Raw genomic sequence first — 144179 nt, 5'->3', positions numbered from 1 at the left:
ATGTTGACTGTTCCTGATCACCTTCCTCTCCTCCAAGTCCATGAACCTGATGCCTGCTGTCATCAAGGGAAGTTGTGCTACAGATCTAGGGCAGTGTGTGTCACTCGACATACAGTTGTGATTCTCACGGAGCTCTGTTATGACAGTGTTTGGCACCCACTTGACACAGGTCTTGAGCAGTGGAGGCTCTTCTCGAGGATCACAGACTGACCCCAGCAGAATACAGGTTTACATGACACATTTGTTCAAAACTCAGGAGTCAAGATAAAATAAATCAGGAGGGTTTTTTTTTTAAATAAGAAATTTGGTGGTCTTTTTGTCTATCTTCTGGTCTGTCTTCTGGTCTCCTGAGCGTTTAGGGTCCCCCGCTTCATGCTTTCCAGTTTTTCTCCACAACCACAAGGGCTAGAAATTTCCTTCTTTAAAAAAAAAATGAAAACAGATTTGCACAAAAGCACTTGATTCCAGGAGCTGGGGTTTTAAGACAGACAGCAAATTCTGAGAGCCTTGCAATGAAACTGAGATTTGACAACATGGCATCTACTGTGGCTGCCAGGCTATGGAGAAATCAGGCCCAAAGTTTTGAAACTAGCCATAGGCCCACACCAAGACTGCAGATTGGATTGTACTAAGATCCACAAAATCAATACTGGTGGGAGCCTTCATATCCCAAAAAGATTAAATGTGCATGTTAACCACTCTGGTTTTAAAAGCAGTAAAATATGTCCTAAATATTTTCCAAACCATTACGTGCCTGTCAGAATTCAAACTGTCAAATCAATACATATTATACATCTGTGCTTGCAGTGTAGAGATGAAGTTTCCTTCTTGCATAGTTGGTTGAAACTAGTTTTTCATGATTAGCAAAACAAGGACTTGTTAAACTACAAAATGTAGTGATCAGGGCTCTGATAACCAGCCTGCTGAAGGCAGCACGCAGAGCTAAAAATACAGAGGAAAAAAACCACAATAATCTCAGCCAGGCAACTGCCAATAGGTGAACAAATGAAGCAGACATAATGTTAATATCAATTTTGCAATCCCATTCGAGGTCCAGCAGCAATGGGAATAGCTATAAGAATTAACAGCAGTACAAGTTTGACACCAGTTCAGTTCTATCAGATCCGTGATGAGCAAAAACAAGTTAGAAAGGGCAACCTGGCTCTTTGTTCAGGCTGCCCCTCACTATTTGGACAAACTGGTTTTTGAATTGCAAATATTAAAATTAAGCTATTGCACTACTTTAGCTCTTCTAGTTATTATAAAGTTCTTTTCATGAGTAACCACATGCCCAGACTCCATTTGGAATATATCATATACAGGAAATGAATGGTGTGGTACAAAGGTTTTATGAGCATAAGTTTTTCATGGCTGTGTGCATCCCCAGTGGATCTGAAGTCAGTGGAAAGACTCCCATTGACTTCAATGGGTTTTGGATCAGGCCTGGGGTGAGTTATGCAAGTCATCCTCGGTTAATGCCAATAAAACTTTTATACCACATCACGCCACCTTTGTGCATGCTACAACCACAATTATTTTCCTAATAATTTAGAGTTTAAAAAATAATGTATCAATTATTTCTTGCATCCTTCCTCATGGAAAGCCAGGATCCTTAGTTACCACGAATGTAACTAGAGGGCTGAGAGGTAGGAAAAAAACAAATAATACACTTTAAACACATCTAAAAATCACACAACATAAATTTTTCTGTAAATATGTCATGACTTTAAAGCCTGATATCTCAGGACTTTGCAGAACTAAAAGTTGGTGCTGATGGTCCAATTTAAGAAGCTGGGAATCTCTTTCCCAATCGGAAAAAAATCCCCTTTCTAGCCTTGCAAGATCCCAAGATAATTGGATTCATCCTGGTCCAGGATGAATATTGCCCATGCTGCACTTCAGCTCTGTTTAACTACCGGCAGTGTGGGTGGGGAAGGAATTTTCCTTTGGGGGAAGAAAGGAAGTAGTTTTGTGGCAGGTTGATTTCTCTTCAAGAAATGGCGGCTCCTGGCAGCGGGCAAGAGGTTTTGCAACGTTAGAAGTAGATTGAGGAGATGGATTAACGCACTGAGTGCGTCAGTAGTAGTCAAAGGTGCCTGATCAGTTTATCGGGATCATCACCATATATTGCACGTGTGTGTATATTTATGTATCTGTGTACTGTACATTGTTGATTAAAAGGATCATTGCCATATAGCCAAATAGTTCATAATTTTTATGATCTGCTTATCCTTGGATCAATTTATACATTTAAATGTACCAGTAAATGCAGAGTAATAGATTGCAGACCTCTGTGAAAAACCACTATCAATGTTTCAGCAATGTACTGTACATGCTACAGAGAACTGCACTGTCAGCAGGATATAAGCTGGGCATGTATCCATGTTTTCCTTACTTTTAAAAGAGTCATTGACCTTACACAGGCCTGTATCGAAATAGGATGAACAAAAACTAGTCTAGACACTGCAGTATTTGGTTAGACTTCTTTCATCATGTAGAAAAAGTTACTGTATATCCATTTGCAGTCATCAGAATGCTGATTATCTACTTCTTGTACATTCAGCATTATTTAAAATACACAAGGAATAATCAGCTGTCACCCAGTTTAAGAGCAGCAACTCACGCAAGAAGGAACTGAAAAAGGATCTGTAAGCTGGGGGAAAAAACCCAATACCTTCATATTGTTTTTCTATTTTACTTCCTCATCTCACTGCTCGAGATAATTTTGTAATGGTATGGGCAGATCATGTGTATCTCTGTTTGGGGTGTGTATGAAAGACTTTGTTTATATGAGATTAAAAATGGGCAGTGGGAATTAAGAGTCACAGATAGAAGCAAAGCAATAAGGAGGATGGGAAAATTTAAAATGAATTTAAGAGGGGGACTTTAGAAAGCTGGATTGGGAGCTACTTCAGATCCTCCAGAATTTGGTTGGTCAATATAATTTCAAAAGAATATTATTGTTATAAAGAGACAGCCTATGAGCTATGAAATGTTCATTTTGGGTCTGATCCAAAGCCCACTGAAATCAATGGGAGTCTTTTTAGTGACTTCAGTAGACTCTGAATCAGGCTATCTATGCACTGGGGAATGTCCAAATGTATTAAGGATGCAACCAAAACTGTTTTTCTAGCTTTATGACTATAGCAGCTTGTTCTGGCTACCTATCGTGAGTGAGAAGTACCAGACCTTAAATCTCATCCTTCTGATTCCCACACATTTCAACTGCAAACTGTTTGTGTCTGCTTTCTCCAACAGCAGCACCCAGGATCTCACCCCTGGACCTGCTCTTAAGGTGGGTGTATTCTTGTCCTAGAGAAGAGACTTGACCCATCCAACCCACCTTTGATGCTATGCCTGTCAAAATCACTAGGTTCCTACACAACTTTGAAAAGAGATACAACCACATGACCTCCCACACACACACCCCCCTACCACTAAGAACAAACTCCTTCAGAGGTCTTCCAGCCCCTGGAACGGCCTCCTGCCTCCCACCCTCCCAATTAGCTCTCATGTCCTGGGTGATGTACATACAGTTCTCCAACACATTAAGACAACATTTTAAAAAGCACCCTCTCTAATTTGGGGTTCCTCCAGTTTTGGATGCCCAATTTGAGCTGCCTTGGGCCTGATTTTCAAGGGTGCTGAGCCACTGTGGCTCCCACTGAATACAGCTTTCCAGCACTAACGGCTAGATATTGCTGGTTAAAGTACCACAAAGGTCAACCCTCTCTTGACCCCTCCTATTATTCCTCGTTTCAAAATTTAGTTTAGCTAGAGCCCAATCCTGCTCCCATTAGAACCACTGGTAGTTTTGCCAATGATTGGGGTCAAGACACTGATGGGGAGAACACTAAAATCAGCAAGTATGCTGGGCTAAAATATATATAAAAAAGGAACATGTATTAGAGTGAGAGGCCTTTTAATCAGTCACCTTCCTTCTGAGAAAACCGGGACTATTAATTGCTGCTATCTGTGCCTAGTTAATTACATAAAAATGAAGGGTTGATATATGACCAAATACTATCTCATTGGTATTCAGCCATACGGGAACAAGAAGAGAAAAAAATAAACCAGAGAAGAGCAGTGAGAAGTTAAAATGGTTTCCTAGAACAGATAAATATTTTCTGTCTAGTGAATTATCCTCTTCAGCTCCTCTCTTACGAGGGTGGTAAAGTCAGCTGGCAAGCTGCATGTTCCACAGATGGATTGGCAGTGGAACATGTACCATATAGCTGATGTACACAATTTATATTACCTTGATATGTAGGTTTTGGGTGGCTGTATAGAGGAGTATCCGGAGCAAGGGCTCAGGAGTGAGTTGGCAAAGTCTGAAGATGATTCAAAATGATTTAGGTTAGTCAAAACGAGATAGTATTGTTTTCAGACTGTCTTTTGAAGACAGGCTGTAATTTTGTACTTTTGCAGTGCCTAGGATAATGAGGCCCTGGGGTAGCTGAAAGCTCTTTCCACTGTTGCAATATAAATGATAAACAACAACTTCTGAAGAATCTACCAAAGTTAGGCAACAGGCTAAGGGGTTGGCAGATGAAATTAGATGTAGACAAGTATAATCCTTGAGCCTGGTGCCTATGGTATCAGCAAGACTTGGGGCTGTAATGGACATCACTGTCCCGGAGTGCCTGTGGTGGCATTTTCCAACTGACTCCTGCGTTCAGAACCTGGCTCTCCAGCCAGATCCCGCTGAAGTTCCACCCCTTCCAGGGAATAATGTTCTTAGTGTCCTAAATAATGTCCTTCACCGGTTTTAAACCACAGGTAGCAAACTAAAACATCTTCTGCCCCACCTGCAGTCTTACTTGATTTTCAGTCTCTTCACTGAGAAACAAACAAAATGTGACACTTCTGTCCTATTGTCAGGACACTAAACAGCAGAGCCATTTCTATTGGGTCCTGCTCCCCCTGTTATGAGCCCAGTGCAGACACTTCCCCCCACCCTATGACTGCGTCTCCTTTAGCCTTTCCACCCAGGAGAGGTTTCCCCACTGCCTCTCCCCTGGGCCTTCTCCTTAGAAGAGGACTGAAAACCACCTTCTCATCCCTGGGTCTCCTCTCAGTATTGCGCTGAACTCCTTCCTTTATGGAAACTACCAGTGCTTAATTTGTAATGAAAGAGGTGCCAGGGCTCAAGCAATTTTTTTACTTTCATAACTGAAGCAGCAAGCCCTTAGGTGCCGGGGCTATGAACTGCCAAGCCTACAGGTGCCGGGGCTCAGCCCTGGCATGCCCTGGCACAAATTAAGCACTGGAAACTACCCAGCTCTTCCCCAGTTGGGTCTAATACTGAATTGAGCCTGAATTGAGCAACCAGGTGGGTTAGCTGGTCTTTCAGGCTCTTATTAACTCTTTGTTGGCCTGTATGGGATTTATATAGCCCATCACTGGGCCTACATCAGTACAAGGTAATCCTTGTTGGAAAGAGCAATTTGGACTAATGTAATTAACTGTAACTACCCAGGAAATAATCTAGCTGCTGTTGTGCCTATTATATTACTTAGTGGCTTTACCTTGAATACTGGATTCAGCTTTTGTTGTCATGTCAAGGATATAGCAAAAAGGAAGGCAACAAAAGGGATTGGAGGTATAGAAAGACTTTCATAAGTGGAGAGGAAGAGTAAGGCTACAGTGTGTATGCTAACACCCATTGTTTCATGTTCTCTGTGTATATAAATCTCCCCACTGTATTTTCCACTGAATGCATCCGATGAAGTGAGCTGTAGCTCATGAAAGTTTATGCTCAAATAAATTGGTTAGTCTCTAAGGTGCCACAAGTCCTCCTTTTCTTTTTGCGGATACAGACTAACACAGCTGCTACTCTGAAACCACAGAAAGAAGGTGAATATCAGTGACATGATAGATAATGAATGGAATTGGAGAAAGCCATTCTCCCAGTACAAGAACAAAGGGAAATTCAATTAAATTAAAAAGTGACAAATTTAAAACTGATAAAAAGGAGATACTTTTTTGCATGATCAACATGTGAAACTTATTGCTACAAGATAATATTGCGGCAACAAGCTTAGCAGAATTCAAAAAGTGATTATCTAAGTATATTAATAAGAATATCATCTGCAGTTACACTAGCTAGCAAAAACATTTATAGAGGCTATACAAATTCTCAGATTCAGGACATAAACCAGCTGTTCCTAGTCTCTGGTTAAGAAGGATCTTCCACCAGGAACATACTATAACAGAATTATACATTATGCAGATTTTACAGCATCCTTTAAGGGAACTGGTGTTGGTCATTCCCAGGGGCAGGATACCAGACTAGTTGGTCTGACTTTATTTTAGCAATGTCTATGTTTCTGTGTAAAGCAAACACAGATCCTCAAAAAGTAATTGACTTCAGTGGGAGTTAGGTGCTTACATACTTTTGAGGATCTTGGGACCTATCCATTCTATAGTACCCAATATAGTACTACAATAGAAAAAAGCAATTTTGGTATAAAAACCATGCATAAAACAAAATCCAAAACCAACCAACCAAAACAAAACATTTGCGGTGAAATCCTGGCACTATTGAAATCAAGGGGAGTTTTGCTATTGGCTTCAATGGGGCCAGGATTTCACCCTTTTAGGCAAAACTGACTGGAAGTTTATCAGTTTTAACTACATTTTCTTTGGATTTTGCTTTCAATCGAACCTAAAAGCAAGACTTAAGAACCACAGAAATCAAAGAGATATGAGTCTGTGCAAACCAAATCAGCTGAGCTTCAAGCTACTCTGTTAACAGCATCTCCGATAAGGGAAAGTGACAAGAATTAGAGAGATGCTAGGGATCCTTCAATCTTACATGGATTATTTTTCCCCTATTGACAGGGAGAATGTTTCTTGCTCCGTTTTAGTCAAATACACTCCTTTGTATGCTGGCCCTACTTCAATGAAGGTTTGCCCTCCTCCCTCGCACTCCCCTAGCCCCTGCCAAACCAGACGAACTGGATACCTTCTCAAGATACACCCCAATTTTTAAAGAACAGAATTGTTGACATCAGATAATTCAGGGCTTGATTCTGCTCCCATTGACTCCTGTGAGTGGGACTATTACGAGCTTCTTGTTTAAATTACGCCCTAATGTGAAGGGGATAATATGTGAAACAGACAGTACCTGGAGGCACTAGGCAGAGATTTCTACTATGAGAAAGGTAGTAGCAGTACCCATTGCAGACTGCCTGAAATAACAGACCAACATATCTCTTCTGCACCACTCCTGTACAATGGGCTAGCACCAGCATACTTAGAGGACAATTTGTTCCCTCTTATATCTTCATGGAGACAGTTGTCAGCATTATGGGAAAAATTCCCAGGAGAATTCCGTGAAGAAGCCAGGGCTCTGGGATCTACTGAGGCAAAAGGTGACACGAGGCGGGTGTGATGTTACACTCCATATACTTCATGAAAATATGCTTATGAATGTGAATATGATGTAACTGAAATCTGCTTTATGCAAAAGGTCTCTTGTAAGGTATCATTACAAAGCTTATAATCTACTGAGTGTATTCATCCTATTTGTTTGCATGTATTATTTCTATGTCTGAAGTTAGGAGAATAAGATATAAACGTGTATTACTGATGTAAACATTTAAGTGGAAGCCATTAAGGGTGCTTCAGAATCAATTAACTGTAAATGGCTCTCTTTACTTGCAAACCTTCCTGTGTATGTGTGGGCCAGTCCAGGAAGAATGGAGGCTGGGGTCTCACAGGACATGTGACCATGTCACAGGATACTGGAATCCATCTTAAATCTGGTACTTTTCCATTTAGAAGGAGGGGTGGGGACCCAGAGAGATAAATGATTCCCGCCTTGTGCCAAAGCTATAAAAGGGGGTGGAAGAGAACAGAGGGCGGTGGCCAGTCATGAGAAAGCCCCTGTTTTCCACCTAAGATGTCTGCTGGAACTAAGAAGGACTGTGCATATCACTCTATCAGTGTTATAGAGGGTCGACAATTTATGAGTTTACTCTATATAAGCTTTATACAGAGTATAACAGATTTATTTGGGGTGTGGATCTCATTGGGAGCTGGGTGTCTGGGTGCTGGAGAGGTAACCTGCAGACCTGTTTTCACTTAAAGCTTGCAACTTTGGGGGCAGGGCCCGGACCCTGGGTCTGTGTTGCATCAGGCTAGTGTGTCTGGCTCAACCAGGCAGGGTTCTGGAAGTCCCAAGCTGGTATGGAAAACGGGCTCAGAGGTAACTTCAGCACATCAGGTGACAGTTCCAAGGGGGTCTCTGTGACCGAACCCGTCATAGAGGGGTCTCTGGGTTGAGGAGCAGGAGGGTTCTTTTGCATTAAGGGAGTTAGTGAGTCAGCAGGAAAGGTTGGTGGACCACTGGGTGGGAATGTAAAAAGTTTTTTTGGGGTTGAAAAAGCAAGTGGGGGCAGGGTGTCTTTATAGGGTTGGAGGACATGGTAGTGTTCGGGGAGTAGGTTGGATTCACTAGATTTGGGGGGTCCACTAGTCCCAGTCCATGTGGGAGCCCCTGTTTCCTGCCCAGGTAGGGGTCTGTTGGAGATCAGAAAAGAGCCAATCTGTAGTAGCAGCTCATTTCCTGCCAGGAAAACAATTTACAGCTCAGGCAGGAGAGGCACCCATACCTGCCTACAGCCCTAGGACATAGGGACCAGCCAAACCAGGAGTAGTGTCCGGTGTGTGTCTAACATAGATAGCGAGGGTGGGGGGGGAACAGTACTGCCTTGGAAGTAAGCTGGCTCCTCTATCTAGTTGTTATTATTTTTAATTGACAGTGTTTAAATGTATATATAATTTGCATATAATTGACTGAATCCTTCTTCCCTGATCCTTCATATGCTACTTGTCTTCTAGATTGAGGCATGGACCCCATGTGTTCTTATGCCAGGTGACGTAAAAAGGTGCCAATCAAGATTAGGGCTTCTAGGCACTACTTTAATGAAAATACAAAATGGTAATATTTGACTCAGCCAGTTTGGTTTGAAAGTCACTCAGTTCACAAGTGAACAGATGCTGGGCTGTATTTTGAGAACAATAGGAGTTGCTGAGTAACTCATGTTCTTTTAAAGGGTGAGTCAGCATTTTTTAAAAAAAGATTTTTTTTTTTCAGCTAAAGTGAACATTGTGTTATTTATTAGAGTTAGGAGAACCCTCCCCAAAAGCCACGCTGGCACAAGTGGGAGTCTTATGTACGGTTTATTTCAAAGGCTTGGAAAATCCACACCTCCATAGCTAGAAGATTAGCTAAAACCACAGACATTATAAATTGCAATTTGGCCTATAAAACTGAATGAAGAAGAAATGCTTTGATCTGGAGATGCGCAATGGTGATACTGACCTAACCCCTGGTGTAGACAGCACTATGTTGATGGGAGGGCTTCTCCTGTAGACATAGGTGGAGTATCTACTCTGACGGGAAATGCTTTCCCATCAGCATAGGTAGTGTCTTCACTAAGCATGACAGCAGCATAGCTGCAGCACTGTAGGTAAAGACAAGCCCTAAGACAGTTGAGAAGAGCTGCTTAAACAAAGCTAACTCAGAGCTGCAGCATAGGGAGATAAATTCTCCATCCCAATAGATGGATTTTCTGGGAGTACCACAGCAAGTCCTATTCACTGAAGCTGCTCCAGTGAGTATTCAACAGATGGTGTATCCAAGTACCTACCTACATAGGGTGTGTGTATAATAGCACGGGTTCATGAGGTGACAAATAGAGCAGTGGGCAGGCTCAACAATACAGATACAGAGAAAGGAGCGAAGAACGGGGACAGGAGAAAAATTTCATGGGAAAATAGATAGTGGGTTTGACTCTCCTCTCACTTATACTGAGCTAAATCAGGAGTTACATGGATGAAAAACTGGTATGAGAAGAGAATCAGGCCCAGAACATGTGTATATTCAAAATGAATGGAGCTATGCTGATTTACTCCAGCAGAGAACCTCGTCGCTATGTATGTATTTTACTTACACAGGGTCTGATTCATCACAGTGGTATTCCAATTTAACCCCAGTGTAAATGCAGTGATTTCAGTGGTGTTATACAAGTGCAAAACTGGAGATGCACAATGGTGATTCAGGGCCACAGCATTTGTTTTTCCATTAGTATCTTCCCCTCTCCCTGTCTGCTCCCTATTTTACCCCACCATCTCTCCAACACAGAACCAATAAGATAAAAGTTTGAATTGAACTTTTGAACCCAGGCTATTCAACTGGGTTTGAAATTAGGCAAAAGTATGTTTTCTCTCCTTCACTTCATGAAAAATAAAAGGCTTTTTATAGTGTTAAGCTGCCATTTGACAGTTAACTTGCAGAAAGAAGCAAAATGGAGTTTTAGCTGAGCTCTAACAAGAACCTCAGTTGTTTCAGCTCTGTTAAAACAAGTTGTTTAAAAGGTTATTTTTTATAATAATAACAAAGCCCCACAAAACTTCTACCTTTGGGAAGGATCAGTAACAGGATGCCCAAGTTAAAATTCTTAGTTTAGCAGGGCATGCTTAAATGAGTTATTTTCTGTTAGAGTCTGTTGATTTAAAGTGAGATGACACAGAGACAGATTAGCGAAAACCACAGACATTATAAATTGCAATTTGGCCTATAAAGCTGAATGAAGAAGAAATGCTTTGATCTGTGACTCACTTAGGATTGAACTGAAAAGCATTTGTGGGGGGGAAAAGGGAATTGGACATAAACAACATTTTCTCCAATTACAGCAGATGACCCAAATAACAGCATTCAGCATTAAAGGAGTTATTTTTATCAGTTTCATCACATCTGTAATGGTTACCAGGAAAGGTTGGTGAATAGTGGTATGGTGAGATGGGGTTTCTATGATAGAGCATTGCAGCTCTTAATCCAGTTCATTAATTAATAGCAAGTCTACAAAGCATCATTTAAAAGACAGAGCCAGATTTGGTCCCACACTATGGCCCCTTTGTGGGAGGTGTGCTGGGAAAAGTGGAAGGGGAATCTTTCCTGAGCCCTGGAATCAGCTTATACATTGAAGCCTCTGGTTTAATTTACTTTCTTGGTGGTAGCTCAAATATAACCATGGGTCATAAAAACCACAATTCTGCAGCCTTTGAAGTCAGCGGGATTTAAGAACATGCCAAAAGTTAAGCACATGCTTAAGTGGCTTGCTGAATTAATGGCAACATTATCCTGCTCTTTTTAAAAGAAAATCCAGTCACACCTCTCTCCGTCCTTTAGGGAACCCATTTCAAGCAAGCCATTCACTCTTCGTATGGTGGATTGTGATCAAAGATGTGGTTCAGTTCCTCAGTAATATTGGCCTTTCTTGCTAAGATCCATCTTACTGTCCTTTAAGCAGTGTACCAATCTCTTGTTGCTTATATAGCATATAACTGTTTAGCTAAAATGAGAATAAAATGTTATACACAGTCCCCCTTGCCATTCTCAATTTACTTGATAACTGGATTATAATCTGTACTTTAGTTTGTGTAAAGGGGTGTACAAAGGGTCAAGCACTTGGGGAAAGACTGGTTGACCAGTAGGTCTGTTAGTTCATCAGAGTCAGGGTTGAAACCTGGGGACAGGCTTTCCAGCTGCTGAACTGTGCTTCAGTCCGGTCTTCAGAACCCACGTGAGTAACAGACCAGGTTAGGAGGAAAGGACTATAGCAGAAGAAAGCCCATGTCTTTCATACTTGAAGTGTGTCATCTGACTGAGAAGCTTTCACACATCCTGAGTTTGGGCTATGCCTGAAGGGAGCCTATTTGGAGCAGGACAGAGAAAACCCCTGCTTTGATGGTTGGAGTCAGAAAGCCTAAGGAGACAGGACCTTTCTGGTTCCCTATCTGTAAACAAACCAACTCTCTGGAATTATTCTCTAGTTATGCTCATTTCTGTCAAGGAAGTGCTATCATAGCTGTGTTAATGCTCCTCTAGAAGCACTGATCCTCCTGATTTCTTCATCTTGGTTGTAGGGTCAGGCCAGCTTTGGTTTGGACCAGTTTCAAAAAGCCCTTGCCAGCTTATTTGGTGTCTGTATAGTTCTGCAGCCCTGGCCATCATACCAGCTAGTGTCCTTTCAGATCAAAAGGTAACTGTTAATGCCATTAGAATTGCCAAGATTACTTTGGGCCAAAGTCAATATTTATTTTGCTGAGCTATCCATCGATCCCAAATTCTAGTCTCCTGTCAGTCCTGACACTGACTCTCTGCATACCTTGGGCAAGTCATTTGACCACTGTGCCTCAGATTCTCTTATGGAAAAGGCAAGCAATGGTACCTACCTACCTACAATATCTCCCAGGCCTGTTATGAAACTTAATTAGATAATAGTCCTTGTCCTCCTCACCTGAATAGTCCCACCAAAGAAAACAGGACTGCTCTTGAGAATGAGGCAAGCAAGACGTAGCCCAATATTTTCACAACGCTTTAAATATGAAAGGCTACTGTTACATACTATGGTATATGCACAAGAGAGCAAAAATGACCTTAGCTTTTAGAATGCCCTGAATTTTGAGAGCTTAAAAGCTCAAAATTAGGTCCTGATCCCGCATAGTGCTTGACTACATGCTTAGCTTTAAGCATGTGAATACTCCCTTTGCTACCACTCATGTGCTTAAATGCTTTGTAGATCAGACCTTTAGTGCTCCAGTGATGCTATTTTTTTAACTAAATTAGTTTTCATTGTTTCACATTGAATGTGTAGTAGCTAATTATGATGAGGCTGAACATAGAAAAATAAAAGGACCCTGGATCTGGGACTGGGATCTACATATGAAATATGATGAAAATTGTGATTTATGGATTTATAATTCCATTGAGGCATTCTGGTAACTACACAAAACACTTGCCCTCCAAACTGGTATTTTAGGGTATCACCAGAACCTCTGGATGGAATCATAGCCCTATAATTCAGATGTCTGGTGCTGAGATTACATCACAGTCTCTAGGATGAGATCAAGCCCAGTGGCAAAGGAGTTACTTCAATTTGGTGCTAATTGCAGAACTTTTTCAGTGACCTTAGAAAAACATCTTACATTTGAAAGTACTGACTGCTTTGGTTGCAGCATGCAAAGTTCTGGCATTATAACAAAACAGCAGACTACATAATGGGTGTGTTGAAAGAATGAGCAGATGGGAGACTGTTAGAACAAGGATTTAGCAATGCATTTAGACAACAGATTATTTTGGAAGATGAAAAATTGTGAAATATGACCCTCTCCCCCCATACACACAGGGTGCTAGTTTGGCAGCACACCATGTTAGTGACTCAATTGTGATACACAGTAAGAGATTTACAAGAATTAGCAAGGAGGTGATGGTGGTGGGAGAAAAACCCTCTCCTTTTGATTTGCAGTAATACCAACTTGGAGTTTTAACTTAATTTAACCTCACAGCCTGGCCCTGCCCCCTCATCACCGGCAGAGACTGCAATTATGGTGCTTGTCCTGTAACGAGGCCTCTTCACAGCCAGCAGGGACTCAACAGCCTGGCTGGGCACATACCTCACACCTTCTGCTTGGTGGGTTGACTGTGGAATTATTTTCTCCCATGCTTTATGTGTATAAAAAGATCTACACTTTCCACAGTATGCATCCGATGAAGTGAGCTGTAGCTCACGAAAGCTTATGCTCAAATAAATTGGTTAGTCTCTAAGGAGCCACAAGTACTCCTTTTCTTTTTATTAAAATGAGAATCCCTTGGAGCAGTACCTATGGGCACAGCCTCCGTGGCAGGGAGACTGGCCACAGGTGATGGTGGGATTAGAAATGGGGGCAGCCTGCAGCATGAGAGGCCAAGAAGTTTTGTAAAAAAAAAAAGTAAGTGCTGGATGAAGTAAAAGTAAGAGGGTGGATGAGTGTCTATAGCTAGAAGAGGCCCCTCCAGTTAGGAGGCAAGGGAGTCCTGAATTCTTCCCTCTGGTAATTCCATGGCAGTGGGTCTGGCGGCTGAGGGTGGCAGAGACCAAGAGCGTGAGTGATTATGATGGTGTTCCTTTCCATTGGGCCAAGGGGCCAGTGTGGTTAAGGGCAAGAAAAAGAAATTATGTCTGTAAAAATGAGGGGGTGTGTGTGTTTTCCCCCTTTTTGAGAGAGATGGCACTGTAGGCTCCCAGAGGTCCTTTCCTGTGAGACAATGAGTGGGTGGTGGGTTAGGAAACAGGGGAGGGTGTGTGTGTGTTTTGATTCAAGAAGTCTTTTGCAGCCAGCCCTGGGGTGGAGGTGGGGAAATCACTATTTGGGCACCCAGCTGTGTCCCTTTACTGGCCACTGTCAAGTGGTCAAGAGGGTGGGACAATGATGCCATATGCTTGCAAAATGGAGGCCCATGGGGCTATGGTTGCATGAGCCTGGAGTCCTCGGTTACTGTGGTAGGTGGCATGGAGAGACAATGAAGTAAACTTCTTATTCCTGGCTTATACCATCTCCTTAGATGTCTAATTTCTGCACTTGTGGTCTCATCCCCTTAGGAAGTTGAGCTGTCAGGAGGCAAGGATCCTAACTTTTGGTTCACAGTTGGCGCAAAAACAAAAACACTGTGAGTTAATAAAAGAGGAGACCCTCTACTTTGTATATATTATCAAAACCTGATTAGATGCTGTTGCTGGGCCAGTTTTGGCTCTAATAAATTTGTTGGTCGAAGGTGCCACAAGTCCTCCTGTTCTTTGTGCAGCTACAGACTAACATGGCTGCGACTCTGAAACCAACCACTGATAGTACTGCTAACTGTCCTGATTTTATTATGAGTCTCACGTGGTTTTTCTGAAGTCCCAAATGCTGGAATCAGGAGAACTGGCTTCTCTGTAAGAAAAGAGGAAGTTGCTAGCACTCAATGGCTCAGAACCTGAAAGAATGAATATAAAAATTAACTTCCACTTTTTAAAATCTCATTATTTTGACCATTTGGGGTTGGTAACACAGCAGTGGTATTTCAGAGGGAAACTGCTGCCCTCCCTCTAGGACTAGCTGCCATGCTCAGCAAAGCTAGAGCAGCCACAAGGAGGCTTTAGCTTACACTGTGTTTTACTGGCAGTCAATTTAATTCAATTCATTTTTTAAGTAAGACTTGAAAGGATTTTAGAGTGGGGATAAGAAGCATACTAGAAGTGGTGTGAGGAACAAGCTGTTGCTTTTTGGCTGAAGCCTGTTAAATATGAAAGATGGAAGAAAAAGATCAATTTGAAGCAATAGATAGATCAGAGGTAGGCAAACTACGGCCCCCGGGACCGTCCTGCCTGGCCCCTGAGCGCCTGGCTGGGGATGCGAGCCCCCAGCTCCTCCCCTGCTGTTCCCCCTCCCCCACCACCATGCCACCGCACGGGCAGCACTCTGGGCGGCGGGGCTGCGCACTCCTGCAGCGCAGAGGGGCAAGGCAGTGCGGCTGCGAGACATGCTGCTTTGAGCAGCATGGTAAGGGGATGGAGGGTTGGGTAAGGGGCAGGGGGTTCCAGGGGGCAGTCAGGGGACAGGGAGCTGTTGGATGGGGCAGAGATTCGGGGGGGGGGAGAGAGGGGTAATGACAGGGGGTTAGATGAGGGGGTGGTCAGGGGGCAGAAAGTGGGAGGGGGCAGAAAGGGGGCAGGGGCCAGGCTGTTTGGGGAGGCACAGCCTTCCCTACCCGGCCCTCCATACAGTTCGTACCCCGATGTGGCCCTTGGGCCAAAAAGTTTGCCCACCCTTGGGATAGATCAATCCTTTATCTTTCCCTGCATGAATTATTCCTGCTCCCAGCCCTTGCATGCATTTAATATTCAGTCAAACTAAGAAGCATCTAGGCCCCCAATCCTTCCACTTGTTCTAAGTATGCAGACACCTGCATGCACACAGATCCCCTATTAGCTTCAGTGGGGCTCTATAAGGGTTCAGAGATCTGTCAGTGGAAACCACTTGCTGGATCAGGGCCTAAGAGGTTCAGAATCAGGTCAATACTGGTGACACCTCCTGGATCATAATGAGGTTGTAACTGAGGGAATGGTTTAGCTCAGAAAGTCCACATAACTGCCGGAGGATCTACCATCATCCAGACATATATTGGCTTGGGCTCTGGAAATCCAAGTGCATGGGCTTGCCTACACACAACTACTGGTGGGATTGAGGCCTAGGATGTCCACTAGATTCTCAGACTGACAGATTCACACCCACTTTATGAGTAATTTACACCTCTGCCCTTATATTACCAGCGCATTGGCCCTCTAAGGGCTGATCTACACTTAAAAACTCTACAGCAGCATAACATAAGAGCAGCCATACTGGGTCAGACCAAAGGTCCATCTAGCCCAGTATCCCATCTTCCAGCAGTGGCCAATACCATGTGCGACAGAGGGAATGAACAGAACACGTAATCATCAAGTGATCCATCCCCTGTTGCCCATTCCCAGCTTCCGGCAAACAGAGGCTAGGGACACCATCCCGGCCTAATAGCCATTGATGGACTTATCCTCCATGAATTTATCTAATTCTTTTTTGAACCCTATTATAATCTTGGCCTTCACAACATCCTCTGGCAAGGAGTTCCACAGGTTGACTGTGTGTTGTGTAAAGAAATACTTCCTTTTGTTTTAAGCCTGTTTCCTATCAATTTCAGTGGGTGACCCCTAGTTCGTGTGTTATACACTGCTGTAGCACTTCAGGGTAGACACCACCCTGCACTGCCAGGAGAGAGTCTTCCATTGGTGTAAGTAATCTACTTCCCCAAGAGGCAATAGCTAGGTCGAGGGAAGACTTCAGTCAGTTTAACTATGCTGCTCCCGGGTGTGGATGTTTTACACCCCAGAGTGACAAGTTACGCTGACCTAATTTTCTAGCGAAGGCCAGGCCTACGTTAGACAAGGTGGGTGAGGTAATATCTTTTATTAGACCAACTTCTGTTGGTGAAAGACAAGCTTCAAGCCCTTCTTCAGAGTGTCACAGCTAAACACAAGGCGGAACAGATTGTTTAGCATAATTAACACATTTCAAGGGACGGGTCAAGGTGAAGTGGCCCATTAACACCTCTCCAGTCACTGGGGGAAGAGGAAGCTGGGTGTGTGTGGGGGGGGTTGTATAATCCACTAATATCCCCATTTTCCTCCTCATCCCATGAACACCTGAAGAAGAGCTTTGTGTAGCTTGAAAACTTGTCTTTCACCAACAGAAGTTGTTCCAATAAAAAAATATTACCTCACCCACCTTGTGTTGCTCATATCCTGGGACCAACACAGCTACAACACCGCTGCACCCAGAGTCTGGGTTAATAGACAGGGATCAATCTAAAGTACTTATTCTACCCCTACCCCCATCATATCTGAGAAACTTACGATTTGCCAGGTATTTATCCTCACAACAGCCCTGTAAGATAGGGCAGTGCTGTTATTCCCATTTTAAATATGGGGGACTGAAGCAGAGAGGGACTAAGTTCTTGTCTACTCACAAAAATTGTTCTACTTCAACTGTACTAGTATAATTGCATCCCAACTAGGGGCTGTACAGAAATAACTTTTGATAAAAAAATCATACCCCTGACAATACAAGACCTGTTTGAGACCAGGCCTGAGTGAGAATTGCCACATTGGCTTGGACCTGGACCCAGGGTCTCCAACAGTGGACAGCACTGAATTCTCCAGAGAAAGGTATAAGAACTGCACAATAGGATGCAGGATATTCTGCCCCCACGTATCAGATCTCATCTTGGTCTCTAATAGTGACCGATTGGCTTAAATCCTGAAGCATAAGGTTTAGTAACAATTTCTGGAACAAGGGATATTTATTAGGATACACTTGCCCAAGCTCACACAGGGCAGAGCAGGCTAACCTAGATCTCCAGACTCCCACCCTAAAGCACCGGACCATCATTCCTCTAATTTAGGTCAAACTCCTCAGAACAGGCCATGGGATTTTACAGACAGAGATTAAGACACAATGTAAATGTAGTGCTCTACATATGACTAAATGGGCATAGGGAGATCTTATCCAGTGATTTGGGCCCAGCCTGGCACTGTTGGGAGCTGGGTCCACTGGAGAATTTTTAAATTCAGATTGCCCATCTCTGGGTTGCAGGGTAACAGGCTTTTTTTTATTTTTGGCATAGGCAGACAATATTTTTATGCCCAGTCATGGCTGGGTGATCAAAACAGCCATTAGACTGCATCAGCAGACGGGCCTGCTTTCAGTCATTATCCATCCCAACAGCATACAACTGTACCCTGTTTTGGAGGACAAAATATTCAGAAATTAAAGTACAACTTAGACCCTTCAAGTGCTTAATTAACTATTTTAAAATCTGAGTGGGGATGGGATTGTCTTTTATCCTTCCTCACTTATATCAGCCCAGGTGCCTGTGGTGGTTCATTAAGGGTGCTTTTGTGTACGTATATATTAGGGAAGTAGCACATTGAGACCCCGAACAGTTTCACTGAGAGTGCATGTAATGGGGGCCCTCATCCCAGAAGCACCCCCTGGCAGACAGTGCAGTGCCATAATTACATCTCTGCCTCCGTTTCCCCAGGGTGCTTTCAATAAGATTTATGAATATTGAACAGTGCTCCTTCAGGGGTCTAGTCTGTTTAGCCCAAAGGCAGATCAGACAAACAGGCCTCTACCTCAGCATGTCTAGCTGGAGGGGGGGGAAGGGCCAAGTTAACCTTCGTCCATCAACTCTACTTACATCCATCTCCTTCACAAGTGAGGTCCTCTTAATACCGAGCACTCTTCTAGAGACACAGGCTTTTGTCATCACTTGTGGAAGGGTCTCTCCTCTTGGGCTGAGGTCTCCAGAGGTCAAACCCAGACAACCCTTCCTCAGGACAACATTAATTTCTCCGACCTGGCACTCCTGCTGCTACCTGGTGAAGTCTTTCCATTGGGACCAGTTTTGCTGAGACTTGGCATTGATAGCTCTTCCCTCTCCCCCTAGGAGCACTCTTCTTCCTTAGTTTCCTTTCCTAGGGCACTCCCTCAACAGCTACCCGCAAGAAGCCTTCCTCTAGAAACTTCCCTCTCCCTGAGAGCTCTGTTCTTGATAGAGATTCCACTAGTAGCTTTATAGCCAGCTTCCCCAAAGGAATTTTCCCCAGGTGCTTCTTCCCTGTGCCCTATCCAGTCTGAGCCCACATAACCCTGTATAATTAGTTAAGGCCCAGCTGTAACTTAGTTAAGTACTACCCAGCTACTTAGGCAAATCACTCATCCCCAGATGGATCTGGGCTAGCTCATTCTCTTCAGCAGAGCCTGTGAATGCCTGGCTCCCCCTCAAGGACCAGCTCTGCTGGGACTGAGCCCCAGTGAGATCGCTCAGATTGTTTTGCGCATAAAACAATAAAAGTAATGGTCACATTTTCTTCTCACTTACCAGTGAGAATCTGGATTTATTTCCCACATTTACAAAGCTGTAAATAAGAGCAGACTTTGACCTAGTGCCTGTGTTAAGCCCACTTGCTGTCACAGACGTCATCACGTAAGGGTCTTATTTTCTAAGGACTTGATCCTGCTAATGGCTTTGCTTAATACTGGCAAAGCTCCGAGTGTCCCTAGTGTCTACTGGCTTCCTTGGCAGTCAAGGACACGTAGAACCACATAAAACTGGGCCCAAAGGGAAGTCTAGCCATGTTCACCTTTTATTTCTTACCATATGCTGCGTGAGGACTCTGGGGAATTATCTCCTCTAAATATACTAGAGGTTCCGGTGCCATTGCTGGACATTCAAGGTCTGCATGATGTAATCACACCACTCTATGCTTACCTCCTACACAGGGTGGCCAGGTGCCCAATTTTTGACTGGAAAATCCGGTCAGATCTACTGACCGGACACCCAAAGTTTGGTTACTGTGGGTGGGGAGGCATTGGGTCATCATCCATGCCATCCTCTACTCAGCTGATGCTGCCTCCTACCTGTGTCGGGTGGCTGCGGCTCCCAGCCCTGGCTCTGTAGGCGAGTCCCTCCTGACCTGGGGCGGGGGGGGGGGGGGAGCAGCGAGCGATGGGGGAAAAGGGAGGGGAGAAGAGGCAGGGTGGAGCACAGCCTTGGTCGGGGAAGGGGCAGGGTGGGGGAGGTTCCAGCACTCTTGCTGGAGTGTCTAGTTTTTAATTACCACCAAGTTGACAACCCCAGTCCTACACTATAACTACAGGTCAGCATAGGGAAATCCCACAGCTATTATAATCCACCTCAGATGGCTCTGGCCTGTCTGCATGATCTCCCCACCGAGAAAAGCCACCCCCTTCTTAGGGCAACAAGCCTCTGCTGAAATGCCCTCCATCACATCTCATGTCCTGTCTTATTGGATTTACTTAAAATGAGAGTTGCATTAATGCCCTTGTAATGATGAGGCCTCTGGCGGGACACAACTGAGAGTATCAATGCAGGACAAATTGCTTAGAGCAGGGCAGTCGCAGCCCAAGGCTGGGTGTCCTTTATTATTAAGGCACACCAAACCAGCCAAACAGAGAGGACTTCAGTTTTACCCCACTGGCTAACCAAAAGTCATACAAGCAATTCCCTCAGATACTCCAGTTCCCTTGCATCACCACCAGCGCCACTCCTTATGGGGGATGAATGGTTATGAAAACCAATACCGCAGTAAAAGAAAAAAAGGTTCTCCTGATCCCAAAGGACCAAGCCCCTGACCCAGGTAAATAGACAAGTCAGATCTTACCCACAAATCATGCTGTTGCTAATCCTTTAGAATCTAAAAATCTAAAGGTTTATTCATAAAAAGAAATATAGATGAGAGCTAAAATTGGTTAAATGGAATCAATTACATACAGTAATGGCAAAGTTCTTGGTTCAGGTTTGTAGCAGTGATGGAATAAACTACAGGTTCAAATCAAGTCTCTGAAGTACATCCACAGCTTGGATGGGTCATTCAGTCCTTTATTCAGAGCTTCAGTGTAGCAAAATTCCTCCAGAGGTTAAAAGCAGGATTGAAGACAAAATGAAGGAGTTTCCAGGGCCTTTTATATTCTCTGCCATGTGGAAGGACACCCCTTTGTTCTTACTGTAGAAAATCACAGCAGCAAGGTGGAGTTTGGAGTCACATGGGCAAGTCACATGTCCATGCATGACTCAGTTCTTTACAGGTAGAGCAGCCATTGCTCACATGCTACCTTGAACTTTCCCAGGAAGGCTCTTAGATGTGGACTGGAGTCTCACAAGGTCCATTGTCAGTTAAGTGTTTCTTGATTGGGCACTTAATCTGAAGAGTCCCTTCTCAATAACTTCAAATACAAAAATGATACACACATACAGACAGCATAATTACAACCAGCAAATTACAACCTTTTAATAGACACCTTACTTGACCTCCTTTGTACAAGATTTGGTGCCACTATATGACCTTGGTTGCAACAATGATCTATACAGTAACAGTTCATATTAACATCACAGGCCTTTTACTGGGGAAAAAGTCATCCTGACCTGGAGCCATGCTTTGCTACCAGCTGGAATGGAGGCTACAGGGTTGCTTTAAGTTACTGGGTTGGCGGACTAAGAACACTTCCACACGGGCCCAGGAAGGACCAACAAGTTTTATCCACAATACATTGCAAAACAATTCATAGCGTGGCACAGCTTGCTAATAGGCTTGGGATATTCCTCCAGAAAACCTAGTGCTTAACCTGGTTTAGTGCAGTGCCAGTGTCGATGCAGCTACATGGCTAGGACTTGAATGTCACTTACAGTAGATGCTCAGACCTGGATTCCCATACCCAAACGCCCAGACCTAGGGTAACTCAGGAGTGAAATTTTTGTTCATGGGGACTGCATGTGCACAGGGAAAGGCAAATATGCCCAGTCTGAGGAAAAATATTTGTTCTCTGATCACTTCTGGCATATGCCAGTTTACATATAGGCAAAAGAATATGGCTAAAATTTTCACTGAGTGGACTAAAGCAGGTTACCGTTCTGTCCTAAACTGCAAATCTTGATGCAGTGCATTGTGAAGTTTATAGTAAAATGAGGTCACATGTAAAAAATGAATTTGCCTTCATTAGACAGTTTAATCTTTATTTTAGCATTTTATTCAGCTTAGAAGTAACCCGAGTTTAATTTTCTGGTTCTCACACCTAGGAAAGCAGTGTCTGCATTGCACGTGCTACAGAGGAAGTGTAGAGTTCAGGAATTGAGTCGTATACTTTCAAATACCTTTGAACCCTTTTGTGGTCCTCACTCTATTTTCCAGAAGCTACCAGAAACCTTGCCAGAGCAGTAGCATATAGATGTAGCTGGGCCCTACATGTTCAGTAAATATGTATTTTTGGCCCCAACTGTGCTTGTGTTTTCTTCAAAGTATGCATGTTGCAAGAGATACAACTGAAGTGTTTAAATCCTGACTTTCTTCACTGAAACAAAACCACATAATGAAAACACTTTACAGTATTGGGTTTTGCAAAGTTCTTACAGAAAACCTACATTTTGGCCCCAGATACCTGATGTAAGCTTTAAACAACTACTTTACAGTATCACCAGGATTTCTAGTACAATATTGCTAACATCCATCTCTGGTAGGCAACTGATTTTTCCACTGGCCCCCTCAGGCAGTCACGTATGGTAGATCTCACAATATAACCAAAGCAAGAGCATGGAGCCACCATTCATTAAAATAATCAGTTAAGTCTAAGAGTTAGCAGAGGGCACTGGACTGGAATCAGAACATCTTGGTTCTTTTCCCAGTTGTGCCACTTGTCAGGAACTCAGCTATTGGGCTAGGTGGCCTGACAACCCAATAAGCTCTGTGGGCCCAATAAACCCACACCAAGTGACTGCGCTCCCTGATTGGTAGGTAGGGCCCTACCAAATTCAGTCCATTTTGGTCAATTTCAGAGCCTGAGGGTTTTAAAATTCATCAATTTCACATTTTCAGATGTTTACAACTGAAATTTCATGGTGTTATAACCATGGGGGTCTCCAACCAAAACGAGATCCTGGGGAGGATCACAGAGTTGTTGTAGGGGGGTTGCGGGATTGCCACCCTCACTTCTGTGCTGTCTTCAGAGCTAGTCTCTGAAGGTAGAGCAACTGCAGACCTTCCTGTGGCCAGGGGAGGTACCCTGAGATTGGTCTGCTTTCCCCCGGAGAGCAGCCATACAGGGCAAGTCCTGTCCCTCCCCAGCGTGGTGTACTAGCAGCTGGAGCCTGGTGAATAGTAAGAGCCCCCACCCCTGACCCTCTCTCCCCCTTTCAATAGCTAGATTTCACAGGGAAGGTCTGATTTCATGGTCCGTGATGTATTTTTTCACAGCTGTGAATTTGGTAGGGCCCTATTTCTTGGACAGAAGGACCAAGAGATCACCTACAGCTGTGCCAGACCTGCTTCCTGCCCAGCCCTTGCTCCACCCTTGCCGGTTCTGCTGCAGCCCTAGACCCTTCGTGCCTCTGAACTCCTGATTCCAAACTTTGACTTACCTCTTAGCCATGCCTCCAGTTCTGCTCTGTGGGTCTGCTCTGACCAGTATTGCTCCACCTACACCAGACTCATAAACACCCCTGAACTGCTCTGTGACCTTGGCCAATTCTATGAAAGTCACTTCATCTTTCTGTATCTATTTCCTCTCCTGCCTTTTACCTTGTCTATTTAAGCAGTTGATATCATTGGCTGTCTACAACAGAGCTGCTGTTTTGGTTGTGTTGCCAGCTCTCGTGAGTCTTATGATATTTGTTGCTTTTCTTAAAGCCCCACTTCCTGGAATCCTGTGGTTATAAGAATCTCAACTTTCATTTTAAAATAATAATTTTTCGCCCTCACAGTCTTGGAGAAAACTTGAAAATGTGAGCACAAGAGACTCAGAAGCCAGACATCAAATAAGAACCCCAAATGTATTTTTTTCCCCCAAGAAGAGCAGGCTCATTTCTAAATCCTAGGGTTGGCAGTGCTCAGACAGAATAAATACAACTGATATACAAATAAATACCAGTGGACAGTAAGAGTGCTCATGTTGCAGAGGCACTAAGAGAGCAAACATCTAATCATCACGTTTTAAGAGCATGGAAATACAGTTAACTTGCCAGGAGTTGCATAATATCACAGCATATTTTGTTTACAGACACCACTATTCAAAGGAAATATTTTTAGCCCTGTTTATCACATTGCCCGGGTGCTCTGCAAACCTCAGCTTGCTAAGAAGCCTGAATCAGCACTTATCACCCCCATGCCTATTTGTCTTGATGCAAATGATGTCAAATGTATGGTCATTCTTTTGTACATTTTCAGTGTCTGGAGACATCCTGTCTACGCTGCAAGTGCAAGGGAAGTGCAAAGAGCCCTTGCACTCCACAGGAGAGCTCGCTTTGCTAGGAAACAGTGCTATGATTTTGCTCAGACAGATTCATTCTTACCTCTGATTGGTCACTTTCTTTTACCACTGACATCATCTTGTTGCTGGGTGGAAAACTCCGAAGCACAGCAGTTGATACTGCTTTCAGCAAGTTGGGAAGATGACTTGCTCTATAGCCTATGTTTTCCAGTGAAACCAGATTACTTCACACATACAACTTTAGAAATTTGTTGGCAAATTGTGACTTCTAAAACTTTAATGATTCAATTGTTGCTTTTAGACTGGTCGCTCCCCTTCCACAAAAATACAATTAAATACATTCAGATGATACCTTTGTAAATCAGCCATTTCTCTTTGAGACGTTACATAAGAAGCAGCTGTGCTCGCACTGTGTTTCTCAGCAGTGAGCTGAGAAAAGGACTGGGAATCAGGAGACCTGGAATCTATTGTTGATTCTGCCATTGAATTGCTTTGTGATCTTTGACAAGTCACTTTATGCATAACCTACCCTGTCTGTAAAATGAGACTAATGCATAACAATTATTAGTTATATTACAGTAGTAACTGGGGGTCTTAACCTAAATCAGGGTCCCATTGTGCTAGGTGCTGTATAAACATAGTACGAAACAGTCCCTGCCCTGAAGAGGTCATAGTCTAAAGACACAAAAACGTTCTACAGGTTGGGAACTGAGGATGGAGAGACAAAGTGACTTGTCTACAGTCACACTGGAAGCCTGAGGCAAAGTCAGGAACTGAGCCCAGACTTCCCGAATATCAGACTCATGCCATAACCACAAGACCACCCTGGTAAAATTCCCCAAGGTGCACTATATAGTGCAGGGTAGTCTATTTTTTGTCAAGGTCCAGATTTCTTGGTCAAGGTATAGTCAAGGTCCAGACTCCAGAGAAAACAATGATAAGTACATAAAGATTTTGGGGTCCATTCAAAAGCATCTGGCAGTCTGGATTTGGTCTTCAATCCACCTATTGACTTCCTCTGCTATAATGCTTTTCATGCCTACAAAGGCGAAGTATTGTTACATTAGAAATAATTGGCTACATTCAATCTTGGTGTAAACAGGTGCAACTCCATTCACTTCAAGAGTGTTACACCAACTCAGATCAGAGCAGAATTTGGCCCAATATTTTATGAGTTTGCCTATTTACTTTAAAACAATGAGGAGTCCGGTGGCACCTTAAAGACTAACAGATTTAATTGGGCATAAGCTCCTGAAGAAGCGTTTTTTTACCCACGAAAGCTTATGCCCAAATAAATCTGTTAGTCTTTAAGGTGCCACTGGACTCCTTGTTGTTTTTGTGGATACAGATCAACATGGCTACCCCCTGATACTTGACACCTATTTACTTTAGGGTTTGCCTTACTAATGGAGGTACAGAGATGCATATTGCAGTTCCTGGCCATTGATAGCCAGCCACCTTATTCCTTGCCTTCACTGCAATTTCTGCCCTGGCATCTTTCCATGGCATCCTCTTTTTGAAATGGCCCCTGGTTCATGGATGCCTGAAGTATCCTGGCTTCTCCAACTAATTGCTCCATTCCACATTGCTGCCATAACTGCTTATTTTATCTTCTCAACCTGTGACATTCTCAGAGGCAGTTTCAATATCACTGTTCCTCATTGCCTGTCTTGATGCTTTATTAAAGAAAAAACTCAAAACTATTGCACCAGACTGTCCTTCATGATCATTGGCTCAGCTCACTTCAAATAATCTTTAGAATGTGGAGTATGGTCTAACACTACAGGGGCCTTCTTCATATGCCATATGGGGCCCAGGTAGCAGAACTAAACTTGTTTTTCATTTTTGCAATTGTGCTGCAAGTAGCTGCTATGATTTCAATTTGTGTAGTGCATCTTAAAGTTTCTGGAGGCTGCATTTTGTGATCCCATTCAGATGCTGTGAACTACAGCAGAAAACACCGTGCTCTCCATCCATTGGATTCTCTTACTCTAAAATTAAAAAAAAGTCATTTAGACTGAGTATATGGCTGTTCTTTGGGTACAGAGAATCATTACACAAAGGGAACTGGAAAGGGTTAAAACAGTTCATAAGTCATTTGGTGGAGTGTTTGCACAGGGACACATTTGTGCGTCTGTGCAGTAGGCGTTGTTATAGTGATGCTGGTTGGGGTATTCCACTTGACATGTAACCCCTTTGTTTTTCATTACAAATGTTACTAACTGTAGCCAGCAGCTTTTAATAGCTCCTCAGCGTATTCCTCACCTTTGCTGGTGCCTCCATTTGTGTAAAGCAGATTGTAGCACCTTCTATCATCCCCTTTAAATATAAATATAAATATAAGGAGTGAAGTATGATCATTTCCATATGAAGGCAGAACAGATTGTTCATCTCTACCATCTTCCTTGTATTTTATCAGACCAATCGGATACATCTTTGATATTAAGGGTTAGTTTTCAGTTATGATGGCTATAAGCCAGGACTGAAACCCTAAATCAGTCTACCTCTGATGCTAAGGTTTGGATCCAGATCTGAACTCTGCGGCTCAGTAAAGAGACCGAAATATAGGCAGACAATTCAAGTCCCTTTAAACTTGAGAAACTTCACATTAGAAATTGGCCTGAGCTATTATGTTCTGGTTACCATAGGAATTTTGCAGCAGTTGGACCACACATGCAGGATAAATCAGTCTCTAGAAGAGTGGTCCAGAACCTTGGGTAATTGGTTTAAAAATCATCTACATTGCTGGATGTTCTTGCTTGCATCTCCTTTTATCACGGTCTTAGATTAGAGATCTGACACTGTTACCCAACGCAGCATATATTCTTCTGTTCTGACAGCAGGACAGCTACTATCATCCTTAATCATTCTAGGATGGCCTGCAGGGGAACTCTTCTAGTGCAAGAAGTGAGATCATTATCTATTTGTCACACTCCCTCAGACACTTTTCCTTGGAAGAGGAATAAATACTCACTTCCACCAGTCATCTAGGTAGCACTTGCATAGAATATTTTAAACGACTCAAAAAAGCATGATACAAATAACTTCTCTTACCAATGCTATGGTTGAGAGCTCAGTAGTCATGTCTGCTTCATGTTCAATATGAAGATCTTATTTACTTTCCCCATAACTTTTCAGATCTAGAATGTTGCCCATGACATGCCTCGAGAAGTAAGCTGCTCTTTTGTGGCTTATTTTTACACTGTTAACACCTTTCAACAGAATTTCAAAAGCACTTTGCAAAAAAGTCTCAAATCCTGCAGGAGGATAATGGGAGGGAGATAGAGTCTGATTCTCCAGTGCCATGTGCCTTGTGTAATCCTTTACATGTATGCAAAGTGCAAAAAGAGCAAAGAGCAAAATGTTACCATTCATGTGAATGGAGAATTCTGATTTGTTAGTATCTTACACTTTCTTTGCATGGTTTTAATGACTAAACAAGATGCGAGCAGAAGAGAAATCAGTCCTGTAGATGTTAAGCAACTTTCACAAGGTCACCCAAGAAGTTTGTGGCAGAACCCAGAACTCAGATGTCCCACTCAGTCCCCTGCTCTAGGTCTGATCCAAAGCCTACTAGAGTCAATGGAAAGACTAACTGGCTTCAGTGGACTTTGGAAAAAGATTAAATGTTTAGAACGGATGAGATTAGTTGCTGGCATTATATTCATCAATAATGGATTCCTTGGTAACTGCACCAGCATCCCCTCCAGCAATCCAGGTGTTTCATTTCTACCTTCATTGTCTTAGTGGGCAAAGCATAAACATGGTTTAGAATCAGCATTTCTTGTTTATTAGAAGCCTGTTATTTGATCGAGTCGTTTTCAGTCCAAGTGCATGCTATACCAAATCAGTGAAGATTAAAGTTGTGGCTTCTCTTAACATGTGGCTTGTTCACTTGTGCTCCCTGTAACTCTGAGTGTTTAACGTATTGTAAGTGATTATGCTACATGAGCGCACATGCAAACTCAAAACAGACAAAATTAGGTGGCACTTTCGCACGTTGTTAGTGAGAATGACAAACAGTAGCAATATATAGTACCAATTACGTTTTTCTCCCTCCCGTGGCTTTGAAACAGAACTAGTTTAATTATGTTGCAGGCACAGCTTGTAAATATAGGGTTTATATTTCAACAAGGTTTGGACTCAATGCCTATGTCCCATTTCTCTGATGAAGTAAGTGAATACATACCATATTTTATCATGAGGGGAAGTCACTGAAGAGGTTAGAAGGATCCTCAGTTTCTAGAGAAAATGCTTTGCCCATTAGCTAACCGAGCAGTGTCACTAGCTCAAAGCAACAGAACCTCCACTGCTCTTACAAAATGATGCCATTGTCCCGTGGCAGACTTAGTAGCCCTCTGTCTCCAGTGTTTTGGGCTGATATATTGCTTGTATGGTATCATAACTGCCTGCTTTTATTTGAAGGTAATAATATCCCACACTGGAGCAATTCAGTTTTCATAAACCGATTAAGAAAAACAAGTTATTTGCCCAACAAGAACATGCACATGAATTGCCTTTGTGTTAACACAGATTACATAGAGCAAAGTGACTCCAAGCTTGTTTACCATGAACTCTCCATGAAATTCAACATTTATATACAGACAGTGAGTTGCAGCACCTTTTAGAAGAAATAAGTTTAATTTCTCTTCCTTATTTCAGCCAGATTTTTTTCCTGACAAAACATTGAAATAAAAAAAAATTAAGCCATGTGAACTAACTAATCTTTCATCACCACAAGTAATAGTTTTATCTACATTCAGTACTGTTTTTTCCTAATTTGCTCAAAATGGCATTTAAATAGAGGGCGAGGTTCTGCTCACTGTTTCACACAGCATTTATACCAGTGTCTCCACTGATTAGTGGAGTTACCCTGGATTTACACTGAGAGGATTGAGATCAGAATTCTGGCCCAGTGTTTGTAAAAGAATATTGGGAGTGGACTATTGCCAGGAAAGAATTTGGCCCATTGTGTTTAAGTGATGGAGCCAAATAATACAAAGATGTAAGTTGATCTTTAGTCTGTTTATAAGAAAATCCACTATTTCCAGTGATTCATAAACCACACTTAAAGAAAGTTAAAGTTCAGGAGTTATTCAGCATGGCTAAAAATGCCATATTATTTCTCCCTGTAGCAGGACACTATACTAGAAACAAGGATAAATAAAATTCTTGAGACATGACCTTACTGTTGAAATACAGTGCTTTTATGTAACATCTCAGTTCATTGCATACTTATACCAGGGAGCTGGTATGGTTTTAAGACATCCACATTAGTGCCTCTGCTACCCAATATCCTCACAACTATCAATTCAAATGTGAATGAGTAACAATTTAACTGTGTCCATTTTGGATCCTACCTCTAGATTTCAATGAGGCAACTGATAGAACATACAACTGAACAGGACTAAGGGTGTCAAAATCAGGCTCTTAGCCAAAATAATACATTAATTGCTTCCAGAACTATCCTAGAACTCACTACAAAATACCGTGGGCCAAATTCTTCTTTCAGTTATATCAGTGCAATTCTACTGACTTCTGTCTTAGGTACTTCTGTGGCCCCTATTATTATAGTATCTGAGCATCTTTCAGTCTTTAGTGTATTTATCTTCACAACACCCCTATGAGATAGAGTTTCAGGGCTATACTATTACTCCATTTTAAAGATGGGGAACTAAGGCACAAAGAGACTAAATGACTTGTCGAGGTAGGCTTTGATACAGTAGGAAATTTAACCTACGTCTCAAGTCCCAGACAACTGGACCATACCATCCTACCTCTTTTTGGGGCTGCTCTGGTGGAACTGAGGAGAATTTGTACCCACCATTCTCTTTGCAGTCTGAATTCCTCCCCCCTTGCCTATAAAGAGTCCTATCCCTCTGTAGAAGCTGCATTACTCTATGAAGTGAAATTGTTCAAAGAGCTTTCAGAGGGGATTTGTGAAGGTCCTATAGCTAAATGAATACACAAAATAAAAGGACATGGGGAGGGGGGAAATGGATTTTGCTGACGTTAGCTGTGGGAAGGAAATGTTGCTGCTCCTTTTCTCCTATATAATCGTGCCAATGGCTCTGCCCCAATCTGTACTTTTGTGTATCATAATAGGTACTGGCTGACTTCACAAGGGGGCGGGAGGGAACAGAAATGTAAGACTAGTCAGCTAGACACATTCCATTTCTCGTTAGATCAGTCATTTTTTTCTGCTGCCTTGGAAGCTGTTTTTTTAGTCTTTTGAGTTTTAGATTTTGGGCCCTCTCACATTCAAGAACGTTCCTGGTACCCCAATAGTGTTCAATGCAAAGACAAAGACTCCCTGCAAATAAGTTCTAGCCCTCAAACCCAAGCCTACCCAGCTCTGGTACATCTGCATTCAGTCCCCTCAATTACTCTCCTGATCTTATCTCTTTAAATGGTGGCACCTTTTGAGAAAAATTGACACTTCTGTGTTTCCGTGATATAAAGATCAAGGAAATAATGAAACAGAAACATCTGTAAGCCAAAATACAGGCAAGGGCACGACAGATGCAAACCTTTCTGCATTCCAATTTTTCTTCACTAGAAACAAAGACTAAAACTGCCCCATAATTCAGCATGATCTTCCAGTGTAGTTTTGTTAATATATTGGAATAAAATGTCATTGCCTTCAATGGGAACCAGACCTTAATTATGGGCCAAATCTGGAAAGTTGCTGAGTGTTCTATTGGTTGTGAAAATAATAGACGTCATAAGTTCTGCAGTGAACGCAGCAGGCTTACTACACTGATCAGATCCATCCTGAATGTGGTGGTATGCTACAGAATGTGTTTCATTTGCAAGAAGGGAACAGACAGGTTCCCTTTTGCCTGATTAGCTATAGTAATAGAGCATGATGAATTTCATGGAGAGTTCATGGTAAACAAGCTTGGAGTCACTTTGCTCTGTGTAATCTGTGTTTACACAAAGGCAATTCATGTGCATGTTCCTGTTTGTTTTGAAGAAGCTGTTCCGAGTCACTGCATTTACCTACTAGTCACAGCTCCTGAAGAGACATCTCTTGCAAGTGTCAAACCCAGTCAGACCTGCTGAGTAATCACAGTTGGTAAAGATGGGTGCTACAGCCCAGGGACCTGTCTGAATAGGAGAATCATGGGACTCCGGGACAGGAGTAGGCAGAAGCCCGATATCTGGGGAGGTTAGCTCTGGGGAAAGGAAGATGCAGCTTACTCCAGCTGTACCCATGACACATGCATTAATTTGGGAATGTTGGTGGTGTGAATCTGTGTTGTATTTGTGCAATCTCCCTCTCCACCCATTGACTGGGTGGTTTTGGCTTTTTACATGACCATAAAACAAAATCAAATTATAGGTTTGCGAATATCCTTACATTGGGCCACATCCTGCAAGGAGCTAAGCACCTTGCACTTCAGCACAGAATTCAGCCCTCAGTGTGAATGGTTTTGAATGAATATGTCAGCTCATAGGCCCAGCTCCTCAAAGGTATTTAGGCACCTAACTCCCATTGGGAGTGCTATGAAGGCAAATGATTTAGAGTACATGCACCACTGGGGAAAGAGGGGTGCTGGGGCTGTTCAAAATCTTTGTGAATTGGGCATCTTAAAGCCATCTGTGATAAGATATGAGAACCTACCTAGAAGCTTATGGCTACTGTTGTGTGGTACTTCCCCCTCTCCATCTCCCAACTGTTACTTTCATCCTGGTCTTTCAAGAGGACGATCTTGTCTTTCACTGGTCTTTCACTGGTCCAGTTTCCCTCTATGTCCTCCTTCAGTAGCTGCTGTTACTCCAGCCCCTGAACATTCTGTTTCCAGCCCTGTCTCACTCTTCTTGTAACCCCCTCTTTCAGAGCATTGGGCCAAATTCTGCTCTCATTTCACAATGCAAATCTAGAGTCTCCATATTTACCCATGTAAACAGAATTTTGGCCCCTAGTCTCCAGCCCAAACTGCCACTCCTACTCCCTGACTTCACTCCCAGCTGATTGCATAGACCCTGTCTCTAACCAGGAGAGAGAGTGGCCTCAACAGTGAGGCAAATACATTACAAATAATTATTTGCCATTCGTGTAGGAGTAAGGGGCAGCCAAATGCCAGCAGTTCTTACCTTTTAAACCAATATATTGGCCTTTTCCTCCCCACACTGTCACTCCTTAAACTTCTTAGACTAAAAGATTTCCAAAGATAACTTAGCATGACCCTATTTGCTCTCCAAACGTCCCTATTTATTGTTTTACAGGGTTGGTTGATATGGTATTAAAGCTGTAGAGCAAGGTAAATAACGTTAGAATACTTAGCAAGTTATAATGCAAAACACAGAAAATATAGAGAGGGGTAGAGGAAAATTTCACAGCTAGGAAGTGCTTGAATGTTTTATAGAATTACACAGCAGTGAGAAATTAGAGATGGAAGAGACTTATTAGGTCATCTAGTCCATCTCATGGGCCAGTGCATAATTGTTTCCTATGACATACATACTTTTTAGTGCTTTATCTAGTCCTGATTTAAATGCCTCAGATAAAGAAGCTTGCACCATTTCCCTGGAGGGACTATTCCACAATCTATTAGCTCTCACAGTCTCATGTAATTATCTCTACCGTCATTTTGCAAATTAGGATATGTAATTATAAAGTCAGAAAGTTTCATTTTGTAATTTAAAACATTTATGTAATATTATTCAGAGCACAAATATTAACTGCCATCTTTTCTCCCATGATGAATTTAAAATAAAGCCTGCATAAACATTAAAGCAATATACTAACAAATGTACAAATCAAAAAGGCAGCACTATAGGTCCTTCAGCATGTAACAGGGGAACTTACCACAAGTACCTCTAGCAGCTAGGTGTGGTAGTGAGTGCAGTCCTTTTCTCACGCAAGCACCCTCTGCAGGCCAGCCTTCTGTGGCCATCAGTCCTGGCTCAGGCCCCTTTAAATACAGTTCTCTGTTTGGGTTCCCAATTCAGTCCTGTCCCTTCCATGGGTTTTACAGTGCTTTACTTGTAGCCAGTATGGGAAAGAGGCTCATCCACTACTCCAGGTTCCAACCCAGAGACATTAAACACAACAGCCACATACCACTTAACTCAATTCTTTGTTGCATTTTCCCTAAACCTCTTCCAATGAGGCCCTTTTATCTCCCTCCCTACCTCAGGTTCTTCTCTCTCTATAATTCCCACTAGGTAAATTCAGTCAGCAATAACACCTAACTAATTATCAAGCTCCTTTGGCCAGAAAAAAAGCACCCTTCCTTACTCCCCCACTCCTAGCCTTCAGCTAAGCTGCTAGCCCCTACAGCTCCTTTAATAAGAACCTGCTGGGCTCTGATTGGCTCTTCTGTGAGGCCCCTCTAGGCAGGCTTGGAGGAGTCAACTTTGCTGGTCCTTTCCTGGCGTGGGATGTAGTAGGACTGTGGGACCTCCTGCAGGGAGCCGTAAAGGCCAGGTAGACACTGTCACACAGCACCTATGGTCACAAGGTGCCATGCTGGATTTCTTGGTATGCTCTGGAGAAACCATGTATATTTCTCCTCTTAACTGTATTTGCTTGCTTTTGCTATCTGTTCCAAACTTAACCACGTTTAATGCAGTGTTAATGTATGATTCATAGACTTTTGACGCCAGAAGGGAACATTAGATCATCTAGTCTGACCTCCTATAGCAGGCAATATAATTTCATCCAGCTACTCCTGTAGCGAGCCCAATAATTTATATTTGATGAAAGTGTATCTTCCAGCAAGGCATCCAGTATTGATCCAAAGACTTCAAGAGATGGAGAATCTACCACTTCTGTTGGTAGTTTGTTCTAGTGGTTAATCACTTCCACTGTTAAAATTTTGTGCAAAAATTGTGACCACTGATTATAAAATCTATGTAAACCAGATTAGGAGAGACCAAAAATGCAGCCCTTTTATTGCTGTTCAATACTCTGTGAAATCAATTTGAGGGTCTCATTCCAATTTCTGTTTGACAAGTATCTACGTCAGAAAAACACCCCAGTGCATATGGTACTAACTGGCTTCCTTTGTAGGCAGTCTCAGCAGAAGGACGAAGAACTGAAGGAATTTGCAAACTGAACTACACTCTCACCCCTACATCAAGATTAAAGTTATGTGGGTAAATTTGAACTCCCTCTGCCAATGCACAATGCCATAAGCTAAAATACAGGATAAGTAAAGGACTTTAGTAACTTTCACTAGTTTGATGATTAGACAAAAGTCAAATGAAGATCACAGCAGTGGGTGAAAAGGAGGGGGCAGTTGGACTGTGAAAGCTGCCAGTCAAAGGTGGAGGCTGCACTGAAAAAAACCCATTTCAACTATATCCATGTATATTCGTGTACATAAAAGAAGTATCCTAGAGATTTTTGAAACATTTAGCAGAAAGGCCCCAATTCTGCAAATGCTTCACTTGAGATCAGTGGAACTGATCACACACTTAAAATTAAGCATGTGTGCAAGACTTTGAAGTTACATGGTTTCAAGCTAAGCACATGCATACATTTTTGCGGGATTGGGGCTACAATGAAAGATATAATCCATTTCATTCCATGGTATTTGATCAAATATTTCAGTTTTTTAAAAAGTTTTTCTGTTCTTACTCTATAAACCAGTAGCCCCACTGGTGGCACAGGATGAGAAATCCATTCATGTCCCATCAAGGGCTTTCCTGAGGGGCATGTGCAAAAATTTAACTTTGACCCCTTTTGGGTGGGCACATTCTGTGCCCCCACCCCCATGCAAGAACTTGCTTTTCCCTCCCTTCCGCCCCCACCTCGGCTCCAGCAGGAGCTCACTCTCCTCCCTCCCAGAGAAGCTCGCTCTCCCTACCACCTCAGCCCCGGGGCTCGAGGAGTTCTGTGCCCCTGATGATTATTGGGGGGGGGCATGCCACAGCTTGTCCCCCCTTGTGCATGCCCCTGCTGATTTCCATTACCATGGTTCATAAAATTGTCCAAGAAAAAGAATATGTAGGAATTTCTGTTTGTGAGCAGAAGCAGTCAGCTTCAGAAGAGATACCCAAGAGAACGTTTCTCATGATTCAGTAGAAAATTTTCATTATAATCTAACAATCCATTCACTGTTTGTTGTATCATTTCAGAAATCACTGTGATGCTTCTGTAGTTTTACACAATTCCACAGCATATGTAATAAGATAGTGTTTTCTGCATTACATAGCCCACAATTGTTTATCTCTGGCATAGGTTTTTGGGTCAAGGTTTGTTTGGTTGGCATTTTTGGCTATTTGGAGTCCAATAAAGATAATTAATCATAAAATAATACTTTACTATAACATTTTCATTTAATGTTAGATTTTGTGTTAGTGCAAAAAAGAATTCTTCCAGTGATGTGGAAGACCCTAGGTATGCTTTTATATGTCTCAAGTTGTATCTATTATGTCAATAATTGCATAATAAGCATGAATAACAGATTTAGGCCCTGATTATGCAAATTGATCCATGGAGGTGAACCCATGCACTTGCACTGAATCCCATTGAAGCCAAAGGGGCTCTGACTGTCTGTCAGGGTCTGCCCATGTGAAATGGTTATAGGATTGGGGCCTTATTTACATCAGTATGTTTAGCATAAAGTATTCTGTGCTTTTTCAGGAGGAAGGACAAGGGCAATAATGGGAGTGGTTGATGCTGTGAATGATGTTCTGGTTATGGTAGAAATGTTTTTTCAAATCGTGAAGATTTTCAGTATTTTTTAAAGATAGTCCCTTATGCAAGTGTCCCTTAAATGTCCCTTTAAAGTGTCCCTTTATGCAAATCACTTAGCTAAATGTTATGTTGCTTAACTTTGCAAAAACAAATAACACTATCAAAGATAAAAATATAGGAACCAGATTGTAATTCGTTTACAGCCAATTTACAATTAGTTTGACAAGATAAAACTTTAAAACAATGTACATAACAAAACAGTAAAACCTATCTTAGGGATTTCAGAGGGCTATAATACTAGAGTGCTAAGTTTCTGTAACAGATAGATCAAATGACTTTATAGTAATATTTTTCAGAATAGAGATCATATACTATCCTATCATTAATTTTCAGAATTTTATTGAAGTCAATAGGATTACTCACATGCTTAATGCACTTGCATAAATGCTTAGAACCTAAAATCTAAAGTTATGATAGCCCATAAATGGGGGAAATTATAGTGATACATGGTATAAAACATGTGCACCACTATTATCAGAAAAATGGGGACTACATCCCACCCACCTGCCCTGTAAACGAGATTTGTCTTTGTCCCAATTATATCCCCGTCTCTCTGTGCATTAGCATGGAGGCTAGAAAACCTGACTCATCATTTTTTAATAATCCTCCCAACCTGAGACAACACACATACTCTCCAAACATTCCCAAGTCCCAATTTCCCCTAAAGCAAATATCTAATCTCATCCTGCCTGGCAGCACAGCAGTCTTGTTTCTACGTGTGCAAGCAACTGCCTTAAAGCAGGATGTTTTTCCAGAAAGCAATTTTTTCTCCCGATACTCTGATCTGTACACTTTTAGGATGAAGGCGGTAATAATCCTGTATCTCTCTCTTGATAAATAATTGATTAATGCACATTAGGGAGAAATGGACAATAATCCAAATAAAATGAAGTTGATGCTAATGAACTGGGGAAGAATCTGATGTTTGTAGTCTCCTCAAAGAAGGGGTTTGTGTCTACTCTGCCCAAGAGATTTACAGTGTGCGTGTGGGGGCTTTTGTACCATTGTTTGCTCCTGCAAACCAGGAAATTTGGAGGCCAAAAGCAATTTGTCTGGTTGCAGTCATGACCAGACTTCTGGGATTTGAAGCTTGCTATGGTAGTCCATGACTTTTTAAAATTCTAGATTGGTTTACTGCAACGTGCTCTGTACCGGACAGCCACTCTGGAGCTCCAGCCAGGGACAGAACTACTTTGTGTCTGCTTGGTGGCAGAGCATATCACACTGCTTCTGCTGCACAAATTGTGTTTGCTTCCTATTACGTTTGGGGTACAGTTCAAAGTGATGAGTCTCATCTGTTGACCTGTACTGTATAAGATTTGGGTCGCGGCTAAGAGGAGCAACTCCTCTCTCCCTTCCCAATGACAGCAGTTGAGATCAGTTGACCTGCTTGACCTAAAAGACCCCTGATTGGAGTAAACAGCCGTGCCTGACTCTAGAATTGACTTCCTCCATGGGTCTGACAGCCTCAGAATTTGCTAGCTTTTCAGGCATGGTGCAAGGCTCAGATTTCCCCCTCCCCTTTTCTGCATGAGGAAATGGTGGTTTGGTATCTGGGGTGTTTATGAGCACTATATTTTCCTTTTTTTTCCTCTTGGCCTTTCTCCTCCTCTCCTCTCCTCTCCCTTTCCCCTCCTCCATTCAGCTCCCCCTCTCTCCGATCCTTCTTCCCTCTCTTTCGTATTCCAAGCTCTTCCTTGAGTCAGCCCACATCCCTGCAGCAGCAGCAGCAGCAGCCAAAGTTTAAAGGGGTGTGTGTGACTGACACCTGGTAAGCATGGGCTCCTGTGCCTCATCTGCATATCCTCGCCCGCCGCCCTCTATTGGCTGGAAGAAGCCACGCCCTCGTGCTGGGGCCCTGGCCGAAAGGCCGCCCGGAGACAGGAGCTTTCCCCGCCCTCTTGTGCTGCGGCCCCGCCCTTTCGCCCGCCCCTGGCTGGAGGCTGCCCGGAGACGGGAGCCGGCGAGCGTTCTGGCAATTGGTCAGCGTCGTGCGAGCTCGTCGATTGGTGGCTAGTAGCGAGAGTGGGCGTATCCGGAGCGCGGTGATTGGCGGAGGGCTGTGCGCGGGGGGAGGGGCTGCCCGCGAGCGGTGGACGGGGAAGCTGCGGGAGGATGGGGACGGCCGGAGGAGCGGGTCAGTGAGCTGAGCGCAGCCAGCCCCGCCAGCTCCTCCGACCCGGGCGCACCCGCTCCCCGTCCCAGGCGGCGCGGCGCGGCAGCATGAACCGGGGCAGCGCCGGCTCCATCGGCAGCGCCGCCTCCGCCAGCGAGTACCGGGTCTGCAGCAACTGCCGGAAAGTGCTGAGACAGGTACCCGGGGGGCCGGGGCGCTGCTGGCGTGAGGGGGGCGGCAGTGGAGCCGGGATGTGGCGGAGCCGTGGGGATGTGAGCCACCGTTGGGGACGCCGGGATGTGGTGGGGGGGCGGCCGGGCCGGGCCGCTGGGGTGCGCCCCGGGGGGGAGCGCTGGGGGTTCGAGGCCGGCTGTCTGAGGGGAGGGGGCGGGATCCGAAGAGCTGGGGGTGCGAGGCGGGATACTGGGACTCGGGGGGGGGTGCGAGGGGGACGGGACCCAGGCGGCGGCGCGAGCGGAGGCTGGTGTGTTCGGGGGCGGCCGGGCGGGTAGCACAGGAGCTGCGGGCCCCGCTGCGCACGGGAGGCGGAGAGAGGGAAACCGTAGATCTGACGGGAAGGAGCGGGGTAGCCAGGCACTTTAGCAAGGCGAGGGGCCACGGGAGGATCTGGGGGTGGCAGGTGGGTGAGTATGAGGAGAACGGGGCATTGTCCCGGGATGGGAGGGGGGTACCAGCCCCAGCATGGTAGAGAAGAGGGGATGGGCAGATCGTCCTTCCCACCCGACACTGGCCCTTTGGCGAAGGTCCCTCTTTTCCGCTTTCACTGATCTCTGCATCTGCTTCTGCCCGGTGTGAGGGATGTTCCCCGGCCCACTGATGTCCCTGTTAGCCCGTGAACGCAACCTTCAGCCACAGCTCCTATTAGCGGGGTTCTTAGTTTCTCGTGGTTCGCACTCTCCCACCCCCTGTGGTGCTTTTCCCTTGTTAGCGATTCCGCCTGAGACATAAAATATATGTGGGGATTTGTATTGGGTGTGTGTATGTATGTTTTTCAGCAAAAGTGTTTACTTGGATGGATCATCAGAAACACTGGCTCTGGTTGATTCTCATAGAGAGCGGCTTAGAAAGTTTATTCACATATCACTTAGTAAAAATAAATACATCACTACGATTTTTATAAAACCTTATTTTCAGACTGCCTCTCTGAAATGTAAAGCTTTTGGGGAAAAAAATCAGCTGGTTATTAATGGGTCCCCTGACCAGAATGTCCTTTGCGAATATTCTAATCCTTTACTAACTCCTCTCAACATCTGATTAATTGGGAACATTAGATGAGGTGCTTTTTGTTTGTCCAGTGCAAATGAATTAAAATTGCTGAGCTGTGCAAATGCATCAGGACTGGAAGACTGAGAAAAATGCAATATTTTTTTCCCTCATCTGTCTCTCTAAATACATTTTGCACCAGGGTTGTTCTTGTAAATATTAAGAAAGCATGTAAGTCGGGGAGCTCAAATATTTGCGCTCTTTGTCCAAAAACTGTTTTTCTTCCTCTGTGGGTCAGGCCAAGTGCCAATCAAAGTTGTTTTTCAAGCCTCTTTTTGCTGCAGTGGGCTGCTGTGTGTGTGTGTGTTTTTTTTTTTTTTTTTTTGTAAAGGGGTTGGTTTTTGGAAAAGAGGTGTGTAGAGGGAGGGGGGAGCATATTTAAAATGCATGAGAGAGAGGGGTGTGTCTTAATCATGTTTATGGAATATTTTAAGGGAAACGAACTCTTATTAAATGTGTGCAATTGGTATGTGCAGTTATTTTTTCCATAAACTCTTAGATCATATTACAGTTGATATTTGGTACTCAGCTCATTGTAGCGCAGCTTGTGAGAAATTTAATGGGTCAGAGAAGTGCATATCATTGCAGTCTGATGTTAACTATTTCACTGCAGGGCCAAACTTTAACTTGCTAATTAATTTTTTTGAGGAAAACAGACACTTATAGAAAAACTTCTGAGACGTTAAAAGCCTGAAGCTCTCTCTGAGATTTGACATGTTTAAAGGATTGGCTTAACAGGTTAATCGGTGTCAAATTGGTCTATGTCAGGGGTTCTCAAACTGGGGGTCAGGACCCCTCAAGGGGGTTACAAGGTTATTACACCGGGGGGCCACGAGCTATCAGCCTCTACCCCCAAACCTCACTTTGCATCCAGCATTTATAATGGTGCTCAATATATAAAAGAGTGTTTTTAATTTATAAGGGGGGGTCGCACTCAGAGGCTTGCTATTTGAAAGGGGTCACCAGTACAAAAGTTTGAGAATCACTCGTCCATGTAAAGAGTGGGGAGGGGAACTTGCGTTGTTCTTGTCAAATAAACACAGTTTTTGTTGACTAATAAACTGGTGTTTGGCAATCCTAGTATTTCTAAAATTAAATTGATCTGAAATTTCTTAAAGCCATAGTCTCAAACTAGTGAGTAGGTCTCTTGTTTTATACCTTTTTAATACTAGAAACTGTGGATGTAATATACCTTCTGCTAGCCTGTAATATGCATTCCTTTCCTAGTAATGATTGTGAATGATATTTATTTACCAACATATCCTCTGATGAAATGTTGCTATTCAAGTAAATTATGGAGAATAATGGTGGCATGCTTAGGTATCGGGGTGCTGGGCACTGCAAAGGAACCTAGTTGGTTAAGTGGATGTGAGTAGCTCTCTTTGCTGGCCTACCTTATGAATTCCCTGCTGGTGGACTGTGCTACTCTTGCTGGAGGATTCATAATTCCAGTGGCAGTTATTGAAATTAGATTAAGAGCAAGTGACTTGAGAGAGATATTTTGTGATTGAATTGATTGTGACGTTATGGCCTCCAGCCTTCAGGCTAACCAACAAACATAGCAATACAAAAACAACAAGGAGTTTGGTGACAGTTTTTTACCCACGAAAGCTTATGCCCAAATAGATCTGTTAGTCTTTAAGGTGCCACCGGGCTCCTTGTTTTTGTGGATACAGACTAACACAGCTACCCCTTTGATACTTGATAGCAATATAAACCTTGTCTCATTTGCTCTGTAAGCATTTAATATGTTTGTTGTATTAAAGTCAGTGTAAACTTTAACCTTTTGCATGACATTAGCTAATTTACAAATAGAAAATATATAATTCTTCTCAGGTGTAAATGAGATGCAAACTTTGATCTGGATGTCAACGTATATGCTAAAATGCCCTCAAGATCGTTGTTGCTTCACCTTGTTTTATGACAATATTCTTTTAAAGCTAACATGACAATGCGTTGGAAAAATAACTGCTCATAAAACATTCTTAATCAGTTCCTACTCTCATCTATTTGAGTCTGTATTTTAAACTGCTAAAGTATAGTCTTAGCAACAATTATTGGTGGATGGGGTGATATGGCAGCGAGGGAAAACAAGCCTTTCAGCTTACAATGAAATTCAGAACAGACAAACTAAATGAAAACTCGTTTGGGTGAATTGGGGTATCTTATACTGAAAGATGTAAGTGGAGAAAAACTAGATTTAGAGTGCATAGTCTATTTTGGATTAATCAAAGTTATGGCTTTTTAAAGATGTTTTCAATCTCTGGAAAAAACAATGCTTTTTTCAATATGGGAGAGCCCATTGTACAAAGGTTAGCATGAATAAATAAATAAAAATGCAGTCTTGCTATAAGAAAAGGAGTACTTGTGGCACCTTAGACTAACAAATTTATTAGAGCATAAGCTTTCGTGAGCTACAGCTCACTTCATCGGATGCAGGGATCTGGCAAGCTAGTTCTGTCGCTGCTGGCTAAAGGCGAGGTAATACCACTTCAGTAGCAGAGGTGGGTGGAAATGCTGATATTTGCTTTGTAGAATTCAAGAGGATTTTCAGGAATGTCATCCAGCGGAAGTTAAGGAAATGCCACAGTAGTACAGCCAGTTGGATTTGACTGTCTTTCAGAGAAGGCTGAACCAGGCTGGGAAGTGGGAAGCACCTGCCAGACCACACACTGCCTTGTGTGCTGTCAAGGGATTGTGCAGTGTGATTTTTTTTTTTTTAAAGGAACCTAATTGTCAAAGTACTAGTGACGTGAATCGATCTCTTCATTTTACAATGTTACACTTAATTTTTAAAGACTTCAGATGAACTTGTATACTTCCTATATGTGCACCACTCTTCCTAGTGGTCATGATGTGTCACTTCTCTGTTTAGAGCTATATCACAGCTCTTTAATTTTATGTTCTCTTAAAATTAGTCACCTGCTGAAATCTCTGCTATTTTTTTTAAGGAGCTCTCAGAATGAATTAGCACACTTTACATGAAAATATAAGTTTTGTGATATTTAGTGTTTGTCTTAGAACCCAGCCCCTGAAGTCTTTTTTAGTATGTGAGAATTTTAGCTTTCATTTAAAAAAAAATTCAAGCACATATGGTTGCAAACAAAGGATTGGAAATGTGAACCCTAAAGGCTCAAAAACTAGAAGGCAAATTTAATAGAATGCCAAACTTATAACTTCTTTAAAAAAATCTCACGATTTTTGAGGGTCCGAGGCATAATGTTTGAACACCTGGAGTTGGCAATATTTCCACCTGCCATACTTTCTTATCCTGTACTATACACCTGGTTTGCTGGCACAGTATTTCTAGTTTTAGGCAAAAAGCATTTTATTACTTCAAATTATTAGTGTTTTTTAGGAAACATTTACAAAATTGTACACAGCAAGCGGCAACTCCTTTCCTCTAATAACTGCAGTGAAAAGACAAGAATGGTCTTTTATACTGTTCTGACTGTTTGCACTGCTCTGCATCTTTCCATACTGCAATCCATTTGGATAATTGTACTCTTTTTCCTTGTTTAATTGTTGGCTTTGCGGTATCAGAGTGCTATTGTTCTCAGCTCATGTACACTGATATTGAGCATTCCTGTGTTCTCCACTTATTCCAAAAAAGTGGAATAAAAACATGGGTGGTGGGTGAACTGGCCATTGAGGGAGGCTAGCCCCTGGTCCCTCCTCTTCTGCCCGAAAACCCACCTCTCCTTCCATCCCTTCCCACTGGAGCCCAAAGCATCCCCACCGTGGCTGCCTGAGCGCAGCCATCCCCAGAGCACCAGGCGGTGCGTGGGTGGGGCCATGCCAGACTGTTTGGGGAGGTTCAGCCTCTCCCAGCCTATGGTACCCATGAGTAAACATATTTTTTATGTTTTTCTAATCTCAATTGTTGGAAGTCAGAAAATGGACAGTTAAATTCTCATTGGTGGTCTGAGAAGAAATTATCCTCTACTGAAATGTCATAGTCTTGCAATAAAAAGAACATGTTGTCTTCTGGGGCAAAATTCAGCTACAACAGACAATACAGAGGGAGTGAGAGAGCTACTAATGTAAGGAGAGTTTGGCTGCAGGGAGAGTTCAGTGGCCTGGGGGAGGCCAAGTAGTATAATCTAACTACAGGAAGAAATGTAACAAACATACTCTAAATTTAGGTCAATAACACCCTCTCCCCACAAAAACAAACAAACCAACTCAACACCCCCCCCCCAAAAAAAAAAAAAACTTGCGAGAGTAAAAATAATGCAGGCAGAAGTCCAGCAGCAAAGTGAGGGTATCCAGTTTATTGCACTGAATGCAGCATGAACAATGACTTGCCTTGCGGGCAGTTATTGTATGTGTGCATTTGATACAAGCAGCTCATAGCCCTCCGATTCAGTACAGGCTAGAGTGGCTGAGTTGGTGGAGGTAAGGGGGACAAAAATCTACATCAAGGAGACTTTCAGGGTTGCAGTAGTACACCCCAGTCAGACAGTTTGTGCTGTTGAGAGGGTGAAAGTCTCAGGGATAGAGAAAATCAACAGTTCCATAGTTGTGAACCTCCTTCCAGGTGATGTCATGGTATCCTCAGTCTACGGATACCCCTCCTAGGGAGGGAGGGAGCCGCAGTTACTACCAGGAGCAAGTAACTCAAGGGATTTGATTATTAGAAATATCAGTAATTGGGTTTGTGATGGCCGATGGAACCACATAGTTAATTGCCTGCTGGGTGTGAAGGTTACAGATCTCATGAGATGTCTAGATAGACTTATATGCAGTGCTGGGGAGCAGCCGGTGGCTATGGTACATGTAGATACCAATAATACAAGGAAAGGTAGGGGAAAGGACCGGAAGGCCAAATTTAGGCTGCTAGGTAAGAGTAGAGAGTAAAGTCCAGGACCTCCATGCAAGCAGTCTCTGAAATGCTTTCAGTTCCATGCACCAGGCCAAAAAGACAGGACGAACTAAAGGGTTTTAATACACAGATGAGACAATGGTGTAGAGAAGAGGGTTTTTGGTTTATTAGGAACTGGGGAAGATTTTGGGAAGGGAGGAGCCTAAACAGGAAGGATGGGTTCCACCGAAAACCAAAATGGAACTAGACTGCCAGCATGTAAAATTAAAAGGTTATAAGAGAATTTTTTAAACTAAGGGCAGGGGGATAGCTGTCAGGTGTGGAGGGGCACACAGCTGATGTGGAGACATCCCTTAGGGATGGATTTATTAAACTGATAGGAAAGAAGTTGGCAAAGTATAGATAGGAGCTAGTGAGGAATAGTCAAACATAAGAATCCCATTCAAATCTAACACACGAAGACAAAGTGTATAAGTGCTAATAGACAACTGCTGAAGTCTAAATAAGTAAGATGGGTGAATTAGAGTACCTGGCATTAAATGAGGATATTGATATGATAGGCATCACTGAAACTTGGTGGAATGCGAATAATCAGTGGGACATGGTAATAATGCCACATCCCCACCAGCATGAACCATTTGTGAAAGAGCATAGTCAAAGTAAAAACCTGAAATGACTCAAACTATACTATAGACTCTCTGGGTAGAAATTACGTGCTTGAATAATAAGAGTATAGCAGTAGGAATATGCTGCCACAATCCTGATCAGGTGGTTGGCAGTGATTGTGAAATGCTTAGGGATATTAGAGAGGCTACAAAAACAGAAAACCCAATAATAATGGAGGATTTCAACTATGTGCATCTTGAGTGGGTATATGTCACCTCAGGAAGGGATGCAGAGATAAAATTTATAGACACCACAAATGACTACTGCTTGGAGTAGCTAGTCCTGGAACCCACAAGGGGAGAGGCAATTCTTGACTTAGTCTTAAATGGACCATAGGATCTGGTCCAAGAGGTGAATATAGCTGAACTTCTTGGTAATAATGACCATAATGTGTGTGGGGGGGAAATGTCAAAGAAACCCACCTAAGTAGCATTTAACTTCAAAAACGGGAGCTACCCAGAAATGAGGAAGCTAGTTAAACGGAAATTAAAAGTTTCAGTCACAAGGGTGAAATACCTGCGAACTTCATAAAGGCTATTTTAAAAACACCATGATAGAGGTTCAAATTAAATGTATATCCTAAAAACAACAGTAAGAGGACCAAAACAATGCTATCATGTCTAAAAAGCAGAATAAAAGAGGTGGTTAGAGGCACCTTTAGAACTTGGAAGTCAAATCCTAGTGAGGGGAAATAGAAACAATAGAGCATAAACTCTGGCAAGTCACATGAAAAGTAAAATAAGGCAAGCCAAGAGAGAACTTGAAGAACAACTAGCACACAAACTAACAGCAAAAAATGTGAGTACATTAGAAGCATGCCCAACAGTCAGTGGGGCCACTCGATGATTGAGGTGCTAAACGATCACTCAAGGAAGACAAGGCTGTTGTAGAGAACCTAAATTAATTTAGCTTCTATACCAGGTGATTGAAAGGTAGTTATTATAATATCAGTTTTTAAAAGGCTCCAGAGATGATTCTGGCAATTATAGGCCAATAAGCCTAATGTCTCTACTATTTCAAACAATTTGCCTGGTAAAGAACAGAATTCTAAGACACATAGGTGAACATGATGTGTTGGGAAAAGTCAACATGGCTTTTATAAAGGGAAATCATGCCTCACCAGTCTATATTAGAATTGTTTGAGAGTGTCAATAAACATCTTGATAAGAGTGATCCAGTGGATACAGTGTACTTGGACTTTCAGAATGCCTTTCACAAGGTCCCTCACGAAGGCTGTTAAGCAACATAAGGAGTCATGGGAGAAGAGGAAAGGTCCTCTTATGGATCAGTAACTGGTCAGTATCAGGGAAAGCTAGAAAACAAAGGGTAGGAACAAATGGTAGGCTCTCATAATGGAGAGAGGTAAATAATGTGAACCCCGATTAGGGGTCTGGAACACATGACTTATGAGGAGAGGCTGAGGGAACTGGGATTGTTTAGTCTGCAGAAGAGAAGAATGAGGGGGGATTTGATAGCTGCTTTCAGCTACCTGAGAGGTGGTTCCAGAGAGGATGGTTCTAGACTATTCTCAGTGGTAGAAGAGGACAGGACAAGGAGTAATGGTCTCAAGTTGCAGTGGGGAAGGTTTAGGTTGGATATTAGGAAAAACTTTTTCACTAGGAGGGTGGTGAAACACTGGAATGCGTTGCCTAGGGAGGTGGTAGAATCTCCTTCCTTAGGAGTTTTTAAGGTCAGGCTTGACAAAGCCCTGGCTGGGATGATTTAATTGGGGATTGGTCCTGCTTTTGAGCAGGGGGTTGGACTAGATGACCTCCTGAGGTCCCTTCCAACCCTGATATTCTATGATTCTATGAATGTTGTCCTCCAAGGATCTGCACGGGGACCTATGATGATCAGTGTATTCATAAATGATCTGGAACGGTGAGGTGGCAAAATTTGCAGGCAGTACAAAATTAGTCAAGATAAGCCCTAAGCTGACTGTGAAGATTTACGATGGGATCTTACAAAACTGGGTGACTGGGCAACAGAATGGTACATGGAATTCAGTGTAGATAAATGCAAAGTAATGCACTTTGGAAAACCTAATCCTGAAATTACATACAAAATGATGGGGTCTAAATTGGCTATTACCACTCAAGAAAGAGATTTCAGAATCATTGTGGATAGTTCTCTGAAAACACAGTTCTGGTTACCCCATCTCAAAAAAGATCTTAGAATTGGAAAAAGTATAGAGAAGGGCAATGAAAATGATTAGGCGTATTGAAGAGCTTCCATATGAGGATAGATTAAAAAAAACGGGTCTGCTCATTTTAGAAAAAAGGCAGCTAAGGGGGGATATGATAGAGGTATCTAAAATCATGAATGGTGTAGAGAAGGGAAGTGGTGTTTACCCATTCACATAACAAAATAGCCAGGACTCACCCGATTAAATTAGTAGGCCTCAAGTTCAAAATAAACAGAAGGAAGTACTTCTTCACACAACACAGTTAACCTGTGGAACTTGTGGCCAGGGATGTTGTGAAGGCCAGAAGTATAAATGAGTTCCAAAAAGCATTAGCTAAGCTTAGGCTATTAGCCAAGACGGTCATGAATGCAAAACAGGGCTCCATATGTCCCTACACCTCCAACTGCCAGAAGCTGGGACTAGACAACACTGCGTGGATCACTTGTAATTGCCCTGTGTGCATCAGTCATTCATTGCCTGATTTATAGGGAAGCAAGGAAATATTGGTGGCAATGAGGGGTTTAATTTTTTTTCACAGAAGGTCCCCACTGTTGTTCACTGGGCTATATTAACTGTTTAAATTATTTTACCTACTGTTTTAACTATTACTGCTAACAGGAATAAGTGATATGTTCCTTAGGAGGTGATATGATATGATAGGAGAACATACCAATAACCTATTAACTCACCAGACTGAGTTAGGAGACCTGGGTTTTGTTCTCTGCAGTGTTAGTTTTACTATGACTTCAGGGAATTTGAGAGAGAAATTCAGGGATTTCTTTATCCGTAGAACAGGGCTAATGCTCGTTTACTGTGAGAATGTACTTTGAGATCTGCAGAAGGAAAGTCCATTGGAAATTAAGTATTAACTTTCTCCTTTCTATTTTAGAGAGAGGTCAAAAACTGCTCTTTATTTGGATATTCATTTCGAGTGGCTTGGGAAGTTGGAGGAAGAGAATAGTCGTTGAATTCTCCATTCTACCCTGATCTTGCTAACTGAGGTGGTTTGGGTTGTGCATTTATTGTCTGCATCCCATTTCCACTATGGATAATAGGGCTATTAGAGATCGTAACACGCCATGTTTCACTCTGTGGGGCTGAGTATCTGGTTTTCTGTGGGTGGGTAAGTCTGTCCTTGCTATAGTCCTGCCCATCAGAAAAGAAGCTCAAATTATAGGAGGAAGGAAGTTTAGTTTTATGACTTCTTCTTAACCATCACTGTAGGGACCTAAATGGTAATTTATATTTGATTCTCCTAGTCTGCATCTGTAATCCCATCCATCTCAAAATCTCTTTACTAGGGTTTCCTCCTCATAGAGCCTGGTGGCATATGCCACCTTAGGTAGAGTTTGCAGAAAAGCTAGGCAGATAACTGCAATATTGCGTGGAACTATGTTACAAGAACAGAGGCATTATCCACAAATGGATTTTTTTTTGTCAGATAGTTAACTTTGAGCCAATATTTTAAACATGCTAGAGAAAAAACTCATGATGTTCTTTCCTAACCAAAATTAGCTTTCCCTATTAAAATTCATCACAAGATAAAGGACTTTTTGGCACTTTACCCTGTACATTTGCACTAGTATTGGTGGTAACATGGGCTGCCATGTTTAAAAATGTTTTTAAAGATTCACTTTTAAATTAAATCTGTACAGAGTGGGCATGTGTTTTGATTTGAAGACCATATTCCATATGAATGCAGGATTTCCTCCCCCGCCCCAGCCCCCCAGTGCTTCAAGGTCATTACATGTGAACTTCTAAATAGACCGGAATAAGATAGGGGTTGCGTCTTGGCTTACTTGCTGCTGCACCCCATCTTAAGTAGAGCGTTTAACAGAAATTACATAAGAGTGAAACCCATTTCCATTATGGAGCATCTTTCTCTAGGTAGATAGCGACCAAGGTTATGTCCAAAAATCAGTAGTGGGATTCTGTCTGCTTATTGTTCAGCTGCTTGATAGATGGCTAAAGAAAGTCTTTCATTCAGAAAGTAAACTGTTGTACGAAAGTCCCATGCTTGTATCAGTACTGACATATCCTCAAGAGATTTGGTAACTGGAGGAATACTTTAATTTAAAGAAACTGTTAAAGGAATATTTACTTTAAATGTCTGTTTTAACCCACCAATCTGCTTAGTCGTTTTGAGATTGGCTTCTTAATGCAAATGAAGAGTTGTAAACTTGGGTTAGATCCCATGCAATATTTCACCTCTCCAGGATCATGCTGTCCAAATATTCAAGGTTTAGTAGAAGCAACTATTGATACGGAGTTGCAATATTTCAATATGCTCAATTAAATTAATTTCAAGTGATACTGTACATAGTAGTGTTTATGCAGAACTTTTTGTCCCACCAATCAAGTTTCACTGATCAGTGCAGACTGAAGGATTTTTAAGAAGAAAGCCTATGCTGTAGGCCTTGTTTATATCCGTAATTTGCCCTACTTCTAGCAGTCTGTGTCAAGCCACCAATGTAACTGCCCTGATGCAGACCCCAACTGCAGATGAGGAAGCTGTGATCTGTGCAGAAATTCTGCTAGTAGTCTGACTAGCATCAATGGAACTTCCATGCTGATTCTATCTTGTGAACAAGTGTAGCTGTGTTGGTGACTGGCTATTCAGTTGCTGGATTTGGGGCAGATTATGAATGTAAGCTAGGTCTTTAGCCTGTAATGCTGCATAGTTAAGCTACTGCAGAACTCTCGGGTTAACAGTTTCCTTTATCTTAGCTCAAACTGCTTCAAACTCATTCATATTTTCTCTAATTCATAGTTTACTGAGATTGGAGGACCCATTTTGGGGAGATTTGTGTGATTGACACACTGATGCCTTTTACCAGTTAACTCATTTTCTAGTAGGATAAAGATATCACATGCTTCTTTACTTGATGCACATGCAAAGCAAATAATACACTTTTGTCAAATAAGAATTTGCCACTCTCTGGCCTGAAAGAGGACTCCATGTCTTTAAAATCTTACTTATAATTTTTTTTGCCACTTAGTTTATTTTGTGAAATATTCCAGCTCCATAATTGTTTGAGTTCTTCAGATACTTAGTTTCTCAATATATAAAACAGGCCTGGTCTGCATGCAAATTTTGTACTGGTATAACTCAGTTAAGAGTGTAACTTCTTTTTACTTTTTTTTTTTTTTTTTTTTAACTGATAGTTGTATTTGTACAACCTCTAGTCTGGATGCAATTAGCTTATTCCCCTTCTCACACAGGAATAAGCTATACTGGTTTAAATACTTCTATACCAGTATAATTGTATCATTTTACTGTACCTGTGTAGTTACAGTGGTACAACTTTTGCATGAGGACACAAGTTATTACTGTCTGAACAGTTGGAAGTATAAAATGTAGCTTGTGTATTTTGTTCGCACTGTACTCGCAAAAAAGAAACATTTTCACAGGGCCACTCCATGAGATCTGTCTCAAGGAAAAGCATATTTTTAAAAAAATCTGGGGAGGTGTAAAGAGAACTGGATCTGAATACTGTAATCAAAGAATAATTTAAACATACCTTCAAAATGAAAAAATAATAAAATTACAAAGTATCTTTAAAACACCGTCTAAAACAGGGTTTCAGACTTTTTCATAATGTGGACCTCATCCTAAGAGTGTCTTCTGAAACATCTTCCATTTGTACTACTACTCCTGTTTTTAATCACATAATGTCCCTGTGGGCTTATGACAATCAGGGCCCAGACACTCAAGAGAATCGCTAAAGAATACAATCAGTGGAACCAACTGATTGTGTACAATATTATTGTACTATAAAATGTATTGTATAAGATATCATATAAAAACTGGTGACACACTGGTCATAAATATAACTGTGTGATGTATGTATGGGTGGCCTGTAAGGAGTTATTATGTGTGCTGGAAATATGTTCCTAAAGTATGTTTTGGGGGGCAGTCTTAATGAACAAGTTTGTCTTACACAAAGGAATGTAAATTTGCCTATCTGAGTCAAGCTTTGTAAGCCATCGATCATGAAGGTACACTTACATATAAGATAAACAAAGCAGTCTAGTCAAGTGGCAGAGGCAACAGCTTGGTGAGCACAGCGAGATAGACACTGGAGTCTGAATCCCCACTGGATCTTCCGGGATCTTGAGACAAAGATAATGGACTTTGGGAAATATAAGGGGAGTAAAGAGACGTTCTAGTTAGTCATCACTTAAAGGACAGAGGGGACAGCACCCTCTGATTCTGTGACATTGGATCCTCCTACTGGAAGGGCTGGAGATGCTTCTACCTTGATGTGAGGAAAGCTATTTAGATACAGATTGTAGCTTGCTAAAGTTAAGTATTAGACACTAGGAAGTGTGTTTTTGTTTTTGTTTTTGTAACCTTTTACTGTTTATTACCTCTGCTTAGTATCACTTAAATCTCTGTTCTTTATTAAAAAAACTTATTCTTAATTTTACTATAAACCATCTCTGTGCTGTGTTTAGGATAGTGTCTACGGTGGGCCAACAGGCTGGTGTGTGTGCTGTATCTTTGGAGGTAGTGAACCTAACTTCTGAGAGTGTCCTATGAGAGGAACTAGCTGCTGCAGAGACATTTCTGAGCAACTCTAGAACTGGAGTTCACTGAATGTTACTGACAAGGCAAGATTTAGCCTGGTACAGTCTCAAAGAGTTTGTTGATAAGGTAGACAGACAGGTGTGGCAGGGACCTGACATACAGTCTAAACTCTAGCGAACCTCTCCCTTGCTGAGGCAGAGAGGTATCACAGTAGCTTAGGTTCTGGGTGCCCTTAGCAGAGTGTCCAAGACTGCTACAGCAAATGATTACATGGAAAGGTAACATTTGGGAAGTGCTTAATATATTTCTAACTTCTCTTACTGTGTTTTAGCTGGAAACTAGCAGGAAAACCTGCGGCCTGGTCTACGCTACAAAATTAGTTCAATATAACTGTTGCACAAGAGTGTCAATAATTCACACCCCTGAGCAATGTAGTTATACTGACCTAAGTGCCAGTGTAGACAGCACTATGTCAGTGGGTGAGCTTCTTCCTCCAGTGTAGCTGCTGCCTCTTGTGGATATAGAATTATTAAGCTGATGGAGTGCTCTCTCACATCAGCTTGGAGCATCTTCACCAGAAGCGCAACAGCGGCACAGTTATACCATTGTAAATTTGTAGTGTAGACCTGCCCTGTGCGTTATTGTCCTTCAAGCTCCTTGTATACCATAACACAGGGCTCTGCAGGCTACCATTTGTCCATGGATCACTGTTAGGTTTAGACCAACAATTCTTGTAAATGTAAAAAGAAAAAAAAACCTATGCTGTCTTTAAGTACAAAGGCAAGGAGAAATCCAGACTTGTGGCTAAAAGTTATGAGGGATAGAATAGTTCTTTAGATTATCTTTTGAGATGCAGAAAATTTCCATAGGGAACTGACTTATAATTCTTTTTAAAATTCAGGATTTTCCTAACTAAATACTAAACTGGGAGGAGTGGTTGATACGCTGGAGGGCAGGGATAGGATACAGAGGGACCTAGACAAATTGGAGGATTGGGCCAAAAGAAATCTGATGAGGTTCAATAAGGATAAGTGCAGGGTCCTGCACTTAGGACGGAAGAATCCAATGCACAGCTACAGACTAGGGACCGAATGGCTAGGCAGCAGTTCTGCGGAAAAGGACCTAGGGGTGACAGTGGACGAGAAGCTGGATATGAGTCAGCAGTGTGCCCTTGTTGCCAAGAAGGCCAATGGCATTTTGGGATGTATAAGTAGGGGCATAGCGAGCAGATCAAGGGATGTGATCGTTCCCTTCTATTCGACATTGGTGAGGCCTCATCTGGAGTACTGTGTCCAGTTTTGGGCCCCACACTACAAGAAGGATGTGGATAAATTGGAGAGTCCAGCGAAGGGCAACAAAAGTGATTAGGGGTCTGGAACACATGACTTATGAGGAGAGGCTGAGGGAACTGGGATTGTTTAGTCTGCAGAAGAGAAGAATAAGAGGGGATTTGATAGCTGCTTTCAACTGCCTGAGAGGTGGTTCCAGAGAGGATGGTTCTAGACTATTCTCAGTGGTAGAAGAGGACAGGACAAGGAGTAATGGTCTCAAGTTGCAGTAGGGAAGGTTTAGGTTGGATATTAGGAAAAACTTCTTCACTAGGAGGGTGGTGAAACACTGGAATGCACCTAGGGAGGTGGTAGAATCTCCTTCCTTAGGAGTTTTTAAGGTCAGGCTTGACAAAGCCCTGGCTGGGATGATTTAATTGGGGATTGGCCCTGCTTTGAGCAGGGGGTTGGACTAGATGACCTCCTGAGGTCCCTTCCAACCCTGATATTCTATGATTCTATAACTGATTGAGTTAAATATTCATAAACACAATATATATTTTGATTAGTGCACTTCAAATCAAAATGATGAAATATAACTGACTTTCTTAGAATGTTTAAAAAGAACTTGGTTCATCTTTATATTTCACACCATAGAAGTCCAATTAGTATAAACTCTGAAGTTTAACACTCACCAGGGAGGAGTGGACATGAAGATTACTCAACTAAACTTAATTTCCCCAATACTAATTTCTCCCTCCTGTTACTCACACCTTCTTGTCAACTGTCTGTAATGGGACACTCTCTTACCACTTCAAAAGCTATTATTCCTCCCTTGGTATCCTGCTGTTAATTGATTTATCTCCTTAGACTGACCTCACACTTGGTAAAGCAACCCCCATCCTGTATTTATACCTGCTCCTGTATTTTCACTCCAAGCATCTGATGAAGTGGGTCCTAACCCACGAAAGCTTATGCCCAAACAAATTTTAGTCTCCAAGGTGTCACAAGGACTCGTTGTTTCAACTATCTAATGTTTTCTCACACAGATACTTAGTCACGTTATAGGTTTTTAATTCCTAAATTATTTAATCTGTAGAGTTGCCCACCAGCCAAAAAATAGCGTTAGTGATTGGGAAAGAAAATATGAGTTGTCTTGATCTAAAACTTTTTTTTTAAAGGACTGCCAACTTTGTACTCAGAATCAATTTATGTATAGTGTCTGTGCTGTGACTACATTGGAGTCACTTTAACTGAATATCAACAAATAGAACTGAAAGTCATATGTATTCTTTCTTGTTCGTATCAATTTGGCATTTGGAAATGATTAAATATGAAAGCACCCATACAGAATACTGAACCAGACCCAATTTAACAGTGTATACTTGTAAATATGTTTAACGTTTCATACTTCAACTATATTCCCTTTGCTACTCATTAATATATTTGAAGAGTTTCTTAAACATATGGTTCTAAATCTGTTTTAATATAGTTATGCTTTTAAATGAAAAAGCCTTTAATAAAATCATTCCCTCAGATTTGTTTGAAATATTTTTCAGTTTGTAAATCCCCTCCTTTGTTGATCAAATAGTGGAAATAGTAATTTGGTCTTGAATTTAGAAATGTTATGTAGATCTCTAATGAAACCAGGATCCTACACAGTCAAAATAGTTGGCTCTCATCCAGGTTGAAAGAATGCTTGACATGATGCTGTACTACAATACATTCATGTCTTGTAATCCAACTGTGCATCAAACATGCAAATACCTGCTAGCTGGCCGGAGTAAATCCTGATCTCTGAAAGATTGCATCTGGGCTTTCTTACTCTACTGAACATTTGCTAGACTATTCTGATACCTAATTTAGAGGCTGAAAACTGGGGCAAACCTGTTTTTAATATAAACCAATAGTGTTTAACTCTAAGTCAAGTTAACTTTTTAAAATTGTTACATACACAACAGATATGTAAAATTAAACCTGATTGGAAAGATTTTCACAGGCCACTTTTCTTTGCTTAGATACAATTTTAATTTTTAAATACAGAGTACTCTGGTCATGGTTACAGGACTACTGCACCTCTGTCCCCTTTCTGATCTCTGAGTGCACCGCCTCCAGTGTTAGGCCTTGTGCCTTTACGTATCCTGGGATGAAATTTACCAGTTTTCCAACTCTTTGACTGGGACCTGGGCTATCTGTGTATCCACCATTCTTAACTTGCAGGTCTGACCTGCATTGGGGCACCTAAGAGTCGTCTTGTCAGGAATCTGTGACCAGTGGTGCATAGTGACCAAAAAGGTCTGAAAACCAAAGTATTGTTTGTTTTAGCAGTGGGAGCAAAGCTTTTTTTTTTTTTTTTTTTTTGGGGGGGGGGGGAGAATTTTAAAACAGGATTCATGGCGCATGTAGACTAACTTCTTTGAACGCCCCTTCCTTCCCTCTCTCCCTCTCAATGGGTCCCTGTCTGATTCACCAGAACAGATGGCTCTCAGATGTCCTTTAAATCCTGCCAGAGTGTTTTTGTTCTCCTGTTTTTGGAAGATCATTGGTCATTCCTAGTGAGAACCATTTTTGTAGGTTGGGTGGAGACAGAGTGAGAATTATCAAAGCTAACAGTTCTGGCGTTGTCTCTCAAAGACTCTCAAGTCTCTCTGTTGATGGGTGGCTATCTGGAGCCAACTCTTTGTTTCTGACTGTATTCCGGAGCAACCTCCCAGTGAGTTAAACCAATATAGTCATCCAGAAAATCTCTCAATATATCAGGCCAACATATTGTCAATAAATTATCACAGGGAACCTCCAAATCCTCACAACTTCCAATTCTGGCTGTAGACAAGGTAACAGATTTGCTTTTCAGACTTAGCTGTGGTTCTAACTTCTACTAGTAACATTTATCTGCAGTACTGACTACATTAATCGGTGAGGGGAGCCAAGTTATTGAACTTAATTTACTCTCCCATTCTATTTTTTTTCCTCCTTAACTCACTTTCTAGTAGTAGTACAAGAAATAAGACACCTTGTGGTGGCTGGACAGATATCCAGCTACTAGTTTTAAGTCAATTTAATGTAGATGAATCTGCAACCATATGCCTTTTTTATTGGGTCTTTTAAGTGATGTGACTCCTGAGTGGAAATTTTAAGTCTTTGTGGAAAGAGATGCATTGAAACAGCATGTTGGGTGTACTTCTCCTTTAAAATAAGTTAGATTTAAATTAATAGTCTCACTCCATAATAGTGAAGACAGAATCTGTCAAAATATCTTAAACTAGGTTATAGCTTTGTCTCCAGCTTTATTTTTTCCTCAAAACTTTTTTAAACATGCTGTTTTGTCTGCCCTCTTGGATTCTTATGTAATTCTACTACTCACTTTGTAATCAACATTTGCTAATAAAATAAACTTTAAAATAAAGTTAATTGGTGGGAAGGACTGAAAAAATAGAAGAGATGAGGAATAACTTGCATTAAACCTGTTTAAAACTGGTTTTCCATCTTTAACACCTATTTAACTTTAATACCTGAGAGGCAATTGGGAGAAAATAGGCCTTTCTTAAAAATTCAACACCTTAATTCTTCAGTCAAAGGCCGAGGGACCCCCCCCCCCAGTCCACATATGAGGCCTCCAAGGAGTTATCCAGCAAGACTAGGGAAGAAAGCATTTGACATACTTGTATAGTTGGCACTTAATACAAATTAACCCATTATCTGCCAATGTTCAAGATTAATTTTGAACCAAATCATGATCACTTCTGTGGCTAGTACAAAAGAAGATAAAAGTACACTGCACATGGAGTAACATCCGGTCAGTTGGCAATTAATAAAATATCTGACATGCTTGGAACACCAAGCTCGGTAATTCAGAGATGTTTTCCAAAAGGTGAAGGGTGTTTATAAGCAGAAAGCTGGCTGTGGGAGGTACTGTAAAATTGAACTCATATATAACTCACTCATCCCATTTTTAATGACCGAGATTAGAGGTTCCTGTCTTCCCTCGTATTTTGATGAGTTCATCTTCATTTATTTTTAAGAGGGTTCCCACACAGTCTTAAATCGACATAATTGTCATATAAAAAGCTTTCTAAAAGACTGTTAGAAAACCCACCCGCTCTTGTCATGTTTTCCTGTCTCCAAATAGAATTTGGTTTTATACAGCACCCAGCAAATGAAAGGTACTTTTGAAGCATTTTCCAGTGACAGCAACAAGTTAGATCAGGGACTGGCAAACTTCATCGGGTTTTGGAAATTGTATGGAGGGCCGGTTAGGGGAGGGGGTTGTGGCCTGGCCCCCACCTCCTTTCCGCGCCCGGACCCCTGCCCCTAACTGCCCCCCCCGCCACCACATCCAACCGCCCCTTCTCCCTGTCCCCTGACTGCCTCCTGCTGCCCTATCCAACCCCCCTCTCCTTCCTGACTGCCCCCATTCAACTCCTGTTCCGGCCCCAACCCCTGTCCACACCCCCGCCCTCTGACAACCGTCCCGAACTCCCCTGCCCTCTATCCAACCCCCTGCTCCGGGCCCTCTTATCGCACTGCCTGAGGCACCGGTGGCTGGCGGCGCTATAGCTGTGCTGCCCAGCTGGAGCTGGGCCACGCTGCTGCCGCCGCCACCACACAGCACAGCACCGGGTCAGGCTGGGCTCTGCAGCTGCACTGCCCCAGGAGCTCACAGCCCCGTTGCCCAGAGCATTGTGCCGGTGGCAAGGTGAGGCTGCGGGGGAGGGGGGACAGCAGGGGAGGGGCCAGTGGCTAGTCTCCTGGGGCAGGAGCTCAGAGGCCGGGCAGGAGGGTCCTGCGGGCCAGATGTGGCCCGCAGGCCGTAGTTTGCCCACCTCTGAGTTAGATGATGGGGTTGTGATTTATAATGTGACGGTATGTATTCACTCAGCAATAGTGTTTGCACAGCTATGGACTTATGACTTATTGAGACACTATGTTGGCCAGGACACACGTTATCAGTTTCATTTATTCAAATAGTGCCATGCTTTCTCAGTCTTCCACCCGAACATCTGTGGAGAAGTAGCCAAAAAAGCATCTCTCAAATATGCTACTCAAACAGCAGTTTGAATGGTTTACAGTAGTTGGCTGAACATTGGGTAAAGACAAGCAAGCAATGCTAGATGACCACGCAAGCATCAATAAAAACTGCAGTTATATAGCAGTCTTCATAGGAGAACTGCTGGGGGTTTACAGTAAAACACTAGTACAGTGATCAGGTTTAAAAGCAAAATAAAGCAAGAGTAGACAGATTTCTTCAATTTAGTTTTAAATGCCAAGAGATGCTTGGTGCTGTGAGAACTATGGTAGGAAACAAGAGCCATAACAGTGCTGTGTCTACACTATCTAACTTCATAGCTGAAAAGATCATAGGTACAATTAACCAATTACTTCACTGTGTGGTCTTGGAATATACAGTCTAACCTTCCATTCTTTTACAGCTGCCTTTCAATCAGCAGGATCCCCTCTCTCTCCCCTCCCCAGTATCTGAAAGATGTGTACTTACGTCCTCTTGTGACTTCCAAATAAAATATGCGCATTTTACGAATAAGGGGTCTAACGTCCAGCCCTTCAAACTTAAGCCCTTGGCAGTCAAGCTATGTTCTTTCCTTCAGATCATTAATTAGTAAAACACCTTGTGGGTCAGATGAGGCCCTCTAGGACATCTGTACAACCTTCAGTGGGTTGCATGGACATAATTGGAACTTGGCAGGAGTGCTGGAACTGTGGGTGCTGGGGGTGTGGTAGCGTTCCCTGGCTTGAAGTGGTATCTATCATGTATAGGGTTTATATTTTTGTTCAGTGGCTTTTAGCATTCCCACTATAAAAATTGTTCCAACGCCACGGAAACTTGGTAAACAATTCTGACTATTCAGGAAAAGGGACTAGAATTCAGATCCCTCCTCTTGGCTGTTTTGGGCTTCGAGGTGCTAAGTAGAGTAAAATATAGTAAAACTGTCAGTAAATAAAGGGATATGATTTTTGAATCCTTGTGAACAGATCTCTTCAGAAAATTGGCACTTTTCTAACTTTAATCGTTTTTCAGATTAGAACTGCAGTTTGTCATTGAAATGTTACTGCCAAAAAAGTTGAACACATGTGAATGTACATAAAAGCAGAAAAATAATCTGGACAGAATCATAAATATTTGCTTGCTTGCTTCTTGAGCAAACAAACTACACTTTAACTGAGCTTTGTAGATGTGCATTGAACACAATATCATAGACTTAGTCAGAGGCATAATTTAGAGTGGTGTTTAGTATGTGCCTTTGGTGCTGTTTGCTACTTGATGTGTGAAATTCATTTCTGCTTTGTTAAAGTACCTTGAAACAAATGATTAGATGCAAGTACAGACATTAAAAAACCTGAACTTTTTGATTCTGATCCTTCCTGCTCTGTCAAATGTCACTTAAGGCATGACCAAGGCTCTGTCATCCCAGTCTATCTTGGACCATGCTTTAGATGTCCTCTCTGCTAAATCCGTGAGTTTTCATCCTCTGGTACTGTTCAGAGGGATTCTTTCAGTTGTCCTCTTTTACATGTTCCTCTAGCTGCCAATGGCAGGTGCTCTGGCTTCATTCTTAATACATGTCCCAGATATTTCCATCTTCTTTTCTGGATAATTTTAGAGATAAGAGAAACATGAACTCTGACCAATCCAAGCATGTGTTCTATATTTAATAGAATATCTTCCCAAGGCATTTTCTTTTGAAGGCATTTAGACATCTGTCTAAATTTTCTCTAGATTTTCATCTTTTACATCACTGTGTTCTCCTATTGAGTGATAAGTGTACATGTACATTTCACTGTAGGTGTATGTAGGCATATGAGTCGGAGACTTTTGCCAGCTGTACCAGCAGGTGGCGCATGCGAGTACGTCCACCGCCTCCCTCTCAGTTCCTTCTTATTGATCCCTGTGAGTGATGGGAACAAAAGGTAACTGATTTGTTTGGGCAAGGGATATATGGAGAATAAGTGTCCCATTTGTACCTCTCTTCTGACAATTCCCTTTGCTTTTTCATTCTTAACGTACATTAATTTAAAAACTCTTCAGAAAGTGACCTTGTTCATGAAAGCATGGAGACCTCTTCCATGAGGAGTGCCTCTCTGGCTGCTCCAGCCCCAAAACAGAAACTGGGGGAGAAGAGTGTTCATCTTGCTCTCCACAGTTTCCTTTGCTGCTGCCTTCGTTGTCTGAGAATCTCAGACATCAGTCTCATTTTTTGTCTGAGAAGGACAGATCCTCTAAAAAGTCCTCCAGGGCCAAAGTCACAAACACAGATGCTTGCCAGCACTGACTCTCTGGCAGGGCTGTTAAAATTAGTGCTTTTACTTCCTCTACCACAGAGATCTTCAACCCTGATGCCATTATGTATGGTACCACTGACATTATCGGAAGAACACGTGCCTCTGATATTTATACTGTTGACACAATGGACTTTCTTTGTGGCAAAAGACCTTTTGTCTCACTCTCCTTGACTCGCTTTCTTCATTTACTGGAGTTACCAGTTACAGCAGCTTCAACCATGTCAACACTACTTATTTCCATGACACCATCAGTTCTGCCTGCATTGTTGGTGCTGCCAGCAGCATTGGTGACATTGACTCAGCCGTCTGCCTTCCATCTGCCTCAGTTGCTTCCACTGAGTCCAATGGATACATCTTTGTCATTGGTACCACCTGTGCCCAAGACTTCCACCAACACCTATAGGAACTGTGCCTCCATTCTTTGAAGAAAGCTATATTTTTTTCTTCAGACTCTGAGCATGATAGACCTCTCTCCCTCAAGGTCTTTCAGGTCTCCTTACAGGTCACACTCTAGAGACACTCACACCTGTTCTACAGAGCAAGAACATTATTTGGAAAGATGCTTGTGTGCTATGCATCATCATGGACAGTACAAAGACTGGACTACCCACATTGTCCAGATTGGGCCTCTTGGACTGCTACCAGAGCATCCACATCTCCATTGGCCACACGATCCAGGAGAAAGTCACCTTTTCCAACACCTGTGTCTGTTAGAGAAGATCTGCCTCCAGTTTGACAGCATCCTCCAGTTTTGGAACCCACAGAGAAAGAGGCATCTTGGGAAGAATCTACAAATATCTTTCCTCAAATGAGGCCATAACTCTAGAGTCATATGTCACGTTCTTCTGAAGACTTTACAGTCTTTCAAGATCTCGTGAAGAGGGTGACCACGTTGCTAGGAATGAAAGCAGAAGGCATGTAGGGCAATCCACACACATTTGTGGATATTCTGAAAAGTCCAACTGCAGGACGGGTTTCCCTTCCCATTAATAAGGCCCTGTTAGACCTTGCTGAGACCTTTTAGCCAATCCTGGCCTCTATTCCACATGCTAAACATGTGAAGAGACAGTATCAAGTTACCCTGCAGAAATTTGATTTTCTTCACCCATGGTGTCCCAGACTCTGGTGGTGAATAAGCTCTTAAGCTAGCCTTGGGGTAAGACTACCTCGAAGGACAGGAGTACATGAGACTTCTTTTATATGGTAAAAGGGCCTATACTACCCCCACGTGCAAATGAGGGTGTCATTGGACAGAGATTACAAAGTTTGTAGACAGCCTTCCTGAGGAAGTTCTTGGCTTCGGTCTCTGAAGGACACCGCTGCCCAGATGTGTGTCTTAGACACTACTTTATGCTCTGTGACTACAGCCATCTTGGTGAGACACTCTTTGTGATTGCACGCCTCAGGCATGCCTAAAGAGTCACAAACCACAACAGAATACCTTCTCTTTGAAGGCTCCAAGCTTTTTATTAAAAGACTGAAGATGCCATGAGCATATTAGGATTCCTGTGTGCCTCTGCTTTCGTTGGGTATCTTACTCTCCAGTAATAGAGAAAACAGTTTGAGCCTCAATTGCAGTATAGGCAATTATATTACTAGCTGAGACCTCAGGATGCCTGTAGAAGGAGACATTGCCCAGCAGCATCTTCTCTATAGCATGTCCTTCTCACCAGACTTTGGCAACTTAGAAGCAGTCATTTTGACATTGTGATTGAGCACAGCACACCGACCATGTCTCTCTCTTTCTGGATTTAGAACCTCCCTTTGTGAAAGAAGCAATTTTTCAGGGCATAGACAGACTGCATCAGACAAATGGGTGTGCAGCACAGTAAAGGAGGGATGTGTCATCCCTTTCCTGTCCCTTTTCAGGGATCTGTCTCACACAGCTGTCCGTCTTCAGGAAGTGCTCTTTTGGAATTGGGAGCAATAGAAGAAATGCCTTCTCAACACAAAGGGAAAAGCTTCTATTCTCACTTCTTCCTGATTTCTCAAAAGAGATGGTCTATGACCCGTTCTGGATTTAAGAAAACTGAACAGATTAATCAAGAAAATCAAGTTCAGAATCATCGCCCTTGCATCTGTTTATCTCTTTTGGGAGATAGACATGCTGCCCTTGAGTTGCAGAATGCTTATTTACATATGGCAATATGTCCCGGCTGTAGTATCTTGAATGTGTGGTTGGCAATGTGCACTGCCAGTACACTGTACTATCCTCCAGCTTGTCCTCAGCCCCAAAGGCATTCAAGTGTATGACAGTAATAGTGATACATCTGCTTCGTTCCAGAGTTCAGATAGGGAAATATCTAGATGGTTGGTTAGTTTGAGGAACATTGAAGCTTCACATCCAGAACAACAACATTGTCATCAGAGATCTGTTCTCTCCACTGGGGCTAATAACAATGGATAAATTTTATAAGAGTGGATCTCAGTGGTTCACAATGGCTTACCTCCCTATGGACACATTCAGTTCATAGCCACCTGTAGAAAAGCCTCATATCTGACCCAAGGACAACAGTGCATTCTTGCATCCAGCTTTTGGGATATATGGCCTTGTAAATGTATGTGACTCGGCATGCCAGAGTTCACATCGGATGTCTGTAAGCCTGGCTTTACTCAGTATGTTGTCCAAACACACAAATCAGCAAGTCCAGATAATATCTGTCTGTACGAGCTCTTCAGTCCCTGCATTAGTGGATAGATTCCTAGAATATCTGCAGAATGGTTACTTTCTTTCCACCAGAGCCAACAGTAATTATTATAACAGGTATTTTCTCCATGGGTTGGGGTGCCCACCTGGGGCCACTTAATACTTAGGCACTTTGGACACCACAGAAGGCTTTCCTCCATATAAATGATTAGAGCATCAATCCATTTGTTGGGTCAGCAAGACTTTGATTACCATAATCAGAAATGGGGTGATTCAGGTTCTGATTGACAGCACCACTGCTGTGTATCATCTAAACAAGAAGGCTGGTACGAGGTTGACTCAGCTGTACCAAGAGGTGATCCAATTGTGGGGCTTCTGCCTAAAGAGAGATTTCACTTCCCGGGTGTGAGAAACGCTGTTGTGAGCTCCCTCAGCAGGCCATCAGGAGTGGTCTGTAAAGGAGCCAATCCTGCAAGGGATTTTCTGTTATTGGGGATACCCGATTATAGACCTCTTGGCAATGAACCTGAACAACAAATTCAGGAAATTCTTCTCTAGGGCAGGTTACAGCCCGGGTTCTATGATAGATGTCTGTCTGTTTGTTTTTTCCCTGGTTGTCATTCGCTGTATGTGTTCCTTTCAATTCCTTGAATTCCAAGTGTAATCAGGAAACTAAAAAGAGACAAGGCAATACAGGTACCCAGATCTACATCAACGCTCAATTTGGCTGCCCATCTCTCTACCTCTGGTTGTGGATCTCTTGGCTCAGAACTAGGGAAAGTCACTGAGCAGTCATAAAATCATAGAAATGTAGGGTTGGAAGGGACCTTGAAGTCCTCAAGTCCATCCCTCTGCTGTGGCAGGACCAAGTAAACCTAGACCATTCCTGACAGGTATTTATTCAACGTGTTCTTAAAAATCTCCAATGATGGGTTTTCCACACCTCCCTTGGAAGCCTATTCCAGAGCTGAATTACCTTTATAGTTAAAAAGTTTTTCCTAATATCTAACCTAAATCTCCCTTGCTGAAGATTAAGGACATTACTACTTGTCCTACCTTCAGAAGACATGGAGAACAATTGATCACCATCCTCTTTATAACAGCCCTTAACATATTTGAAGACTATCAGGTTCCCCCCTCAGTAGTCTTTTCTCAAGACTAAACATGCCCAGCTTTTTTAACCTTTGCTCATAGATCAGGGTTTCTAAACTTTTTATCACTTTTGTTGCTTTCTTGAACTTTCTCCACATCTTTCCTAAAATGTGACATCCAGAATTGGACACAGTACTCCAGCTGAGGTCTCGCCAGTACAGAGTAGAGTGGGGCAGTTACATCCTGTGTCTTATGTACAACACTCGTATTAATATACCCCAGAATGATATTGGTATTTTTCACAGCTATATCATATTAACTTGTATGCAATTTGTGATTACTATAACCCCCAGATCCTTTTCTGCAGTAGTACCACTTAGCCAGTTATTCCCCATTTTGCAGTTGGGCATTTGATTTGATTTTTTTTCCTTCCTAAGTGAAATATTTTGCTCTTTTCTTTATTGAATTTCATCTTGATTTTCAGACCAATTCTCCAATTTTTTTAAATAGTTTTGAATTCTAATCCTGTCCTCCAAAGTACTTGTAACCCTTCCCATCTTAGTGTCATCTACACATTTTATAAACATACTCTTCACTCCATTATCCAAGTCGTTAATGAAAATATTGAATAGTACCAGACCCCGGACTGCCCCCCCCCCCCAACCAGGACTCACTAAATACTCCCTCCCAGTATGACAGCAAACCATTGATAACTGCTCTTTGAGTATGGTCTTTCAACCGGTTGTGCACCCACCTTATAGTAATTTCATCTAGACCCTAGTTTGCTTTTGAAACGGTCATGTGGGACTATGTCAAAAGCCTTACTGTATTCAAGATATATCACGTCTACTGCTTCCTCCCGCCTGCTAGGCCTTATCAAAGAAGGAAATAGGGTTGGTTTGACATATGTTCTTGACAAATCCATGCTGGCTATTCCCTATAGTCTTATTATCTAGGTGTTTGCAAATTATTTGGGTGGGGAGATGGCGGTGTTCTCAATAACTAATTAACCCCATCTGTTTTGCAATTCTGGACAGTCTTTTGTTCTCCACTTGCATGTTAGTTCAGCTTCAAATGTATTGTTAAGCCATGTACTGTCTGTTGTATCCATGTACACTTTTTTTTCCACATAAGGAAGTCAATGGTTGATGCCAGACAGGAGAGGTGCAAAGATAAACCCTTATTTGATACCATTGTCTGTTTAACCATTCACTCAATTCTGCATTTACTTTTACTGCAAATTACACCTTGAAATAAAGCCCTGATGTTACTTTTTTGTTGGCATACCGTAACACCTAAAGATGATCCAGAGTGAATTCCGGTGAAGGCTGTCAAGTGCTTTCTTAAAATCTGTGAGGTTTATGATGTCTTGCCATTCAATGCTTTTTAATGATTATTGTTAGATATTTGAAATTTTGATTAGAGTATTTGAAATATTTTAAAAAGCTTGTCATTAGGAAGTCGTCTTATTGTAGGAAGATGCCATTTTGTTTGCAGGATGGGTGAATGCCACTTCGCTTTCCAGCGCTCATAGGGTACTCATAACATTGCTTGTATTATTGTGAGCAATCTTGCTAAATTGAGAGATGGATTAGATGATCTCCCCCCCCCCCAAGTTTTTGTATCTAACAGCTATACATCTGAGGCTAGCAGTTTGCCTGATAGTTCTTTAGCTTTTTTAATTTATATCCATATTTAAAAATGGACTCACTTTATTGTACTGGGACTGCTGTCAGACTTTTGTTCAGATGTTAATTCAGGCTTGTTAAAGCGCAAATAAAGTGGAACCTAGATTATATCAAATGTTTGTTCTCCCTGTTTCCAACAATTTGCAACATGGATTTGATGAAGTTATGTCAGATGAATCCAGCTCATTAAGTTCCGTGCTTAGATACTGTGGTTCTGGGAACTGTAGAAAATCATAAGATGAATTTAGTTGACTACACTTAAAGTTGAAGTAGAATTTGTAGGCAGAACAGGCGATGGCAGTGATGGACCCCCAGGATACAACCTGGAACTGTGGGACTGTTGTACCCCCTGAACTCTCAAGCCTGGCCTGTCTGTCACAGTGCTGTGTTGGTGGCAAGCAGCAAACTCCTCTGGGTGCTGTGCACTCTCGGCCAACAATATGCAGGGACACACCCAGCTAAGCTGCATGAATGCTCTCTAAGACAGTGGTTCTCAACCTTTCCAGACTACTGTACCCCTTTCAGGAGTCTGATTTGTCTTGCGTACCCTCAAGTTTCACCTCACTTAAACTACTTGCTTACAAAATCAGACTTAAAAGTACAGAAGTGTCACAGCACTCTATTACTGAAAAATTGCTGCTTTTCTCATTTTTACCATATAATTATAAAATCAATCAACCGGAATATGAATATTGTACTTACATTTCAGTGTATAGTATATAGAGCAGTATAAACAAGTCATTGTCTATGTGAAATTTTAGTTTGTACTGACTTCGCTAGTACTTTTTATGTAGCCTGTTGTAAAACTAGGCAAATAGCTAGATGGGTTGATGTACTTCCTGGAAGACCTCTGCATACACCCAGGGGTATGCATACCGCTGGTTGTGAACCACTGCTCTAAGACACTTATGAACTGTACATAGACACTGGCAAGCCCCCTGAACCCTCATGCCCTGCACCCAAGAAATATACCATCTTACACTGCTCAAAACCTTCTATTGAACAAAGCAAGTGCATGAATTAGTTCACCCCTTGGTCAAAGGATAGTGGACATGCACCAGCCTTTGTAATCTGAGCAGATTCTTCAAGCACTTTAGACAAACTCACTAGTAAGGATAAAACATTAAAATAAGTTTATTAACTACAGAAAAATTAATCGATTATAAGTGTTAGACAGAGAGGTCAAAGTTGGTTACTTAAGAAATAAAATTGCACTCTAAAGTCTGAACTTTCAGACTAAGCAAGATTTGAATCAAGCAGTTTTGCTCACCCTACTAGCATTGTAAGCAGTTCACAGTTCTTAATACCCAGGCTGAATTTTTTGCTCAGCCTGGGACCAGTCTCCCCAGTTCAAAATATTTTCTTCCAAACGTTTTTGTTGCCATTAGAGTAGGTTGGGGGTGGGGGGGAGAGAGAGAGGCTCTGGGCTGATGTCAAACACTCCAGTTTGTATCCCCCAATCCATGGGCATGGAAAGATACAGTCACAAACATATTCTATATCCCCAGCTGAGTCAGTGAGTTAAGCAGTCTCCATTGTCTATGTACTTCGGGAGGGGCGCACTGAGAGAGTAGATTCTCCTTAATGGACCATCAGCACGTGGCCAGTTAGTCCTAATGTAAATCTGTCTTTGGGGTGTTAGTTGCTCCATTGTTGCTCTGAAAAAGCCAGCTGTGGATGTCTCCCAGACACACAACAGATTTTGGTAACACATATGCACACATAGCATAACTTCACATACAGTGGTAACACACATAATTAAACAGGATAGTAATGTCCAACAGATCGTGACTTCCCAAATGATACCTCACAAGACATGCTCTGTACAAAACATCCTAATCGTATCACAGTGGTGAATATGGGCATTCCAGGGTGCAATTTTGAGGTAAGGTGTGTCACAATGGCCTCAATTTGTGAAATCGAATATTCCATGTTGAAATAGTGATGGATAAAAGGGATTTGCAGGGGCAGGGAGAGATAAGTACGTTACTACTTGAGGCTTTTTAATGTAAAATGCTTTTTTTTTTTTTTGATACACACTTATTTTTTTTTGAACAGTTTTGCTATGGTGGCTCAGGAAGTCATACGGAAATACTGTCAAGAAAGTATCTGTTTCAAGGCCCTGCAAATGTAGACTCTGGACAACTCTGACCAAGAGCAACAGCATCACGTTAAGACGATAACTTATTCCTTATTCCATTGTAGCTGAAAGGAGTGTATTTTGATGGAAGCTACACATAAGAGAACCAAGAATAAAATAGAAAGGGGAGTCAATTGAAAATTCTTTGCAATTTCCACAGATAATTGCTTTCATGAACCTATATTTAGCATAATTACACCATTAATTTCTCTCCCCCAAAAACCACACATATAGGCAAAGAGCTTGTGTAAGATGGAGACCCAAACCAAGACATTTAGTCATTATTCCATTGATTTTTGTCTATTTTTCTTGGGGAGTCAGAGTATCAAACAAGGGTCATGGTCTCCGATACATATCGAATCCAAGGTTGGTGAATAATAAAACATCAGTCATTCATGAATGCACACACGCAGGTGCCTCTTTCTTTATCACTGAGACCTAGATGATGCTTCTGTGGTATGCATTTTGGCATGGTTGTCTCCCATGGAGTACTCGGTGTAGCATGGACTGAAGGAGGATTATTGAGGAGAATATGGGACATAGATTTTTAAGGTCGGAAAGGACCATCATGATCATCAAGTCTGACCTCATGCATATTGAAGGCCACACTCGCCCACTCCTGTAATAAACCCCTTACCTCTGGCTGAGTTACTGAAGTCCTCAAATAATGGGTAAAGACTTCAAGTTACATAGAATTCACCATTTACACTAGTTGAAACCTGCAAGTGACCAGTGCCCCATGCTGCAGAGGAAGACTAAAAGGGTGAAAGGGCCAACAAATTTCATTGCCAAAGTGCCTAAAGTTCCATCGGTAAATGATAAAATCTTCAGGGTTACAATATATAAACTAAAGAATCTGGACATCATTTGCTTTAATAGTCTGCTCTGAACACTCATACTTGCTGACTTTGTTGCTTCTGTTGCTAAAATCTAATAACTATATGTAGGGCCCTACCAAATTCAGGGTCCATTTTGGTCAATTTCACGGTCCTAGGATTTTAAAAATTGTACATTTCATGATTTTAGTTATTTAAATCTGAAATTCCATGGTGTTGTAATTGTAGGGGTCCTGACCCATAAAGGAGCTGGGGGGCAGGGGTTACAAGGTTGTTGTAGAGAGGGTTGCTGTACTGCTATTCTTACTTCTGCGCTGCTGCTGTCGGCAGTGCTGTCTTCAGAGCTGGGCAGCTGGAGAGCGGCAGCTGCTGGCCAGGAGCCTAGCTCTGAAGGCAGAGCCGCCGCCAGCAGCAGCTCAGAAGTAAGGGTGGCATGGTATGGTATTGCCACCCTTACTTCTGTGTTGCTGCTGGTAGCGGGGTGCTGGGCACCTGGCCAACACCCACCATTCTCTAGCCATGCAGCTCTGAATGCAGCGCAGAAGTAAGGATGGCAATACTGCAATACCCTAAAGTGGCCTTGCAACCCCCCTGCAACTCCCTTTTGGGTCAGGACCCCCAATTTGAGAAATGCTGGTCTCCCCCGTGAAATCTGTATAGTATAGGTTAAAAGCACACAAAAGACTATATTTCACAAGGGTAGACTAGATTTCACAGTCCGTGATGGGTTTTCATGGCTGTGAATTTGATAGGGTATTAATTATAAGAATTTACTATAGGAATTAGACAGCTTTAAAAAGGTACTCATGCAAAATTGAAAGGTTTGAAAAAATTCTTCTGCATTCAGAAAGCATTCCGCTTCACATCATATTTACTAATTTCTTTTTCTTCTATTAAGGACACTTTCTGTGAAAATAGAACTTCTTAAAGAGTTTGTGCTTTTGGTGTTCGTTCTGCACTTTTTACTTTTATGAGTGGAATGTCACAATATGTTGCTGTGTGAATTTATTGCAAATGGATTATAATTGGGGGGGGGGGGGAGGTGTGCGTGTGTGTAGGAAGAGAAATTCTTGAGCAACTAAAGTCCTGGAGTTTTTTAATATATAAATGTTCTTAATGTTGGAGAAATACAAAATGATGCACAAGTAGAAAAGTAATCATAAGCAAACTAGGGAAATGTGGTCTGTATGGAACATTACTATAAATTGGATGCATAATTGGTTGAAAGACTATACTCAGAGTAGTTATCAGTAGGTTGCTGTCAAACTGGGAGGACATGTTTAGTGGGTCCTGTGAGGGTCTGCCCTGGGTCTGGTACTACAGTGAATGCTGCTTAATAGCACAACCCTGATATTAACTTCTAATTCAGAGCAATATTTTGCCAGGAACCAATCCCATGAACTTTATTATTAAGGGGATTCAGATATTGGCAATGGCATGCTGCTTATGGAACTTGTATTTAAGAAAGTCCCCGGCCATCGGGTTACCACCTGGCCAGTATTTTTATGGAGTTGCCAGAAAAATAATTTAATCTGCTGGATTTTTCTACCTGGGTCTAAGGATTTGCATTATTATCAGAATACACTGGGATATCTAATGTTAAGTTTCTGTGTCCAGCCAAAGATGCTGCAGTGTTCCCACTTCACAGTTTAAGCGATAACAGATCAAAACTGTTGAAAATACAGCAGCTGTCTGCCCACCAGCACGCAAGCACAGTGTGTGTGTGTGTGTGTGTGTGTGTGCGTGTGCACGAGAGGATTTGAGTCATGCAAGAGTGAGGAGGCATGTGATGTTATCTCTCTAGATACTATTAATGGCTGTTGGCGGGGGTGGTGTTTGCAAAGTTGCCTTGTGATTTGGGAGTTGGGTTTGCAACGGGCTTGCCTTGTGAAGAGGAGATTGCGAGGGTTTTTGCATTTCAGAAGTGGTAAACCTACCCAGCCACAAGTAGGTTTGTGGGGCTGCAGCTAGGGAATGAACTGGGACATGTCTTTCCTGGCTGAAGCCTCACACACTGGCCTTTTGCTTATTGGCAACTACTAGGTAACGGAAACTTTTTGCTGGCAATGCAGAGGTTGCTAGTAAGTGGACTCTGTTGTATTCAGTATTTTCATTATTGACCTGAATAATGGAGTGAAAAGTATGTTTATAAAATTTGCAGATGATGCCACACAGGGAGGAGTTGCAAGCACTTTGTGGGACACGATTAGAATTTAAAATGACCGTAACAGATTAGAGAAATGGTCTGAAATCAACAAGATGAAATTCAGTCAAGACCAGTGCAAAGTACTACACTTAAGAAGAAAAAATCAAATGCACAATTACAAAATGGGGAATAACTGGCTAGGCAGTAGTGCTGCTGAAAAGTACTGGAAGTTATAGTGAATCACAAATTGAATGAGTCAACAATACGGTGCATTTGCCAAAAAGGCTAATATTCTGGGGTGTATTAGCAAGAGTGTCATATGTAAGATACGGGAGGTAACTGTCCTGCTCTGCTCGGCACAGGTGAGGCCTCAGCTGGAATAATGTCAAGTTCTAGGCCCCTCGCTTTAGGAAAAATATGGACAAATTGGAGAGAGTCCAGAGGAGAGCAACAACAATTATAAAGGTTTAGAAAACCTGACGTATGAGGAAAGGCTTAAAAAAATGTGTGTCGGGGTAGGGGGACTGATAATACTTCTCAAATATGTTAAGGGCTATTATAAAGGGAACAGTGTTCAGTTGTTCTCCATGTCACTGAAAGTAGGACAAGGATTCATCTGAAGTAAGGGAGATTTATGTTAGATGTTAGGAAAACCCTTTCTGACTATAGGGGTAGTTCAGCTCTGGAATAGGCTTCCAGTGGAGGTTGTGGAATCCCCCATCTTTTGGAGGTTTTGAGGAACAGGTTAGACAAACATCTGTTAGGAATAGTCTAGATCAGAGATACTCGGATTGAGGTTGGGGAGCGGCAAGTGGCTTTTTAATGTCTGGGTTTTACCTGGACAGTTTGGTTTTTGGCTTCTGTGTCTGGGTGCCATTTAGGGTTGCTGGGTGTCCAGTTTTCAAGGTCCTTGGAAACCCTAAATGGCATCCGAACCAAAAGTCCAGTTACTGCGGGGAGAGAGAGGTGCTGGTCCTTAACCTGTGCCAGCCCCCGTTCAGCGGGGGCCACCTCCTACCTGCAGGCAGGCTCCTTGAGATGATTGGGTGAGCAATGTGGGGGAGAAGGGGAGAGAAGCACGTGACCTTGGCTGGGCCTGGGAGGGGGGAAGAGGTGGGGCGGGGGCAGGGTCTGGGGTGGTGGGGAGAGGAGGGGTGGAGGCCTTGTGGGGTTGGTTACCAGCAATTAGATAGAAGGGTGGCAATCCTGCCTGCAGTTTTTTGCAGCACATGATAGTAAAACACTTATTTAATTATTAACTAATTAGGATGCTTAACTGTTAACCAGTTGTAGGTAAAATTAATAATACTTGGTCAGAATAACTGTGTGTATGTATGTATGCATGTATATATAAAAATAGTAAATGAAATGCTGAATTTACACTACTGTGGCTCTCCATCACTATTTTGGCTCCTGAAGCCTTGAGGCCTGAGTGTCACTGATACAGATATACTTGGTCCTGCCTCAGTGCAGGGGTCTGGAATACATGACCTCTCAAGGTCCCTTCCAGCCCTACATTTCTATGAGTCTGCATTTTTAAATTAGGAAACTTCAGAACTTCATAACATTATCTGCTTTTTTTGTTTTAAGCATATTATTTTGGGTACTCTGATGTTTCTGCCTTTTTTCCCATGGCGCTTCTCTCCTCTCTTCTTTTTCTTGTCTTGATTCATAGTTTTCCTGCCAGATATTAAACAAGTGTTACTTGTTATAAAAATGAAACGCTTAGATGAGAGACTAAATTTTAATATTTTTCTTGCAACCAAAAGAAGAGTCTCACTATAAAAGCAAAAGTATCAAACTGTCATGCAAAAGGAAGAAAGGTTTTCCTTTTAATGAACAAGGACTATTTCATAGCTTCAGATAACATAGTAATTACTAAACTTTCTGAAAGTGTCAAGCAGTTATGACTTAATAAATTGGATGCTTCCAGAACTGCTGCCACAGTCCGAAAGTGCTGATCACTTCAGAAATTTAATCCACCCATGAAGTTATGGTTTGAGTTACAGTTGGGTTTTCCGGTTCTGCAGTTAAATGAATAAGTGACCCTTCCACTGTGTTTCCACACCCTCCCCACAAATAGAATACTGTCACATACACCCAGGAAAACCTCTGCCAGATTCAGAATTATGCTCTCAAATCAAGCTTTAATATACTCTTGCACATGTTCTGTACATTCAGCTTTTGGGCACTTTTTGGGGGGGGAGGTATTTCCCCATAGATATAGTCTGTTTGTTAATCACAAACTGTTCTAAATGACTACTCATATAACTTTTCTTTCCCTATTTACCATCTTGTTTAAAAGCAATTATACTAGCCTCCTTGGGGGCAAAGTAAGGCATGGTTCTGGCCTTTTCATGGAGAGGTAGGAGCATGGATTGTGGAAAAAACTTGTAAAACCGAAGGATACCAAATTGCTATGATTTTAAGACCACTTTGATATCAAGTCTAGTCTATTCTTAATGAAAACCAGAAGGTATATCACAGTCAGGATAAGCAGGTATCGGTGCTGTCAGGATCCAAGAGCAAAGAATTGGGAAACATTTGGAGTGGTCAGCATTTTAAAATTTTTAGATTAACGTAGCTGCACCATTCAGCTACACCCCGAGTGTCCTAGTTAGGCCAACCCAATCCCTGGCATAGATGTGGCTAGGTCAATGGAAGAATTCTTGTCAATCTAACTACCGCCACTCAGGGATGAAGATTACCTACATCAAAAGACAAATTCATTCATTGTTGTAGGAAGAGTCTATACTTTAGTACTACAGTGGCATGGCTGCAGCTTTGACATTGTAGCGCTTGTAGTCTAGACATAGCCCTAGCATCTGATAGCAAGGATAATAGAAGTGTAGAAGTTAATTCATGCTATTGGGGTTTTAACTGGGGCCAATAATACTAGCTATTCTGTTAGCACTAAAGTATAATTTTTCTCCCCCAAAATGGCAGAGCTGTAGTGTTTGACCTGTTGAGAGTCCAACTGGGCTAAACTTGAGTTAAAATAAACCCATATTGTGACAACATCATGGTGGTGGTAACTTTTTTTAGCCTTCAAATGCTACAGTGTTGAGTACATTATAAAATGACTTTAGCTGGCTATAAACTATAAGAAAGGTTAAAATGTCAATGAAGTAAGGGGTTGTGTTGATAAATAGAAACAGCATGAAAAGATCTGCCCATCAAAAGAAGGATGAAGTGTATCTAGTCACAAACCTCCAGTAATAAATACTAATTGTAGGTGCATACTGCGAATCTCTCAGACAAAAATCTGAGTATGGGAAGCTGTTAAATCTGATGATAGGATAATGAGGGGTTTTAACTACTGCAGTATGAGCTTGGCTGAATTTCATCACTGGGCAGGGCTTGGAGGAGCATTTTATTGATACCATATAAGATTAGTTTTTATAGCTGCTTGTCTTAGTACTTAGAAGGGATGTATTAAAAGGGGCATGGTCAATTTGATATTAAAAATAAAACTTTTTTTCATAAAGCACCTTTTTAAATAATGTGTGCAAAAATTAATTTAAAAATAAGTGCTTCAATACTCCCTGTTGGCGTTTAAGGGTCTCTTCAGCCAGAAAAAAAACTGTATAAGGGAACACCGTGAAAATGACTGTAGAGTATCAAATGCACAAAGTAAATGAACAGCAAAACTTTATTCTTCCACTCTTCAGTGATGATAATCTTGTCAGTTGTAACTATAATAATTAACGAAATTTTTCAGACACGGTTGACTTTTTTCCTTAGTTGAGTGTCCCATTAAGTAGCAAGAAGGGGTTAATGTAGAGCATGGATGTAGGAGCTCCAGGGGGTACAGTGATAGCAGTACAGATGGACTTGATGCAATAACTGAACATGACATGGTGAGGAAGTCCCTCTGACAAATTTTTAAAAAGGCACATCCTTAAAACTCTAAAAGTCTCATCGCATACTCAAGGGCAAAGTTTAAAAATACATATGAACTGTAGAATCGGCTTCTTACAGGCTATTTAAGAACACTACACTAGAAGTACATATAGTTTGGATGCTGTTGGGAAAACCAATAAAATGTGCATGGTTAAGTAAAGAAATGCATGGATTTAAGGTTAAAATCCTCCTTAAACTGGAAAACCTCAAACATACCAAGACAACACAGGCAGTGTCAGTTTCGGGGGAAAATTGGAAATAGAAAAAAGTATATGCAAAGAATAGAGGCAGAAACATCAGAGTACACAAAATAATATGCTTGAAATAAGCTAGCAATGCAAGGGGGAAACTAAAGGGTGGTGAACTAGTAGAGAATTATCTGAATTGTCCATTAGATTAGAGGATTATGGGGAATTTCCTGTTTCAGAGGCACTTCTTATGTTAGATCAGAGTATGGCCTTGGCAGAAACTGAACTTTGTGAGGAAGTTACAAAGAAACAGAAACTCAAGTGCGGTAAAGTGGTGGCAGGATGGTATTTATCTGGTGTTTTCTGAAAGATATAAAGTGTGAAATAGTGGAGATCAGCAAATTTTGTATATTCGTAAATAGCAGCTATATCTCCTGAAGCTTGGAAAGCTATTAATGAGGTTGCTGATGCACAATAGGGCACCTGCTTTACAAACTAATTGGGAACTGAGGAGTTCATAAAATCACAATTCATAAAATCTAACATCTCAAAATGACAGTAGATGCAGTGCATAAGTTGCATTATGATGCACCACATCGTTTTGTTGTCTTTAAAACTACTGCAAAGTGATTTCCAGTGCACTGAAGACCTTAAAAATGTTCTTAATTGATATCACTCACCCCCATCCCCCCGCCAATGGAGGAAAAATACTTCATATAACTGGTGGTTCGTAAAATTGAGGTTCTATTATATTGTCTTAAAGTGCCAAGGGAGATCCTAGAATTAGATGGGTAAGCATTATTTAAGTCATAGGTAAATGTAAGCATCTTAGAAAGAGGAGTATAACTTGATACGGTCAGACCAATGCAGCTTTTGTGGGGAAGGGAGGACTTTACTAGGTCACCTGTTTGATTTTTTTCTTTGAAAAACTTACTAAAATTGTAAGTAGACACATATGAGGAACTTTATGAAATATTCATGAACAAGCAAAAGTGATAGTGGAAAGTGGGGACAGATTAATTGTGGGGTGCTTTGTGGGGAAGAGGGGTCTGTGTTCAGACCAGTGCTGTTTAATATATGGATGATTACATTTTGTGGTTGATAGTATGTAGGAAGGGCAGAGGAGTTTGTGGTGGTGATGAGTTGGTGAGCCAGATTCTCTCTTCTGTTTTGGCCTCTTTGCACCAGTCCATGGGGCCCCAGAGCTGGAAGAACTGGCCACTATGGAATACTTTTGACATAAGGGGTAGGTCCTTTGAGCAGTACAAAGCCTCAGAATGATGCTGTGCCTCCTGCGACCCCGTCCCCCTTTACTTTGTCAGTCTGGTTGATACAATTGTTGGAAACAGTTGCCATATTCCACTGTCTACTCAACACTTGGCATCTGACAGCAGACACCCTGTTGTAGTTACTAAAAATAAATTTTGAAACTACATGCCAGACAGTCTTTGGATCTATTTTGTTTTGGCAGTGTGCATGCTAGATTTATTAGCAAGCACGAAGGAACCTCTGATCATGTGGTGTAACCTGCAGAATGAAACTATTTTATACCTTAATACATAATGATTAAGTGCTCTAAAACTCTTAAGTACTCTTCCTAAAAAATCCTGCTAGCGATTACCCCTGTTTTATAGAAAGGAAATAACACAAGTACTTTCTGAAGCCCCCCCACAGCTAATGTCAGAACTAGGATTAGAACCCCGGAATTCCTCTTTACCAGTTCAATCTGCTTTTAAGAACTCAACAGCTATGTAGTTTTAAAAGTCATATATTAATGTTACTGATGCAGCAGTCTGTTACTTAAAATCTTGCATCATGGAAGCTGTTCTTTGAGTACAGTCTGTAGCATGAATCCTCCCTCCCTGGTCAAAACAATGTGGGGAGAGGGAGATAAGTTACACAGGCTCCCCTTTTAAGGCTGCAGTGAGCCTCTTGAACATACTCAGAATGCTCACCATTGCATGCCTCTCTGAAGGAGGCGGAGCTAATCTTTGATTCCATAGAGCCTGGTTCCAAAGAAAGATGCAGTAGCAAATATTAGTATCATCCAGTGTGTAATTTCACTGTTATGCCAAAGTTATGTACAGTATCAGGTCAGCATATATTGGAAGGCGTTGATCATAGTTTTCTATAAGCAGCTATGTTGTTTTGAGGATAAAAAGCCTAGGAAAAGGAAGCTGACCTTGCCAGTCCTAAGCTATTGATATTTTAATGAGCGCTAACTTTGGACGAGCTGGATTTTTGATTGCTGTACCATTTACTCAAAAGTCCAATGTGGGAAGATAAATGTCAGCTGTGCCTCACCTCTGTCTCCATGACATCTATCTTTCTGTCGTTCTCTCTTTTTACTGCTGATAAGCGAGAACAAGCTGGATGCTTTTGCCTGTAAAAGAAGTGTGTGAATAGTGCCTGGTTCATAGGTAAGCTAGGAACCCCAAAGGGCTAAGCAACCTAAAGAAACACTTTCAAGAGACATCTCCCCTGGGGTGGAGTGAGAGATAACGCAGGTCTCCATATAACGAGACCCTGACATGGTTGTGGAGTTCAAAATCCAAACCAAAAAGTCATCTATTTCTAACCATATGATGATACTTGGTTTTGTTTTTACCTACTATGCAGCATGGTGCTTATATACCCAATTGCCAGTGACTGAACAGTTTTCTATGGTTATTTGTGTTCAGGATGTTAATGAGTACCTGAGCCACCTTGTTTCTCAAATATCCTGGAACTGACACAGCTATAACTACACTGCATACAAAGAACCAAACCGCTTATCTTTCCTTTGTTTATATGAGACACAATTATTCTTCAGTGGGTCTCTTGAAAAGATGTTCACCAAAGATTTTTGTCTTCATGAAGATGAGCTAGGCTGTAAAGTATTTTCTAGGATGCAAATTGATGAGATTAAGAATTTTGAAATCTCTGCTACTGATGTATGGTGCATGACTGCCTGAAATTATATTGGGAAGGCTACAAGATCTTTCCATCCATCATAATACTGGTATAAGTGATAACCTTGGTTTCTAATTAAAGGGATTACAGATGAGCTGGTTAGCAGAAAGTTGTCTCTGCTATTAATAAGATAGTGAAAACTCTTTATGCTTCAAAATCCTCTGTTATTCCATCAATTTGAGATTGAAATAGAGTTCATTGTTTGTAATTAGAGATGGTCAGGAACTGGAATTTTACTTCTAAATTTTTTTCATTCCAATTCAGAATGAAATGCTGAAATTTCCTGTAAAACACAAATTCCCAGATTTTTTTTTTTGGTTTGGGACTATTCAAATATTTCATTTGTCTTTGATGCTTAATGTTATATTAAATGTATGCATAAACATATTTAATGTGTAGAGTGGAATCAAAATACCATCAAAACAATGTTTTGACTTCTTTTCACAGAAAATTTTTGTCAAAATCCACGTATTCCCTCAAGTTTAGATTGAGAAAACTGTATGTATATTAAACAGACAACAGCTCAGGCTAAAATTATTTGACTCGTTCTCCTTGCAATCTGTCTGCAAATTCTTTTGCACAGGCTAATACATATTGCCACATTCCTGATGTTGGCAAACAGAATTCAGATTTTTCTGTAGCTTTTGCCATGTTAGACTCCAAAGAAACACTGGAAATATCCAGTTTAATGTGAAGCCATTTTGATGACTTAAAACTACTAAAATTCTAGTTTGTATTTCTCAATTTTGCCTGTAGTTGAAAATCTATTGAAGCAGGATGAATGTTAGTTAAGTAACTAAGCACTTAATAGCAACTAAAATACAGCTGTTAATCCTGTGTTGCAAAAGCTTTTTGGAGGGGAGGAGAGAGCTTTTTAGATGCTTTTTTCTATTTGAAACTCATTCTTTATAGAGTTGCTCGCTTCCATGTAGTTTCTGGGTCCCTCTGCTGGGACTTGGTAACTCACTTTAGGTTGGTAAATTGATCAGCTTGCCAGAATTCAAAATTAAATCATTCTGCTCCAATAGCTTTATTTCTATTGGGTAAACTGCTTTCACTAGGTGTGTTTCAATGGAAGATGCAACATTCATGAACATGTTTATATGTACAGTTAGTCCAAGGTTTGTTGTGTACACACGTATGTGTACCTGTGCTGTGTCTGGAGTCACATGATTTAGCACTTAGTTTTAATGTGCTTTATACAACTTAACCAGTGTGTCATTTTGTCTCAGTTTTTTAAGGGGAGCATGTAGATCCTGCCATCCAAAAAATGATGGATCCTCAAAGCTAGTTTATAGTAAAGATTCTGTCCTTCCTTTCATGGGGTATTACACCAGCCAGTTGGTCCTCAGGAGTGTATTGCAATTTCTGTTTGTCTCTCCAGGTCTCCATAAAAGTATTGACCCTGTCCCAGACTCTAAAAACTTATCTCTCATCTTGAGAGAGTTTAAATTGGAATTTTCCTTCTTCTGTCATGGCAAAAGGGCCACTGAGCAGCCTGGTTTTAAGGTACCAGGCACACAGCTTTCACATCCCCACTCCCTGTTTGGAACACCTCTGCCATGAGAAAGCAAGTGGCAGGAGTGTGGTTGTCACCTAGGTGGTACTACTCTGACCATTTGGAGCACTTTTTGTAGGAACTATGCTCATCTTCTAACCCATAGCAACCCTTTAGGAGGCATTAGCCTAGTTATCAATAGAAGCTTGAATTATCACTAATCCTCTAACCCCGGAGAGCTACCCTGTCCCAATTATCCCTTCTGAAATGAAGATTATCCCAAAATTAGGATTTTAAAATAACTTCAAAACAGAACAAATCAAATACAATTCTAACAGTGGACGTAGTAGTTACTTTGGGAAACGTGTTTGTTTTCATTATCAAAAATGTCAATACTTTCTATCTTTCTACTCAGTGGTATTTCAGTGCTCCGTTCTCCAAGTTAAATTTGTAAGAAAATACAATAAAACAACTTGCATGTGCTCATATCCCATTAAACAAATAAAGTATTTACCTCTTCTGTTTTCCACAGGATTAACAAATTTGATTGATAAATATTGTAAATTATCCTGGAACTTTACTGCAATTTACTGGGTGTAAATTGTTGAACTGTCTCCCTACAACTGGCTTTCTCTTGAACAGCTCAGATTATTTCAGAAGGGGTGACAGCATTTCCTCAGCGGTAGACACTTCTCTGCCAAAGTAATGAACATAACTGCTAAATCATCAAACTCTTGTTTTAACCTCTTTCCTGAATAATTTGCACTGACATCATTTCTGATCATCTGAAAAATCAACGTAGGTGGGATTTTTTTCCAGAAATGTAACAATAATATGAACCTCTAGTGTTTTTACTTCCCTATGCTGCAATCTGTTGCAAAGATTAGTGTTTAAAGTAATCTCAGAATGGTGCACATATTCATTTACAAAATTAGTATATTTCTCAAACTCCTCTCTGATGGCATTGTTGAGGGCATCTAAGACTTGATTGTCAGGTGAACAAAATATTTTGAGTGCAAATCTAATACTGGTAATGATGGGTAATTGCATACCTTTTGAAATCAATCATGTACCTGTGAGAATAAGAACTAATGCTTTTGGAAAGAAAGTAGTTGAATGGATATGAGCCATTTGATAAACTAAGTTTTAAGGGGTGCACAAGTATTAGGGGAAGGTATTTATGCTGCTGTTGGAAAGCCTCTTCTCTCATTTTACTTAAGGTAGAAGCAATAATGCAGATCTGTAGACCAAAGACTGATTTATTTATTTTTCTCCAAGCATTCAGACTTGGTTGGCATCTGGCAATGAAACTGCTCTACACATTTTGATGTAGAGCATCTGTTTATTTCCAAACTTCATGGTTGTTTGCAAGACATACAATAGTTCATAGGTATGCAGTTGCATGCAAATCTTCATCTTGCATATATGAACTGATGTAACAGACTAAAACCGTTCTCCCAAGGTTAGTGATTTACGGGGGCTATTAGTTGACTATTATTGAACCAGTAAATTAAAACTTATTCATTCTTATGAAAATTAAGCTGCTAGTGAATTTCAGTCAGTGGGATGTACTATTGTAACATGTTTGTTTGAGCATAAGCTTTCGTGAGCTATAGCTCACTTCATCGGATGCATTCAGTGGCAATGAATGCATCCGATGAAGTGAGCTGTAGCTCACGAAAGCTTATGCTCAAATAAATTTGTTAGTCTCTATGGTGCCACAAGTTCTCCTTTTCTTTTTGTGAATACAGACTAACATGGCTGCTACTCTGAAACCTATTATAACATGCTGACACAAAATCCCAGGCACTTTATTGACACTGATAGTAATAGGAGTGCAGATAGTTACAGGAGTGGACGATGACCATGTAGTTCACTCATCTCTTACTGTGTTAGCATTTGGTCGTACCCATCTTGGACTTGATCCAGCTCCTATTAAAATCAGTGGAAAGACTACCATGTAAATTAGTGGAAGCTGGATTGAGACCCATATGTTTTCTTTAAATCTTAGTTCAATTCTCTTCTTGGGGCGGGGGAAATACACTGCCTGTTATGTAGTAAATAAATTCTGTACAAAGAAACTTGACATTAATTCTTTGGGGGCCTGGCTCTTCCTTAGCTTTAGTTTGTGCCTTATAGGCCTTGTAACCTCTAGTCTCTTCTGAATTGGATACAGCTCAATTAGGTCATCTCTTCCTCAAAGAGTGGAGGCATAGTTTCTCTAGTACAAGTTCTTAAATCACTCTGGTTGTGTATGTGTGGGTAATAGCTGTTTTCGTAAGAATCTTGCCACTTCCAGAGCATTTCTAATCTTCAAAACCCTTCGCAAACGTTATATAATCAAATTCAATGTTGAGGGAAATGGAGTTGAGGACTATCTCTCATGTGCAGCCTTGTCAATCTTATGTCTAGTATCATGCTAGAATTTCCTTTGAGTTCAGTATTTCTCTCTATTCTGATAGTTTGTTTGCTCTGAAGTATTGTGTCAAAAGTTTGAGCACTATTGCCGCATGTTCTTGTATAGCTCTGTAAAGTAGTCAAGGTTAGATTTCTGAGTGATTTTTTTAATTTTATTTTTTTATGTCCTGTCACTGGCCAACTTTTGTGCAGTCTGAGAGCAATGTAAAGGACTGCTAACTCAATCCAACTGATATGGCATGTTAGCCTCATCTGTTAACAAGTTGTAAAACAGGCAGACAGTCTTTTAAAGATAACTAAGTCACGGCCTTCAGCATCTAATCTTGTAAGATAAAGTAAGTTAATATGTTATCCTTGCTAATTCTAATAAAATCATGTGACGTTCCTTTGCAGGAAAAAAGAATCCGAGTCTCTCAGCCATTAACGAGAGGACCAAGTGCCTTTATACCAGAAAAAGAAGTAAGTTTACAAACTAAAACTATTCTGCATATAGTAGTAACTGCATAACAAAAATATTCAGGGCCAGATTCAGGCATTCTACATCCATTGGGCAGTACCTTAGTCCCTGGGGAGTCCCATTGAGAGTCCAGTGCAGTTATTTGTGGACTAAAGGGCCATTTAGTGTGAGCATCAGAATCTGGCCTTCAGTGAGTAAAAGTCAAAGTTTGCTCCTTATCTTCAGGTAGCACCCATTGACTTGTAGACTAACTTTTCTGTCTTCAGATGCAGACGTGCAACTCCCATTAAATCTGTGGGACCTGCAAACACCTGTAAGCTTTTTAGGAGAAGGACTCATTTATCATTTACACAATACCTATCACAGTGGGGCCATACCTTGCTGTAGTCGTTAGGCGGTACTGCAGTATAAATGTTTAGTAATATGAGGAGGATCTGACTTTCAATTTTCACAAAAGTAAAAGTGTGATTAATTTTGTAGTACACAACTATGTCCATAATAAAATTTATAGTTGCAAAGGTGCAAACTCAGATTGGTTCCTGTGATTTAAATGTTTGTCTTGATTGCAGATTGCTGCAGTATACATAAACCTCGGTACAGTATATGTAAAACTTGCATGCATAGTTCTCTCTAGGAGTCAGATCTTTACAGGAACACTATTTTCTGAGGGATTGTTTGTGAAAGCAAATTGTAAAGGCAAGTCCTGCTTCTTGTTTTCTTAAAAGAGCTAGTAGCTGTTAAAGCCAGGCAATTAGAATAATAAAAAAGGATGTAAAAGTTAAAACAAAATAAAGGAAAGGCAGGGGTGTAACAATGCAGCCTCTGGCAGGACACAACTGAGAGTATCAAGTCAGGACAAATTGCTTAGAGCAGGGCAGTTACAGCCCAAGGCTGGGTTTCCTTTACCATTAAGGCACACCAAACCAGCCAAACTGAGAGGACTTTGGTCTCATCCCACTGGCTAAGCATAAGTCATACAAGCAATTCCTTAGATGCTCCAGTTTCCCAGTATCACCACCAGTGCCATTCGTTATGGGGACGAATGGTTATGAAAACCAATACCCCTGTAAAAGAGAGAAGGTTGTCTTGATCCCAAAGGACCAAGCCGCAGACCCAGTTAATATACCAGTCAGGTCTTACCCACAAATCACGCTGTTACCAATCCTTTAGAATCTAAAGGTTTATTTATAAAAGAAAGACGTACAGATGAGAGCTAAAGCTGGTTACGTTGTATCAATTGTATACAGTAATAGCAAAGTTCTTAGTTCAGGCTTGTAGCAGTGATGGAATAAACTACAGGTTCAAATCAAGCCTTTGGGGTACATCCACAGCCACAGGCGCTGACTCTGTGGGTCCTCCAGGGCTGGAGAATCCACTGAAAAAAATTAGTGGATGCTCTGCACCCACCGGGGAGATCAGCTGATTTAGCATGCGCAGCAGCCCTCATCAGCTCTTTGGCTGGCTGCGGCCAATCAGCTGTTTCCCCTGCTGCCGCTGAAGTTCCTAGCGGGCTCCCACCGCAGGCACGTGTGAGTCCTTTTAATTTTCAGGGCAGAGGGAGCTGGGTTAGGTGGGACAAGCAGCCAGGGCACAGCAGCTCCTGGGCTAGCTGCGGAGGGGTGGGGAAGATGGGGTGGGCAGTCTCTCAGCAGGGGACTGGGGGAAGAGACTGGTGGGCAGCTTCTCGGCTGGCCCCATGGGGCTACTTGGGGGAGTATGGGCCGGGGGGTTTCTCAAGGACCAAGCCAGCTATTCTCAGCTCACCCTGGTGTCTCCCCCAGGACCTGTGCTCTCCTTCCTGCCAGGAGAAACCAGCTGTGGACCCCCTTAGTGCTGGGCACGGGGACAAACCAAAAGACATGGCTCCTTTAATAAAAGTTTGCCCTTGTGTCTGATGAGTGAACTTGGTCTGGGGCCAGCAGCTTGCCCCCTCCCCATGCTCCAGCCAGCCAGCCGGGTGCGTCCAGCCATGGCCAAAAGGTGAGAGGGGCTTCACTTCAGCCACAGCCCCAGGTGCAAATGAGTGGCCTCCCCCAACCCGGACCCTGCTTGTGCCTGGACCTCTCCCATGCAGGCTCTGGGAGCTACCAACCACTACAGTTCTGACCCAGGTCCCGGGGCTCCGCATCCCTTCCCCTGTGCGTGGGGGGACAGGAGTGGGCAACGCACCACCGTTACTTCTAGTCCAGGGGTGGGCAAACTTTTTGGCCCAAGGGTCACATTAGAGTTGCAAAACTGTATGGAGGGCTGGGTAGGGAAGACTGTGCCTTCCCAAACATCCTGGCCGCCACCCCCATCCACCCCCTCCCACTTCCCATCCCCTGACTGCCTCCCTCAAAACCCTCGACCCGTCCAACCCCCCTTGCTCCTTTTCCCCTATCCAACTCCTCTTGCTCCCTGTCCCTGGACTGCCTCGATCCCATCCACACCCCTGTCCCCTAAGTGTCCTGTCCCCCCCCCACCCCCCAACCTCCATCCCATGCAACTGTCCCCTGACTGCCCCTCCTGCCCCTTATGCAGCCCCACCCCACTCCCCACACCCTTACCATGCCGCTCAGAGTGGCAGGACTGGCTATTGAAAAGCCTGGGAGGTGGGCGGGCACAAGCTGTGCTGCCCGCGCAGTGGCATAGCTGCAGGGGAAGGGGGCTAGCCTCCCCGGCCCGGAGTTCACGGGCCAGCAGGACAGTCCCACGGTCTGGATGTGGCCCACGGGCCTTAGTTTGCCCACCTCTGTTCTAGCTGCATCCTCCCCGTGGGCTCTTCTCCAGGGCCGGCTCTCATGCCTGGGAAAGTAATGCTTGCCCAGCTCAATGCTGTCTCCTCCTCCCCCACACCCAGGTCAATCCTGCCTGAGGGGCTTTTCCTACCAGAGAGGAAGTTTATCCCCTCCCTGCGTCAGGAAGGATTGATTTCCTTCCCCTGGATCCATCATCCATTCGCACCCCTCACCTCCATCCCCCCGCAGCTCCCAGGGAATTCCTTTCATTGCATTCACCCCCCTGTATCAGCTTCAAGTCAGGAGACACTCCCTTGCTTCACCTTGGGACACCTGAGCTCATCTTGCTTCAGGGTGCTGGGCTGCTGAAGTCCGGTAGAGGAAGCAACCCCCACCCACCTTTGGCCATGGTCCCACCAGGGGTTCCCCTCCCACAAAAGTTGCAGAGTATATGAGGGAGCTGCAGTCTGGGAGACTGGGAGGAGCTGGAGTGGCACAGCATCCACACAGCAGGATGAATGAATGGGCTATTTCTGTGCTGGGCTGTTGAATTCAATTTCTCTCTCTGTCTCAGGGTGGGCAGTTTCTGGGCTGGCTGCAGGGGGTGGGGCTGGGGGGAGACAGAGCTGCTTTGAGTGTGTGGCTGGGAGCGAGCACTAAACAGGTGGGAGGCATTTAGGGGAGGGGGTCGGCAAGAAGGAGGCATTCAGGGGGGTCTAGGGGAAGGAAGAGGTGGAGTGGGGGCAGGGCCATGGAAAAGGGGCGGAGCCAGGATGGGTCACCCGCTGGCAAAATCAAAAGTCAGCACCTATGTCCACAGCTGGGATGGGTCATTCAGTTCTTTGTTCAGAGCTTCAGTTTGTAGCAAGATTCCTCCAGAAGTAAGAAGCAGGACTGAAGACAAAATGGAGGAGCTGCAGCAGCCTTTTATAGTCTCTTGCCATGTGGCTTCTGCTTTCTTTGTTCCAAAGACAAACTAATCTAGCACATGGCATGGAAAAATCGTAGAGTTCTGTCCATAGGCATGTCCCTGCATGCCTTGCTGAGTCACAAGGTGTGTCTGCCTTCTCTCAATAGGTCAGTTGTATAGCTGATGGTCCTTAATGGGCTATCAAGCAGGCTAGGTGGTGCTGACACCAAATTGTCTGGGGTGTCACCCAGAAGCATAGCACAAGTTTGAAATACAAACAGTATAGAGCCAATACTTATAACTATAAATACAAAAATGATACATGCATACAGATAACATAATCATAACCAGCAAATTATAACCTTGTCCTGCACACCTCACATGACAATCTTTGTACAATATTTGCTGCAAATATATAACAGTGGTTACAACAGTGATCTATATGGTCACAGTCTCCATCAATAGCGTCACACTGGGCTGTAGTGTTTCTTGGAATAGCTCTCCACTTCTAGGCAGAAGGAAAAGAAATTGCAGGATCCCCACCCATTACTCAGGATGATACAAGTATTGATTATTCACAGAATCCTGTCTGTGGGGATTAGAGAAGAATATTGGAATGAGTCCCTGGCTTGATTTTTATTAGGGAAAGATATGTGTGTGTATTAACTATGCTTTGTCTTTTGAAGACTTTTTAATGGTATTGTGTACACTTTAAATCTAGAAAACCCTAAATGGTTGATGATATGGTTCCTGAGATGATGCTGTTCCCAAGCAGTACACAGTTAAGATCAGCAGAGGCACTTTAAAAGGGAGAGTGCTTCTGACTCATGAGGGGTCTTGGGCTCTGGAATTTGCTCCCCATCCTGTAGTCTGCCAGAACTCAGATTTGTTCATTTCTAGGCACCCTGCAACATCCGTCTTTTTTGTGGGCATTTTGGCTTATAGGAGCCTGTGCTGCATGCCCAGCAAGTTAGGATCTTTGATGGCCCACAGTGGGATATGTTTGGTTAGTTTTGCTGTTGTGGGACAGTCCAATAATCAAATGAACGATACTGCAGTTTTTAAATTTTGTGCTGAATGTTCCCAATGACATGAGTCACCTGGCTTGAGATGGGGAATGGATAATAAGTCACAGAATTATTTTCATTGCATATTAATGTGGCTTGCTGGATTAAGTAAGTGGGAATCTGCCCCCTGTTTTAGGGGTAATTTCTAGTAGCTATGTTTAGGGATCATGTCTAATAGTGTATGCCAAAATATGAATTTCCAAGGCTATAATATATTAGACCCATGAGCAATAAGTAGCATTATAAAGACTAAATCTCATGAAATCCTGCTCAAGTATTTGAATCTCAAAAAAGAAATCTTAAAACATGCACTGGAAATGGAGAGGTGGGGAAGAAGTAAACAAGGATTCAGGTTAAAGTGAGGCTTGCAGAGAAAAGATCAAGGCAGCAAAAACCAGACTGAGTCACTGCTAGTCAAAGTTGCAAAGGGGAGTGAGAGTGAAAAGGCTTCCACTAATATCACACAGGGATGTGATGTAACTGCACCTGAAATCAGTTTTCTGTTCCGAGTACGTCCTTACAAGAAAGATGCTGACAAGCTGTAGGAGGTGTAGAGAAAACTGGCAAAGATTCTCAGAACTGGAGGAAGAAACATGCAAGGAAAGATTGAGACACATGTGGATAGTTTTCCTAAGAGACTACTAACGGGGACGTACGTCTATAAATAATTGAAGGGTGTAATCACCAAGGAGAAAGGAATTATTAGAGTTGGTATAGGGGTATAACAAGGACTACTGGGATAAAATTAAGAACAGATTTAGGCCTAGTCTCTGACTAAAACTTAGGTCCACCTACTGATATTGCTCAGGAGTGTGAAAAATTCACATGCATCGTTAAGCTGATCTGAATCTCAAGGTAGACAGCACTAAGTTGACAGAAGCATTCTTCTGTCCACCTATATGCTGCCTCTTGGAGAAGTGGAATTTACTACAGCTTTTGAAGAATGCTTTCTATCGCTTGTAACAAGTGTCTACCCTACAGCATTGCAGGTTTGCCACTGTAGCTTTTCTGTGCAGACAGTTAGTCTGAAAAAACAGAAAGTTTCTGATGGTCAGAACAGCCTCCCAGGAAGAATGATGGAAGGCCCATTGCTTGGTACGAAGCACAAAAAGAGGCATTGCAGGGAACAATTATACATGGAAAGGTGATGGGACTAGTTAACTAGATGACTGAAAATATTCTCTTCTACCTCTGCCTTCTGATTCTACAAGCCAAAACAAGGAAACCTTGAGGTAGAAAGAGAAGGTGCAGTAACTTGTTCATGTGTGTATATTTTATTCCTTAAGAATAAAACTTGATTTGTTGAGAAATATTTTTCTCTTTGCCAGGTCAAGATTCTTGTTTTAGTTGGTGATGTAGTCACGGAATCAAATTCAACAACAACAGAGCTATGTTCGATAGTTGCAGGGATTTTATCTTTTAATTCCTGGTAAACCAGTTGGAGTAGAAAAGAAGGTCATGGTATTTGTAATGATAAACTAGCTACCCTAACGTTCTGTTATAGGGAGTTAAAGAATAACTCTTGGTATTCTAGTCCCTTTCTTGCAACTTTTTTTCCACAGATGAACATGTTTAGAATGGCCGTTCTTTGGTGATAAAACACTGCTCTAATAGCTGCTAATGCTTTTTGTTAAGGCTTGCATTTCAAGAGCTACCGTTCTACCACATGATTTCATCTTGTAGCCCAAGGTCAGGGTTGGCTGGAATGGTTAGTAAAGAACAGTTTAAAGAAAGCATTAAATTCCTGTATTTAAATAATGCGAGCTTTTAAAAGAAACTAGCTTTTGATCTCTTTAATTATACAAACATAAAATTGGGAAGTGGCAGGCAGACAGACCTATTCTCTGGTTTAGTTACCTAACTCGGCTCCTCCCCATATTAACTTTGAAGTAACATTTTGGGGCTGAATTCTCAGTTGGTATATCAGCATAGTTACATTGACTTCAGTGAAGCTATGCTGACTTTCACCAACTGAGAATATGACCTGTAGAAGGATTTATAGAAAACTTCACTCCATTTTTATGGAAACCTGTCAAAGTAACAAACTGAGTGTACAGCTTCTTTGCAGATTTCTTATTCTTTAATTTTGTTAAGCATTTTCTGTACATATATATGCACAAACATCCCAAAGTCCACAGAAGTTGGGATTTGCATGCACAATTGAATTATGTAGGTATCTGGGGTTACTTGAGTGAGGGGAAGTCTATCTTAGTTTATCTGTTTTACATTGCCTACTTCGCTCTTAAGGTGATGCAAGCAAATGGTTTGAATGAACGTACTAACCTTCTTGTGGAAGAATACTCAACATCTGGTCGCTTGGACAACATCACACAGGTCATGAGTTTACATACTCAGTACTTGGAGTCTTTCCTCCGCAGCCAGTTCTATATGTTGCGTATGGATGGGCCCCTTCCTTTGCCTTATAGGCACTACATTGCTATAATGGTATGTACCAAGAATCCTTACATTAACACACATTTTCCTGCCTATCTCCTTAATGCCCCTCCAAAAAAAGAAACCCCAAACCTTGTTTATAAATAACCTTGCCTTAACAACTTGGCTTCCTTTCTTTCTATGGTGCAAGCTCTGCAAGCCTGAGTCAGTTCACTTAGGCCAGGTCTGCACTACAAACGTACATTCGTATAACTACGTTGCTCAGGGGTTTGAAAAATCCACACCTCTGAGCAATGTAGTTATACCGACCTAGTCCCCAGTGTAGACAGCACTATGTAGAAGTTCTCCTGTCAACATAACTACTGCCTCTTGCACAGGTGGATTAACTATACTGACAAGAGAAGCTCTCCTGTTGGCATAGTAGTGTCTTCACTAAAGTGCTACAGTGGCATAGCTGCAGAACTGTACCTGTAGACAGGCCTCCAGACTCTGAGACTTGCTGCTGGGGTGTTTTTGCAGTGTAGATGTAACCCACACACCTCCTGGGTGTGGTGTTCTGTCCCATCTAGTGGCACCAAGACCACTTAGATTAATGAGTCTGCTCTACAGCCTTAGCAAAGGGTCAAGTGGCTTTTAGCTCGTGCAGTAGAGCAGGGGTGGGCAAACTATGGCCCAGGGGCCACATCCAGCCCTCTAGTTGTTTTAGTCTGGCTCTTGAGCCCCTGCCAGGGAGTAGGGTCAGGGGCTTGCCCCACTCCATGCGGCTCCCAGAAGCAGCATCATGTTCCCCCCCACACACACACACCCCTCCTATGCGTAGGGGCAACCAGGGGGCTGAGCACGCTGCCCCCACACCCCAATTTCCTGCCGTAATTGGAACTGTGGTCAGTGGGAGCTGCGGGGGCAGTACCCATGGATGGGGCAGTGCACAGAGCCACCTGGTCGAGTCTCCATGTAGGAGCTGGAGGAGGGAACATGCTGCTGTTTCCGGGAGCTGCTTGAGGTAAGCGCTGCCCAAACCTTGCACCCCTGACTTCCCTCCCTGCACGTCCCAATCCCCTGCCCCAGTCCAGAGTCCCCTCTCGCACCCTGAACTCCTCATTTTGGCCCCAGTGCCCCCACCCCCAGCCAGAGCCCTCACCCTTTCCCACACCTCAACCCCCAATTTCATGAGCATTCATGGCCCGCCATACAATTTCCATACCCAGATGTGGCCCTCAGGCCAAAAAGTTTGCCCACCCCTGCAGTAGAGGCTCATGCATTTAGCTCCAGAGGGCCGAGGTTCGATCCTGCCCACCGCCGACTGGGGTTTGTTGGTGTTACATAGACATATCTAAATCTGCTGCCCTTGTAATACCTCTTCCTGACTGTTTTAACTACTTTAGGCTGCTGCCAGACATCAGTGTTCCTACATAGTAAATATGCATGTTGATGAGTTTCTGAAGACTGGAGGGATTGCAGAATGGTTGAATGGTTTGGAATATATCCCACAAAGACTGAAAAATTTGAATGAAATAAACAAACTTCTTGCACACCAACCCTGGCTGATCACAAAAGAACATATTCAGGTACCCATCAAAATATATCTAGATTAGCAGTGTAATGTTATTAATGAAAAGTGCTAAATAATATGCAAATCTACTTCGGCTTAATATTTTTGTTTTATAATTTCATTATTAAATGAGAAATCTACATATTTAGTAGACATTCTGAAGATATTGGGATATTAAATAATTGTATCCCTCCCCAAAGATGGGAATTAACACGAATAATTGTAAGTAGAAAATAGGACAGAATATGCGCTGTTATTTGGTTGGGGGTGGTTTGGGATGAAAGAAAAATCATTTTTGGAGGCTGGGAGTCAGAGCTATCCCATCCATATACATTCTCATACACTTTCTATCTTGGTCTCTAGAGCTCATATATTTACTCACTCTCTATTTTGTTCTCATTTCAGAAACTTGTCAAGACTGGAGAAAATAATTGGTCTCTTCCTGAATTGGTACATGCTGTGGTCCTATTGGCACACTATCATGCCTTGGCAAGTTTTGTATTTGGTAGTGGCATTAATCCAGAGAGAGATCCAGATACCTCTAATGGGTTCAGACTTATAGCAGTCAACAAATTCTGTGTCTGTGATCTTGCCAACGACAACAACATAGAGAATGCATCCCTCACAAGTAGCAACTTTGGGGTTAGTGTTGCAAGAGTATTCTTTTGCTTGCTTCTGTTTTGTATTAGGTTTTTTCCACTCTTTCCTATTTAAGCCTAAATTTTGTTTGTTTTGTATATACTGTTGGAATGCTAGGGTTCTGGTGGCATATAAGATTTTAGCCCTGACAGTTTGCAATATATCAGATTCAAAATCACATAATTCTGATTACAAGCTTCAGTTGCAAAGTGATTTTTAATAGCTGATCTCCTGAATTACTGGGGTAGATTAAGGCTTCTTTTTCTTAGAAAGCCAGAAGCCCTAACTTTTAAATAGTATAAATCACTGTTTGAGCTCCGGAGGCTCATGAAATAGAGGGTGCTGCAATCAAAATGGAAAAAATTGCAACATGGTAATCAGAATTGTGATCTATTTAAAGTCAATGATCTCAAAACAGGCTAATGTTTGAAACACTTTTTGTTAGGGGGCTTATTCCTTCACCCACTTCCTTCCCTGGTCCTTCTCGCATGAACAGAGAGCAACAATACCTGAAGTCCAAAGGTGCAAACAATTCAATGTTTTATTGGGGTGAACTTCCAGCAAGCATAATTCCAGTTTCCTTTCTTAGTGTACCTCCTTCCCAGCTCTGACACCAGAGCCTTACACCTGTGTCCTTGTTCCCATTCCCCCCCCTTAGCAAACATGATTCCAATTTCCCCACCCTCATTCCCTGTTCCCATTTCCCCCCCCTTATTTCCTGATTAACTGCAGACTATATAGTAAAACTTGAGTTCTGCTTAGCTATACCTTAACCAATCATTTTCCTGAAATTTAACTGACCAATCCTAACATATTGTAACATGACAGGTTTCAGAGTAACAGCCGTGTTAGTCTGTATTCGCAAAAAGAAAAGGAGTACTTGTGGCACCTTAGAGACTAACCAATTTATTTGAGCATAAGCTTTCGTGAGCTACAGCTCACTTCCTCGGATGCATACCGTGGAAAGTGTAGAAGATCTTATTATATACACACAAAGCATGAAAAAATACTTCCTCCCACCCCACTCTCGATATGGATACAGACTCTTGCTGTCTGTATCCATATCGAGAGTGGGGTGGGAGGAAGTATTTTTTCATGCTTTGTGTGTATATAATAAGATCTTCTACGCTTTCCACGGTATGCATCCGAGGTGAGCTGTAGCTCATGAAAGCTTATGCTCAAATAAATTGGTTAGTCTCTAAGGTGCCACAAGTACTCCTTTTCATATTGTAACATGATTATTTAACCAATTATATCCCACCACCTTAATAAGTTTACACCCGGCAAAATTAATTATACAGCAGACAGAAACAATCACAGAACCAGACAGATTATACAGACAAACAATAGGGAAATGGGGACTACAATGATAGAACAACACAGAAATGAGGATTTCACAACTACATCTATAAAGACATAAGGGTTTCCCAGCTTATTGATAAGTGAGTTCTTGCCAGACAGGATGCTATCAAACTAAGTTTCCTTTTACATCTTCTAGGCACTTTCCTTTCTCTGGAGGTGATAGGCATTATCAGGACAGGATTGTATTCCTAACAGCCCAGTAGCACCTTATTTCAATGTGACTAGGTTGGAATGTGAGGATGTGACCGTTCACTTCCCAGCTTATGGCTGCCTAAGAACAAGGCCTCAGACTGTCACAGTAAGAGAAGGCCCTTATGCCGGCAGACAGTGATTTTGATTCTTTCTTTTATACCTCTATAACTAGCTAAGTGATAAGAATACACCTAAATTCTTAGAGTGTAGGCCTTTAGAGACAGGCCTGAATATCTATATCCTAACACCAAGTACTTACTTCCAGGATCAATAAACTTTTTTCAAACAACCTTTTTTTTCCTCCCTGAACCAACCAGCAGAAAGAATTTTGATCTCTAGTTAGTTATATTGTGTAAACCTGGTGTTTATTACAAATCTAATTTTGCAATGCTTTGAAAAGGAAGCCTTAAATTGTACTACAGGTTGATGTGCTAGACTATTTTTTGGGGGTGGGGAGACCCTTCGTGCAATTTAATTAGTAGTTCTTAAGTTCACTGCTAACAAAATAAAATAACTTTTCACAAGTAAGAGATTGAAAGGAGAGAGAATAACAGATTTAGGTTATGCATATCTGAATCCTTTTTTGTCACTACAAGATGTAGTTCTAATATGCGGTTCTTCCTTGTAATATTTTTATCTTTATATGTATAAGCAACTAGTTTGGGTTAATAAAACATTAAAATAGAATAGAATATTGATTTACTCTCCTAGGTTGGGCTCCTGTATTGCTGGTATCATAGACAATATGACTCGTTAGTAAGACAGCTGTCAGCAGCAGTAAAACCAGAAAAGTCAATTTTAATATTTAAAACTGTCTTCTGGAGTACATGTCAATGTTTATTCAGGGATAAGTGAATTTTTCTGAACCTTCAGAATGTTGCAACATACATTTATGGATACAGTTTCCTCTTTCGAACAATGTCTGCATTTCTCAATTACCCCTGCTGCAATAAAGTAGTCTGATAGCCTTGAATAGGGCTACCGGGTCCGTCCCTTTTCACTGCTTTTCCTTATAACGTTTTAGGTATGTCTACACTGCAGTGTAAGTGCAGGCTCAAGTCTAACCCCACACCTTCATCTACACACATCGCACAAACCCAGGGCTAAGACCTAGGGCTTCAGGGAACAAGCCTAAATCACATCGGGACTCAGGGTCCGAGCCCTATTGCTTTGTGGCCTCACTTAACTCTTGTTCTGGGTGTCTGCCAGAAGTATTCCACAATCCCATGGGCTAATTTCCTTAATCCTCTCTCTGCCAACAATCTTTAGTTGACTCAGTTGAAAATGGAAGCCAGCCTCCCCAGCATACAGCAGCAACTCAGTGAGTCTGCATTTACTCTTCCATTGTCTTCTAATCATGGAGCTGCAAACACACCATCAGAGAGCCTTCTGTGGTTGCAATGGAGGCCCAACAGAACAAGCCTTTTGCAAAACATGCAGCAAACCTGGAGGAGACGGAAGCCACACCTGAGCCCATCATAGATCCATTCAGGGTGAAACGGCTCACTTCTGGCTTCACAAAGATTGTGAACGGCATAGCAAGCCGCAGTAATGCGGACAGCACTGATGACACTGGCATCCAAACAGATCTGTAAAGATCTCCAATGGGATTTAACCTGCTAAAAGCAGGTTCTACCCACATTCTACAACCATTCTGCACCTGCTGAGTGTAACGAAACCTCCTTTTGCCAGGGCCTCTGAAATCAGGGTATGGTTTCATAAACCAAGGCAAAAGGGGTGTGTGTGTTGGGGGGGGGGGGTGAGACGCAGAGTGCCCCAGAATAACGGTGTGGACAATAACTGTTTAATACAGTGTCATTTAGGGAATAGTGTGCCATCCTGTCCATGAATATAGACTCTCAAGCTATGAAAAACTTTTCTTCATTAACTTTTCCAGTGCAGCCCCTTATGACATTCATGAAATCAGCCTCCATGGTCCATGAGGGCCTGCATAACAATGTAGTAGTACCCTTTGCAGTACTACCTTTGCAGTGTAGGTGCTCGTGCTCCTTGAGGAGGGCAAACTATGGGCACATGAGTCCATCAATGGCCCCAGCACAGTTTGGAAACCTCATTCTCTCAAAGCTAACAATTACCTCCGGAATACCTTTAATGCCTGCCACTTTGTGGCAAACCACGTGCCTGATTGCCTCAGAAAACTCACTTTACCCACAGTTAACTTTCTAACACCAAACTGGTTGACAACAAACCTGTAGCGGTCTGGGGTAGCCAGCTTCCAGACAGTTATGGCAACCTGCTTCTGGATAGGCAAGGGTGCCCTCGTGTGTCTCTTTACGCTGGTGAGTCAGAGCAAGCTGCTCACAAAGCTCCAAAATGTTGCTTTCTTCATGAAAAACTTCTGGACCCACTGCTTGACATCCCAGGTCTGCATGACTACATGATCCCACCAATCTCTGCTTGTGGGCATGCGCCGGATTATGTAGGGGGCATCAGTGACTCTGCTGATTGTACTGAGCAGCGTCTGCCGTGCCTGGATACTTCTCTGCCACCACCTCCTACTTGCTCCATCATGAAACCTGTTAGGTCCTTTTGGTAGATCAGAAAAAGCTGCTAAAACGTCCACCAGTGCCTCAGACAAGCTCCGCCTGTTTCTTGACACAGGAGTGAAAACGCAAGCAAGAAGTTTTTCAGAAGGCACATCCACCCTGCCCCTGGTAGCTGGGGGCCTACATCTCAAAATGTCTCTCTGGCTGGCTATGTTGGCAGGCTATTCAAACTTACTTTTAATGTGCAGCATGGGCAATAAAATTTTCTGACAGTGCATCACAGTCAAAGGGCTAGAGCAGCCATGTTTTGGGAGGGTACTAGGGATTCTGGGCGAATGATTTGGAATCTAGTTGGTTTGACTTGGATCAGCATGCTGCAGTGTGGACATCAGAACCACAGTTTTGAGCCTGGGTTACAAAATTCTTAACATACAATTAGAATTAGTGTAGATGCTCAAGCCCAGGGTTCTCTAACAAGGGTCAGCTGACTCGAGTCCCACTAACCCTGGGCTTACATTGCAGCATAGACATACCCTTTGTGAAAGACTTTCAAAGATGCATCACCTATAATGTACTCAAAGTATATGTACCATATGCTGTGTTTTCAAGGATAGAGATCACTTTTGAGAATATTTAATTTGAGCTTTTACTCCTAGACAGCTATGATGCCATTTACTTTTTAATTTGCCAAAATATCATGGTTGGTTTTTGGGTTTCTTTTTGGTTTTTTCCAGATTGCAGATTCTTTGAGTGAGCTGGAGGCCTTAATGGAAAGAATGAAGAGGCTGCAAGAAGAAAAGGAGGAAGAGGAGGCCTCACAGGAAGAAATGGCAACTCGCTTTGAAAAGGAGAAGAAAGAGAGTCTTCTAGTAGTTACTGGAGGTACTTCACCCTCTCTGCTCCCCTTCTTTCTCTGCTCCATTATAACTAAAATTCTACAGTGCAATCCAATTAGTGGACTTTAGCAGTTATACTGATCTGGATTTTCACAGGGTAGTAAGGCTGGCTCATGTGTCACTGCCTGTCTGATTCAGATTTCTTGTTCTCAAATATATTAATCCTCATTGTTACTAGAAATTAGTCTTCTTTTGTCAGTAAGAAACTTGCACACAACTTCAGGAGAAACTGCTTTTTCATAGTGATGCCTATCTTTAAATCCCGGTTCATTCCTTAATAGGATTTTTGAATAGCAGACTTCTGTCACATTTTCAAATAGTGTTTCTGGAAAGTCCCTTGCTAATAGTCTTAGAAGGAAAAAAATTCTGTTCAAGAAATAAGTATAAGACAGAGTGTGGCAGCACAGACTTCCCTACATTACTCCATCATTGAGCTTCAACCTTCTCCTGAAGGGACAATCTCAGGGAGAGGGGGAAAGGGGATGGATTGAAATTATCTATTTTTGAGGTGTTGTTTTGTTATCCTATAGCCCTTTCCTGTATTGTGATGAAGGTTTCATAAAACATTTTTAATTTATTTCTAAATTATCCTTCAAAATTCAGAATTGGGGAGTCTGCTTTGCTATGTTTCTCTTTTAAACTCCTGAGAATAATAGTTTCATCCATAGACAAGGAATAGCTGAAGTCTGTTTCACATTACTCATGGGAGAATTCTGCGCCTAAAAATTCTGCACCAAAAAATTCTGCACACAATTTTAAAATTCCACATATTTTATTTGTCAAAATAACACAATATAATCACATCAGTTTCAATTTTTTTGGTAATTTTATTTCAAAATACCTGTCAGTAAGTATGGCTGTAACAATATGGACAACAAAAAGGATTCAGGAAACGTTTTTTGACAAATAGATTCCTTACTAGGCATATTTAATACAGAGCTCTTTAAGTAATAATTCATTTAAACTACAGAACAGAACCATATTTTTTGGACCTCTCAGAAGCAATGCAGAGGCTTGGGGGAGTCAGGAGTAACGGAGGAGCTGAAGGAGAAGGAAGTAATTGCTGGGAAGGAGACTGGGTATGAACTTGAAGGGTTGTGTATGGGTGGGAAAAATATGGAACAGGTTTTTTGCAGGGGGCAGGGAAGGATTGTTAGGGAGTGTACCTGTGCAGACCCTAGCTGACCCCTAGTCTCTCCCATTCAATCAGGCACATCTGCTTCTGTGTCTCTGTGCCCCATGTGTCCTTGCACCCCTTGTTCACATGTGTCCCTCCACCCCCACTCAGACACCTGTCAAGGTTCCTTCCCCACTCTGAACTCTAGGGTACAGATGTGGGGACCTGCATGAAAACCTCCTAAGCTTATTTTTACCAGCTTAGGTTAAAATTTCCCCAAGGTACAAACTATTTTCCTTTTTCCCTTGGACTTTATTGCTGCCGCCACCAAGCGTCTAACAGATAAATAGATAGATAACTGGGAAGAGCCCGCTTGGAAACGTCTTCCCCCACAAAATCCTCCCCAAACCCTACACCCCCTTTCCTGGTGAAGACTTGATAAAAATCCTCACCAATTTGCATAGGTGAACACAGACCCAAACCCTTGGATCTTAAGAACAATGAAAAAGCAATCAGGTTCTTAGAAGAAGAATTTTAATAGAAGAAAAAGTAAAAGAATCACCTCTGTAAAATCAGGATGGTAAATACCTTACAGGGTAATTAGATTCAAAACACAGACAATCCCTCTAGGCAAAACCTTAAGTTACAAAATGACACAAAAACAGGAATATCCATTCCATTCAGCACAGTTTATTTTCTCAGCCATTTAAACAAACAGAATCTAACGCATATCCAGCTAGATTACTTACTAAGTTCTAAGACTCCATTCCTTTCTGTTCCCGGCAAATGCATCTCTCTCTCTCTCTCACACACACACACACCCTTTGTTTCTCTTCTCTCCCCCCCCCCCCAGCTTTGAAAGTATCTTGTCTCCTCGTTGGTCATTTTGGTCAGGTGCCAGCAAAATTATCCTAGCTTTTTAACCCTTTACAGGTGAAGGATTTTTCCTCTGGCCAGGAGGGATTTTAAAGGTGTTTACCCTTCCCTTTATATTTATGACAACACCCCATCCCCATATGTCCGTGCACCCTCTGTTCCCATGTGTCTCCATGCCCCCACTCAGCCATCCCCTTTCCCCCTGTAGCCCTGCACCTCTTCCACTATGCCCATGTGGCCCTGCACCTCCCTCCACTCTGTGGCCCTGCACCTCCATTCCCATTCAGCCCCTGCCCCAGTCTGTCCTCTCCCACTAGCCCTTATGAGCCCCTGTCTGAAATCCTCCCTGCAGCCGCATGCTGGCTGTCTCTCTGTATCCTCTGACTCTTGACCTGGCCCAACAGGCACTGTGGAAAAAGGCAGGCTCTTTCTCTTCCCTAGCTGGTTGGGGCTTGCCTGGAGCAGCTGCTGTGTTCTAGCACCACAGTACCCTCTAGTGGGCAAAAGATGGAATTGCATCAATTTTTCAGCAGAAGCTAATTTCTGCGAAAAAATTAAAAATATTCATGGCACATGGAATATGTGTGTGCACAGTGGTACAGAATTCCCCCAGGAGTATAACATGTGTGACATTATCCAGCATACAATCTGGACTGTTGAACAGCTGTGTCCCCTCAATTCTCCAACCTGGGGTGCCTTTTACACTGCTTCACTGTGAGAGCAACCAGTCCTGGACTGCTAACAACACAACCTCCAGCATGTAGATTACTCCCAGCTGTATTGTGAATGCTGTAGCCAGCCACTCCTGAATTATATTGCAGAGCAACACCAGCAAATTCCCAGTCGTAGACTTGTCCCCAGAAATGTGCTGCTTGTATTGCCCAGCCCTCTCTTGCACAATACAAGCTAGGACCCCTCTCCCCAGTCCAATGCGTCTTTCCTTGTACTTCAGGTGTTCTGAATGCCGTGGGCAGAGAGAAAGGGAGGAGTCACTTGGTGTTTGTTTCCCACTCTCATACATTTTCCTCCTGTTTGAGAATGATCTCCAGCTGAGGTTCAAGAGACAGAAAGTCTGTGGGTAGGAACCACCAGCTGTTCCTTTTCCAAGGTGTAAATTTCTTGCTCGCACCCTCTTTTCCTGCCAGAGAATGGCTGCTTTAACCAGGTGATAGTCCATTTGATTTTGTTCACACCTGGCTGAGGCATCAGTTTGCCTTTTGTCTCTAAGGAACTGGTTTGTGCCTGCTTTTCTGAACTTTGGAACATGCCTCAGTAATGTCATACAGTAGAATTTTATAACTTTATTACAATGTTGCCATATAATTTACTTGGACAATTATCAGCAAATTGAGTTTTCAAATGATACCTGTGATGGGTTGGATCACGGAAACCCCCTGTGAACTGCCACCTGATGTTCTGAGACTACCTCTGAACACGTTTTCCCTGCCAGCTTGTGACTTCAGTACCCTGTCTTGTTGAGCCAGACACACTAGCCTGCTGCAAACACAGACCCAGGTCTGAACCACGTCCCCCAGAAGCTGCAGGTTTAACTGAAAACCACTTAAGAAGTGCTCCCAATGGGATCCAAACCCCCAAATAAATCCGTTTTACTCTGTATAAAGTTTATACACAGTAAACTCATAAATTTTTGTCCTCTATAACACTGATGGAGAGAGATGCACAGCTGCTTGCTCCCCCGGGTATTAATTACGTGCTCTGGGTTAATTTAATAAGCAAAAAGTGATTTTATTAAGTATAAAAAGTAGGATTTAAGTAGTTCGAAGTAATAACAGACAGAACAAAGTAAATTTACCAAGCAAAATAAAACAAAAACACGCAAGTCTAAACTAAATGCAGGTAAATCTTACCCTCAGAGATGTTCCAATAAGCTTCATTTACAGACTAGACTCTTTCCTAGTCTGGGTCCAGCAATCACTCACATCCCCGTATGTTAGGGGGCTTATTCCTTCACTCACTTCTTTCCCTGGTCCTTCTCGGATGAACAGAGAGCAACAATACCCGAAGTCCAAAGGTGCAAACAATTCGATGTTTATTGCGGTGAACTTCCAGCAAGCATGATTCCAGTTTCCTTCCTTAGTGTCCCCCTTCCCAGCTCTGACACCACAGAGCCTTACACCTGTGTCCTTGTTCCCATTTCCCCCCTTAGCCAAACATGATTCCAATTTCCCCACCCCCATTCCCTGTTCTCATTTCCCCTCCCCACACCCACCCACTCACTTCCTGATTGAGTGCAGACTATATAGTAAAACTTGAGTTCTGCTTAGCTATACCTTAACCATCATTTTCCTGAAATTTAACTAACCAATCCTAACATATTGTAACATGATTATGTAACCAATTATATGCCACCATCTTAATTAGTTTACACCCAGCAAAATTAATTATACAGCAGACAGAAACAATCACAGAACCAGACAGAGATTATACAGACAAACAATAGCAAAGTGGGAACTATAATGACAAAACAATACAGAAGTGAGGATTTTACATCCCAGCTATTGATAAGTGAGTTCTTGCCAGACAGGATGCTTTCAAACTAAGTTTCCTTTTACGTCTTCTAGGCACTTCCCTTTCTCTGGAGGTGACAGGCATTATCAGGACAGGAGTTTATTCCTAGCAGCCCAGTAGCACCTTCTTTCAATATGACTAGTTTGGAATGTGAAGATGTGACCAGTCACTTCCCACCTTATGGCTGCCTCTGTTGCTTAGCCAAAGGCCTTATAAGAACAGGGCCTCAGACTGTCACAGTAAGAGAAGGACCTTACACTGGCAGACAGTGATTTTGATTCTTTCTTTTATACCTCTAACTAGCCAAGTGATAAGAATACACCTAAATTCTTAAAGTACAGGCCTTTGCAGACAGGTCTGAATGTCTATATCCTAACACCGTAGTTTCTGTAAAAGGGGTGAACATAACGGTACAGACCGTCACAGTGTGGTACGGTAGATGCTCACTATAACATCCTTCACAATTACAAACCTTGGGCTAAAGCGAACCTGGTCTCTGGATCCCTCCACCACAGCCCCAGCAGGGCTCTTCCACTATAACAAACCGCTGTCTATAACGAACAAATGGCTTGGATCCCTAGAGGTTCATTATGGCAAGGGTGTACTGTATTGGTATTTCTTGGGAACTGTAGTAAGAGAAGACTGCTAGAGATGCTATGCTTCTTAGGTTAACTTTTTCTTTTTTCAAAGGGTACTTCATAGGTACTGATCTGTGAGACTCCCATAGTTTTCTAAAACACTCTAATGCTAGAGTTTAAATCTTATAGTTGCAGGAAGCAGCAAATGGGAAAATACAAGCTGTAAACCAATGAGAATTAAATCTAACTTGAAATAATCTTCAGGGGTGATAACCTATGGCAGGTGCCATGCAAGTTTCTTCCTACACAGTTATGTCTTGATTAGTTAATGAGCCAGAGAGAAGATAAAGCATCCCTGTGATTCTTAAATGAACTTTTTTTTGTTTTGTTTTTGTTTTAAGTGTGAACAGTGGATATCTGGCAATTTTTCTGTCAGTTCATGTGGAAGTGAGCCAAGATTTAATATCAGGGTCAAATGCAGTCAGCTATGTGGTAATCAACTCCTGTAAAGGTAGTTACACAATCAAGCCACCTGTTTGTTCGGTGGAGATAAATTGATTCCTGCTAGAGAACCTGTCCTCATTTAGTAACACATTGTTGGAGCTCTTCAGAGATGCATAGTTACTGTAACTCTTGGCATAAGTTCAGCCTGGATCTTGATGAACTGTAGAGTTCACTGCTTTCATATAATTTTGAATTGGTATCTACAAGCCTGGTCTTGTATGATTTAGTTCTTCTTCGAATGATGGTCCCTATATGTATTCCAAACACGGGTGTGCATGTACGCCATGTGCTGGAGCTGGAAGGTTTTGCAGCAATGTTCATTGGCCCTCACGGGCAATTGTACGTAGCCTCGTGGTGCAGGCAAAGTTATGAGGCTGTGCGGGATGATGCCCCTTTCAGTTCCCTCTTACTGCCACATGGTCGGAATCCTTGTTCCTCTGTGCTCATCACTTGTCTGTGAGAACACTTGTCCATGTACATATTTAGTGTTTCTTTTTTCTTTACTATATTTGGTTAGTGTTAGTTTAGTTAATTGCCCCTTGCCCCTCATTAAGTTTGTATGACTGCTTACCACAGCTCACAAGTGTTTTGTTATATGGCATGTGCTCTCTTAACACTTTGCTAGTTTGTATATAGTAAGAAAAACATGAACAAATACTCACCAACAACCACATACCACACAACAGAACCACTAAGCCAGGAACCTATCCTTGCAACAAAGCCCGTTGCCAACTGTGCCCACATATCTATTCAGGGGACACCATCACAGGGCCTAATAACATCAGCCACGCTATCAGAGGCTCGTTCACCTGCACATCCACCAATGTGATATATGCCATCATGTGCCAGCAATGCTCCTCTGCCATGTACATTGGTCAAACTGGACAATCTCTACGTAAAAGAATAAATGGACACAAATCAGATGTCAAGAATTATAACATTCATAAACCAGTCGGAGAACACTTCAATCTCTCTGGTCACGCAATCACAGACATGAAGGTCGCTATCTTACAACAAAAAAACTTCAAATCCAGACTCTAGCGAGAAACTGCTGAATTGGAATTCATTTGCAAATTGGATACTATTAATTTAGGCTTAAATAGAGACTGGGAGTGGCTAAGTCATTATGCAAGGTAGCCTATTTCCCCTTGTTTTTTTCTACCCCCCCCCCCCCCCGACGTTCTGGTTAAACTTGGTTTTATGCTGGAAATGACCCACCTTGATTATCATGCACATTGTAGGGAGAGTGGTCGCTTTGGATGAGCGATTACCAGCAGGAGAGTGAGTTTGTGTGTGTGGTTTTTGGAGGGGGGTGGGGGGGTGAGAGAACCTGGATTTGTGCTGGAAATGGCCCACCTTGATTATCATACACATTTTAAAGAGAGTGGTCACTTTGGACGGGCTATTACCAGCAGGAGAGTAAGTTTGTGGGGGGGGGGGGGGTGGAGGGTGAGAAAACCTGGATTTGTGCTGGAAATGGCCCAACTTGATGATCACTTTAGATAAGCTATTACCAGCAGGAGAGTGGGGTGGGAGGAGGTATTGTTTCATGGTCTCTGTGTATATAATGTCTTCTGCCGTTTCCACAGTATGCATCCGATGAAGTGAGCTGTAGCTCACGAAAGCTCATGCTCAAATAAATTGGTTAGTCTCTAAGGTGCCACAACTACTCCTTTTCTTTTTATGAACTACAGTTGTGTGTTGTAACTTAAGGTTTTTTGTTATAAGCAGTACTGTAAGACACTCCTTTCAGTCTTATATAGCCTGCTGTAAATTCAAAACTGAACTTGCCTTTTCTCCCAAGTCCTGTGCTATCTCCATTCCCCGTTAATTGAGTGACACCTTAATTCTTCCTAACACTCTAGGCAGCATTAGGGTCATCTTCGATATCTATCCCCTCAACCAAGCTATGATTAAGGTCCTAACCTTTCTTTCTTCGTCTCCAAAATTGAACTTTTCCTCCCTATTCTAACAAATAAATTACTGATCCACTCCCAGGTCATCTCAAACCTTTACTATTGCAGTCTTCCTCTCTTCCTCTTCTCTGGATTTCTTGTTACTAACCTCACTCCCTCATACCACCCTGCAATCTGTTTAAAAACATCTTGCCCATTGTTTCAATGAAGGGTTTTAGAAAATCTCTGAAAAAGGGAGAAGTGTAAAAATAAATTTAAATATTTACTTGCAAAATTAAGAATAAAAAATTGAAACACTGGTGCGAAGTAAATCAAGCAAATTACTATGAATTATATTGACAAATGTACACAAGCGTAATATCATAAACTGAACGGAAATTGATTGAAATTCTCCTAATACTCTTCCTACACCAACATGTTATCCTCTTCTTTGTACACAGAATTAGTTGCAAACTTTAAATATTGTGTTCAGCACGCCTTGTAGTCTTTGTTGAGGGAGAGGATCAGAAGGCTACAACGGCCTCCATACTTATCTGTCTTAAACACAGCATTTTGCTGTCCTTCTCAGCATTTGATGATGAAATGGTTTCCACGTCGGATGTCTCCCGCTATATCGAAGATCCTGGTTTTGGGTACAAAGACTTTGCCAGGCGGGGAGAAGAACATCTGCCAACATTCCGAGCTCAGGTACTTAAATGCACTTATTTTTTAAAATAAATTAACCCCAACATTTTAAGGGCAGGTCTGCATGACCACTTGCTGTGCAGAAAGCTGGGGCACAAATCTATAGCACACCAGCATACCTTGCTCTAGCTCTCTGTATGGACTGTGCTGCTGCACGCTAAAAGTTCCCTGGTGCCCTTTGGTGTACTGTAGATTTATGCCCCAGCTTGCTTTGCAGCAAGTGTTCATGCAGACATGCCCTAAGTCTCTCTTTACTGGAAAAATAAGATGTAGTAGAAGAAGGACATCCATGTTAAATGTCCAGGTCCAAGTAGAGGATCAAGAGCTGGTCTACACTGAAAAGTTAGATTGCCATTGCTAAATCCCTCGGGGGGAGTGAAAAAGCCACAGTCTTGAGACACATAGTTAAACCAGCCTAAGCCCTGGTGTAGACAGTGCTAGATCAATGGAAGAATTCTTTCAACCTAGCTACCACCTTGCAGGGGGGTGGATTACCTACAGCAATGGGAGAACCCATCCAGTCGCTGTAGTGTGTGTTTCTACTGAAGTGCAGTGCTGCAGCTGTTAAGTGTGTTAAGTGTAGACATAGCCCAGGTAGATAACTGCTCATTATGGTATATTTTTATATTTGTAGCATTTTGTTCAGTCAACTGTTAAATATCTCAAATGAAGCGTCTTCCATCGCTTCAGTTGGGTGACTAGCCCACCCTCTATTAATTGTAAACCTCAGGCCAGGGTATTAGGTCTTCTGTTGTGTTAGCAGAACAAGTGTATGTAACGGACATCTTTTTGTTATGTCCATGCAGTGCCTAGCACTGTGGGGCCCTAATCCACGAATAGGACTCCTATGCACTATTGCAATACAAATTTTTAAAAAAAACATAGGGACAGCTCTAGGTGTTTAGAATAGATCACTGACTAAAGTCAGTTTGATCTCCTGGGAATCTAATATTAATAAACTGCAAGTTATGGGAAAATCTTGAACCATGTCAGAGCCAAACAAACCAAAATAGGTGTAGACAAACCAAAATAGGTGTAAAAAAATTCCTTGGTAAAGCAAAGGAGTCACGATTCCTGTCAGCAGACATACTTAGGGCTAGTCTACACTTGCAAGTTAATTTGGATTAAAGTAGGGTGTGAATTTAAAGCACAGTAGCTATTCTTGAATAACTCCCTGTGTTGACAAGCCCTTAGATTTACAACAGTCTATGCTGATCAGGATGAATTCATGCTGCAATAAACCATGTTTTGGAAGGTGACGCAAACACCACCTTGGGGGTGTATTGTGGACAAGGATAAGGCAAAGTTTGTGTCTGAGATCAAAGATACTGCTGACCTTTCTATGAACTTTTAGAAGGCTCCTCTGAGAGAAGGCTGACAATTGTCATTGACTTGAGACAATGTTAGACATGTACAGCACTGCTTCAGAAGAGCTTTATGGAAGGTTGCACTGAAACTGAAATGTCTCTGCGTTCAGGCAAGGATTTTCAGTTACTGACTTCCAACTTCAAAAGTTTCACCTTCTCCAGAATAGCTAACTTGTTTAACTGTTTCCTAGCTGAGTGGTGGTAGAATGTGAGACCTTTTACCCAAATCATATCTTCTATTGTAACAATTTTATTACAGAAGCATCCAGAGGCCCCCAGTGATGGAGCAAGACCTCATTGCGCTAGCCACTTTATGAACGTAGGATAAGCTAATCCCTGCCCAAAGAGGTTATGTTTGAAGTCGTAGCCTGTGAAGGTGTTGCTGCGCAGGCACAGCTGGCAGCGTTTCTCAAACTGCTAACTCTTTTCCTCCGTCCTTGGTGCAAGAGTGAAGTCATGTCTCTAAGGAACAGCACATCCCCGTGCTTCCACTCTGGCTCATAGCTTTCCAAAGCAGCAGTCTCTGAATAATATCAGTGTGAATATTTTCCAGTCTGAACCAAATCTGCAGGACCTAAGGACTAAAGCAGAACTGACCGGGGAAAACTTATTGATTAAAATACCCCCTTTGGAGGTGGGGACGGACGGACGCGCAGGGGAATTAATAAAGCAGAATGAGAGACAAAACAGAGAACAAGATCTTCAACTGGGGAAGAAACCAGAGGGAGGATCAGGTGGGAAGGCACTATTTGCATATTTATGCATCGCTGGTGTATTTCTTTGTGCTCTTACAGGACTATACCTGGGAAAATCATGGCTTCTCCCTTGTGAACAGGCTCTATTCTGATATTGGGCATCTCCTGGATGAGAAGTTTCGGATGGTCTACAATCTAACCTACAACACTATGGCTACACACGAAGATGTTGACACAACCATGTTGAGAAGAGCTTTATTTAACTATGTTCACTGTATGTTTGGAATCAGGTATGTAACAAATTGACCTGTCTAATAAGTGTATTTGGAAGCATGTAAGCAAAATATATTTACTTGGGGACAGGAACACATTAGATTTTGATCACACTAAAGCAGTGTTTAAAAATTGGTGTATGTGGCTTTTAAATTTTTCTGCAGTGAAATTGGTACAAATACTGGTAGTAGTACAACTTAATTTCTCTATTTAAAAAAATGAGTTGGTATTACAGAATCAAATTAGGATTGATATTTTTACAGAAATAGGTCTTCTCTGAACTCATGGACAACCTTGTCAGTTCAGGGAAAAAAGGAAATGCCACACTATTTAAAAGGCTCTTAGGAACTGAGTAACTTTTATTCTTCTTTGAGTAGTGTCTCTATGGGTTCTCCAGGACAGGAGGTGCAAACACACATTTGCTGTTGATCAGTGATTTGTCAGCAGTGTCCATGGATCCATGCCTGCACCCCAGACACTTCCATGCTCTGGTATGGGGGTATATAGCTCGGAGGCAGACCCACTGCCACTCCAGTTCCTTCTCAACCACCTATGGCTTGAGGTGGAACATTGCTGTGTCTGTTAGCTAGCTATGCAGTTTGCTACCTCTCTCACAATAATCCTTTCTTTTCTCCGTATATTCTTTCTTTTTGTTTTTTTAGCACTGTTTGTGCTTTTTTGTGGGGGGAGGGAGTGTAACCCCCTTCTCTTATTTTGCCTCCCCCACTATCTTGTGCTTATGATTTCAAGGCCATTCAGGACCTTTCCGTGGCAGAAACCCTGCATATTCCATTATAGGAGACACCAGAATACCAACATTCCCTGTTGGACATTCTTCATACATCTGCTGCAGGCAAAATTACCTTGCCCACCTTGTTCAGCTGACGTCTGTGTGGCAAACTCCAATTACTATACCACCTTGTGATGATGGGCTGACAGAAAATGCTACTTCCCAGCCAAAGGTTCAGAATAATTTTTTTCACATCCCATTCTGAACCCCACTCCCTGGTTCATAGAGGCAGTTATTAAATGGAACAGATAACAGGTTCTGCCCAACACCATCCAACAAAGAGCTCAAAAGACTGGACCTTCTGGGATACAAGAGCTACTCTGCTTCACTGCCGTTCAGAGTAGCTAATTACCAAGCCCTGATAGCAGAAGACAATTTTACAAACTATTGCAAGTTTTCATCTTTTATTGAACTCCTGCCACATGATCAGAGGGAACAATTTCAAGCCCTCCTAACAGAAGGCCAGACAATCAGCAAGAAATCTTTCCCGGCCTGACTCAATGCCGCTGATATAGCTGCAACATTCCATGGCTACAGAAGTTTCTTGGCTGCAATCCTCTGGTCTGCCTCCGGAGGTAGAAAACACAGTTAAGGTCCTTCTTTTGAAGGACCCAAGTCGTTGAGTGAAGCCAGGGTCTCTTTGTTCTCTTAAAGATTCTTGGGCGACATTATGATCTCTGGGCATGTGTACGCTTGTGGCAAAGAGAGAAAGTACGGTAAATTGCAGATGGCTCAACGGTCTTACCCAGAATGGCCGAGCCCCCGAGAAAGAAGCCAGGATAATGAAGAAAAAGGGCTGTCCTTACAATAGCCTTCCAGTCAGCAACATTCTTAAAAGAACTGGTTTTCGAACCTTTGGTCCAGGGTTACAAACTCTGTCCTGCTCCTCATCCTACACTGCGTGTATTTCCCCCCTTACCACTCCCCCCATTGGGATTGTCTTCCATTTCCTACCTTCCTGGGAGCTCATCACCTCAGACAGGTGAATTCTGAAGATAGTTTCTACAGGTTACTCCATCCAGTGTGCTCCTCCCCACCCACCCCCAACTTCTTCCTCCCTCCCTCTTCAGGGACCCCTCTCATGAGAATCATTTGAGATAGAAAATATAATTCCTAACCCTGGGGTCAATCAAACCTGTTCCACCAAAATTTATTGGAAAAGGGTTCTTCTGCAGCCCGGTGTCTCCCACAATTCTGGACATCAAGCCGATTTCTGTCTCTGAAGATAAGCATTTTGGCATTGTACAGTCTGCTCCTACTTGCTGCCAGATTTTCTAACTCTGCAGGAGAAGGTAGACAATGGTGGTTTCTTTTGCTCTCACCTCTTTTCCTTCTATTTTAATTTTTTCTGCCCTGTTTTTGGGCAGTGGGGAGCAGTGTTCTCCCTCCTCAGCATTCTTTCTCCTCCCTGGATCAGTTAACTTTTTGGGGGCTTAACTCTCTCTGAGCCTCTGCTGTAGTGTCTCTCTGCTGGCTCCTTTGTCCTTTACAGGCATGGGAGAGCAACCAAAAAAGCACCAGGTTAAATCCAAGCAGTGCTCTATTTGTGAGGCAGCCTTCACAGGCTTAGAACATGGTGAGATATGCCCAGCCTTCCATCCCTAACTGCATTAGGTCCGAAGGCTGCAAGTCAGACAAGCAGGTATAGTTCCCTGCCCTCCAAGGCAGCCACAGCTTCAAAAAGGAAAATTTGGACCAGAAACCCTGCAGTAGAGCAGAGAGGTTCGGGACCATTCAACTAGGGAGGTAAGTCCTGGAGGACCCCTGCAGAACAAAGAGGGGAGGCTTGTGGACCACAAGTGTCCATCACGCCCCCCCAATCCCCATGATAAAGTGGGTCCTGAGCACCCTGGGAAGAAAACAGGGTTTCTAATCAGCTCTTCTCTCTTTCAAGCTAACCAGGAGGTTCTGACAGCAAGTCCCCACCCTTCTCCCAGAGGGAATAGGAAGCAGTGGTGGAGGATTCTGAGGAAGACATCTCAAGAGAGCACCAGGCCCTAAGGAAGCCAAGCTACAAAAGACCTCACCAAAGCCACAGCTGAGTGTCTATGCTCCTAAAGCATCCAAAAAAGGTTTTTGTTTAATTAAAAAAAAGGGGGGGATTGAAGGGGGAAACATCCCAAAAAAATCAGGAGGATATGAGCCATCCTCCATCACCACTGAGGAAGGTGAACTGTCTGGCTCTGAAACTTGAGCAAGCCCCTGTGAGTAAGCCTCAGAGTACATTTCTTCCCTCACAATCTTCTCCCCCTGGTGCTGCAGTATCCCTTCACTTCTTCTTTGAGGAAGTGATTAGGGATGAATGGAATAAGCATGATAAGGGCAAGCATATTAATAAGATCTACCTGAGGCTATATATCATTAAAAACCAAAAGGCTTTATTGCTGAGATACTGAAGGTTGATGCTGCAGTAGTGTCCCTCATCAGGGGAGTTGTACTGTAAGGAAACCACAAAAACCCACAAATAGAAAGACGGAGGCCCCTCTCAAAGATTTTTGAAGCCGCCTCCACCATCCTCCAAGCATCCCTGGCAGCTACCTGCTTTGCAAGAGCATCTCTTTCCTGGCTAGAAGATCTCAAAGCCCTTAAGGACAGAGATCACCCTGATTTTGATGCCACCTTAGTCTCCCTAGCAACAGCATTTGTAGCAGATGCCTCAGTGGATGCAATGAGGTTTTCAGCCTGAGCCATGGTTTCCAGCCAGATACTCCATCTAAGCAGGTCATATGCTCAGCCAAGCTTACAGGCTCCCTTTTTTTTTTTTTTTTTTTTTTTTTTTGAGAAAAATTGGAGAAGATGGTGGCTGAGAGTGTGGCAAATCCAAACACACTGTCCCTTCCCACTAAGTTTTCTAAGGAGAGAATTATAAGTCAACCTTCAAACAGAGGCTGTCCTTTCTCTCCCCATTCTCAGAGGTACTAGCAAAGGGACAACAGATTCCCTAAGGGAAAATAGTGGAATCAAGGTCTGAGGCACAAGTCCAGAGGGACCTCAGCCCCCAAATCCCCTTTATGTTAAATATCGCATAGGCATCTGCCCAGAGCTGAAGTGAAGGGACAGGATTTCCCATTTCCTAGATAAATGGTTTTCATCAACAACAAACAAGTGCATCAAGGAAACAATGAGCCAGAGACACCACCCCATCTGTTCTTCATCCACTCATCCAGCTCCAATGACCTCGTAAAACACAATCGGATCTGGAACAGAGCATCTCCTCTTCTGGACATGGGACAGACAGAGTGTGTTTCCTCAGAAGAAAGATTCTCTGGGTTCTAATCCATTTTTTTGCATTCTACAGAAGAGTACAGGCCATGTGTGTGGGGGGAATATCAATCATTTTTTGACCTCTAAAGGCTCAACAAATGGATGAAGAAAATGAAGTTTTGGATGGAGACCCTGTCCTCTATAGTGTCACCCCTATCCTGGGGGAAACTTCAGAAAATATTTTCAGTAGCGAACACTCCCATTTAGCCTGTCCTCTGCCCTCAGGGTTGTTACAAAGATGATGGTGGTGATAATAGCCAGACTCAGGTTGCAGGGACCCTTTCCTGAACGACCTCCTAATCAGAGCTTCCATTGCAGTCATCAGCTTGCAGGGTTACATCTTGGACGTTGAATCTCTTCCAGGCACACAGCTTCTTCATCATCAGTGCCATCCAGGAATTTTCTTGCTCTAGAGCCACAGGAGGCCTACCATACCACTGTGCCTCCCAACTACTAGGACGTGTTTAACCTTTTCCCTTCTGTCAAGGAACCAACTCCATCATGGGACCTCAACTTAGCTCTCAATGCGCTGAGAAAACACCCAGCCGAACCTATGGCAAATATTAATCTATCCCTTAAGACCTCATTCCTCATGTCCTGCCTCCTGACTGAGGTGATGGTAGCTTGGAACCTTGGTGGGTGACTCCACTATACAGTGTTCTGTTGAATGAGATGACACTATGACCACACCTTCCCTTCCGACTAAGGTTTTCCAGAATTCCACATTAAGAGATTCACCTGCTGGTGTTTATCTCAAGCCTCACTGTTTGAGAGGAGGAACGAGCCTCCATACACTGAACATAAGAAGAGTCCTTGCTTTTTACCTATATAAGACCAGGCCCTTTAGGGCTTCACCCAGGCTTTTGCATCTCAACTGCAGAACCCATGAAAGGAGGTACAATTTCCCCACACACATACACTGAGTTATTGCTCATTCCACCAGGGCTCAGTCTATCTTTGTAGCCATACTGAAAAACATACCTATCCTTGACATCTGCAGGGCAGCCACCTGGTCTTCAGTACACGTTTTCCCAGCACTATGCTCTTGTATCGACTTGCAGAGCTGAAGTTGCTTCAGTGATGCTGTTCTACTGAATCCGCCTTTTCAGCACCCTCCTCCATAAATGAGGTACTGCTCATGAATTTTCTGATGTGGAATACCCATAGGGACGCTACTCGAAACAGGAGAAGTTCCTGGAGCCTAACTGGAGTTCTTCAAGATGTGTCCCTGTGGGTTTTCTGCTTCCCACCCTTCTTCCTCTCTGCCTCAAAGTCTTTCACTGGACTTCCATGGTTGAGAAGGAACTGGCCTGGCAGCGGGTCTGCTGCCTCCTCCCCATATGCTCTCGTACCAGAGCATGAGGGTGTCTGGGGTGCAAGCATGGATTTGCGGACAGACATAGCTTGCAAAATCTCTTATCAAAAGTGCACAGGCGTGCGCACGTCCTGACATGGAGCACCCATAGGGTAACACATCTCTAACAACTCCAGTTACTATACAAGATAAGTAACCGCTCCTTCTAGTATTTCAGTTCATAAATACGTGTAGTTTCAGAATTTAAAAAGCCATGTGGGTCCAGACAAAATATTCAGTCTGCCTTATTTTGCTTAGGTATGATGATTATGATTATGGGGAAGTTAATCAGTTACTTGAACGCAGCCTGAAGGTTTACATTAAGACAGTGACCTGCTACCCAGAGAGAACTACCAAGCGCATGTACGATAGTTACTGGCGTCAGTTCAAGCACTCAGAGAAGGTAAGTGTTTCATAGCCAAACATTACACAAGAGGCCCTGTGCTATGTAAACAATGCAAATAATAAGGTGGCTTGCAAAAGGGTGGGGGTGAGTGTGTGTGTGTGTGTGTATACTAGAGTTAACCTTCTTAACAATAAAGAAAAAACTTACAGAATTAACTTAAATACTGTACAGTAAAGCCTTACAAGTTAGTTCAATAAATATTAAATGTCACTTTTGCCAAAACATTTTCATAATGAGCACACCATGGACAGTCTCTAGTGACTCCTGCATGAAGCTAGATCCATAGATCTGCATATAGAAAAATGAGCAGTTTTGGAAATCGTGAAGTAGTCAACTGTTCTGATACTACTTGATTCTTATAGAGAAGATAAATTAACTTGTATCTACACTGCTTTTCAGTGGTAAAATACATTGTTTATATATACATCTGTGTGTGTGTGTGTGTGTGTACACACTATTTTTAAGTTAACTACCAAGCATTGATAATACTTATATGCCTTTTTAGTATGAGTGGCATACAAATTATGCTCTATATTACACAAAATATCATATTGTGCCTGTGGCCACTGTCTTGTGCATGATACAATAAACAAGAATGACATAAAAATTGCACTCCTGAGATGACACACAATACTGCCCATTATTTGTTCTTTCTCTAAACTACTACTGTAGATGCCTCCAATCATGATGATTAGATCTTAAAGACCTGTAATAGATAAGACAGGATAAAGCTATTGTTGATCTTCCTTTTATTTATAACTGTTATGGTCTCATATCACCAGTTAAACCAGAACAGACCTGGTCAATACTTGGGTAGGATACATGCCAGTGCCCCAGCATTATACCAGGAGACGTGCTGGTAGAAGTTCCTGAGACAGTTGTGCAGTAAGGCCAGATGCTAAAGCAGTGGGCAGTGATATGTGCATTTCTGTTCCTTGTTGTTAAGTAAATGTCATTCTGAAACCAGCCTCAGTCTTCACTGGAATAATTTGCCGTCCCTGAGGTTGCATTTATTTGACAGTTGACTTCAGATAGTACATAGGGTGTGTGGCATGTGGATTGATAATATAACACTGATAACAGAAATCTAGTCCTCGGAGTATAATGCTTATAGTGATGGTGAATGGTAAGTCTTCTGTCATGATTTCCGTTACTGTAGAGCATTGTTTTGCTGTGACTTCTGTTAAAGCAGATGGAACACTGCTTAAAGCAGTAATTAAGGCTTGTTACCTGGGAGTCCAGAATGTCATATAAAATTGGCATATTAGATAGCCATCTGGAGAAGAAATGGCAACATTTCTGTCTAGTACGTGGCACTAGAATGTAGAGAGGAGTGATGTAGAGAGGAGTGATGCAGCTATTTTCATTTGGCACAAAAATCTAAATCTGTAAGATAATTAAGTGATTAAACGCCTCTGCTTGTTAATATGTAATGGTGAACTAAATGGCTAATTTTTTTTTTTAATTTCAAATAGGTCCACTTAAATCTACTTCTAATGGAAGCCCGTATGCAAGCAGAACTTCTATATGCCCTTCGTGCCATAACTCGTCACTTGACCTGAAGTATCAATTTGGAGGGGCGAAGGAAGTTTAATTGATATGTAAAGACCTTTTTGAAATAGATACACACCAGAAGCTGTATGTGCTGTAGCATCAAGTTACTCAAATCTCTAGTGTCAAAGTTTAGCCGTGTTTTTGGCGGCTGTAATGTGCAATGACGTGTTTTATTTTCTTGATGCTTAACATTACTAATGATAGCAAAAATAACACTGAGGAGCACTACTTTTTCTGGTTGGATTTCAGGATGCTGGTCAAAATCCTAAAACTAGTTTTGTTATACTCAGCTCTAGCGCTTTGTTCTTAAACAAAGGAAAAAAGTGTTTATCTTTTCCAGCAATCATTTTTCAGATTAGTGGAATTCAGCAAAGGTTTTTGGGATGTTCTAAGAGATCTTAATGCAATGTCCTAACGCTAGTAGAGAGAAGCATGCGATGTATTAAACTGAACTGGCTACTGGATTCTTTATCTCCTGGAGACTACTTGTCAGGCACTGTTTTACTACAGCAGTTGAAGGTGATGTGAAATATAATGCCAACGTTGTCCACATTTTAATGTGACATTAATCATGATAAATTCTACAGAATGCTACTGAAATGCAAAATTCAGTTGTTTTTTTCCTTTCCTCTTTCCAAAAGAAGAGGTTTCACAGTTATCCATTTGTTGTACATATTATGGTTCAATCATGAATAATCTTGTCTTACTGACAGTCACCCTCAATCTTCTTTACAACATGCATGCGCATCATAGTGTTGCTTGCAAGTTCACCTAGTTGGCGCCTGTAAACGTAATACAGAGACTGACCAAAAAAAAAATGTTTGCACTCTCCTTTCTCCAGTGCATTTTTTAATTAAGGAAGGCTATCATACCTGTTCTTTTCCTAATAGGTTATAGAAATTTATTTCCTAGAATTTTTTCATTCATAGTGTCTGAACACTTCAATATTCAAAGCTAAAATTGTGTTTCTATGCATTAATGTTTGTGAACAAAAGAAAAGTGCAATATTTAAAAAGAAAGCAAGCTTTGCCCTAGTATGTCGCTACTGAAGTGCCCTTTTTATACAACCATAAAGAAATTTTAAAACAATTTCTTTATTGTCTAAGGCTTAGCATTTTTGTTTTAGCTTATATGGCTTGAGCAATCTGATATTTAAGTGCCAAAGCAGCCACAAAATAAAATTTACTTGGACAACTGGTAATATTGGGGAAGGGAAGAAATAAGCTGCCAAAAATGTCACATTTTTGCATTATTTTGTGTTGCTTGACTAGACTGATTTTAAGAGCACAACATTTCAGTGTTTATAGCTTTACTTTGGATTGTGTTAATGAACCAGTGAAGTGCCTAAATTGATGCTTAAACTTTCCCAGTAGGACACAGCTATCACGGCTAAAAATCTTTTTGTTTTGATTTTTGTTTTCACTGTAAGAAGGGTGACTTTATTTTGCTTTTACATGTATTAGAAACTAACTGGTTAGGTTTTTTAAAGTTCCTCTGAATTGTAGAAGATGTAAAAAGGCCTTTCCATTGAAGACTGCAGAATAGCTTTTTTAACATAGTAGTCATATTTTTACATCTTTCATTGAGGGAAAACAAACATGGACCAGTATGCTACTAAAGTTAGTTTTTTTCTTCCTCCTTCCCTCTCTTAATAACTTGCTGTGACACCACATGTTGGGAGGTTTTGCTTTAGCTGTCTGTTCCAGATTGGAAAACTAAATGATTGTACATTTAAATACACTTTTTCTGCACTTTTGGACGGCAGTCTATTTGCATAAAAAGCCTTGTGAGAAAGAAATTACTAATTTTTTTTAAGCCAAGATAAGAAACTACCCATCAAACTGCATCAGAATCTCTCCTATATAAAACATTGCATAAATAAGATTTATTTATCTCATATAGCTAACTACAAAGATTATTCAGACAAAGTGGTGAGAGGTTGATATGCATAACCTTAGATTTGACTTCTTTAACTTGTTATAATCCTTTTCAACTTAACTATAGTGGCTGCACTTAGTGAGTTTTTGCTTGTAACAATTATATCTGGTAAGGACGTTCTTCAGTTAGTAACTCTGCCTTTAAGTGACGGGAACTGTACAGTGAAATTCCTTTGGTATGAGAAGCCAGGTATTTCTCAAGAACAGTTTAAGTTTTGGAAGGAAGGTGAAACTAGTTTTAGGTAACTATCATAACCACTTAATTCCTCTTCTGAAATATAAGGATTTTAAAGTAGCTTGAGTGTTAGTTGTGGAAACTTTAGTGCCTTTATTTTAATCTTTCGCTATAGAATTTACTTTTCCAGCTGAATTGCCTTCTCAGCAAAGTATGTGATTAGATTTTGAAATACATAAACTGTAAATGAATTGATCTATTCATAGTGAATCAGTTTAAAAAAAAAAACAACAAAACTTGATTTCAGAAGGTGTCATATCTAATCTAATATGGCCCGCATGGCATTCCATGTTGGGAAATGTCATTTGACAACTAGTTTGCTGTAACTTTTCTATATAAAATGCAAACTTAAAAGTAACAATGCTGTTTTCCACTTTTTCAGAGTATTGAATTTACTGTATAATCATTTATAGCCTAGCTTTTATACTCAAAATGTGATATTTTTAAAATATAGATGTTTGTTCAGGACAGGTGTTAAAGGTATACGATTATACCGTATATTTTTACCTACACCTTAGGCTCACTTTGTGCCAAACTTAAATGTGCAACTGTTTTAAAAAAAATGCACGTGTGAATGTGAATCCTCAAACTTCATTGCTTGTTAACTTCCTTTGTCAGAAATGTACCTTAATGGGAGTATATGCACAGATATTGACTTTTTGCTTTCCCCTGCTGGGGTTTATATTTACCAGCATTAACATTTAGTCATCAAAATCCCAATCTTCACCAAGGTAAAAAGACAAATGCATCATCTCCTGCCTGCTGAAGAAAAGGCCAAAACTATTGGCTCACTGGGGTAATGACTAACCACATATCATAGGAAACGCTGTAAATAGGGAATTGCTTTTTTTATGAGATTGGAGTGCTTATTAACCTTAAGAGCATTTTAAAAGTATTTTGTATTCTGGTCAGGTGCAGAACAATACTCTCAGAAATTGCTTGTCTGTAATAAGTGGGGAAAGTACAAATTAGAAAAGCCATTTGCATTAGCTCAGTATTCTGTGGAATATAAAACTGGCAATTGAATATCATGGGATTGTAGTCATATAATAGCAGAATTCATTTTAAACAACAATTTATGCTAACAGCAGGTGATTCAAACTGTTGTAGAGTCCCATGAGAACCAATTTTTGAAATGCTTCTATAGTTCACTTATATCCATCAAGATCCATGGTGCTGCAGTTCTAGTATATAGGATGCCTCCATGAATATTGCTAGGATTTACGGAGAATTGGGCCAGAGAGCTTTTCCCCGGTCAGCTTTTTTTAAAAAACAAATTAAAAAAAAAAAACCTCATTTGTTCAATGCTTTAACAAAAGGGAGCTACACAATCAGCTACAAATCTAAAAATTACATATTTAGGGTTACCGTAAATTTAAGGTAGATTAGAAATCAGAAAAACAAGGTTTTTAATCATAAAAAAAGCTTAAATTGAAAAGGACAGGGCCAGATTTTTAAAGGAGTTTAGGCAACTAAAGACGCAGATTAGGTGCCTACTACGGTTGTGTTCAATGGATGTTAGGTACCTAGGCACTTTGTAAAATCCCTATAGGTTCCTATCTCCATCTCTGAACCAGATTTTTAAAGGTATTCAGTTGCCAAAAGTTAATAGGGTAGAAATCAGTTTCCCTGGATATTAAAGTAATAGTGTGATTTGCATTGGTTTATTGACATACATACGTTCTATTAACTTTTTCAAAAGATCTTAATCTGTAGGCTGCTACCCTTGTAGAGCAAAATCTTGACATCCTTCCTCTTGCTTATGCATTTGTTCATCATAAGTACATGCATTTAACAGATGTGCTCAGACTGACCAGTTTAGATTCTTGTCTTCTAGGCGGTAAATTCTGCAGCCTCCACTTGCACGAAGCACCCTTTGGATTCAGTGGGCGTTTAGCCTGTGTTGGGGCTTCATATTCATAGGGCCTGATCCAAAACCCACTGACTTTGTGTTGACTTTAGTGCATAAATAAGAGAGGGAAATGGATCAACCATCTGTAAATGAAACTTAGCCCTGGCTGATCTGCTTGTGGCATACAAATGCTGCCAATCACAAGACCTGGCCAAAAGAGTCAAATTTTTCAGAATCCGCTTTTAAATTACAGGGAAAGACCCCATCCTAAGTGGTGCAGCCACTAGTTTCTTTACTTCTGGAAGGTTTAAATCAAGAAATATTTCCCAAGTGAAAGAGTTTGGCAAGCTGTACACATCACAAAATCACACACCCCTTAGGCATGGGAGACATGTAGGACAAGAATAGCAGAGGTGTCCCAGATTAGGACTGATGCATTGGCAGAGCAGTGGGCGGATGCTTGAATAGAATCTGCCTGCTCTATGCTATTTTAATCCTTACAACAACTATACTTGGCCATGCAGTCAGTCCCCACAGGCACCCCATTCCCATCTCCCATCCAGCTCTATAAATCTCCTGCTCTTCACCAAGGTCTCTGACCCCCTCTTTTCAATGGCTAACCCTGCCTACAAAAAGGTCTCTCTTCCTCCCTCCCACCAAATGTTGAGATAAGTTCCCAGTCCTGGTCTCCGACCTGTCAAAGCCTAAATGTTATCCTTCAGGGATGAGCTCCCAGGCTCAAGATCTTAAAATTGCATTCATTTCCCACATCAACCACCTAGAAGCTAGCTGGAGTTCTGTGGTCATATTCAGTGTTCCTCACTTTCAGCAACACTGACTTCAAATGTTCCCTTTATTCCTGGCCAAGGAAATTACATCTCTTCTAAAAATTCAGTACTGAGTACCTATTTTAAATAGTGAAATCACACTAACTGTCAAGGAGGGAGACTAGCTTAGCAGAGCTTTATTTCTAAGGGTCACATTCTGCCATCCTTATGATACGAACCAACTGGACCACTTTTGGAGGGGTGCTACTCAGTATGGGCAACTGGGATCAGATTCTGGCTCTGAGCTTACAATAAAAGGCCTAAAGAAGAGCTCTGTGCAAGCTTGAAAGCTTGTCTCTTTCACCAACAGAAGTTGGCCCAATAAAAAAATCTCACCCATCTTGTGTCTACAATAAAAGAAGTCCACTAGTACTTACACTTGACGCACTCATGAAGGCTCTTCTCAGGCAAAACTTTCTTTGACTTTGGGAGTTTTGCCCATGTAAGGGCTTTAAACCTAGACCACTCAGTTCTCTCACAAATACCTTTTATACAACTGAGTAAGAGACTAAAATGAATTTCAACAGGGAATCACTTGAGACTATGTGGAAAAAACCCTTAAAATGGGGTAGATTTCATAATGGCCTTTAGAACAAATTATCTTTTTTTTTACTTCTTGTGGGACAACTGCTAAGCATAAATGCATCTCATGATTACTTGAGACAGCGAAGGTTTTTTACTCCCATTTAAGGGGGCCTGATTCTGCTTTAATTGAAATCAGTGGGAGCCTTTGCTCCTTATTCTGATATCATTATAATGTCCTTATGATACTGATGAATATATAAAATAATTGGCCTAACCATGCAAATACTGTTACCTGAGTAAATGTACTTGTATGAATAAAGTTACTCACATGCGTAAGCATCTGCAAATATGAGGCTGTTTAACAGGAAGGAAGTAATAAAATTAGGAGGGAAATCAGTGTTTTTATTCCCTAAAATAAAATAGCATTAAATGGATAAAAATACACAGATTGTACTTCTGTATGCAGGGGAGATGTTGGCAACACTTTATTTTTCCCCAAGATTACCAATGAGATTTCCTTACAAAAGGTACGGCTTTGAGTTGCTTGGTTGCAATGGAGTAATTCTGGTATCTTGTCCATTTTATCATTACCCCTGCAGTAGAAAGGGATAGGGGAGCCAGCCTTTAATTTTTGAAAGCACAAACAAACTGTGTGTTTGAATCTCCTTTTCTGGTTGTTATAACCTTCTTTAAGGCAAAGTTTTAAGAATTATGGAGCATCAGATGCCTGTCCATCTTTAAGGATGTAAATAAAATGGCACCAAATTCATCCAAATAAAATATAATCAATCTACACTTTGCCTCATCCAGTTTTACATTGTGCCTCTTCATGTTTAATTCATTTTGTCACCATGATTCAAACAGGGCCGCCCAACAATACACATGATAAATGAAAAGGTATTGTGTGATTACAGGGAACAATATACTAATGCTGATAGGACAGGTACAGCCACTCAACAAACCTCCAAAAGTAGGATAAATATTAAGATCTTGTAAACTTGAGCTCCAGTCTTGAGACTCTGAGAAAATACACAAAGCCACAAAATACTTCCTTGATTATGACAGAACTGGTTATAAACTGTAGCTTACAAGATAGGATTTTAACTTGAAATCTGTACCCCAATTTTTGCTGGACAGCCACATCATGAATGTATATGCTATGTCTTTGTATCTGAAACACAATTCAAAAATCACACTGCCAACTACTTTTGTTTTTGTTCAACATTGTATTCACCTTATTTTAAGTTGAGCAGTATATGTAGCATGCTGTGAACATGTTTGATCTTTGTAGTTATTCTTTAATTCATCAGTATTAACACCTATTCTTTTTTGTGTTCTTTGGTACTTATGTAATCAGAAGCTGTGATATGCCTTTGCGGGCCTGTGCTTTGTTACTGTAACATTTCTATTTTTGTGAAGCACATGACTGTGGGCTAATGTGAGGCAGGCAGTGTGATCCTACAGGACTGCCACTTATCAATCTTGTATTATGTAAGGTTTTAAGTAGAATAAGCTTTTAACAGTTAATTGATGCAGTTTAGGATTCACACAAGTTACAATGTTCAGTATGTGAGAGTCTTTGTATTTATAGGTTTTAATTTGTAAACTAGCAAATTTGCTAAACATAGCCACTTTAAACTGCTCTTGCGAAACAGACCCTGCTGTAGATAAAATACCGCTGTAAATCTGGATAGTAGAGGAGTGGATTAATGGTAGTGTCATGAGGACTCTCTATAGATTGTGGGTGGGTCAAAGTCCCTCTCTATGAATGAAAAAATCTCCAGTGTGATGCTTAAAGTTCAGGCAAAGAGACTACTATTCATTTCATCACAAATCTTTCCAATTAGCATGAAGAGCTGTGGTTTACAGCACATTGTAAACCCTCCATGTTAACAAAAAGTTAATTGCGCTGTTGTTAATACAATGACCATTTATTTAAATATTTTTGGATGTTTTCTACATTTTTAAATATATTGATTTCAGTTACAACACAGAATACAAACTGTACTTCAGATTTATTTTTTATTACAAATATTTGCACTGTAAAAAAACCCAAGAGAAATAATATTTCAATTCCCCATTACAAGTACTGTAGTGCAGTCTCTCTCTTATGAAAGTTGAACTTAGAAATGTAGAATTATGCACACAAAAACTGCATTCAAAAATAAAACAGTGTAAAACTTTAGAGCCTACAAGTCCACTCAGTCCTACTTCATGTTCAGCCAATTGCTCAGACAAACAAGTTTGTTTACATTTTCAGGAGATAATGCTACCTGCTGCTTGTTTACACTGTCACCAGAAAGTGAGAACAGGTGTTCGCATGGCACCAGCATTGCAAGATATTTACGTGCCAGGTGTGCTAAAAATTCATATGTCCCTTCATGCTTCAACCACCATTCCAGGTGACATGCGTCCATGATGATGATGGGTTCTGCTCGATAACAATCCAAAGCAGTGTGGACTGACACGTTTGTTTTCATCATCTGAGTCAGATGCCACCAGCAGAAGGTTGATTTTCTATTTTGGTGGTTCAGGTTCTGTAGTTTCCACATCTGAGTGTTGCTCTTTTAAGACCTCTGAAAGCATGTTTCACACCTTGTCCCTCTCAGATTTTGGAAGTCACTTCAGATTCTTAAACTTTGGGTTGAGTGCTGTATCTATCTTTAGAAAGCTCACATTGGTACCTTCTTTGTGCTTTGTCAAATCTGCAGTGAAAGTGGTCTTAAAATGAACAACATATACTGGGTCATCATCTGAGACTGCTATAACATGAAATATATGGCAGAATGTGGGTAAAACAGAGCAGGAGGCATACAGTTCTCCCCCCAAGGAATTCAGTCACAAATTTAATTAACGCATTATTTTTCTAATGAGCATCGTCAGCATGGAAGCAAGTCCTCTGGAATGGTGGCCGAAGCATGAAGGGGCATACAAATGTTTAGCATATCTGGCATGTAAATACCTTGCAATGTTGGCTACAAAAGTGCCATGTGAACGTCTGTTCTCACTTTCAGATGACCTTGTAAATAAGAAGACGGCAGCATTATCTCCCATAAATGTAAACAACCTCATTTGTCTTCGCAGTTGGCTGAACAAGAAGTAGGACTGAGTGGACTTGTAGGCTTTAAAGTTTTATATTGTTTTATTTTTGAACACATTTTTGTTTGCATAATTCTACATTTGTAAGTGCAATTTTCATGATAAAGAGATTGCACTACCATACTTGTAATGGGGGAATTAAATTTTAGTTTTATAGTGCAAATATTTATAATAAAAATAATATAAAGTGAGCACTGTTTACTTTGTATTCTGTGTTGTAATTGAAGTCAATATATTAAAATGTAGAAAAAATCTAAAAATGTCATAATTTTTTTTGAATTAATCACATGAGTTAACAGCGATTAATTGACAGCCCTATCATTTATATATTCCACATGTAATCCATGCACCTCCTGGGTGTGGTGTTCTGTCCCCTCTAGTGGCACCGAGAGCACTTAGAGAGATTAATGAATCTGCTCTACAGCCTTAGCTAAGGGCCATATGGCTTTTAGTTCATGCAGTAGAGGCTCATGCATTTAGCTCCAGAGGTCCCAGGTTTGATCCCGCCTGCCGACGACTGGGGTCTGTCGATATTCCACGTGCAACCACTCAAAACAGGGTTATGGGGGGATTTAAGTATTGCCTAGGCCTTGTGCTGACCTGCAAGTCAAGATTATCTTCTCTAGTCTATTGAGATTCCTAGATTCATTTTATGTTTTATTAAACTATGAAAATAGCAACATTACTTTTAATTTGATGTCCAAGAAGCCCAGCTCAGCAGGAGAAAATAATGTTCCTTTCCAATTGACATTAGGTCTCCAAAGGTTGTTATGGGTCTAATTTAGTTGGAACTAGATTGTGACTTAATCATCTGCTTGGAGTAAGGAGCAATAAGGAATTGTGCTGCCTGTGGAGCCACCCAGGAGGGAGATTGTGAGTTGGAAAGGAACAAATCCCCCTCCTGGGGCCTCATACTCCAGGGAGGAAGTATTCTCTGCCAGGTTTATGCCACCTACTCTCCCCAATGTACCAGTGCAGCTAGGCAGGCAAGCTGAAGGGCTGGAGTCAAGGACCCACCTCTGCCCACCCATCTGTAGGGTGTGAGGGAAACGGCAGTTCTGCAGAGCCTTCTTGCTGTCGTGTGGTGCAACTTATGCTATGGGTAGCCCGCAGAAAAGAGTGTGCATCTTACCGGGGCAGTGGGGTGATAATCATGCAAGCTGGGCCTCACTTTTATCCTGAATGCTGATGCACTTTTGCAAATGGCATGCCCATTAGATGAGTGAGTAGTTTGGAGTTCATTGCAGGATTCAACAAGAGCTTTTAGCAAACTTTTTTCCCTCTGTGTCTCTGATTTTTGGATAAACTGACCTAGCTGGATCCATTTTTGTGTGATTCTTTTTTAGCTTTTAGTTATGACTTGAATTCATCTGAATAGATGCAGAAGGAACTTTTTAGTGAATTAAGAGACAAAACACCTTTTTAAATAAAGGAATCGTGTATATTAACGTGTTAACAGCAATTCATAAATCTGCACTTTTTATGAGGTTTTGAAAATTCTATTTATAGGTACGGAACAATGGGGTTTGTTAAACTATTGCATTTATACTTGCTGAAATTTCTTTCATTGTTATCAGTAGGAATTTTATTGGTTCAATAAAACTGGCAAAACTGTACTGTGCTCTGTTCTGTCTTTTATTTAATGTCTGTTTGGAAAACACTTCTGTTGCAGAGGTATGTTCCTGCCTGCCTTCAGAAATCTGCCTTCTGAAAGGCAGTATCAGTTGTGTAGGTTTTCTTCCACTGCCATGCTGTTGGCATGGTTTATCATATTGATACGTGCACTAGTCCTTTGAACATAGGTCGTGGAAAACGTGATCATTGCTTAAGTCACTGTCATTAAATACTCATAATGAAAGCACCATGATTGCCACTTCTGATATGGCTGTCACAATTCAGAGCAACCGCACCTGTATTCCATGCTGATTCAGCAAAGGCACCCACTCTAGGCTTCCCACTCCCCCACCATTGCCTCTCTTGGATGGAGATGTGCATGTCTCCCTTCTGACCAGGATATTTCCATGCTGCACAGTCCCCTGCCTGTACTGTGAAATCTCCAGGAAAAGACAGGCTGCTTTGGCATTCTCTTCAGAGATGGTACACAGTGTAATTGCCACGGGTATAACTTACACACAGCTCTTTCTAAGCAAACACCTTTTTTTCTTAAGGTAAAAGCATTAGAGAAAACATGAAAAACAATCAAAGAGTATACACATATGCTATCGAGCTTACTAGAGATTCTTCTCCCCCCACCCCAAAAAAAAAACCCAAACAAACCAAAAAGACCCTCCATCACAGGCTTTGGCAGCTGAGCAGTCCTTCAAAAAACCCCACACAGATGTGTTCCTGTGGTTTCAAGTTCATAACACACTTTTGCCCAGAACAAGAGCCCAGTCTTATGGAGTCTCAGTAGACCAAAGTCGTCCTAACCCTTCCCTAAGGATTGGGGACCTCAGTTTACCAGGGGTCTTGTTTGTTTGCTGGATCAGAAAGAAGGTCCTGATAAGTCAGTTTAAACTCAGGTTATTTAACCATAACTCCATTCTTTGTCTGTTGGTCCCTGGAGAATCCAGTTTGAACCAGCATATGTAAGTCTTTCCAGGTGGTGGGAGCTTACAGAAGGAGTTACAAATTTGTCTAATCACCTCCTGCTGTTCTTAATTCCTGACACACACACCCCCCACCCATGGAATTGCATAAATCCCTGGCCCACGAGGATAGATATATGATTCATTTAATACAATGGACTCCAAAGATACTCAACTTAATTCAATAAGATTTAACTTAATTCAATAAGGTTTGCAGGAAATTGCCATAATTGTTAAAATGGCATTATCGTGTTCATGCCTGGTAAGCTATATAGACTTTATTTTAAAGGAATATAGTGGTTCCTAATTTTTTTAAAAAAAGTTTCCCAATCTGTGTTGCTGTTAGCAAGCAGCCTAGTGTTCTTACATTCTGCATCAAAGATTCAAAGGTGCAAACAGTTAAAGATCAAGGATTGTACAAAAGTTATGCTCTCTGAAGCAGGATTCCCCATCCCTAAGGATTAGGTTGCATGATTGCACTAGTTGCTTGATTAAAAGCTAAAGTGTTACAGGCTCCTTAGCAAAAATTTCCCCAGCTCAAATTATGAGAAATGACTTGGGTCAACAATTAATCTTCGCCCATGAGATTTATTTTTTTTCAGTTGGCCTTCTGCAGTCACCTCCCTGTGTGATTTAGCCTCTCTCAACCTATTGGCACCATGTTAATTCCACTGATGATCACCCCTAGCTAGTGAGCACACCACCCCTGCAGCAGAATTCATTGGAATTTCGTCTAGAGCTAGATTCTGCTGCCCTTATACTGACCAGTTTATGTGCTGCTGCTGTCAGTGGTCCTGACTTGAGGAGTAAGGGACTACACACTGTGAGGGAGGGTGACCGAGTAACCTTTAAAATTGATTTATTCCACCCTACGCTGGGGCCTAATCCAACTCCACTTGATGTCATTGAGACTTAGATTGGGCCCTTAAGCAGCGTGGAGACATTACTTGTGCAGGGATGACGATGCTGTTGTCTTGCCCCACCTCATACAGGCAGTCATGCACCTCCTTATTCTGTCGGCTGCTTGTTGCAATAATGGACCACAATAAAGCCAGCACTTGTTCCCAATGCCACAAATGAATTTTTGCCCACTACTTATTGCTACCAGTAACTTCAAGGAAAGAGCAGATATTGCATTTCAATGTCCAGTGGTGGTGTAACCCACACACCTCCTGGCTGTGGTGTTCTGTCCCATCTAGAGAGAGAGAGAGGTCCTTGTGGCACCTTAGAGACTAACAAAATTATTTGGGCATAAGTTTTCGTGGACTAAAACCCACTTCATCAGATGCATGGAGTGGAAAATGCAGTAGAGAGGTATAAATACCCAGCATATGAAAAGATGGGAGTTGCCTTACCAAGTGGGGGGGTCAGTGCTAAGGAGCCAATTCAATTAAGGTGGAAGTGGACTATTCTCAACAGTTGACAAAAAGGGAGGAAAAATCACTTTTGTAGAGCTAATGAGTTCAGTGTAATCAACGTGGCCCATTTTAAACAGTTGACAAGAAGGTGTGAGTATCAGCGGGGGAAAATTAGTTTTTGTAGTGACCCATCCACTCCCAGTCTTTATTGAGGCCTAATTTGATGGTGTCCAGTTTGCAAATTAATTCCAGTTCTGCAGTTTCTCATTGGAGTCTGTTTTTGAAGTTTTTGGTTGAAGAATTGCCACTTTTAAGTCTGTTGTTGAGTGTCCAGGGAGATTGAAGTGTTCTCAGGCTGGTTTTTGAATGTTATAATTTTTTGTGTCAGATTTGTGTCCATTTATTCTTTTGCATAGAGACTGTCAGAGAGAGATTAATGAGTTTGTTCTACAGCCTTAGCTAACAGTCAGTTACTAAGGATTGGGGAAAATTGAAGAAAGTTCATGTATGGGGGCAGCTGGATGCTTTCTCTGAGTCTCTCGCCCCTTTCAGCTGATACCCCGCAGGGAAGGGTCACTTCCTCTCTCACAGGCATCTTGGTTCTGTGGTAAAGAAGCAATCAGAGCTCCCCTCTTTTGGGACATGTGGAGGCTGCTACTTTAGTTCCCTCCCTCCAACCTCCTCTCTGCTTAAGGGAGGGTCACCTGACAATGAAGAAGCAATGCTTCAGGGATGCAATCTTTGGCCCTGGTTGGGCCCCAGGTAAATTGCACAGCCCACTTTCTCCCCCTCCCTGGTAAAGGGATTGTGGGATTACATATGCATTTACACTGAGCCATGTTGAAATTCAGAATGTTTGCTTGGGCTTGTTTTACCAAGTGATCCAGCTGACAGTATCAGTAATCTGCCCTCTTCATCATTTACTACACCCTCAACTTTTGTCATCTTCAAACTTCATCAGAGATGTTACGTTTTCTTTCAGGTCATTGATAAAAATGTTAAATAGTGTAGGGCCAAGAACCGATCCCTCCAGGACTCTACCCACTCTATGATGGTTCACCATTTACAATTACACTTTAAGACCTATCAGCCAGTTTTTAATCCATTTAATGTGTACCATTCTAGTTTTGTAATCAAAATTTCATGCAGTATCAAGTCAAGCACCTCAGAGATGTCTACGTATATTGTATAAACACTATTACTTTTATCAACCAGTAATTGTAACTTCATCAAAAACAGATCCTGACAGACTAACTTGAAATTATTTGCCATAAATCCATGTTGATGGATATTAATTATATAACCCTCCTTTTATCCTTTATTAATCAGTCCTGTATCAGTCACTTCATTATCTTGCTCAAAATCATGTCAGACTGACAGGCCTATAATTACCCAGGTCATCCTATTTACTCTTCTTAAATATTAGCGCAACATTATCTATCTTTCACTCGTCTTGAACTTCTCCAGTGTTCCAAGACTTACTGAAAATCAACAATAATGGTTAAGTGAGCTCCTCGGCCAGCTCTTTTAAAACTCTTAGAATCAAGTTATCTGGACCTGCTGATTTAAAAATGTCTAACTTTAGCAACTGCTGTTTACCATCCTCCTGAGATACTAGTGGAATAGAAAGTGTGTTATATGTGTCTACATCATCACAATCTTTTCCTCAAATACAAAACAGAAATATTTATTGAGGAATATATGAGGATATTGAGTACTATTGGAAATCTATTGAAATCTGGGTTCAAATCTACTGAGACTAATTTTGCTGGTTAAATACTGAATATGAGACTCACTAATATGCTTGCAAATACACATGCTGGCTCTGCAGCTAGAGCCATACAGGTTATTGTAAATCTGCAGATGTCTCAGTCTCCATAACAGTGTGAAGCATAGTGCCCATCACCATGGTATTAAGGTGCTTAGAACATTTTACTGATCTTAGCACAAATATTACATCTCCAAATGTCATCCTACAAGTGCTGCTTTTTGTCTGTCTTGTTATTCTACTGTTTAAAAAATTTGTCATCCAACTGAGGAACAAACTCAAAACCCCATGACTTAAGTGACCAATCGCATAACCAAGTAGCTTCCAACAGGCTCCAGAGTGGTTGGTAGAGTTGGACCAAGAACAGAAGGACTGAGTTGCCCCACATATCAACAATGAAGATTTTGATCATCTCTAAGTCTTAGGTTGTCAGCATCCCAACCACCTCACAAATTCAGTATCTTTCAGCATGGTTTGTAGTCCTAGGCCATCTTCTCCTGTGTTTGAAGAGTGCCTAGCAGCAAGGGGGCCTGGCCCATGACTGGGACTCCTAGGTGTTATGGTAATACAAATAATAATAACTTCAAGGACTGGCATTAAATGGGGCACTGGTGCTCAGTATTGAGGTGCCTTAGCCATATTATTTAGTGCCTGCCTGTTGTCTGATTCCTGGTAGTGGTGCTAGTCCCTTGTGTTTGCAGGCACCAAGTTCAAAGAAAATTAAAAGATGGGAAGACAAAAGTCTGCTTTGCATCGAGCATTGACTTTAAACTCACATAAACCTAACTTTCAGAGTGAGAGCGTTTCCCTTACCTATGTGCCACTGTGCCACCATTGCAGGGGTCAGGAGGACATTAGTTGTACTAAATGTGATACAATATTGAGAAACAGATGAAGGGAATAGCTGTAGACCTTGAGTTTCTTTAGCAGAGGAACTAGTTTTCTCCCTGGTTTGTTATTTTTCAGGGTTTCGCCGTCTTAACCAAACAGCGACATTTTACTTTAATGCTCCAAATGTGGAGATTTGTTTTAGAATTCACAGCCAGCTGGGTTTCAAAGCAAGTCTAATGTGGTGTTTAAATGTCAGTAGAAAACTCCTGGCAATGAACCTGTTGGCTCTGTACTGGTTGTAGCCCTTGGAGAAAAACCTCAAAGGGTTGGGCCACCAGACACCCTGGAAGGTGAAAGGTCCATACTTCATCATCTAGTCAGGAGAGGGCACTGTGTGATCCTGAGCAATCAGGAAAAGGAAACGCCATCCTGTTAGTGCTGAGCTGAAGAGCTAGAAATGGCAGGCAGAAGCCTAGTCCAACCTGCCTATGTTGTGCCTTCCAAAAGCCTGAGGTCTAGTTTGCATAAATCTTACTGCTAATTTGCATACAGGTGCAAAGATCACAGCCTGCCTAAGTACAGCTGATTTTATTTTCATGTCTTTAAAGGTATATGACGGCCAACCCCCATGCAGAGCATGGCCGTGTGTGTTGGATTACACCTATCCCTTCTCACGGCTGCTAGCAGGGTGCTCTGGGCAACGTGAGGCTTCCCAGGCTCTAGCCCTGGCTGGGTCCCCATTAACTCTCATGCATTTGAGTAATAGGATTGCTGGAGTTGGACAGCCAGAAATAAAAGGCACAATTGCTTTAAATTACAACCCAAAGCTCAAGCCAGCAGTTCCTAGCCCAGGCTCAGGGACAGTTCAGTTGGATGGTATAAAGGTAAGAGTCTCTGTGTAACCTGTCCACACTGTCTTTCTGCCTGCCGGCTACTGTTCTGTAGCTCTCCACTGCAAGCAACTACTGGCCTCTGCCGGTGAATCTCTGTCCAACTCTCAGAATGCAAATGCCAGCTCCCAGGCTGCTTGCTCCCTGCCTTCCCTCCCAGCTGCTCCAGCCCTCATGCAGCCTCTGGCTCCTTCCTGATCCATCTCCTCTCTGACTTCAGGCTATTACTTCCCCTTCTGTAGTGGAGAGATTATGGAGCCTTCTACTGGGTTACACAGTGATGAGCCAGTAGGTGCATTCAGTATTCACCTCCATGGGCATCTTGAGGAGCTGCTTCCCCTGGCAGGGCGGGCTTGGCCTCTCTCTTCCTCAAGTTCCCCATCTCTGTCCTACTAAACTCCCCCATATTTGTCTCTCCCCTTGTTTATCTCTTTCTCTGACCATGAGGTCTCATTTCTACATCCCCCCATGACAGCCCTCTGCTCCTCCAGTAGCTCTCAGTTCCCTCTGGGCCTCTCTCCCCTTCAGGGACAGCTTACAGGTCTGATTATCCTTCTCTAGCTCTCTTCCCCTGCCTGCTCATTGGCCCTCCTCCAGATTTCTGCCGCCTTCTTAAAACCCAGCCAGTCCCCAATCTAGCTCATGACTCATCTTGTTGCTGGCACCTGCAGGCTAGGCGTCGTTTGACTCCTATATGTAGGAGGACAGCTCCAGTCAGGCCAACTGGGCTGTGCATGGAGGGGGAGAGGGCAAATTTCACACCTGCCTGAGGCTTGCTGTTTGGGAGTCAGTGATGCCACCCCCATTTACTCCCCCAAATTACATCCAGGGAGAGGTAGGATGGTCTAGTGCTAGCCTGGAACTTGGGAAACCTGAGTTTAGTTCCCTGCTTTCCGCAAACTTTCTTTTGCCTTTGGACAAGCCCTATGAGGGGGTAGGATTGACCTAGGAGGGAAGGCCTTAAAAGAGAGAGGCTAAGTGACCCAGGGGAGCTAGTGAACAGGGGATTGCAAACGGGAGTTTGAGGGAGAGAGATGTAATATAATCGCTATGGTTAGGAAGGGCCTCATTGCTAGTGCCGACGCTGCTCCTGGCTCTTCCACCTGAGCCTATATCCAGACAGACAACCTAACCCTGGATGCCTCTACCCAGATCCTGGTGTGGATTTGCAGGGACTGTGGCCTGCATTTCCCACTCATAGAAAGCCAGGCTGGGGGGGACCATCCAGTGTGAGAGGGGCCTGCTGGTGGAATCTCTCAGGAAGCGGGTGGGAGAGCTGCAGCAGGAGGTGGCTAGGCTGATAAGCATCCGTGCCCGCGTGGAATTCCTCGAGAGTATTCACATGGAGACATCCAAGGCTGAGGAGGTTATCCAGCTACAGAGGACTGCTGTCACACCACTAGGGGAGGAGGGTATGGCTCTATCACAGGGAGGACACTGGCAGCTGGTTACTTCTGGCAGCAGGCAGTGTTCCACCCCTACTCCCAACCCACCCACCATGGTGATAGAAAACCATTATGCTGCCCTGGCAATCAGTCATGAGGAATCACCCCCAAAGTTGGAGGAGGAGAAGCCATGTACCCCCAAGGCTGGAAGGATCATAGCCCCACTCCCACGAGGAAACGTAGGGTAGTAGTGATCGGTGACTCTCTTCTGAGGGGGAGGCACCCATCTGTCACTGACATGGCATCCCGGGAGCTATGCTGCCTGCCAGGGGCCCATATCTGAGACATTACGGAGGGATTGTCGAGGATCATCCAGCCCTCTGACTACTACCCCATGCTACTCATCCATGTGGGCACTAATGATACTGTGAGGTATGACCCTCAGCAGATCAGAAGTGACTATAGGACTCTGGGAGTAAGGATGAAGGAGTTTGGAGCTCAGGAGGTGTTCTCTTCAATCCTTCCAGTCTAGGGACCCAGGCAGAGACAGAATCCTGGAGGTGAATGCCTGAGGATGGTGTCGCCAGGAGGTCTTTGGCTTCCTTGACCATGGAGTGCTGTTCCAGGAAGAAGGACTGCTAAGCAAAAATGGGGTCCACCTAATGAGGAAGGGGAAGAACATATTTGGATACAGACTGGCTAACCTAGTGAGGAAGGGTTTATACTAGGTTTGAAGGAGGCAGGTGTCCAAAGCCTGTTGTTAAGTCAAAAACATGGAGACCTATGAGAAGGGTCTGAATTTGGGGGGAGCATGGGCTGTGATAGCAAGGATAAGGGAGAGACAAGACAGAACTGGGGGGAGGAAAATCAAATCAGTATCTTAGATGTCTGTATACTACTGCAAGAAGTATGGGGAATAAGCAGGAAGAACCTGAAATGCTAGTAAATAAACACAATTATGACATAGTTGGCATCACAGAGACTTGGTGGGATAATACGCATGACAGGAACATTGGTATAGAAGTGTACAGTTTGCTCAGGAAGGATAGGCAGGGGAAAAAGGGAGGAGGTGTTACCTTATATATTAAAAATGTATATACACTTCGTGTAAGGTTGAGATGGAGATAGGAGACAGACTTGTTAAAAGTCTCTGGGTAAGGATAAAAGGGGTAAAAAACAAGGGTGATGTCATGGTAGGGGTCTGCTACAGACCACCTAACCAGGAAGAAGAGGTGAATGAGACTTTTTTTAAACAACTAACAAAATCATCCAAAGCACAAGACTTGGTGGTGATGGCAGAGTTCAACTACTCAGACGTTCGTTGGGAAAATAACACAGCAGGGCACAGATTATCCAACAAGTTCTTGGAATGTATTGGAGACAATATTTTACTTCAGAAGGTGGAGAAAGCTACTAGGGGAGAGGCTGTTCTAGATTTGATTTTGACAAATAGGCAGGAACTGGTTGAGAATTTGAAAGTGGAAGGCAGCTTGGGTGAAAGTGATCGTGAAATGGTAGAATCTGGGAGGGGTTGCCAGTTCTTTGGAGGATAGGATTAAAATTCAAAATGATCTGGACAAACTGGAGAAATAGTCTGAAGTAAATAGGATGAAATTCAATAAGGACAAATGCAAAGTATTCCACTTAGGAAAGAACAATCAGTTGCACACATACAAAATGTGAAATGACTGCCTAGGAAGGAGTACTGTGGAAAGGGATCTGGGGGTCAGAGTGGACCACAAGCTAAATATGAGTCGTCAGTGTAACACACTTGCAAAAAAAAAAGTGAACATCATTCTGGGTTGTATTAGCAGGAGTGCTGTGAGCAAGACACGAGAATTAATTCTTCTGCTCTACTCCATGCTGATTAGGCCTCAACTGGAGTATTGTGTCCAGTTCTGGGTGCCACATTTCAGGAAAGATGTGGACAAATTGGATAAAGTCCAGAGAAGAACAATAAAAATAATTAAAGGTCTAGAAAACATGACCTATGAGGGAAGATTGGAAAAAATTGAGTTTGTTTATTCTGGGAAAGAGAAGACTGAGAGGGGACATGATAACAGTTTTCAAGTACTTAAAAGGTTGTTACAAAGAGAAGGGAGAAAAGTTGTTCTTCTTAGCCTCTGAGGATAGGCCAAGCAGCAACGGGCTTAAATTGCAGCAAGGGAGTGTGACGGGTGCCACCTGGAACTGGGATACCACGGAGCCCACCTGACTCACCAGCCTGGGCTCCCTTTTCACTGAACTGTACAGCCCCCTCCAGCACACACACAGGTAGGGGCACACCCAGCTGCAGCTACACATGGATGCTGAGATCAGCTCTGCATGGGAAGGCTCAGCTAAGGCACCTCCCAGTTCCTAAGGCATGCACCCCCTTATGCCGTCTTGTGCTGCACAGGGAACTGTACAGTGAAAGCTCATGAAATTCACCCCCTCCCTCAATGTAGAGAAAGCTATGCAACAGCTTTCTGCCCCCAGTTATGATTTCCACACACTAGTTTTAGATAAAGGAAAAACCAAAAGATAGATTTTAAGTGATTCTAAGGGATAGCAAACAGATCAAAGCAGAGTACCTAGCAAATAAACAAAAATGCAATCGAAGCTTAAAATACTAAAGAGATTGGATATGAGTAACAAATTCTCACCCTAAATGTTGTTTTAGGCAGTTTGCCGAGATTCTTGAGGGCAAGCTGCACTTGCTTGCAGCTTAAAAAGCCAGGTATTCCTTTCACAGGCTAGAAATCCCTCTAGCCTGGCTTCAGCCTTTCTCCCTCTTGTTTCTCAGGTGTTTCCAAGAGTCTTCTTTGGGTGGGGAATCAGTGAAGGACCATGATGATGTCCCTCCCCTGCCTTAAATAGCTTTTGCCTAGGGTGGGAACCCTTTGTCTCCAACTTTAGTTCCCCTGCCTTTCAGTGGAAAAACACTGGTATTCTATGATGGAGTCCAGTACCAGGTGATTTGGTCACATGCCTGTGAAGGGCCATAACAGCCATGAGTGAGAGGCTGTTTGTAGCATCCTCAGGAAGGCTCCAAGTGGGAGATAAGCATCTTCTAAGACCTACTGTTCTCACTAATGGCCCTTCCCAGCCAGCTGTTTAGACTGACTACATTCTGCCTAGTGGGCGTTCCCCAGGTATACACACATTTGTACTTCAGATATATAGTCAATATTCCTAACTTCAGATAGAAAAATGATACATGCATACAAGCAGGATAATCATATTCCGTAAATCATAACCTTTTCAATGATATGTCACATGACCTCTCTTGAATAAAGTACATCATAGTTATGCCATAATCATATCACAATAATATCTCTATGAAGAATATGGGACATAGTATCACAGGGAGGTTTAGGTTGGACATTAGAAAAAACTTCCTAACTGTCAGAGTGGTTAAGCCCTGGAATAAATTGCCTAGGGATGCTGTGGAATCTCCATCATTGAAGGTTTTTAAGAGCAGGTTGGACAAATACCTGTCAGGGATGGTCTAGATAATACTTAGTCCTGCCTTGCATGCAGGGGACTGGACTAGATGACCTCTCGAGGTCCTGTCCAGTCCTATGATTCTATGATTGATTCTATGTTGAACTGTAACTGTTTAAGCCTCTATACCCAAGGTATTTGCAACCTGTCCCTTCCCTGCCAGCCCTAGTAAAACACCCTTTCTTGGGACCCCCCATGACTTGCATGTACAAGGCCTACCTGCTAAAGCACCTATGCTAGTTTGCTTGCCTCTGAATTGTGGTACACCTGGCACCCTAGGGGTTTGGTGTATTCCAGCACTGAGCAGACCCAATAATTACAATCCAACTATGTGCCCAGCTGCATCTTTAGGTGCCTAAATACCTTTAAAAATCTGGCACTCAGTCTCTCTGTGCCTCAGTTCCCCATCTGTAAAATGGGGATAATAGCACTGCCCTGCCTCACAGAGGTGGTGTGCAGGTAAATACATTAAAGAGTGTGAGGCACTCCGATACTAATATAATGGGGTCCTGAATGAGGCAGAAATTATGGTATGTGGTCAGGTGACTAAAGACTGTATCATAATACATACCCACAAGGGGGACAAATTAAGGTGACAGAGGCTGCCTGATTGTTGGCATTTCTTGGCTTGAGCTTTACTCTTTTCAGGCTCAACATTTGTTTTTTGGTGCTCCTTTAATTCTATATCTCTCTGTATCGCACAGCATCTTGCACACACATTGCTGTTTTTTTCACTGCAACCAGCATCTACTCTGACTCCGGACAGGAGGCTTAACGTCCAGCCATTGTCAGTTTGGGATCAGACATTTACAGTACGAGGTGGAGCTGAATCACAACTGTGTCAAAAACACCACTGTGGCAAAGCAGCTCCATGTTATTCCTCAATGCTGACAGTTCATGCCAGGTTCATGCTTCACTCCCTGCAACTCCTGGTGATTGTTTGAAATTACGTATAGTACTGTATAGCGGGGCCTGCAGGTTGCAGTAGGGGATCAGAGCCCCAAGGAGCTACGTGCTGTACAAATGGTCCTGAAATGTGCATGTAAGATGGAATCATGAATGGTCATGTGCAGGTGAAGGAATTGAAAGGAGCTTTCCACTCTGTGAGGAAATGAATATTGAAAGGGGTGGGTTGGAAAGGTGATAAACTTTCATCCTTCTGGGCATAAGACCGCCTCTGATATAGGGGATTGGACAAAAACCTCCTCCGTGGGCATAATTTATAGCAGGCTATCTATTTTAGGGTTTTGTACTGTGACTCATCACTACAGTATCTGGGGCCTTCTGTGTAAAATTTATAGCAGTAGCAAAGTCTCCAGTGGACTTCAGGGAGCATCTGGCTCTTCTCCCTTTTCAGGGTGACATGTAGGAAGATAATTGTCCACTTCTGGATTTCTTGCGCCTTTCTCTGAAGCGTCTGGTGCTTGCCACTGTCAGAGCCAGCACAGTAGGCTGGACAGCCCGCTGGGCTGATCTGGTACAGTGGTTTTCCTATGTTCCCTGGTCATTCATATGTCTGAGGCTGAATCTCTGTATTCATGTGTCCAATATTCAGTCAAGAGCAGATTACACCATAAAACACTAACATCTTGGCATAGTAATGTACATGCTGCAGATGGGGCCAGGCTTTGGGGTCACTTAACCCTCCCCCACAGTTTGTGAGTATTTGGATAGCAAGGTCCAAATTGGTTCATAGAGCGAGTCCTATTCATGAACATTGCACCTAGAGTCAGGGCAGGACTTTCTGCGTGTCGTCTCTTCCTTTCTCCTGGGTGTTATAGGAAAGCTGAGTGAAGGAACTGGGCTTGGCTTTTGAGAATGCTGAGATCTGTGGCCATTCCAGCTGGCTTTACAAGTCAGGTCCTTAGTCTTGGGCTAGCTGCTGGGGAAGAACCGAGTCCAGTGTCTCCTTGCATACTTGTTTGCGTTTATTTTAGATTGCCTGGACCCTGGCCATACTGGCCGCAGTGACTGTGCTAGTGACAAGATCTGGCTTGGAAAATGACCTTCCATACAGTTCTGTGAGACGTGTGCTTTGACAGCTATTTCATTGCACAGCTGTAGTTAAGGCGGTTCTGCTCTGGGACGGCCCCAGAAATTCTTCACACAGAACACACAGCTGAACCACGCTCACTTGACTTAGCAGGGCGGCTACTTAGACACTTTTTTATCTTACACTAGGCAGAAGGCCCTTGTGTCCACCCCACTGCCACCCCTGGGCTCCCTGTTGCCCTTCTCCCAGTTTCAGGTCCTCACCCCAGCTCCCCATCCTTGTAACAGGTCTTGGGGCTGTTGCTGAATGAGTCCTGCAGGCAGAGTAGAGGGGGCATGGGCTGCTGGAAGCGGTGCGAGGCAGGGCACACCCCATGCCACAACAGCTGCGAGGAGGAGCAGTGCTAGCCACCCCACTGCCCACTCAGGTTTGGCCTTGCAGCCTCTCCATCATGGAGGGGGCTGCAGGCTCGCAACTGATGGAGTGGCATTGCGATCCAGTGCATGGGGGTTGCAGTGCCAGGCAGGTTTGGCCCCTCCTCTTCCCCATGCCAGTTGCCCATGAAGCCAAACCCGGGTGTCGCTGTGAACCCCATGCAGCAGGATGCAGCGCCTCTCACTAATTTTGGCCATGCTGCCCCACCCCATTGCGCGAGAGAGGACACTGGACCAAAATTGAGTGGGCAGTGGGCCAGCCAATGCTGCTCCCCCTCGCTGCTGCCACAGGGCCCGCTTCTGCAGCGGTGCCTGAACCGGACCAGCTGGAGCTCAGGTTAAGCCACTGCTTAGGTTGCCTGTGCCTTTATCCCACCCTGCCAATGGCACATAACATGCATATAGCTGCAGGTACCGCTGGTTCTCTTCCTCATGCCGAGAGGAGGTTAAGCAGCAATCATCTCCCTCTGCCACTGCTTTATTCTGCAATAATATTTCATCTTTCTCCTGCCGCTGAAGCAGCTGACTAGCTTGTCTCTGCTGACACCTAGCAGCATTCTAGAACAAGTGGTCTCTCTGTAACGCAGAGCAAAGTGTATTAGAAAGCCTGGTACCTTCCGCAAAATTACAGGAGTGCTTGAAGCAGGCCTTTGGCAAGCTGCTGCTGGGTTACTGGAAGACTGCCAGACCTGTAAGTTTCCTCTTACAATGAACAGATGTACTCAAGGTATTTGGTGTATGCATTGCTGCTCCTTAACCCAGCGTCATGCCCCAGATAGCGATAGCTGGCAAGACTCTTAAAGAGGCCTTTGTCAGGACCTTTGTTGGCAGGACAAAACACTGACAATTGTCCTGCGTTGAATGATCGTCTTTTAATTACCATAATGTATGTTCACCGCTGCCCTCTGCTGGGTAGAATCAGAACTCCTCAGCTATGTCATAAACTGTGCCCTGCTAAAAAAGATTCTCCTTTAGCTTAAGTGCAGAGGTCTGTGCTTTTTTGAGCAAGAGGTCTGAAGTCCCACAGTTGTCATGAAGTTTAGAATGACCATTGTGGGCAGTAGAGAATGAACATTGAAGTCCTCAATGGCCATAGATTTCTTAATGTTCCCCCCACCCTAACTGATTGTTCCTACTATGGTGAAATTAAGTCCAAAAACCTGAGTATGATACTCACAAAAGGGTTAACCAGCTCTCAGAAGTTGTCAGGTAAGTGCCCTGCCCTCAGAATGTGTCCAGCCAATGAATTTGCTCTGATGCTAGAAGTGTTGCATGAGGTAATTCTTTCATTCTACCACACACTAATAAGGCCTCAACTGGAGTATTGTGTCCAGTTCTGGGCGCCACATTTCAGGACAAATGTGGACAAATTGGAGAAAATCCAGAGAAGAGCAACAAAAATGATTAAAGGACTAGAAAACATGACCTATGAGGGGAGATTGAAAAAAGTGAGTTTGTTTAATCTGGAGAAGAGAAGACTGGGGTGGAGGCAGAGGGGACATGATAATAGTTTCAAGTAAGTAAAAGGTACAAGGAGGAGGGTGAAAAATTGTTCTCTTTAATCTCTGAGAATAGGACAAGAAACAATGGTCTTAAGTTGCAGCAAGGGAGGTTTGGGTTTGGACATTAGGAAAAATTTCTAAGGGTCAAGGTAGTTAAGTACTGTAACAGATTGCTTGGGGAGATCGTGGAATCTCTGTCATTGGAGATTTTTAAGAGCAGGTTAGACAAACAACTGTCAAAGATGGTCTAGTTATGACTTGGTCCTTCCTTGAGTGCAGGGGACTGCACTAGATGACCTATTTTAGGTCCCTTCCAATCCTCCTCTTCTATGATTCTATGTCACCCAATGCCCTGTTGAGTTCTGGATGAGGCCAGCATAGTCAGCTCTCCTGCTTGAGCAGTTTGAATGGGTCACTCTCAATAAAGACATTTTTTTCTGAATCACTTCTGTGTTCTTAGCACTTGATGCAAAAGAGGAACCTCAACTTCAGTGTCAGCAAACTCCCTACCTCAGCTTCCCCAAAGTTCTGGAAGATCAGTGGTTTGGTTTGGGCCTCTATTTCTCTGCCCAATCAACAGAATCCACAGACACAGGATTTTCTGTTAGACTGACAGTAAACAGTTATCTTACGGGGTATTTTATTCTAGGTGTGACGGATTGCCCCCCCACCCTGTGGTGCCACCTTATGTACTGGGGTACCACTGAGCCCATCTGTTCCACCAGCCTGGGCTCCCTTACACTGTCCTGCTGAACCAGGCCCTCAAGCCTCCTCCAACACACACACAGGTAGGGACACACCCCGCTGCAGAAAGAAACAGACACTGAAATCAGCACTGCATGGGAAGGATTCAGCTAAGGAATTGCCCAGAACTCAAGTGCACATCCCCTCTGGAGGGTAAACCCAAAATTGTATTGTCTTGCGCTGCACAGAGAACTGTGTAAGCTCATTGAAACTCACCCCCTCCTTCAATGGGGAGAAAGATGCACAGCTTTTTGCCTCCCCAGTTACGAATTCCACAAACTGGTTTTAGAGAAAACAAAAATAAGTTTATTAACTACAAAAGATAGCTTTTAAGTGATTATAAGGGTTAGCAAACAGATCAAAGCAGATTGCCCAGCAAATAAAACAAAAATACAGTATAAGCGTATGATATTACAGAAACTGGTTACAAGTAGTAATGTCACACTCTAAATGTTATTTTAGGCAGATTGCAGAGGTTCTTGAAGTCAATGTTCTCTTGCTTAAAACTTCAGGTATTTCTTTCACAGGTCAGACACATTTTCCAGCCTGGGCTCAGTCCTTCTCCCCCACTTTGTCTTTATTTCTTAGATGTTCACAGCAGTCATCCTGGGCGGGGATTCAGTGAAGAATGAACACTGATTACGTCTCTCCCCTGCCTTAAATAGGTTTTACTTATAGCAGGAATCCTTTCTTTTCCAGTGTGGTTCCCCCACCCAGTGGAAAAATACTGGTATTCTATCATGGAGTCCAGTACCAGGTGACTTAATCACATGACCCTCAGTGTCAAAGCAGCCATGAGTCAGAGATTGGTTGTAGCATCCCAGGAAAGCTTCTCAGGAAGGTGGGGAATCAGCATCTTCAAAGAGCTGTTGTTCTCCCTAATGGTCCATTGACTGGTCCCCAGCTAGCCAGCCAGACTGACTGCATTCTGTCTGATGGGCATTCCCCAGGCACAAACACTTTTGTAGTACAGATGTATAGTCAATATTCCTAACTTTAGATACAAAAATGATACATGCATACAAATAGGATATAATCATATTCAGCAAAGCATAATCTTTCCCCTGTCTTATCTTGCACAAAACATATCATAGTTATGCTATAATAATATTATAACAATATTTCTATGAAGAATATGGGGTGCAGTGTCACTCTAGGAACATAGTCATACTAGATCAGACCAACAATCCATATATTGTCCCTGTCTCTGACACTGGTCCGCACTAGCTGTTTCAGAGGATAATGCAAAAAACCCTGCAGAAAGAACAACCTGCCAACAGGGAACATTTCTTCCTAGTGCTCAGTAGACAGTGCTTGGTTTATGCCTTGGACTTTACAGGTTTATGCTTCTTCTAAATCTCTAGGGGCCTGGTTCTCATTTGCACTATGCCCTTGTGTATTGAATTGTTACTCTTATAACTCTGGATGGTCTTGCCAGCCAGGTAAATGCCCGATCCTTTTCTGAATCCTAGAAACGCTGAAGCGTAGAGGAAGTTGCAAATCTGCCTGCCTTAAGGTGAGTCCTTCAGGTAGGTTAATTTCAGGCCAACCTAACCCTGATAGTATTCTTCTAAAAAAAAAAAAAAGTCACATACAGAATCCATTTCAAAGCTGTAGCGTGTTATCATGGCAACCCAACTCCGCAGTGAGATGGCCGAGGATGACCTCTGAAAATAAACAGCCAGAACAGACATAGCAACAGTACATAGGCTAGCTGAATATTTGTCTAGGAGATAATGGATACTGTTTAATATAAATTGTCTCTATACCTGGATTACTGCTGTAATCGCTGTGTAAATCAAAGGATTATGGTCCTGTCAGATGTCTGCTCTTGTTTATACACCCATTCAAATACAAGATTGAGTGGGCTCAAAATGTGTGTCATCCCCTCGCCACTGTTAGTTTTTCATTGTAAAGAAAGAATGGAATGTGTTGATTGGTCACTGAGTGAAAGATCTGAATTTAGAAGGTTCCCAGGCAAAGATGACCTATGCCTGCTGATAGTGGGGCGGGGGGAGGCCAGGTTCAGCAGTGTTACTGAGCATGCTCAATAGAATCATAGGACTGGAAGGAACCTTGAGAGGTCATCTAGTCCAGTCCCCTGCACTCACAGCAGGACTAACTATTAGCTAGACCTGCGTTTCTCAAACTGGAGTCTGTGGACCCCCCTCTCTCCTTCAACTTCTCCCCCTCCCTCCCAGCACCTCCTGAGAGCTGGGGCTGAGCTAGGGGCTTGAGGGTCCACGGAAAAATTTAAATCAAAATGGGGGTCCTTGGGTTGCTAAAGTTTGAGAACTGCTGATCTAGACCATCTAGTACAAGGCAAGCAGCAAATCTGGGGGGACATGTGACCCCGAATCTGCCCCATGTCACCTCTGTTCCCTCCCTTTTCTGAGTCCCCAGTCCTCTTTCTAGATAGATACAATGTTCCGAGCTTCTGTGTCCACCACCTGCCTGAAGTTATCTTTTCCAGTCCTTTTGTCCATCTCCGTTGAGTTAACTCTCTGAGCTGCCCCCCATTTCTCTATCAGGCAACACAGGAGTCAAGCAGGAGGAGAAATTAAAGCCTACTGAAAGGTGAGTAGTTTATGCTGCATGGTTTCACCCATGCTGAAGCTGCCAGTGGAACTGAGTGGAGACACCCCTGACTCTGTCTGAGATGGCTGGTGATCTCTCTTGCCTTTGCTGCTGTCCTCAGTTGGAATGGATCACCCTCTTACTGCCTCCCATTATAATCTTTTAAGGCTGGAAGGTGGGAATGGGTCCAGGATATCTAGTGGAGGAACAAAGTAATAGAGAAGGAGGAAGAGGGTTGGAAGGCAAACAAACATTAAGGCGACGTTTTCATGTAGCGTAAAGACAGGATTAGCAGCAGCTATGTAACCACTGTACTGCAGAATTAATCGCATCATACATGGGCCAAATCCCCTGGCTCTCATTGAAGTCAAGGGGAGCTGTACCTTTGGTGTCAATGGGGGTAGGATTTGGGCCCTAGCTATTCTTGGAACTGCTCTCCAGCTCTCTCTGTCTGCTGGACAGTAGATCTCTACAGCATTAGCAGCTGATAAGAAACTGGTAACATTCTGCTTGCTTCATACTAATGGAATGTGGGGGCCCAAGTTGGCTCTGTAGTGTGGAAAAACCTGGAGGTTGTGTGAGTTCACTGAAGAGCTTGCATAGCTCCTTATTGTTTGGAAGAGTAGGAGCCATTTTGGTTGTGTACTGTATGGAGCTCTATGCACACTGCCTTTGAAATCATGCAGAAAGATTAGTGGTACCTGGGAGCATAAATGGTAGCGAGCATGACATGCTGGTAGCAACACTTGGATCCCAGCTAGACTAGTGCTAACACTGTTTCTAGATACAAACAATTCTAGTATTCAGTATACAGGCACCCCATGAAGCATGAGATATGATTGCCCAAATTTTAGCATTTAGTGAGGCCTGCTTGGTATCTAAACCGTAGGACTGGGAATGAGAAGGTCTGAGCTCTATTCCCACCTCTTCCTCCTATTTCCTGTGTGAGCTTGGGAAAATCACTTAACGGATGACATTAAGATGTCTGCGATGTTTAATGCCTATTTCATTTCAGTCTTCACTAAAAAGGTTAATGGTGATCAAATACTCAACACAATTAATATTAACAACAAGGGGAAAGGAACGCAAACCAAAATAGGGAAAGAAAAGTTTAAAGAATATTTAGATAAGTTGGATGTATTCAAATCAGCAGGGCCTGATGAAATTCATCCTATGGTACTTAAGGAACTAGCTGAAGTAATCTCGAAAGCAATTATCTTTGAGAACTTGTGGAGGACAGGTAAGATCCCAGAAGACTGGAGAAGGGCAAATATAGTACCTATCTTTAAAAAGGGGAACAAAATGGACCTGAGAAATTATAGATTAGTCAGCCTAACTTTGACACCTAGAGAGAGATTGGAACAAATTATTAAATCAATCTGTAAGAATCTAGATGATGATAGGGTTATAAAGAATAGCCAGTATGGGTTTGTCAAGAAAAAATCATGCCAAACCAACCTAATTTCCTTCTTTTGACAAGGTTACTGGTCTAGTGGATTGGGGAAAGCGGTAGATATGATATATCTTAATTTTAGTAAGACTTTTGACCCAGGTCCACATGACATTCCCATAAGCAAATAGGGAAATGCGGTCTAGATGAAATTACTACAAGGTGGGTGCACAACTGGTTGAAAGACCATACTCAAAGAGTAGTTATCAATGCTTCATTGTTAAACTGGGAAGATGTATCTAATGGGGTCTTGCAAGAGTCAGTCCTGGGCCCAATACTATTTAATATTTTCATTATTGATTTGGATAATGGAGTGGAGAGTATGCTTACAAAATTTGCAGATGACATCAAGCTGGGAGGGGTTACTAGCGCTTTGGAGGACAGGATTAGAATTCAAAATGACCTTGACAAATTGGTCTGAAATCAACAAGCTGAAATTAATTAAAGACAAGTGCAAAGTACTTCACTTAGGAAAAATCAAATGCACAGTTACAAAATGAGGAATAACTGGTTAGGTGAT

At 42.3% G+C, this 144179-nt stretch overlaps 1 protein-coding gene across 2 annotated transcripts; it reads left to right on the top strand.

Annotated features, from left to right (window-relative positions):
• The first annotated feature begins 38002 nt into the window (after nucleotides 1–38002).
• On the top strand, nucleotides 38003–124248 carry SESN3 (sestrin 3). 2 transcript variants are annotated; one of them, XM_084624185.1, is made up of 10 exons: nucleotides 38003–38212; nucleotides 81972–82037; nucleotides 88977–89174; nucleotides 90509–90691; nucleotides 91081–91317; nucleotides 96110–96257; nucleotides 104360–104478; nucleotides 106637–106827; nucleotides 112477–112621; nucleotides 114100–124248. In XM_084624185.1, exons 1-10 carry the CDS (start codon nucleotides 38123–38125, stop codon nucleotides 114184–114186), a joined length of 1464 nt encoding a protein of 487 aa, XP_084480311.1. In that variant the 5' UTR covers nucleotides 38003–38122; the 3' UTR covers nucleotides 114187–124248. The 2 variants fall into 2 exon arrangements, with proteins under 2 accessions (XP_084480311.1, XP_084480312.1); XM_084624186.1 differs by lacking the exon at nucleotides 88977–89174.
• Nucleotides 124249–144179: the final 19931 nt, after the last annotated feature.

Source organism: Lepidochelys olivacea, assembly GCF_965140295.1.
Source record: "Lepidochelys olivacea isolate rLepOli2 genome assembly, chromosome: 1".
NCBI lineage: Eukaryota > Metazoa > Chordata > Testudines > Cheloniidae > Lepidochelys > Lepidochelys olivacea.
The sequence above is the reverse complement of the archived record's forward strand: the minus strand, read 5'-3'. Positions and strand labels throughout refer to the sequence as shown.

What these genes read in the sequence shown, in the direction of transcription:
- SESN3 (XM_084624185.1), top strand. Translation starts at nt 38,123, where the DNA reads ATGAACCGGGGCAGCGCCGGCTCCATCGGCAGCGCCGCCTCCGCCAGC. An exon ending in TCTTCTAGTAGTTACTGGAG is followed by an intron (nt 96,258 to 104,359) that starts GTACTTCACCCT and finishes TGTCCTTCTCAG; the next exon opens with CATTTGATGATGAAATGGTT. An exon ending in TGCCAACATTCCGAGCTCAG is followed by an intron (nt 104,479 to 106,636) that starts GTACTTAAATGC and finishes GTGCTCTTACAG; the next exon opens with GACTATACCTGGGAAAATCA.